At 33.4% G+C, this 144,179-nt stretch overlaps 8 protein-coding genes, 1 non-coding gene and 2 pseudogenes across 26 annotated transcripts in view; 7 read left to right on the top strand and 4 right to left on the bottom strand.

The window, feature by feature from the left end:
- Window positions 1-990, bottom strand: part of LOC108460619 (leucine-rich repeat extensin-like protein 2) — a 2,907-nt gene extending 1,917 nt beyond the window's left edge. The window contains exon 1 of the mRNA XM_053027009.1: window positions 1-990. This exon is cut by the window's left edge and continues 1,917 nt beyond it. Coding sequence (XP_052882969.1) covers window positions 1-594 — 594 coding nt within the window. The 5' untranslated portion in view covers window positions 595-990.
- A 40,188-nt stretch (window positions 991-41,178) lies between these two features.
- LOC108459874 (pathogenesis-related protein PR-1-like) lies at window positions 41,179-41,679 on the top strand. Its single transcript, XM_017759270.2, has one exon. It carries the CDS (start codon window positions 41,179-41,181, stop codon window positions 41,677-41,679), a length of 501 nt encoding a protein of 166 aa, XP_017614759.1.
- A 1,847-nt stretch (window positions 41,680-43,526) lies between these two features.
- Window positions 43,527-45,149, top strand: LOC108460148 (flavonoid 3-O-glucosyltransferase-like). Its single transcript, XM_017759512.1, has 2 exons — window positions 43,527-44,007; window positions 44,290-45,149. The coding sequence occupies exons 1-2, from the start codon at window positions 43,527-43,529 to the stop codon at window positions 45,147-45,149; spliced, it is 1,341 nt and encodes a 446-aa protein (XP_017615001.1).
- Window positions 45,150-47,832: 2,683 nt separating this feature from the next.
- On the top strand, window positions 47,833-51,944 carry LOC108460130 (flavonoid 3-O-glucosyltransferase-like; annotated as a pseudogene).
- An 8,120-nt stretch (window positions 51,945-60,064) lies between these two features.
- Window positions 60,065-62,790, top strand: LOC108460269 (flavonoid 3-O-glucosyltransferase-like; annotated as a pseudogene).
- LOC108460268 (glucan endo-1,3-beta-glucosidase 6-like) lies at window positions 62,522-68,617 on the bottom strand. The gene is made up of 2 exons (XM_017759706.2): window positions 67,376-68,617; window positions 62,522-64,383 (listed from the first exon to the last, which is right to left on the bottom strand). Exons 1-2 carry the CDS (start codon window positions 67,717-67,719, stop codon window positions 63,270-63,272), a joined length of 1,458 nt encoding a protein of 485 aa, XP_017615195.1. The 5' UTR covers window positions 67,720-68,617; the 3' UTR covers window positions 62,522-63,269.
- A 12,057-nt stretch (window positions 68,618-80,674) lies between these two features.
- Window positions 80,675-84,160, top strand: LOC108458269 (probable inactive purple acid phosphatase 28). Its single transcript, XM_017757602.2, has 3 exons — window positions 80,675-81,075; window positions 82,458-82,882; window positions 83,450-84,160. Exons 1-3 carry the CDS (start codon window positions 80,754-80,756, stop codon window positions 83,912-83,914), a joined length of 1,212 nt encoding a protein of 403 aa, XP_017613091.1. The 5' UTR covers window positions 80,675-80,753; the 3' UTR covers window positions 83,915-84,160.
- A 9,770-nt stretch (window positions 84,161-93,930) lies between these two features.
- On the bottom strand, window positions 93,931-94,037 carry LOC128291917 (small nucleolar RNA R71). Its single transcript, XR_008281901.1, has one exon. It is a non-coding gene; the product is annotated as a small nucleolar RNA R71 (small nucleolar RNA).
- Window positions 94,038-96,043: 2,006 nt separating this feature from the next.
- On the bottom strand, window positions 96,044-103,540 carry LOC108460370 (auxin response factor 19-like). 18 transcript variants are annotated; one of them, XR_008281171.1, is made up of 16 exons: window positions 102,973-103,245; window positions 102,494-102,578; window positions 102,151-102,272; window positions 101,342-101,440; window positions 101,190-101,246; window positions 100,932-101,087; window positions 100,770-100,854; window positions 100,537-100,627; window positions 100,189-100,353; window positions 99,944-100,066; window positions 99,574-99,649; window positions 99,338-99,476; window positions 97,097-98,910; window positions 96,728-96,918; window positions 96,386-96,574; window positions 96,044-96,286 (listed from the first exon to the last, which is right to left on the bottom strand). XR_008281171.1 is itself a non-coding variant. In XM_053026428.1 (16 exons), the coding sequence occupies exons 2-15, from the start codon at window positions 102,555-102,557 to the stop codon at window positions 96,439-96,441; spliced, it is 3,318 nt and encodes a 1,105-aa protein (XP_052882388.1). In that variant the 5' UTR covers window positions 102,558-102,578; window positions 103,252-103,540; the 3' UTR covers window positions 96,044-96,286; window positions 96,390-96,438.
- Window positions 103,541-109,750: 6,210 nt separating this feature from the next.
- LOC108460649 (uncharacterized) lies at window positions 109,751-115,900 on the top strand. Its single transcript, XM_017760224.2, has 6 exons — window positions 109,751-110,156; window positions 111,259-111,323; window positions 111,787-112,522; window positions 113,746-113,829; window positions 114,823-114,884; window positions 115,494-115,900. Exons 1-6 carry the CDS (start codon window positions 109,947-109,949, stop codon window positions 115,597-115,599), a joined length of 1,263 nt encoding a protein of 420 aa, XP_017615713.1. The 5' UTR covers window positions 109,751-109,946; the 3' UTR covers window positions 115,600-115,900.
- A 1,546-nt stretch (window positions 115,901-117,446) lies between these two features.
- Window positions 117,447-142,274, top strand: LOC108460228 (isoamylase 1, chloroplastic). Its single transcript, XM_017759644.2, has 18 exons — window positions 117,447-118,060; window positions 118,497-118,679; window positions 118,781-118,873; window positions 124,160-124,312; window positions 127,089-127,180; window positions 129,140-129,281; window positions 129,368-129,475; window positions 130,154-130,239; window positions 134,376-134,447; window positions 134,537-134,663; window positions 136,730-136,816; window positions 137,472-137,564; window positions 137,891-138,049; window positions 138,770-138,853; window positions 139,981-140,061; window positions 140,141-140,223; window positions 140,307-140,424; window positions 141,802-142,274. The coding sequence occupies exons 1-18, from the start codon at window positions 117,716-117,718 to the stop codon at window positions 142,063-142,065; spliced, it is 2,370 nt and encodes a 789-aa protein (XP_017615133.1). The 5' UTR covers window positions 117,447-117,715; the 3' UTR covers window positions 142,066-142,274.
- Window positions 142,275-144,179: the final 1,905 nt, after the last annotated feature.

Genomic DNA, 144,179 nt, shown 5'->3' with positions numbered 1-144,179 from the left:
TCTGAACCAGTTGTCGTTTAAGAAAAGCGCATCAAGTTCCTTGTCGAAAAGCTTGGATGGAACCGATCCTTCAAACTCATTGAACCGGAGATCCAAGTACTTGAGAGAAGGAAGGGAGAGAACCACATTAGGGAACTTGCCTACAAAACGATTGTTGCTCAAGTCAAGCTCATGAAGCAGCTTCATGCGGCGGAAGCTGGTTGGGACAACACCACAAAAACGGTTGGAGTTGAGGTGAAAGAGTGCAAGATCAGTGAGGCGGCCAAGCTCCGGAGGAAGATAACCAGCAATGTCGGCATGATTAAGGTCAATGCCGGCAACCACTCTGATTTTGGGGTTGGAAGGAGAGGGAGCACAGTAGATTCCCATATACGAGCAAACATCAGAGCCATTCCAGTTGGCAGTGAAGTTAAAGGGGTCCGAAAATATGGCAGACTTCCAAGCTTGCAAAGCAATGTAGGCTTCACGAAGCCTTGGGTTCTCAAACCGTAGGTTTGGATCTACCTCATCGGCTGCCGAGCAGATCTGCGAGAAAAATGAAGTAGTAACAAGCAAGAAACCCAGAAGAAAGAAGCGGGGAGAGGGAGGAGACATTTGCAGATGAGATGGTTTGATTCACAACAGGAATGACAGAGAGTAAGTAGAAAAAAAAATAGTCACATGAAGATGTGTGATTGTGCCATATGTTATTGTCCTGAACTGAGCCACATGGTTTGCTTTATAAAGCATAATAATTATTTTTTTTAGCCTCGATTTTCACTTTTCCTTTCTGGGGTTATATTTTAGTTATTTAAAATAATATAAAAAGCTTTGAAAAGATGAATAATAAATTGATAACAGAGCAGCAGCAGCAGAGCTGATTTGAATTAGGATAAAAAAACACACTGCTTTGCCTTCGCAAATTGCATGTATCAATGAAAAAAAAAGAAGAAGAAAGAACATGATGACATGCTGGCACGTCTCATCAGATATCATTGGTAGATTTTTGTGTTTCTTTTCTTTTGTTTTATTTATGGGAAGAAGAAAGAAAACTGGACCCGCTGGCATTAGATTGGATTCTCCCATCCTTGCAAGCAATCAGCAATGCGCGTTGCAAGTGTCAACTGGTTTGGAATGGTGCGGGGCACATCTATACATAATTTTTATCAATACAAAAATTTGGCTAAATTAAACGTAGATGTCCGTTTTTTTTTAAATGGCTAGGTTGTTGTTTTAAGATTTAAAAAAATAGATTAATTTTGGAGATAATGTGTGAAAACCCATTTTTCCTAACATATCAGCAAAAAATCATTCAGTTGGACTAGATTTTTTGCCAATTGTGTAGAAGTGCGCTAAACTAGACACGTTTTTCATACTTTCTCTCCAAAATCAATTTGTTTCCCTAAATCATAAAAAAAATGATCTATTTGGCCAATTAAAGAAAAAAAAAGGCATACATGACTAATTTATCCCCAACATTTTTAATAAAAACATTATAAATTTTGGTATATGTTTTTTTTCTTGAGCATATCATATAACTTTCGTTTTTGACAATTTTCATTAAGTTATGACTTTTTTGTACAACTGTGATTTGAATCTAGGTTATCCTTAAAGAAGGTGTATATCTGACCAATAAGCCACAACTTGAGACTCTTCATTAATATATGATAACTTGACATAGTTTTTGTAACACCCTATACTCGGCCTGGTCGCCAAGCCCGAACATAAAGATACCATACCACCGTCAAATAATATACTCATAATAAATTGTCACATTTTTAAGAAATCATCCTCTTTAACAATGAGCTTATAAATTTTTAGTCAAACATATATCAATCATCATTAAAACATGCCAAACATACTTTAAATAAACTTATAATAATAATTGAACATGCGTTAGGCTCACTTAGCGAAATTTCAAAACTAACTACGTAGGTATCGATACTGGAGGTGAGGTATCAATAATTCTCTCAAGTGGTATCGGTACCGCTTGGAAAATTGGTACCAAAACTGCTTACTATTTCTCACTTAAAAACTCAAACCTCGAAAATCATCGATACCTCTGCCAAAGTATTGATATTTCTACCCCGAGTATCGATACTCATGATAGGGTATCGATATCAATTTACAATTTTAACTTCCTGCATATTTCAAAGTCACAGAGGTATCGTTTTTACAACACGAATATCGATAACTCTACTTTAAACTAGAAAACTATAACACACATAAACATATAAGTCATTCCCACTTGTACTAATTCATCATGCTATCATATCATCAAATAAACATCAAAAAGACTATAATCACAGTTTCAAACATCGAGAATAAGTCCGAGCAATAATCAACATATCACCATTCAAACCTTTAAATCCTAATAACAAATAAGCTATGGAAACATCCAAAATATCATGGAAAAATTCATGCAACAATTCTACCATATTGCTTTTATTTCCCCAAAACATAAACAAATTAATAACACCTTCGAAATAAAGCTAACGTCTTGCTTGGATCACCCATCGAAACCATACCGTTCACACCGGCACTTAACTACTTTGCAAGGGTTTTAAAAAAGGAGTGGGTGAGCTTAACAAGCTCAATGAATGCTCAGAATAACCACAATGCAAACAATTCATCAAGCATAAAAGAAACAACCATATAATATAACCTCAATAGTTTCAACTCTAGTGTCATATTATACTTACTCGTGCATTATTACTAGTTTTTTTTACATGGTAAACATATTCACTTTAAAGCAAACATCACATTACACATATATTCACATAACATTTAAGCATTTATCACAATACTCATATAATTACATAACTTTCAAGCACATATCGCAATACTTATATAATCACATAACATTCAAGCATATATCGCAATACTCAAGAACATGTTTATAGATAAATTGCATAATGGTCACATGACATATAAACACATATCACAATACACACATATTCATAATTTAAGATAATTTGGCATTTGAGCTATGAAACATAAAAGTGAGCTCTATCATCACTCATTGGATACATGGATCTCCAATACACCAAACATAGACTTATAAAGTAAAAAAAGTCCTAAAAGTGAAGCATAAAGCTAACACTCTCCTTATTTCCTCTTTCATATCCCGTTGAATAAAGCTTAGCTCACATTCCCTTATCCCTCCAACATGTCTCAGGGCCTTAACGCCCAAAATCACTGTATGTATAGGTGAGTACTCACAATCCTATGGCATGTCAACTATATCCAATAGTTTCAAGATCATAAGGCCAAAATATCCGGAATCAAACACATGTCACTTATCGATTATCCTTGTACTATCATTGCATATTTGCATCTTTAGCAAAACATTGCCACTGATATTTAACATATACATAACTTGTACACATTTGCACTTTCACAATGTTTATCATAATCATATATCACATGTTATAGCATATCATCTCATCTTATCTCAATTCACTATTCACAAACACATGATATATGATAAAAGTAACATATTTTAGCCTCATTTTTATTGCATTTTTGGATGATTATTCACTTTAAAATGGTGAATTTTATGCTTATAATCCTTTAAATTCATGTTTTTATACTTAGAAGAGCATTTGAGAGAAAAATGAGTGAAACTCAGAGTAAGTTTCAAGAGCTAAACGGGCTGGACCCTCTCATATGGGCTGGGCACACGGCCGTGTGATCCACACAAGCTGCCACACGGTCATGTGCCAAATTATGTGGATTTCATGAATTGCATTCTAGGGACACAAAAAAATATAATTATTAGGTTTTTCGGGCATTCTAAGACCTATATATACGAAATATAAAAAGATGAAAGGAAGCCGTCAGAGATTTTTGAAGAAAACAACTTGGAAAACACAATTGAAGTCGACTTGGAAGTAGATTTCCATCAATATTGAAGATTTCCTTTTGATTTATTTGAATTTTATTATGAGTTTAATTATTTCTTGTGGTTATACTGTCTCTGAGATGTTTTTATTTGTGATTATGAACTAATTTTCTAAATACCTAGGGAAGATGAACCCTATGATGAATTCTGTTTTTTGATTTCTGTTTTATATAATAAATACTTTAATATTGTTCTCAATTTTGTATGCTTAATTCTTGATTTAATATTTTCGGATTATTAATCCATGTTTGATGTGCTTGAATAGAGGAGGAAAAGTCATTATTTAAGAGTAGATCTAGCATAATTGAGTAGAGTTGCATGCAATCCTAGAAATAAGACGACATAAATCTACTGGATTAGAGTCAAATCTAATAGAGTAATCCATAGATCAAGTTAATGCGACAATAGGGATTTTAATTAGAAAGAAATTTCAATTAATCAACCTAGGGTTAGTTACTCTTACTCTCGAAAGAGATATTAGCATAATTTAGGGATTTCTTCTAATCAAGATACTAAGTGAAGAAATTGTTTAATTCAGATTGATAATAACAGATAAAATCTAGGTGGATTCTTTCCTAAGTATTGTTTCTCTTCTTGGTTGTTAATCGTTTGTTTTCTTAATTTGTTCTTTTTCATGTTCTTTAGTTAATTAATTTAGTTAGTTTTATTTTAATTAATCACTCTAATTTGTCATTTAAATAATAGAAAGACAATAATTACTAGTACTTTTAGTCTTCATGGGAACGATATATGTGTTCACTGTAGCTATATAATTAATTGATAGGTGCACTTGTCTTTGTCGAATTTTTAGTTGGTTTCGTGGACATCAAGTTTTTGGCGTTGTTACTGGGGATTAAAATATTAGGAAAACTTTATTTTTATTAATTTAGCCATTTTTTCAAATTTTAATTTAATATTTTTGTTTTTTATTTAAGTTTTTCTTCTAATTTTTTATTTAATTACTTCTAGCAGGTTCTTTTGGTTTATGACTAGAGGAAACCCGTCAGATCCATTATTTTTTATAGTGAGATTGAAAAGACTGCTCGCAGAAATCATAAAAAGGTTAGAGAAGCAACGCAAAGTCAATAGAATTTTGTAGATAATTAGGAGGAAAAAGATATTACAATGGAGATGAGTGATAATCAAAATAATCAACTACCTCGTACACGTCTTACCCATCAAACTATGTATGAGTATGCTAAGCCCACTCTGACTGGAGATGAATCGAATATTGTCAGACCGACTGTTAATGCAAATAATTTTGAGATAAAAAGCTGAATACAATTCAAATGGTGCAACAATATGTTCAGTTTGATGGTTTGAAATATGAAGATCTGAATGCTCATTTGGCCAACTTTTTAGAGATTTATGACATTTTTAATATCAATGGCATTACTGATGATGTCATACGCTTACGGTTGTTCCCATTCTCATTGAGGAGCAAGACAAAATAGTGGTTAAATTCATTGCCACAAGGTTCTATCACTACTTGGGCACAAATGATTGAAAAATTTTTGTTAAAATTTTTTCCGCCAGAAAAAATAGCTAAGTTGAGGACTGACATCTCTTCTTTTGTTCAGTTTGATATCGAAATACTTTATAAAACATGAGAAAGATTTAATGATTTTTGATAAAGTGTTCTCACCATGGAGTACCTTTTTTGCTCCAACTTTAAACTTCTTTTAATGGTTTAAATCCCTCAACTAGACAGATTATTGATGTATCAACTGGAGGAACATTAAACAACAATACACCTGAGGCAGCTCGAGAGTTTATTTAGAAGATGACACTAAATAATTATCAGTGGCAAGTTACGAGAGTAAAACCTATCAAAACAGTTGGAGTTTTTAATGTTGATATAGTTTTTTTGTTGGCAAATCAGGTTGAAGCTCTTGGTAAGAAAATTGATAGTTTAAAATTTCTAAAAAGGTAAATCTAATGATGCAATGCGATGCGAATGGAGTGGGGATAATTAATTCTGAATATTCACCCTTCAAGTTTAACATGGAGTATGAGCAAGTCAACTTTATTGGTAATAATTCTAGACCTTAAAATAACCATTATAGTAATACTTATAATGCAGGATAAAGAAATCATCCAAATTTTTCTTAGGGTGGTCAAGGAAATCAAAGGTCACAACCCCCTCAGAGTTTTCAGCAGCCTTATCAGTAAGAAAAGAAACCGAACCTTGAAAAGATGCTTGCTAAATTTATTTTGGTTTCTGAAACACGATTTTAAAATATTGAGACAACTTTAAAAAATCAGCAAGCATCAATTCATGGACTTGAAAATCAAATTTGACAACTTGCTAAACTAGTTTAAAAAAGACAATAATGTAGTTTACCTAGCAACACTGAACCAAACCCAAAGGAGCATGTGAAGACAGTTACATTGAGGAATGAGAAAGTGTTGTTTAAGCCTGAAAAGGAGTTGAAACAAGAAACTGATGAGAAAGATGATGGGGTGACAAAAATTGAAAAAATTCAAACACCAGTGCTTAAAGAGTACAAACCATTGATCCCATATCCAGAAAAGTTGAAAAAAGACCGTATGGATGAACAATTTGGTAAATATCTTGAACTTTTTAGGCAATTACATATTAACTTACCTTTTATTGAACCTTTTTCACAGATTCCCACATATGTAAAATTTTTAAAGGAGCTATTGACAAATAAAAGGAAGTTAGAAGAGCTATCCATTGTGGAACTAAATGAGGAGTGATCAGCCATTATCCAAAATAAACTGTCCACTAACCTGAAAGATCTAGAAAGTTTTACTATTCCTTACTTTATTGGTAGTTTAAAAATTGAAAAAGCATTAGCTGATTGGGGTGCTAGTATTAATTTGATGCCTTATAAAATGTTCAAGCAATTTGGTCTTGGGGAACCCAAACCGACTAGGATAAGTATTCAATTAGCTGACAGATCTATTAAATATCCTAGGGTCATTATGGAAGATGTACTTGTAAAAGTAGATAAATTTATATTCTTTGTTGATTTTGTTATATTTGACGTGGATGAGGATATTGAGGTGCCTTTAATTTTAGGTCGACCCTTTTTAGCCACTGCTAGAGTTATTATTGATGTGGGTAATAGTAAACTTGTGCTTAGGGTAAGTGATGATCAGATCATTTTTCAAATTTATGATGCTATACGATTTTTTAAAGAACAAGATGATTCATGCTATTTTATCGATTCTATTGATCATGTTATTCAATATTCATTACAAGAAATTGTTCATAATGACACATTGGAACTTGTCTTATTCAAAGAGAAGAGGCCGATGAAGATAACTTCGTGATGAGTGAAATGAAAACTAATTTGGATAGCCATGTGTCTCCATTTAGACAAAAAGATTTTGAGGCCATTGAGGTAAGTAAAGGTTTAAAGTTGAAACCCTCTATTGAAGAACTTCTCAAATTAGAGTTGAAGCAATTGTCGAATCATTTGGAGTATGCATTCCTTGGAAATAATTCTACATTACCCATGATTATTGCTTCAGACTTAAAGCCAAAGGAGAAGGATGAATTATTGCAAGTGTTGAAGGAACACAAAAGAGCTATAGCTTGGAAAATTTTTTATATTTAAAGAATTAGTTGTTCTTTTTGCACCCACAAAATTTTAATGGAAAATGAGTATAAGCCATGTGTGCAAGCTCAAAGAAGGTTAAATCCCAACATGAAATAAGTTGTCAAAGCTGAGGTAATAAAACTTCCAGATGTTGGAGTTATCTATCCTATTTCTGATAGTACTTGGGTGAGTCCTGTATAGATTGTTCTTAAGAAAGAAGGCATGACTGTTGTGGCTAATGAGAAGAACAAGTTGATTCTGACAAGAAAAATTACGGGATAGAGAATTTGTATTGACTACAGGAAGTTGAACGATGCTATAAGGAAAGACCCTTTTCCTCTTCCGTTTGCAGATCAAATGTTGGAAAGATTATATAGTCATGTGTATTACTGCTTCCTAGATGGACTTTCTAGTTACTTTCAAATCTCGATAGCCCCCGTGGGCCAAGAAAAAACAACATTTACATGTCCATATAGTACGTTTGCTTATTGAAGAATGCCTTTTAGATTATGTAATGTTTCTGCCACTTTTCAGTGTTGCATGTTAGCTATTTTTAATGAACTCGTGGAAGATATCATGGAGGTATTTATGAACGAATTCTCAGTATTTGGTAATTCTTTTTATTTATGCCTTAAGAATTTAAAACGTGTTCTAATGAGATGTAAGGAAACAAACCTTGTGCTTAATTGAGAAAAGTGTCACTTCATGGTTCAAGAAAGAACTGTTTTGGGCCATAAAATTTTTACTAAAGGGATTGAAGTCAATAGAGCGAAAATTGAAACCATCGAAAAATTACCTCTCCCTAATTTAGTTAAGGCTATCAAAAGTTTCCTAGGACATGTTGGGTTTTATAGGAGGTTTATTAAAGATTTTTCTAAAATAGTTAAGCCTTTAACTAATTTGCTAGAAAAAGATGTGTCATTTAATTTCAGTCAAGAATGTTTAAAGGCGTTTAATGTTCTTAAGGAAAAATTAATTAATGCCCCATTATGGTTGCACCTGATTGAAATTTACCCTTTGAACTAATGTGTAATGTAAGTGATTTTCCAGTAGATGCAGTTCTTGGACAACGAAGAGACAAGCATTTTCAATCGATCTATTATGCTAGAAAGACTTTGACATATGCATAAGAGAATTACACCACTACAGAAAAAAAAGAATTGCTAGCTGTGGTTTTTTCATTTGATAAATTTAGACCTTATTTAATATTATCTAAAGTTGTTGTATACACTGACCACTCTATTCTACGTTATCTTCTTACTAGACCAGATGCAAAACCTTAACTTTTAAGATGGATTTTATTGTTACAGGAATTTGATTTGGAAATTAAAGATAAGAAATGAGTTGAAAATCTTGTAGCAGACCACCTCTCAAGGCTTGAGAACCCCCACCTTGAGAAGCTCAATGAAAGGAAGATAAACAACTTGTTTCCTGAAGAATGACTTTTTGTGGTAACTGATTCTGAAAACCCTTGGTTTGCAAATATTGCAAATTATTTGGTAGCTAATGTATTACCAAAAGGTTTGACTCATCATCAAAAGAAGCGATTCTTTACTGATGTGAAAAACTATTTTTGGGAGGATCTTTTTCTTTTTTGCCCGTGTGCAGATCAAATGATTCGAATATGTGTTTCGAAACTAGAAGGAAATATAATCTTGGAAAATTTTCACTCTGGACCGATGAGAGAACATTGCAGTGTGCTTAAAACATCATTTAAGGACCTTGAATAAGATTTTTATTAGCCCATTATGTTTAAAGACATTAACAGGTATGTTGCTTCTTATGATAGATGCCAGCAAATAGGTAATATTTCCGAACATAGTGAAATGCCTCAAAATTATATGTTTTCTTGTGAAATTTTTGACATTTGAAGTATTGACTTTATGGGACCATTTTCTAGTTCTTATGGGAATAAATACATACTAGTAGTGATAGATTATGTTTCAAAATAGGTGGAAGCTCAGACTTTACCTACTAATGATGCTAGGGTAGTAGTTCAATTTCTTAAGAAACTTTTCTCTCATTTTGGAGCATCTAGAGTGATCATCAGTGATATGGATACACATTTTTGCAATGATCAATTTAATAAGATCCCTAAGAAATACAATGTACATCATAGAACAACTACCGCTTATCACCCTCAAACAAGTGGTCAACTTGAAGTGTTGAACTAAGAACTCAAATGCATTCTAGAAAAGACTGTAAAGACGAATAGAAAGGATTGGGATTTAAAATTAGATGATGTTTTATGGGCTTATAGGACTGCGTATAAAACACCCATAGGAACATCCCCTTATAGACTTGTGTATGGGAAGAATTGTCACTTACCACTTGAACTAGAACACAAAGCATTTTGGGCAATAAAATTTCTGAATTACGATCCTAAACTTGCATATGAGAAGAGATTGTTGCAACTAAATGAGTTAGATAAATGGCGAGCAAATGTTTACTAGAGTTCGAGACTGTACAAATAACTGACAAAGCGACGCCACAACGCTCGTTTAAAATAGCCTAAACAATTCACAATTGGAGATCGAGAGCTTTTATATAATTCAAGGCTTAAATTATTTCCTAGAAAGTTGAAATCGAGATACTCAGGCCCATTTGTGGTAAAAACTATTTTTCTATACGGTATAATAGATGTAATACATCCCAAATATGACACATTTAAGGTAAACAGTTATCGATTCAAATCTTATCTTGGTGGTGATATTAACAACGAGAGAGAGGAGCTCTGACTCCATGATCCAAATTAACCATGAGCGTGTAAGGAAAAGTCGAGCTTAAACTTTAAAATAAGAGCTTCTCAAGAGACAGCCCGAGTGTTTAAAAATTTTTATTTTCCTTAATTTTGTTGCATGTTTAGTCAAAAAAAAAGAAGGCCACACGACCTGGAGTGGTCCACATGGGGGTACCTTAGGTTGTGTAGATACTAGAGCTAATTTTTCCAATTTTCTTTCAACACACACGATCATAGAGAGTTACACAGGCTGGAGACATGGTCGTGTGAACTACATGGCCTACCACACGGGTATGTGTGAGACTGTGTGACCCATACGGCCTCTCACACGAGTGTAGGAGAAGCGAAAGAACCGCGTGTGACACTAAGCCTAGACACATGGACGTGTCTTAGGCCGTGTGGATACTGGGCATAATTTTCTTCTTTTTCGAAGCAATACACGGGCTAAGAGTACATACACGGCATGTGGCCCAACACGGGCCATTTACTTGACCGTGCCTCCCATTTTAAATCTAAGGTTTTCACTTTTATATACTTTTGTCTTGTATTGTTGTTTCACCAAGCCCCAGCCCCCACAACGTTGATCTAGCCACTTCGTCACCGGTCACCTTCCCATCATCCATTGTCACCACCATGCACCTTTTCTTAGTCATACCGTCCTTGTCGCACTAACCACACAACCACACAACCACCCTTTTTTTTCATTTCCTTTCCCTTCCTCTTTTTTCCATCAATCCCACATTCCCTTCTTCCCCTTGTTTGTACCAACCTCGTGTCAACCCCGCTCATTCGTCTCCAAGCCCCCACCATCAAGTCACCTTTGTTAACGACATGTCCCAAACTCCCCTCCCTCATCCCTTTTGTTCCTTTTGCCCGATCTAACCCCTTATTTCCTTAACCCCACGCATCACCGTTGCCGACCGCTCCCTCACCATTTCCTTAGTCTCCGTCAACAATCACCGTCCTCATCGCTAATGCACCTTCGTCGACCGTTGCCGACAACAACCCAAAACCTCACCGTTTGGCCCATTTCTTTTTTTCTTTTTATGATTTATTTTATTTATTTTTATTATATTCATTATATTTAGTTTTATTATTTTATTTATTATTATCCTTACTGTTATTAATTTATCTATTTAGTTTAGCACTCCTGTTAGATTTCAATAGTTAGTTATTTATTATTTAGTTTTTGTTATTCTTTAATTTATTTATTTTAGTATTAGCTTTGGTTTTTGTTTTAGGTATGATTGCAAGTTTTTAGTTATGTGATTTGGTGGTCGTTTTAAGATAAATTGCATGTTAATTGGTGTTAATTATTCTGTTATTTTATCTATTTGTTCAATTAATTGATGGTGATACTGGTTTTTCTTGGTTATTTGATATTTGATGTTATCTTTTATTTCAGGTACACCATGACAAACATTCGCAATAAATCTAAGTTCGTCGTCCCCACTTCAAAAAAGCAAAAGACTCTGAACGTGACCTTATCTTCGGGCCTCACCTTACTTGCGAGACACCTATATCTTCAATTCCCTTTGGGTCCTCAGGAGGATCTATATCAGCATTTACGATAGCAACCCTTAAGATTAAGCTATTGTATCGATTGGCAAAACCCTACAAGAGATACACTTGGTCAATAGAGTGCACACACTAATCGAGACAACTCATTGGGATCGATTTTTCTCCATTATCAAGCCCACCTACTTAGAGCTTACATTAGAGTTTTGTTCGACATTTTTTCTACAGCAGGTGATGTCAAGACATGATGAATCATGCACTATTTCTTTCCGGCTCGGTGGTACGACGCATTATCTGAGCATTCCGGGTTTCGGGGCCACCCTTAGTCTCCATTCTAAGAAGTTTATGAGTGCCGAGAGGTTCATATTATATCGGCAAATCCATCAGTTCCTTATCTTTGTTAGACCGTGTAACGACCCAAAATTTACAGGCATCGAAAAAGTGAGTTGTCGAGTCTTCATTTTAGTTAAATGGATTCGTAAATATTTATTAAAAATATTTACGAAGTTAGTTGTAAGTTTAATTAGGTTTTGATTAGGTAAATCAGCTTAAAGTAAGAGTAACTAGGAAAAAGGACTAAATTGCAATAGAGGTGAAAGTTTAATTATAGATTAAAGAAAGTTAAAAGGACCAAATAGGAAATTATGCCATTTTCAAATGTTAAAGCGGTTTACGATAGAAATATAAAAGATATTTTTATTAAAATATAATATATTATATTATAATAACTTAATAAATAAGTGATATATATTAATTTATATTGTTATATTATTATATATATAATAAACAAAAGAAAGAAAAGAAACATAAACAGAATAGCAAACGAAAACAGAGAAGAATAGGGAGAAAAAGAAAGGAGAAAAGAAAAAAAAAAGGGAAATTAGGGTTCCAAGTTAATTTGGTAAGTCAATTTAATTCATTTTCTTGTGATTTTTAAGTTTTTATGATCCTAGAACAAAATACTATTAGGTATATGTTAAATTTTTGAAAGTTAGTAGATTTTTGGATATAGTTTATGTTGAATTAATTGATGACTTATGTAACACCCCAAACCCGTGACCGTCACCGGATTTGACCACGAGGTGTTACCGGGCTTACTTCCCTTATTTCTCTCTTGGAAATTATGAATTTCTATTCCAGGCAGGCTACCTAACTGCGTCACTGTTACCTTAAAAATCATATCTCGAGTTCCCGAACTCGAAAACCAGTTCCGTAAATTTTCCCTGAAACTAGACTCATAATTCCATCTACACATTTTTTTCTAGAATTTTTGGTCAGGCCAATTGGTACAGTTTATTAGTTAAAGTCACCCCTGTTTCAGGGTTCGACTACACTGACCTTTGCGCATTACGACCTGGATATCATCTCGTACAGAGCTCCAATGCTCATACCGTTTGTTTCTAATGAAACTAGACTCAAAGGGGAATCTATGCATATAAGGCATGACTTCTAATTGTTTCTGGATAATTTATGGTAAATTTTCAAAGTCAGAGCAGGGGATCCAGAAACCGTTCTGGCCCTGTTTCACGAAAACCTGAATATCTCTTAAAATCTGACTCATATGACCGTTTTGTTTCTTCCATATGAAAGTAGATTCATCAAGGTTCAATTTCATAATTTATTCACTATTTAATTCTACTTCTACTATTTTTAGTGATTTTTCAATCTCACCTCACTGCTGCTGGCAGCATCTGTTACTAAAGCAAACAATGACTATTTCATAATTCTTCCATGGCCAACTATAATTCATCATACATAATACAAGCTATGGCCACCTTATCAAAATTAAGGTTTCTAAGACTTGTGACTATAGGTTTTAGAATCACACTCAACCGACCACATAGGCCATTTTCGCATGGTTTAAAGTTTACAACCCAAAATTCAACAAAACAAAATAGCCTATACATGCCAAATGTTCTCCTAGATCGACTAAGGAGACAATACCAAAAGATTGTTCGCCGGTGTGATGACTTGACGACGGTTCCGAGTACACAAGAGACGAGTCCAAGAGACCTAAAATGGGTGACAAGAAAACACCGAGTGAGTTTATAACTCAGTAAGCCATAAGCATTCCACAACCATCCATTAACAAAATTATTACAACATGAAATAATGAACGAGGCTAAGTACTCCATCCATATCGAACTATATCATAGTTCCTTGGACCTTTCGGTTCAATCTCATACCAAGTCATACATCCACATTTCATATTCTATACAATAAGATATTTGAGGCATTTTTACACACCAACTCATTTTCACCACAATCATACAATTGCAATCATCACATAGATTTAAAGCTTACCAAGCTCAACCCCGAGCATGAACATATTACCTATTCGTCATGAGCTCAAGGTACTTACCCGATCCGCTGTCCATACTCAACTCGGTGGAGACACACCCTCCATATAATTGTTCGATCGGAGATATTTATTGTAACGCCCCCACACCCGAGACCGTCGCCGGAGTCGAGTATGAGGTGTTACTAAGCTTAGTTTAACATTTTTAGAACTTTGAATTATTTGTTTCTACATTCACAGCTTTTAAGCTACTTGCGTCACAGTCACAATAAAATCATATCTCGAGTTACAAAACTCGAAATTAAGATCCGTAAATTTTCCTGAATCTAGACTCATAAAACTATCTACTAATTTTTTCTAGAATTTTGGTTGGGCCAATTAGTACAGTTTATTAGTTAAAGTTACCCCTGTTTCAAGACTCGACTGGTCTGACCTCTGTTTACTACGAACCACATTTCTCTCTGTACAAAATTCATATGACTATGAGGTTTGTTTATACTAAAACTAGACTCAATAAGGATTCTGAGGATATAAAATACACCACCTAATTATATCTTTACAATTTATGGTGAATTTCTAAAGTAGGAACAGGGATTCAGAAACTGCTATGACTCTGTTTCACTAAAATTAAAATATCTTCTAACATATACTTCCTTTACTTGTTTCATTTGTTTCATGTGAAACTAGACATAATAAGCTTCAATTTGATATGTATTTCACCACCAAATTCAATTTCTATGATTTTTAGTAAATTTTCAAACTCGCGTTAGTATTGCTGCGGTATTCTGTTTATGGTAAATTTCATCCTTTTATGAGTTTTTATGCACTAAGTATCTTAATAGTTTTCCTTAACATCAAACATAATCTAAACTAACCATTTTCATAATTTATCATTATCAAGCATTTCCTCAACCATTTCACAACCATACCATAAGATCATTTACACAAAATGGGTATATTGCTATACATGCCATACTTAAATTTACAAGCCATTTACCAAAAATCTTCCGGATAGTGTGGTGAGCCTTCGACCTATCCCGACTCTGAGCTAGCTTGTCCAAAACTACAATGAGTAAGAAGGAGGAGTAAGCATAAATGCTTAGTAAGTTCATATGCAAATAATAAGTAACATAACAAGCAGTTATACCGATCAACATTAGCATACATCACTAAAACACATATCACATTTTAATCATTCTTCATCATCTTATTACCTTATCGTGGTTGTATCAATACTCAACCCGAGGGTTAAATACATACCTGTCCAAAATATCCATTTCATATCACTTACCAATACGTCTCTTTACATCTCAAAATTTTCCTCCATTTGAGTAGAACTTTACCCGTTGAACACATGAATATAATTCGGATACATGGATAACTTGCACATAAGTGCCACATATTCAATCAAGCAATCATGTAACCCGCCCATAAGCGAACTCGGACTCAACTCAACGAGCTCAGGCGTTCGCATCCATAAGTGAACTCGGACTCAACTCAACGAGTTCGGATGCCTAGTTACATCTCACGAACTCGGACTCAACTCAACGAGTTCGGACATTCGCATCCATAAGTGAACTCGGACTCAACTCAACGAGTTCGGATGCTCAACCATCCTAGTGACATGTCACTTGTATCCTAATCTATTCCTAAGGTTCAAATGGGCTTTTCCTCGAACACTTATCCTTGCCGTCTTCCGTAGAATGCCAAATCAATACTCAGTAACAATTATATTTAACAAGTAGTTCACATAATTTACATATTATTTGAAATTAACCACAAAGCATACATTTCATAATAAAATTCAGCATAACACATAATTAATATCAATAACTTAAAAATAACAATTATGCTACATTATTTACACATGAACTTACCTTGGTACCAAAATACAAAGATTTTGCAATTTAGTCCACAATCTTTTCTTTTCCTCGATTGAGGTCGATTCCACGCTTTCTTGATCTAAAATAACACATTTAGCTTATTTAATACTCACATTATCAAATTAATCCTTAACTCAAATTTTGGCAAAATTACAATTTTACCCTAAACTTTTGCATATTTACATTTTGCCCCTAGGCTCGGGATTAAACTTTATTCCTTATTCTTATGTTTTACAACATGCTGATCACTTTTCTCTTCTATGGCAACATCAAATTCTCACTCTAACATGTACTTGTGACTATTAGGTATTTTTACCGATTAAGCCCTTTTACTCGTTTTTGCTTAAAATCGAGTAGTACAAGTTGTCTAACATAATTTAAAACTTCATATTCTATCATAAAACATCAAAATACACAAATTTCACCTATGGGTATTTTTCCAAATATAAACCCTAGGTTAAATTATTGCTAACATAAGCTTTATCGAGTTAAGGGATCTCAAAACGTAAAAATCATTAAAAGCGGGCTTGGAATCACTTACTATGGAGCTTGGAAGCTTGAAACAAACCCTAGCTATGGAGAACCCTTGAAATTTCGGCCTAATGAAGAAGATGGACAAAATTGGCTTTTAATTTTGTTTTAATTCATTTTAATAACTAAATGACCAAAATACCCTTACTACTAAACTTTCCAAAAATTCCTTCCATGTCCTAATTTTGTCCATGAACTTAAAATTGGTAAAATTGCTATTTAAGACCTCCTCATTAATATTCCAAAACAATTTCATACTAAAAACTTCTAGAATGCAAGTTTTGCAACTTATTCGATTTAGTCCCTACTTTCAATTTAAGCACTTTAGGCATAGAATTTCATCACGAAATTTTCACACAATCATGCAATCATATCATAAACATCAAAATCATTGTAAAATAATTATTTCTATCTCGGATTTGTGGTCACGAAACCACTATTCCAATTAAGCCCTAATTTAGGATATTACAACTCTCCCCCCCTTTTAAAGATTTTCGTCCTCGAAAATCTTACCGGTAAACAGGTGTGGGTATTGGTTTCTCATAGTTTCTTCAGTTTCCCATGTAGTCTCTTCTACCCCATGCTTTTGTCACAACACTTTCACAGGTGCAACACTTTTATTTCTTAGTTGTTTGACTTCTCGAGCTAAAATCTTAATCGGTTCTTCTTCAAAAGTCATATCAGGTCGCAGTTCAATTTCTGTCGGTGAAATTATATGTGAAGGATCTGAACGATACCAACGTAACATAGATACGTGAAACACATCATGAATCTTTTCTAATTCGGGTGGTAAAGCTAGCCGATATGCTACCGGTCCAACTTTTTCAATTATTTCATACGGTCCAATAAAACGCGGACTTAACTTGCCCTTTCGTCCAAATCTAAGGACTTTCTTCCATGGAGACACTTTCAAAAATACCTTATCACCAACTTGAAACTCAATGTCCTTTCGCTTTAGGTCCGCATAAGATTTACATCTATCTGAAGCGACTTTCAAACAATCTCGAATTATCTTCACTTTTCTTGATTTCTTTTATTAAATCAACTCCATAAATCTGATTTTCCTTGAGTTCAGTCCAATACAAAGGCGTTCGACACTTGCGACCATACAATGCTTCATAAGGTGCCATTTTCAAGCTCGTCTGATAGCTATTGTTGTAAGCAAATTCTACCAACGGTAAATATCTTTCCCAACTTCCTTGAAATTCCAATACACAACATCTGAGCATGTCTTCAAGAATCTGAATTACTCTCTCTGATTGTCCATCAGTTTGTGGATGAAAAGCAGTACTGAAATTTAACTTTGTACCTAACGCGTCTTGCAACTTTTGCCAAAATCGCGAGGTAAACCTTGGATCTCTATCTGAAATAATCGATAATGGTATTCCGTGTAATCTAACAATTTCTTTAATATACAGTTCATCCAACTTGTTAAGAGAATAATTAAATGCGTCATCGGATAAAATGAGCCGACTTAGTTAATCATCAACTATTACCCGGATGGCATCTTTCTTTCCGAGTCAATGGCAATCTGAAACAAAATCCATAGTAATCGATCCCATTTCCATTCGGGAACCATAATAGGTGGAGTAATTACGAAGGTACTTGGTGTTCACTTTCACTGTTGACAAATTAAGCATTTGGACACAAACTCGATATATCTCTTTTCATTCCATTCCACCAATACATTTTCTTCAAGTCATTATACATTTTCGTACTACCGGATGAATCGAGAAATAACCACTATGTGCTTCTGTAGGATCTTTTGAATCAATTCCTCATTCTTGATTTACACAAATCCGATCTTTAAACATTAAGCACCCATCGAACCAATTCGAAATCGATCCGTGTCGACTTCACTTTATTTTCTTTTGGCTAGCAAATCTTGATCATTTTACGAGTTTGAAATCTCTTGTAAAAACATTGGTTTTGCTCTTAACTCTGCTAGAATCGAACCATCATTTGACACTTTCAACCGAGTGTTCATAACTCTCAAAGCAAACAACAACTTTACGCTCAAAGCATCAAGAACCACATTCGCTTTTCGGAGGATAATCAATAACAAGCTCGTAATCTTTCAACAACTCCAACCATCTTCGTTGTCTCAAATTCAAGTCTTTTGTGACATCAAATACTTAAGACTTTTGTGGTCGGTATATACCGACATTTTTCACCATACAAATAATGTCGCCAAATTTTCAAAGCAAACACCACCGCACCAATTCCAAATCGTGAGTAGGATAATTCCTCTCATGAGGTTTTAAGCGCCTCGAAGCATATGCCACCACTTTTCCTTCTTGCATGAGCACACACCCAAACCATTTAGAGAAGCATCACTATACACCACAAATTCTTTACGATTAGGGCTGTACTAACACTTGGTGCCTCTGTTAATAACTTTTCAATTCTTCAAAACTCATTGACATTCTTCCGTCCATTCAAATTTAACATCCTTTCGGAGTAATCTAGTTATAGGAGCAGCAATTATAGAAAATCCATTTACAAGCTGCCGATAATACCCATTAGCCCCAAGAAACTTCTAACTTCGATTCGTTTTTCGGTGGTTTCCAATCAACAATGGCTGAAATTTTACTAGGATCAACCCGTATACCATCACCAAACAATATGACCCAAAATCCAACTTCCGGAGCCAAAATTCACTTTTACTAAACTTAGCATACAATGCTTATCTCTCAAAGTTTGCAAAACTATCCTCAAATGCTCGGCATGTTCATCTCATCTTTTGAATAAATTAAAATGTCATCTATAAACACCACAACAAATTTGTCCAAGTATGGCCGAAATATGCGATTCATTAAATCCATAAACACAGCAGGAGCATTTGTCAATCCGAACGGCATAACTAAAAATTCATAATGACCATACCTTATTCTAAAAGCAGTTTTAGGTACATCCGACTCCTTTACCCGCAGATTGGTAATACCGGATCTCAAGTCAATCTTTGAAAACCATGTCGCTCCTTTTAGCTGGTCAAACAAATTATCAATTCTTGGCAACGGATACTTGTTTTTGATTGTCACCTTGTTTAACTGCCGATAATCAACACATAATCTCATAGAACCATCCTTCTTTTTCACAAATAACACGGGAGCACCCTAAGGTGAAAAACTCGGTCTCACAAAGCCTTTATCACCAACTCTTGCAATCTGCGACTTTAATTCTTTCAACTCTGTTGGTGCCATTCTATATGGAGCAATCGAGATTGGAGCTGTTCCAGTATCAAATCAATACCAAATTCTACTTCCCTAACTGGAGGCAAACCGGCAATTCTTACGAAATACGTCCATAAATTCACACACAACCAAGCCTTGATTCAACTTTCTTTTCAACTTCTTTTGTATTAATTACATACGCCAAATAAGCTTCATAACCCTTTCTCAGATATCTTTGAGCCGACATTGAAGAAATCACACTAGGCAATGCCTCTGATTTATCTGATTCAACCCGAGAGTTTCACCATTTCCACACTTTAATTCTATAACCTTTTCTTTGCAATTTACTATAGCATCATGCAATGTCAACCAATCCATACCCAAAATAACATCAAATTCATCAAACGGCAACAACATCAAGTCGGTAGGAAAGTAATGATCCCGAATCATTAAAGGACATTTCTTACATACTTTATCAACAGTCACACATTTGCCTAACGGATTCGACACTCTAATCATAAATTACAGTATTCTCAACGGTATATTCATACTAGACACCAATTTCATGCACACATATGAATGAGTAGAACCGGATCAATCAAAGTAATAACATTAACATTATAGAGAGAAAATGTACGGTAATCACATCGGTGAGGAAGCATCTTCACGCTTTAATAGCATAAGTTCTAGCGGAGCCCTTCCTTCAGTCTAACCTGCATCCTCAGCTACATTCTTCTTGCTTGTTTCACTTCCAACTTTTCTCGGATACCTTCCCTCGAGTCTGCACCACTAGCTTTTACATTCGAAATTTTTCTTTCTCGGCTCTCTGGGGGTCTCTAATAAAATGATCCGGAGAACCACATCGAAAACATTCATTTGCTCTGCACGGACCAAAATGATTTCTACCACACCGGCACTTTCGGGTTTAACAAATCTCGTATTTCCCACACTAGCCGCAGTAAGTAGTCGAGATTTAGGACCCACATTTCGCTTCTTAAAATTTCCATATGATTGCCCAAATGAAACTTAGGAATGAGGATTCATATTTCTTGACTTTCCGGTTTCTTTGTGAGGGTGCATTACTCATTGGTCTTTTCTTCCAATTTCGTGTTTGATTCTACCTTTTCTTTTCCTTGATAATTCTTCACCTTGCAAGCTCGATCGACAAGTACCACCATTTCTTTTAGTTCAAGGATCCCAACAAATACCTTAATGTCTTCGTTAAGCCCGTCTTCAAATCGTCGGCACATCTTGGCTTCAGAGGAACATATTCCACGCATACTTACTTAATCGAACAAACTCTCTTTCATATTCGAGATCATCATATTACCTTGCTTCACTCAAGAAACTCTTTACATTTCGATCAATAAATCTTTCACTAATATATTTCTTCCAAACTCTTCTTGAAAGAATTCCTGAGTTACCCTCTCTTTCGGTACCACGAAATCAAAGTCTTCCACCAATTATAGGCTGAATCTCTCAACAAAGATGTAGCACATTTCAAACATTCTTCGGTGTACAAGATAATTCATCAAATACCGAATAGAATTTTCAAGCGAACTCGCTTTCTCGCATCATCATCAATATTTGCTCTAAATTCTTCACCCCTTGTTTACGAATTCTATCAACGGGGTTCGTGAAATTTTATCATATCCACTCCTTGAGGCATTGGAGGCATAGGTTGAGGAATTGGGTGAGGTGGGGAGGTCGTACATTTGGGTTCGTCTGAACGAACTCGATGTACCATGCACTCATCATTTGGAGAAAGGCTTCGATCCCTTTCCCTCCTCCCGACCAATAGTAGGGGTGGGTTTTCATCGGCGCTGCTCCATCAGCCGGAGCTGGCGCATTACTCAGACTTCATCTCGCCACACCTGGATCGGGATCCATTTACTATATAAAAAATTTCATTTAAAAGGTCAAGTCGTCACACTATCACAATTCATACATATGGCATGTATAGCAAAATCCGTACATACAACACGTAGTCCGAGAACCGACTAAACCTGCTCGATACCACTAAATGTAACGCCCCACACCCGAGACCGTCATGGAGTCGAGTATGAGGTGTTACTAAGCTTAGTTTAACATTTTTAGAACTTTGAATTATTTGTTTCTACATTCACAGCTTTTAAGCTACTTGCGTCATAGTCACAATAAAAATCATATATCGAGTTACAAAACTCGAAATTAAGATCCGTAAATTTTCCCTGAATCTAGACTCATAAAACTATCTACTAATTTTTTTCTAGAATTTTTGGTTGGGCCAATTAGTACAGTTTATTAGTTAAAGTTACCCCTGTTTCAAGACTCGACTGGTCTGACCTCTGTTTACTACGAACCACATTTCTCTCTTTACAAAATTCATATGACTATGAGGTTTGTTTATACTAAAACTAGACTCAATAAGGATTCTGAGGATATAAAATACACCACCTAATTATATCTTTACAATTTATGGTGAATTTCTAAAGTAGGAACAGGGGATTCAGAAACTGCTATGACTCTGTTTCACTAAAATTAAAATATCTTCTAACATATACTTCCTTTACTTGTTTCATTTGTTTCGTGTGAAACTAGACATAATAAGCTTCAATTTGATATGTATTTCACCACCAAATTCAATTTCTATGATTTTTAGTAAATTTTCAAACTCGCGTTAGTATTGCTGCGGTATTCTGTTTATGGTAAATTTCATCCTTTTTATGAGTTTTTATGCACTAAGTATCTTAATAGTTTTCCTTAACATCAAACATAATCTAAACTAACCATTTTCATAATTTATCATTATCAAGCATTTCCTCAACCATTTCACAACCATACCATAAGATCATTTACACAAAATGGGTATATTGCTATACATGCCATACTTAAATTTACAAGCCATTTACCAAAAATCTTCTGGATAGTGTGGTGAGCCTTGACCTATCCCGACTCTGAGCTGGCTTGTCCAAAACTACAATGAGTAAGAAGGAGGAGTAAGCATAAATGCTTAGTAAGTTCATATGCAAATAATAAGTAACATAACAAACAGTTATACCACCAACATTAGCATACATCACTAAAACACATATCACATTTTAATCATTCTTCATCATCTTATTACCTTATCGTGGTTGTATCAATACTCAACCCGAGGGTTAAATACATACCTGTCCAAAATATCCATTTCATATCACTTACCAATACGTCTCTTTACATCTCGAAATTTTCCTCCATTTGAGTAGAACTTTACCCGTTGAACACATCGAATATAATTGGATACATGGATAACTTGCACATAAGTGCCACATATTCAATCAAGCAATCATGTAACCCGCCCATAAGCGAACTCGGACTCAACTCAACGAGCTCGGGCGTTCGCATCCATAAGTGAACTCGGACTCAACTCAACGAGTTCGGATGCCTAGTTACATCTCACGAACTCGGACTCAACTCAACGAGTTCGGACATTCGCATCCATAAGTGAACTCGGACTCAACTCAACGAGTTCGGATGCTCAACCATCCTAGTGACATGTCACTTGTATCCTAATCTATTCCTAAGGTTCAAATGGGCTTTTTCCTCGAACACTTATCCTTGCCGTCTTCCGTAGAATGCCAAATCAATACTCTAGTAACAATTATATTTAACAAGTAGTTCACATAATTTACATATTATTTGAAATTAACCACAAAGCATACATTTCATAATAAAATTCAGCATAACACATAATTAATATCAATAACTTAAAAATAACAATTATGCTACATTATTTACACATGAACTTACCTTGGTACCAAAATACAAAGATTTTGCAATTTAGTCCACAATCTTTTCTTTTCCTCGATTGAGGTCGATTCCACGCTTTCTTGATCTAAAATAACACATTTAGCTTATTTAATACTCACATTATCAAATTAATCCTTAACTCAAATTTTGGCAAAATTACAATTTTACCCCTAAACTTTTGCATATTTACATTTTTGCCCCTAGGCTCGGGATTAAACTTTATTCCTTATTCTTATGTTTTACAACATGCTGATCACTTTTCTCTTCTATGGCAACATCAAATTCTCACTCTAACATGTACTTGTGGCTATTAGGTATTTTTACCGATTAAGCTCTTTTACTCGTTTTGCTTAAAATCGAGTAGTACAAGTTGTCTAACATAATTTAAAACTTCATATTCTATCATAAAACATCAAAATACACAAATTTCACCTATGGGTATTTTTCCAAATATAAACCCTAGGTTAAATTATTGCTAACATAAGCTTTATCGAGTTAGGGATCTCAAAACGTAAAATCATTAAAAGCGGGCTTGGAATCACTTACTATGGAGCTTGGAAGCTTGAAACAAACCCTAGCTATGGAGAACCCTTGAAATTTCGGCCTAATGAAGAAGATGGACAAAATTGGCTTTTAATTTTGTTTTTAATTCATTTTAATAACTAAATGACCAAAATACCCTTACTACTAAACTTTCCAAAAATTCCTTCCATGTCCTAATTTTGTCCATGAACTTAAAATTGGTAAAATTGCTATTTAAGACCTCCTCATTAATATTCCAAAACAATTTCATACTAAAACTTCTAGAATGCAAGTTTTGCAACTTATTCGATTTAGTCCCTACTTTCAATTTAAGCACTTTAGGCATAGAATTTCATCACGAAATTTTCACACAATCATGCAATCATATCATAAACATCAAAATCATTGTAAAATAATTATTTCTATCTCGGTTTGTGGTCACGAAACCACTATTCCAATTAAGCCCTAATTTAGGATATTACAACTCTCCCCTTTTAAAGATTTTCGTCCTCGAAAATCTTACCGTATAAACAGTGTGGGTATTGGTTTCTCATAGTTTCTTCAGTTTCCCATGTAGTCTCTTCTACCCCATGCTTTTGTCACAACACTTTCACAGGTGCAACACTTTTATTTCTTAGTTGTTTGACTTCTCGAGCTAAAATCTTAATCGGTTCTTCTTCAAAAGTCATATCGTCGCAGTTCAATTTCAGTCGGTGAAATTATATGTGAAGGATCTGAACGATACCAACGTAACATAGATACGTGAAACACATCATGAATCTTTTCTAATTCGGGTGGTAAAGCTAGCCGATATGCTACCGGTCCAACTTTTTCAATTATTTCATACGGTCCAATAAAACGCGGACTTAACTTGCCCTTTCGTCCAAATCTAAGGACTTTCTTCCATGGAGACACTTTCAAAATACCTTATCACCAACTTGAAACTCAATGTCCTTTCGCTTTAGGTCTGCATAAGATTTACATCTATCTGAAGCGACTTTCAAACAATCTCGAATTATCTTCACTTTTCTTGATTTCTTTTATTAAATCAACTCCATAAATCTGATTTTCCTTGAGTTCAGTCCAATACAAAGGCGTTCGACACTTGCGACCATACAATGCTTCATAAGGTGCCATTTTCAAGCTCGTCTGATAGCTATTGTTGTAAGCAAATTCTACCAACAGTAAATATCTTTCCCAACTTCCTTGAAATTCCAATACACAACATCTGAGCATGTCTTCAAGAATCAATTACTCTCTCTGATTGTCCATCAGTTTGTGGATGAAAAGCAGTACTGAAATTTAACTTTGTACCTAACGCGTCTTGCAACTTTTGCCAAAATCGCGAGGTAAACCTTGGATCTCTATCTGAAATAATCGATAATGGTATTCCGTAATCTAACAATTTCTTTAATATACGTTCATCCAACTTGTTAAGAGAATAATTAAATGCGTCGGGATAAAATGAGCCGACTTAGTTAATCATCAACTATTACCCGGATGGCATCTTTCTTTCCGAGTCAATGGCAATCTGAAACAAAATCCATAGTAATCGATCCCATTTCCATTCAGAACCATAATAGGTGGAGTAATCCTCGAAGGTACTTGGTGTTCACTTTCACCGTTGACAAATTAAGCATTTGGACACAAACTCGATATATCTCTTTTCATTCCATTCCACCAATACATTTTCTTCAAGTCATTATACATTTTCGTACTACCCGGATGAATCGAGAAATAACCACTATGTGCTTCTGTAGGATCTTTTGAATCAATTCCTCATTCTTGATACACAAATCCGATCTTTAAACATTAAGCACCCATCGAACCAATTCAAATCGATCCGTGTCGACTTCACACTGCTTTCTTTTGGCTAGCAAATCTTGATCATTTTTCCGAGTTTCGAAATCTCTTGTAAAAACATTGGTTTTGCTCTTAACTCTGCTAGAATCGAACCATCATTTGACACTTTCAACCGAGTGTTCATAACTCTCAAAGCAAACAACAACTTTCGCTCAAAGCATCAAGAACCACATTCGCTTTTCCGGAGGATAATCAATAACAAGCTCGTAATCTTTCAACAACTCCAACCATCTTCGTTGTCTCAAATTCAAGTCTTTTGTGACATCAAATACTTAAGACTTTTGTGGTCGGTATATACCGACATTTTCACCATACAAATAATGTCGCCAAATTTTCAAAGCAAACACCACCGCACCAATTCCAAATCGTGAGTAGGATAATTCCTCTCATGAGGTTTTAACGCCTCAAGCATATGCCACCACTTTTCCTTCTTGCATGAGCACACACCCCAAACCATTTAGAGAAGCATCACTATACACCACAAATTCTTTACGATTCGGGCAGTACTAACACTGGTGCCTCTGTTAATAACTTTTCAATTCTTCAAAACTCATTGACATTCTTCCGTCCATTCAAATTTAACATCCTTTCGAGTAATCTAGTTATAGGAGCAGCAATTATAGAAAATCCATTTACAAACCGCCGATAATACCCAGCTAGCCCCAAGAAACTTCTAACTTCGATTCGTTTTTGGTGGTTTCCAATCAACAATGGCTGAAATTTTACTAGGATCAACCCGTATACCATCACCAAAACAATATGACCCAAAATCCAACTTCCTGAGCCAAAATTCACTTTTACTAAACTTAGCATACAAATGCTTATCTCTCAAAGTTTGCAAAACTATCCTCAAATGCTCAAAGATGTTCATCTCATCTTTTGAATAAATTAAAATGTCATCTATAAACACCACAACAAATTTGTCCAAGTATGGCCGAAATATGCGATTCATTAAATCCATAAACACAGCAGGAGCATTTGTCAATCCGAACGGCATAACTAAAAATTCATAATGACCATACCTTATTCTAAAAGCAGTTTTAGGTACATCCGACTCCTTTACCCGCAGTTGGTAATACCCAGATCTCAAGTCAATCTTTGAAAACCATGTCGCTCCTTTTAGCTGGTCAAACAAATTATCAATTCTTGGCAACGGATACTTGTTTTTGATTGTCACCTTGTTTAACTGCCGATAATCAACACATAATCTCATAGAACCATCCTTCTTTTCACAAATAACACGGAGCACCCTAAGGTGAAAACTTCGGTCTCACAAAGCCTTTATCACCAACTCTTGCAATCTGCGACTTTAATTCTTTCAACTCATTGGTGCCATTCTATATGGAGCAATCGAGATTGAGTCTGTTCGGTATCAAATCAATACCAAATTCTACTTCCTAACTGGAGGCAAACCCGCAATTCTTCCGAAATACGTCCAAAATTCACACACAACCCTTGACCGATTCAACTTTCTTTTCAACTTCTTTTGTATTAATTACATACGCCAAATAAGCTTCATAACCCTTTCTCGATATCTTTGAGCCGACATTGAAGAAATCACACTAGGCAATGCCTCGATTTATCTGATTCAACCCGCAGAGTTTCACCATTTCCACACTTTAATTCTATAACCTTTTCTTTGCAATTTACTATAGCATCATGCAATGTCAACCAATCCATACCCAAAATAACATCAAATTCATCAAACGGCAACAACATCAAGTCGGTAGGAAAGTAATGATCCCGAATCATTAAAGGACATTTCTTACATACTTTATCAACAATACACATTTGCCTAACGGATTCGACACTCTAATCATAAATTCGTATTCTCAACAGTATATTCATACTAGACACCAATTTCATGCACACATATGAATGAGTAGAACCGGATCAATCAAAGTAATAACATTAACATTATAGAGAGAAATGTACCGGTAATCACATCGGTGAAGAAGCATCTTCACGCCGCTTTAATAGCATAAGTTCTAGCCGAGCCCTTCCTTCGTGTCTAACCGGTGCATCCTCGCTACATTCTTCTCGCTTGTTTCACTTCCAACTTTTCTCGGATACCTTCCCTCGAGTCTGCACCACTAGCTTTTACATTCTGAAATTTTTCTTTCTCACTCTCTGCAGGCGTCTCTAATAAAATGATCCGAGAACCACATCGAAAACATTCATTTGCTCTGCGGACCAAAATGATTTCTACCACACACCGGCACTCGGGTTTAACAAATCTCGTATTTCCCACACTAGCCGCAGTATAGTCCGAGATTTAGGACCCACATTTCGCTTCTTAAAATTTCCATATGATTGCCCAAATGAAACTTAGGAATGAGGATTCATATTTCTTGACTTTCCGGTTTCTTTGTGAGGGTGCATTACTCATTGGTCTTTTCTTCCAATTTCGTGTTTGATTCTACCTTTTCTTTTCCTTCAAGAATTCTTCACCTTGCAAGCTCGATCGACAAGTACCACCATTTCTTTTAGTTCAAGGATCCCAACAAATACCTTAATGTCTTCGTTAAGCCCGTCTTCAAATCGTCGGCACATCTTGGCTTCAGAGGAACATATTCCCCAGCATACTTACTTAATCGAACAAACTCTCTTTCATATTCGAGACTGTCATATTACCTTGCTTCACTCAAGAAACTCTTTACATTTCGATCAATAAATCTTTCACTAATATATTTCTTCCAAACTCTTCTTGAAAGAATTCCCGTGTTACCCTCTCTTTCGGTACCACCAAATCAAAGTCTTCCACCAATTATAGGCTGAATCTCTCAACAAAGATGTAGCACATTTCAAACATTCTTCGTGTACAAGATAATTCATCAAATACCGAATAGAATTTTCAAGCCGAACTCGCTTTCTCGCATCATCATCAATATTTGCTCTAAATTCTTCAGCCCCTTGTTTACTTAATTCTATCAACGGGGTTCTGTGAAATTTTATCATATCCACTCCTTGAGGCATTGGAGGCATAGGTTGAGGAATTGGGGAGGTGGGGAGGTCGTACATTTGGGTTCGTCTGAACGAACTCGATGTACCATGCACTCATCATTTGGAGAAAGGCTTCCGATCCCTTTCCCTCCTCCCCGACCAATAGTAGGGGTGGGTTTTCGATCATTGCTGCTCCATCAGCCGGAGCTGGCGATTACTCAGACTTCATCTGCCACAACTGGATCGGGATCCATTTACTATATAAAAAATTTCATTTAAAAAGGTCAAGTCGTCACACTATCACAATTCATACATATGGCATGTATAGCAAAATCCGTACATACAACACGTGGTCCGAGAACCGACTAAACCTGCTCGATACCACTAAATGTAACGCCCCACACCCGAGACCGTCACGAGTCGAGTATGAGGTGTTACTAAGCTTAGTTTAACATTTTAGAACTTTGAATTATTTGTTTCTACATTCACAGCTTTTAAGCTACTTGCGTCACAGTCACAATAAAAATCATATCTCGAGTTACAAAACTCGAAATTAAGATCCGTAAATTTTCCCTGAATCTAGACTCATAAAAATATCTACTAATTTTTTTCTAGAATTTTTGGTTGGGCCAATTAGTACAGTTTATTAGTTAAAGTTACCCTGTTTCAAGACTTGACTGGTCTGACCTCTGTTTACTACGAACCACATTTCTCTCTGTACAAAATTCATATGACTATGAGGTTTGTTTATACTAAAACTAGACTCAATAAGGATTCTGAGGATATAAAATACACCACCTAATTATATCTTTACAATTTATGGTGAATTTCTAAAGTAGGAACAGGGATTCAGAAACTGCTATGACTCTGTTTCACTAAAATTAAAATATCTTCTAACATATACTTCCTTTACTTGTTTCATTTGTTTCGTGTGAAACTAGACATAATAAGCTTCAATTTTATATGTATTTCACCACCAAATTCAATTTCTATGATTTTTAGTAAATTTTCAAACTCGCGTTAGTATTGCTGCGTATTCTGTTTATGGTAAATTTCATCCTTTTTATGAGTTTTTATGCACTAAGTATCTTAATAGTTTTCCTTAACATCAAACATAATCTAAACTAACCATTTTCATAATTTATCATTATCAAGCATTTCCTCAACCATTTCACAACCATACCATAAGATCATTTACACAAAATGGGTATATTGCTATACATGCCATACTTAAATTTACAAGCCATTTACCAAAAATCTTCTGGATAGTGTGACTGAGCCTTCGACCTATCCCGACTCCTGAGCTAGCTTGTCCAAAACTACAATGAGTAAGAAGGAGGGAGTAAGCATAAATGCTTAGTAAGTTCATATGCAAATAATAAGTAACATAACAAACAGTTATACCAGTCAACATTAGCATACATCACTAAAACACATATCACATTTTAATCATTCTTCATCATCTTATTACCTTATCGTGGTTGTATCAATACTCAACCCGAGGGTTAAATACATACCTGTCCAAAATATCCATTTCATATCACTTACCAATACGTCTCTTTACATCTCAAATTTTCCTCCATTTGAGTAGAACTTTGCCGTTGAACACATCGAATATAATTGGATACATGGATAACTTGCACATAAGTGCCACATATTCAATCAAGCAATCATGTAACCCGCCCATAAGCGAACTCGGACTCAACTCAACGAGCTCGGCGTCGCATCCATAAGTGAACTCGGACTCAACTCAACGAGTTCGGATGCCTAGTTACATCTCACGAACTCGGACTCAACTCAACGAGTTCGGACATTCGCATCCATAAGTGAACTCGGACTCAACTCAACGAGTTCGGATGCTCAACCATCCTAGTGACATGTCACTTGTATCCTAATCTATTCCTAAGGTTCAAATGGGCTTTTTCCTCGAACACTTATCCTTGCCGTCTTCCGTAGAATGCCAAATCAATACTCAGTAACAATTATATTTAACAAGTAGTTCACATAATTTACATATTATTTGAAATTAACCACAAAGCATACATTTCATAATAAAATTCAGCATAACACATAATTAATATCAATAACTTAAAATAACAATTATGCTACATTATTTACACATGAACTTACCTTGGTACCAAAATACAAAGATTTTGCAATTTAGTCCACAATCTTTTCTTTTCCTCGATTGAGGTCGATTCCACGCTTTCTTGATCTAAAATAACACATTTAGCTTATTTAATACTCACATTATCAAATTAATCCTTAACTCAAATTTTGGCAAAATTACAATTTTACCCCTAAACTTTTGCATATTTACATTTTTGCCCCTAGGCTCGGGATTAAACTTTATTCCTTATTCTTATGTTTTACAACATGCTGATCACTTTTCTCTTCTATGGCAACATCAAATTCTCACTCTAACATGTACTTGTGACTATTAGGTATTTTTACCGATTAAGCCCTTTTACTCGTTTTTGCTTAAAATCGAGTAGTACAAGTTGTCTAACATAATTTAAAACTTCATATTCTATCATAAAACATCAAAATACACAAATTTCACCTATGGGTATTTTTCCAAATATAAACCCTAGGTTAAATTATTGCTAACATAAGCTTTATCGAGTTACCGGATCTCAAAACGTAAAATCATTAAAAACGGGCTTGGAATCACTTACTATGGAGCTTGGAAGCTTGAAATAAACCCTAGCTATGGAGAACCCTTGAAATTTCGGCCTAATGAAGAAGATGGACAAAATTGGCTTTTAATTTTGTTTTTAATTCATTTTAATAACTAAATGACCAAAATACCCTTACTACTAAACTTTCCAAAAATTCCTTCCATGTCCTAATTTTGTCCATGAACTTAAAATTGGTAAAATTGCTATTTAAGACCTCCTCATTAATATTCCAAAACAATTTCATACTAAAACTTCTAGAATGCAAGTTTTGCAACTTATTCGATTTAGTCCCTACTTTCAATTTAAGCACTTTAGGCATAGAATTTCATCACGAAATTTTCACACAATCATGCAATCATATCATAAACATCAAAATCATTGTAAAATAATTATTTCTATCTCGGATTTGTGGTCACGAAACCACTATTCGATTAAGCCCTAATTTAGGATATTACATTTATATATATATAGAGTATGCACACACAACGGCTTAATACTCGATTTCGCACACTTAGTGCCATGCGATTTAAGCCCGCACACATAGTGCCATACCCTTGAGCTCGCACACTTAGTGCCATATATTTCAAAGATGCACACTTAGTGCCATATATTTCAAAGACGCATACTTAGTGCCATATATTTCAAAGACGCACACTTAGTGCCATATATTTCAAAGACGCACACTTAGTGCCAATCTAATCACCGTACACACGTATTGCCCGACACTTAGTGCCGAAAGCAAACTTTCTACACATTTCACTATTTCTTTTACATTCAACAATTGTCATCACTCCATACACATACAATTTCATTTATATATATATAGCATCCCATTAAACACAATTGCATAGATTTTACAATCATTTAAGCAATATCAAACATATGTGCTTAATGACTTACCTTATATTGGATGAAACAATTTCCAATCGACTACTCGATTATCTTTGCTTTGCCTTTGTTTGATTCTCCCCTTTTGATGTCTTGATCTCCTAGTATAAATACATTTAGTAGTTAAATTTCTTGCTGGATACTTATGTGTATAATTTAATGGTTTTCACTCCATTCACAACTATCATTGTTCAAAATATCAAAACCTTAGCCAACATTCAATTTATGCATCAAGGCCGAATGTATTATCACTATTAAGGTAACCTAGTCTCAAGTATTTTCAATTCTAATGTACAACATCTCAAATTCCCATGACCGATCACACCTATTCTTACTTTCCAATATTCGAAATAATCAAAATCACCTCCTAAACACAATAGTCATGGACAATGCCGAATCCTCAAGTGTTTGAACATAAATTATTTTACCAATATAAACATTCACGAATCATATTCATAGGAAGACCGATTTCTTTCTATAGCACATTCATCATCCATACTTAGATGAAACAACCAAAATCCCTTCCTTTATACCCTAGCCGAATGCTCCAATCATCCATACAAATTACAAATTTTTGCATGGCTAAGTAGGAGCCATTTAACATGCAAGAAAAATAATCATAGGAGAAGAATTTATCATTCTAAGTAAGCTCCTATCTCCAACACTAAATCATTCGGCATTTTGCCTAGACACACACAAGAAATCTCAACTTCCTTGACCTTACCAAGAGTGCATCCACCATTCAACTTAGCATATTACAAAACCAAATCAACAAACTCAAAGCTTACCTCCTAGTAGCCAAAGGTACTTGCCGAATTGACTTGAGTAAATCTCCCTTCTTTTCACCCTTTGTTTCGGCTATAGCAAAAGAAAGAAAACATGAACACTTTTTTTTTCTTCTTCTCAAGCCATGGCAATTGTAACAAAATGAGAAAGGATGAACAACAAATTTTTTTTTTCTCCTTTCTTTTCCTCAACTCACGGCAACAAGGGGCATCCACACTTTTTTTTTGTTCATCATTTCCCCTTTTTTCTCCATTTCTTTATTCTTTCTAACATGATCCATTAACTAGACATGTTTGAAACATGTTCCCTTTGCCCATGCTCTTTATTTTATTATTTCTAACATCCACCATTAGCAAAACATGTTCAAGACATGTTTTCTTTTGCCCATCTTCATTACCATGGCGGCCACTTCCTATAGTTGGCTAAATTGACATGCAAATCCTCATGTCTTTACTTCATGCATTATTTGGCCACTTAAAATTCACCTATCACATTTTCAAGTCCTAACACATGGGTCCTTTCTTATGAATTAACACCTAATTAATAAAATCAAGGCACGAAATATTTACGCATACAAATTCCACATACAATAAGCACAGAATATAACACCTAATCATTCTTGTGACTCGGTTTTGTGGTCCCGAAATCACTCTCCGACTAGGGTCACATTAGGGGTGTCACAACTTAGGGATTTAATTGATAGAAATTTCAAATTAGAAATGGGAAAAGGATTAAATTGTGGAATAAGTTATAAGTTTTCTGTAATAGGGACTAAATTGTAAAAAAATTGAATTTAGGGTTTTGTGACAAAATTTTAAGGGTTAAGTTATAAGTAGAAATTAAGTGAAAATAAGGTATAGATTGTGATAGAAATGAAAATAATTTTTGGTTAGAGATTAAATTGAAATTAAGGTAAAAATTGAATAGAAAATTTAAATATTTGATGTGAATTAATGTTGTATTGATATTTTAACTTATTTAATATTTGTAGCTAACATCGTGCCGAAGACATCGACCAAGAAAGGAAAGGAAAATATGACGATGAGTGATTCAAAATTACGGTTTGTACTACTATAATTCAAATTTAGTTATTATTTATTTTTGAACTTTAATTAATGTTTGTGGTAAGTGAAATTGAGGTAAGAAATGATATTGAATTGTGAATTATGTAAATATTTGAATGTATATTGATTGGAAATTGAAATTGATTTGAATTGAATTAAATAAGTTATTGTGATGTTGAATTGAAAATATGAGAATTTGTGATTGGTATGAATTTGATTGAAATTGAATTGAGAAAGTGAATTTGAAACCCTATTAACTAGTCGGGCTAAGTCGGATATAGTTGACATGTATAGGATTGGAAGTGTTCAGGGATATTTCGACCTCGAGTCGATGAGGCACTATATGTGTCATAATATTGCTTCGGATAATTCCAATGAGGCATTATGTGTCGTATTATTGCTTTGGATAAATCCGATAAGGTACTGAGTACAGTATTGTTTTACTTCGGCATGGCCAATGAGGCACTGGGTGCAGTACTAGTGTGCTTGGTTGGATCTGTATATTCGTCAAAGTTTGAGTCAAGTTAATAGGGGTAAATGAACGAATTGGAAATTAGAATTGGTATTAAATGAATTGATAAACCGTATGATTTTGTATATGAATTGGAATGAGATATTGAATTGAGATATGAAAACGAAATGTTTGAACCATGGGTTTATGGAATGGATTTTTTATATAGTGAAATAATTGTGAATCAAAATGGAGAAAAGTTATTTGAAATAGCTATTGTTAAGAATTGAAAGTTTAGTGCATATTTATTTATTTATTTTGCTTTTAAATTTTGAATTATAGTAATACCACTGAGTGTATATACTCAGCGTACGGTTGTTTCTATACGCAGATTAGTTGAAGTCAAAAGTTCTGGATCAACATCCAAGCCAATCCCGAACCCAGTAAGTGGTGATGTACATTCTTTTTTTGTAAAATGACATGTTTGGGTTATTTTTGTATGGTATTTGTGTGACATCCCAAAATTGACCCTAGTCGGGATGTGGTTTTGGGACCACAAAACCGAGACACAAAATTAATTAATTACTATTTTCTATGTTTATTGTGCATGAATATACATATGTGAAAATTTAGTGCCTTAATTTCGTCATTTGTAGGTGAAATTTATTAGAAAGGACTTATGTGAGGAAATTGAGAAATGTGCTAGGCTAATGTAAGGTGGCCTATTAATACATGTGGGAAAATGGTTGTCCTTGCATGTCAAATAACCCACTTCCTAAGGTGAGTGGCGGCCATGACAAGATTATGGGCAAGGGAACATGTTTCCAACATGTTTAGTTAGTGGATTATGTAAGGAGAATAAAGAAATGGAAAAAAAAAGAAAATGATGAAAAAAATGTGTGTGGATGCTCTTTTGCCGTGAGAAACTAAGAAAAAAGGGAAGAAAATTTGTTGCTCATCCTTGGGTGCCTTGGCCGAATAGAAGAAAGGAAATTGAAAAAAAAAAATTATTGGTGTTCATCTTCTACCTTAAGAGCCGAAAGTTAAAGAAGGAAGGGGGATATGGCATTCGGTCATCTTAAGCTCAAAAACAAGGTTAGTAATTCATGTTAGATTTTGGGGATTTTAGCTTAACTTAAGTTAGTTACTAAGTTCTTCAATTAGCCCATGCTAAAATTTGGATTTGGGTGGTGAATGAAGCATTCGACCATGGTTGATAGTGAAGAAATTTGATTACCTTCTTCATGTTTGAATGAGTAATTGTGGGTGGGTGAAGTATGAGTTAGCTAAATGTTCATATAGGTGGTTTGGGTGGTAGGAAAAGAAATCGGCTTGTGTGTGTATGTGTAATCTGCGAATTTGAACTAGGAAGTTATTGAGTAATGTTTGTATTTTAAGTGATAGAATAGAGTGAATGCTTGGAATGTGATGTAAATGAATTATAAGTTGGATTAAAGGCTGTTATATTGTCTTATCATTTCGGAATGTGCTTTGTCAAAGAAATTGAGGGTTGATGTTTAAGTAATGTAAGTATAGGTATATTCGCTTGTAGTTTTATAAATGTGATATGAGTGTTAAGTCCGAATGATGTTTAAGTACGAATGTATTTGGATGGATGTGTTTATGAGTATGACTTGAGATAAAACGATATTAGTCATTATAAATAACCATAATTGTAGAATGTGTTAAATATATATATATTCGGCCTTAACATAGATATGCATATATCTATAAAGTTGTTAATGCCCAAGTAAGATGTTGGGTTGTGCATGACTAGAGAATATATGTATATATGCGTATGGTGTTTGATAGTTAACCAATAAGTCATATGTACCTCAACCCTATAATATACATGTGTTATATTAAATCGTCTATTTGAATTGGGATTAAATGAATTCAATTGTTCTTAAACAAGCTCAAGAGCTTAAAGGATCGAAGTTGGATAAGGGGAAAGAAAAAGTAATTGAATAGCCGTTGAAGACGTTCGACAACATCCGAGGTAAGTCACTAAGCATGTATTTGGTATTGATTTAAATAGACATAATGTCTATGTAATTATGCCGAAAGGAATGATAAATTTATATACATGTATGTATGTGGTGATGAAAGTATTGAATGAAAAGAAAAGAGGTGTGATGTATTGAGTTGTTGATTTCGGCACTAAGTGTGCGAGAAGTAAATGTGTACGGTGACGAGATTGGCACTGAGTGTGCGAGCTTGAAATGTATGGCACTAAGTGTGCGAGTTTGGACTATATGGCACTATGTGTGCGGCTTAAATCACATGGCACTAAGTGTGCGTGATCGAATATTAAGCACTATGTGTGCGAACTCTATATATATATTTCGATTGAATATTAATACTGAAGGGTGACTTTATCGAGTTGAGTACGGACAGCGGAAAAAGTAAGTACCTTGAGTTCATGGCTAATAGATGCTATGTTCATACTCGGGTTGAGTTGGTAAGTTTTAAATCTATGTGATGATTTCAATTGCATTCCGTAAATAAAGTATCGTGGAATAGACGAAAGTTCATTTGATTGTATGATTATTGCGGAAATGAGATGATGTATGGAAATGCCTCTATTATTCTATTGAACAGTATATAAAATGTCATTGGGTGAATTGGTATGAGAATGAACCGAAAGGTCCGAGGAACCATGGTATATTTTCGATATGGATGGAGTACCTAGCCTCGTACATTATTTCATGTTGTGATAATTTTATTGATGGATGATTGTCGAATGCTTAGGACTTCTTGAGTTGTAAACTCACTCGTGTTTTCTTGTCACCCATTTTAGGTCTCTTGGACTCGTATCGTTTATGTGCTCGGAACCGTCGTTGAAGTCATCACACCGGCTGGAAATCTTTTGGTATTGTCTTGAAGTTGAACTAGGATAACATTTGGCATGTATAGGGTATTTTGTTTTGTTGAATTGTGGGTTGTAAACTTTCAGCCATGTGAAAATGGCCTATGTGGTCGTCGAGTGGGATGCTAGAACCTATAGCCACGAGTCTTAGAAATTTTAACTTTGATAAGGTGGCCATAATTTGTGTCATGTATGATGGATGATTAGTAAGGCCAAGGAAAGATTCACGAAATTGGCATAGTCTACTGCAGTAACTGTTGCGGGCAGCAGCAGTGAGATGAGATTGAAAAATCACTAAAAATAGTAGAAGTAGAATTAAATAGTGAATAAATTATGAAATTGAACCTTGATCAATCTATTTTTATATGGACAAAACGAAATGACCATATGAGCAGTATACTGAGAGATATTAAAGTTCTCGTGAGACAGGGCCAGAACGGTTTCTGGGTCCCCTGTCTCAACTTTGAAAATTTACCATAAATTATCCAGAATGAATTAGAAGTCGTGCCTTATATGTGCAGATTCCCCTTTGAGTCTAGTTTCATTAGAAACAAACGGCATGAGTATTAAAGCTCTGTACGAGAAGATATTCAGGTCGTAATGCGCGAAGGTCAGTGTAGTCAACCCCTGTAACATGGGCGACTTTAACTAATAAACTGTACCAATTGGCCCGACAAAAAATTCTAGAAATAAATCCATGGATGGACATATGAGTCTAAATTCAGGGAAAATTTACGGAATCAGTTTCCGAGTTTTGAAACTCGAGATATGATTTTTAAGGCGACAGTGACGCAGTTAGCTAGCCTGCCTGGAACAGCAATCAATATTACAAAGAGAGAAATAAGGGAAGTGAGCCCGGTAACACCACGTGTTCAAATCCGGTGACGATCTCGGGTTTGGGGTGTTACAATTTGAATTGGATTGAATGAAATCAATTGAATTGATTTGAATAATACATATGATATATTTATGAAATGCATATAAATTATCTGTTTAAATTTCGTATTTGATTTGATATGTTAAGTAATACCTCATAACCCTGTTTCGGTGACAGTTTAAGGTTAGGGGGTATTACAGACTGACATTGCTGCGACTGCGACACCATATAACCCAAGTTAGTCGAAGGCGATGTCTCTACCTCCGACATTGCGCTACATCTATGCCATTTTGACGCACACTTTGACAGGTCAGAGGGAGAGCACCAGTGTTATAGGTACATATTTCTTTTGGTGTATGATATAACGCCTTCCTATCAATCTTGTTTGCTTCATTTCCCTCGTTTGCCGCCATCAGACTAATCGCAGTAGGAAGGGTCCAATCCGTTTGGTCGTATGTGACTCGCCTAGCGAAGTCATTTGGCCTCCTTGCAACTCTGAAGCAGACATCTTCCTTTACACTAGTAGGATGACTCCACAGGGATTATCGATTACAAGTCACATGAGGATGATCGAACGACAACGTGGAATGGGTCTACGTCAATACATATTATCTCATTCAGATCCTCATGATGAGCATGAGGAGTTTCCTGACGATGATCCTCTTCACCACGCAGACCCACCTTATTCTCTACCACCGAGTCACCCTACTGTTGCTCCTAATGTTACACTCGAGAACCTCTCCAAGCGGTTCAATCGATTTGAGCAATGTTGCTTTGAGCGGTTCGATGGCATCGGCACGACTTTACATTATATTTGTCAGCATCTCCATATCTCTCCACCCGATTATGCCCCTCACAATCCCAATGCCTCTCACGACGATAACTGATTTTTTTCTTTTTATTTGCTTTATTTATATTATTTGCAGTTGTACTTTTATTTTTATTTTTAGTTGTTTTATTTTGGTTTGTGAGACTTCTTTATTTTTATTTCTATTTTGAACTATGTGGATTTTTCTTATTTTGATGGTTGTTTTTGTTCAAGTTTGTAACCTCTTTACCTTCTTATTTATTTGTGTTTATCTTTTTATTAGTTTGTTCGGAAACATGCACTTCATTTAGACTTGTCACAATTTTGGTTTCTCCTATTCTCGAGATTTCATCAAATTTAGGGTAGTTTCAGTTCTCTCCCTCTTTTTTGATATTGTACTTATTTTGTGCCTATATCTGTTCGTATATTGAGGACAACGTGCATCTTAAGTGTAGGGAGGTTGTTTGTATTTCTGTGATAAAATCCTTAAATTATTTGTTGTGTTTAAGTACTCATACCCTCCATTAAAGTGATTATTTTTTTATTTGGAATTTTTATTGATATTGTTTTGGATTAATTTGTGTATTGTTATGTATTGGTTGATTTATACTTTAAAGACACGAGAGAGTCAAGCATGATAAGTTGTTTTCATAAATTATATTTTAGGTTGTCTCCCTAAATTGAATTATTATCTTGAAATTTTGAAATTGCAAGTTTGACATTAAAACCATAATTTTTTGTGAGCTTTTGAACTTATAGAGCATATATTTTCTTGCTTATTTTAGTTTTAGTTATGAGTATGTCAACTTGATTTGTAATTCTAAAACTTGCTTTGATTATGTATGTCGAGACCACACCATTTATTTGATATACTAAGATGATAGAGGCACTTAAGATTTAACCCATTTAACTTATAAAAGCTTACCTAGTGAATTAACCCTTGGTAAACCTCATTGATCCTAACACATTTTTTTTCTAACCCGTTAATGTTAACCCATAACCCATATGTATGTTGTAAAATTATATTTAACATAATATATTTAACCCGTTGATGTTTTTAAAAACAAAATATATTTAACATAATGATATATATCCAAAAAGTTATTTCCATGATATAATTATATAATTATTATTTTGTCTATATAAATAAATAAGTTATTAATTAAAATTAAAATTAAAAACTTGAAAATAAAATGCTTATTAATTTAAAAAATTAAAAATAAAAAAATAAGCTTGAAGCAACATTCATTAAAAATGTATAAATAATTATGGGAGAAGATTCAAATCTAAGGCCAAGGGTAAAAAATGCAAGCATTTAACCAACAAACCAAAGAAGTTAAGCTATCAAAAGGAAACGTATTTAATATAAAGAGCGAACAGTCTAAATCGCTAAATTTTTTTTAAAAAAACGGCATTTGTTACTAATTTTGCCAAACAATATCCAGCAACATATGAATAATTGATTTAAAAATCTTTCAATAATTTTTAATATTTAATTTAGCACTGGGAAATTTAGGTATTGTTTGATTAACCATTGAAAATATTTTCAATGATTTAAGTTTTACACATGTTTGATAATCCAAAATAAAAATAATCTGATAGAATTTTTATAACAAAAGTGTGGGAAATAATAAGTAGATAAGAGCTATTTAACATTTAATATAGAATACTTTTAAATAGTTCCATTTCATTTTATTTATTTTATATTATATTATCCTATAAAAACTTTACGTTTAAAATTTGGTTTTGTTTAGAATAAGGTGAAATATTTAAATAGGAAGATAATGTGTTTAACGCACTCAAACTCACGTCATCCTGCATAACTAACAATACTCGTACGAATTAAGCTAAAATTGAATTATTTACTAAAATTTTGTTTTAAAAACCTTGATTCCACAACAACAAATGTGGCAATCATAATCGAACATGCTTGCCACATCCCATACACAAGTTATCTCCTTATTTATATAATAAGAAAAACAAACAAATTAAATAGAACAACTCTTTCGTATTTTATATTGTGAGAATTTGTACATTCCACTAACACTCCTAGTCCTTGATGGAAAATTCTCAAATGAGAGTCTGCAATGGCGCCATCATTGTTTTCCTTTTGTTTTTCTCAACCACTGAGGCCAATTACCTCAACCTGGTTAACCAGTTCATGGCTCCTCAAAATGCTGCTCGTGCCGCCAATAGAATGCCACCATTGGTGTGGGATGAAAGGCTCGCACATTATGCTCAATGGTATGCTAACCAAAGGCGTGAAGATTGTGCTTTGAGGCACTCCAATGGACCTTATGGAGAAAACATATTTTGGGGTGGTGGCGATGGTTGGATACCTTCCGACGCGGTTGCTGCTTGGGTGTCCGAGAGTAAATGGTACAATTACTGGTCTAATTCCTGTGCCGGAGGGCAGGAATGTGGGCATTATACGCAGATAGTGTGGAGCAGTACCAAAAGAGTTGGGTGTGCCAGGGTGGTTTGCGATGGAGGGAAGGGTGTTTTCATGACTTGCAACTATGATCCTCCTGGGAATTTCATCGGAGAAAGACCTTATTGAATTTCATCAATGATTTGCTTTCATGAAATTTTTGTAACTGCGACTTATGTGAAATAAAAACTGGAATATTGATGAGCTTTCACATTTACAAATTTGAGCTTAGCAACCAACAATTAGATTTTTATTTTTTATTTTTTATCAGATTAGTGTGCAACAAAGAAGTTAAATTTGTGTTGGTATCAATTTTATCTATTGAAATACATATTTCGATAGTAAATCATAACAATAAATTATAGGTTCCATTTTTTTGTGTAAATTTTGATCATATTAGTTGAAATAGGATACAACGGCTGATACAGAAAAATTATATTTAATTTTATTTTTCTCATTTATTTTAGATTTGTTGGATAATAAATTGTTATATACTAAATATGGGATGATATTGTCGCTTAATGCATGGAATCACTTCGAACAAATTGTCATATATACTAATGACTCAAAAACTGTCGCTAATAGATTTAGAAACTCTATACCGACATATAAATGGGCTATTCCAACAGGAAAATAACCGTTACTAAATGGAACATCAATATGGGATTTACCAACGGAAAATGCGACCATAGAATAGGCACTAAGGCCTATATACACAGTTCAAGCATATCAATTGTCGGTATAGACATCAAACATATAGTAACAGCTCTTGGGAAATTCCAATTATATCCCTAGGCATACAATAACAGCTTGAATCTTTAGTAAATAGTATTATTAATTCAGATATACTGATAATTATTCTTGTATCGGTGTAAAGTGAAATTCTAATTATATCCTCAAATGTATAGTAATAGTGTGGATTATCATTGTATGTCCAATTGTTAATATTGTAATTTAATTTAATAGTGTTAATTTTTCATCAGAAGAATTAAAATATTAATTTATTTATAGCCTTAATTCAATATACAAACATAATCAATATTAATTTATTTATAGCCTTAATTCAATGTACAACCATAATCTAAATAAAATCAAACAAAACCAAATACACGATTCAAATATAGTCCAAACGGAACTATGCCCATGGCTGTAGAAGGAGTACGCAACCACCGGTTTTAATTTTTTGGGGTTGTGTTGCCCGACACATCTCTCGGTACAACGTCACTAACACGACTGATCCCAAACTGAGTCGGTCCGCTTCTTTCAAGTCGACAAGTTGTAGCAGTCACCTTAAATGTACAAGAGTTCGAGATTTACCGAGCATTAGAACACCCCCAATTAACTTCAGGTTGTATGCTCAGGCATATTGTTCTCTTTTAAGGGCACTTGATCTCTTGTGGAGATATTCGAAATTTTCTTCCAACCATTTCAACTTTATCCGACTGCCGTAAAACCTGTCTGGCACATCTACCAGTAAACTGAGCCCTAAAGTTACGTTAGTTGTACACTCACCGCATCGAAGATGGAATATGTGTGTCTTGGATTTCCATCGTGACCTAAAAAGTTGAGTAACAATCAACAACATATAATCAATGCCATGATGGAATTTAAATTTTGAAAAATATATGATAAGATTTAGATTTAGATTTAGATTTAAATTTAAATTTTTATTATTTTAAGTTTATTTATTTAATTAAAATCATGTTTAATTTTTATAAATTCCATATAAAATTGTATCTTTCAAATTAACTGACTAATGGAACTTAAATTTGGACGTAACAATCCCTACAACTAACATTGGTTTCTGGAAAAAAGAAAATGATAGTTGCATGTAAAAACCACATATTTCAAGTCCCAACGTAATGCAAACTATCAACCAAAACTTGTTTTTTCTTATTAATTTAAGTATAGCTTTTCATCTAATTTTCATAACTCACAAATCTTGGAGAAAAACAAATCCCCTCAGAGAATATCCAATGGAAGGTTACAGGAATGCTTCTAAACACATAGCAGTGTTGGCTTTCCCCTTCGGCACCCATGCTGTCCCTCTTCTCAACCTCATCCATCAGCTGTCAGACGCCTGCCCCAACACCATGTTTTCCTTCCTTAGCACCCAACAATCTAACAACTCAACTTTTCGCAAAAATCTTGATAAAATTAAGCCTTTTAATGTATGGGATGGATTACCTGTGGGGTATAGTTTTTGGGGAAATCCTCACGAGCCTGTCGACTATTTCCTTAAGGCGGTACCTGCAAATTTTATGAAGGCTATAGATGCCGTTGTGTTTGAAACTGGTAAACCATTTGATTGTTTGATAACAGATGCATTTTATGCATTTGGGGCTGATATCGCGGATGAGCTTAACATCCCTTGGGTGGCTCTTTGGACTGCTAGTCCCAGGGCACTCTTCGTTCATCTCGACTCCGATATTATTCGTCACCATGTAAGAATTAACGGTAAGGATTCATATATATATATATATATATATATGATATAAATTATTAAAATAATAAAATTATATTTTTATCATCGTAAAATTATACAATTTAATTTTAATTTAAAAAAATTTCTACTTTCACCTTAACTAGCTTAATAACTTTTGAATTTTTTTGTGGTAGGTAGGATATGGATGGTTTTTATTAGGTATAAGAGTTGTTGATTTTTATATTAAAATTACACTTTGTGACCTCCAAAAACAATTGGGTGCTGAACAAATATGAATATTCATAAAATTGCAGGTCCTAAAGACAAACCACTTGATTTTCTTCCCGATTTTTCTAGCATACGTATTGCTGACTTACCCAATGGATTAACCTCCGGAGACATTGACGCCCCCATGCCGGCATTGTTGCATAAAATGGGAGTGTCACTGTCACGCGCCACGGCAATTGCCACAAATTCATACGAAGACTTGGATAATACAGTGGTGAACATGCTGAAATTAAGATTCAGTACGTTCCTCAACGTTGGTCCCTTCAATCTGGTATCAGTTTCCAGTTCCACAGTGGATGACTCGCATGGGACCTTAGATTGGATGAGCAAGCATGAGGCAGCATCGGTGGTATACATCAGCTTTGGAAGCGTGATAACCCCACCACCCCATGAGCTACAAGCATTATGTGAAGCCCTGGAGGAATGTGAGTTTCCATATCTTTGGTCTTTGAGGGGAAATCCTGAGAAACAGCTCCCACTAGGATTCCTGGAAAGAACCAGCTCCAAAGGAAAGATAGTTCCATGGGCTCCTCAGCAGAAAATATTGGAACATCCATCAGTTGGGGTTTTTGTAAGTCATGGTGGATGGAATTCAGTCCTGGAAAGTATTAATGGATGTGTGCCTATGATCTGCAGGCCATTTTTTGGAGACCAACAATTGAACACTCGTACTGTGGAGGTTGTATGGGGATTTGGGTTCGGGTTAGAAGGTGGAACATTGACAAAAAAAGGAGCAAAGAAAGCATTGAAGTTGATATTGTGCAGCCAAGAAGGGAAGAAAATAAGAGAGAAAATTAGAGTTCAAAAAGAGCTGGCTTGCAAGGCTGTTAGACCCAATGGTAGCTCTAATGAAAATTTCAAAACACTGGTGAAACTTGTCTCTTAACACTTACCACCAAGTTAATGGTTGATTAAAATATTGTTGACCAAACATCTTGAGGTTGGTAATTGCGGTCCAAAGCTTTCCTCTACCAACATTTCCTTATTGATTTGCTGTGCTTGCCCTAACATATACCAGCACTTGTGCATATGTGGGATCAGTACCATCATCATCATCAAGAAACAAAGAGAAAAACAAAATCCTAAATCGGTTTTTGCATATTTGAATAGTAACAAGTAGTTGTCTATTGTAATAAAGAATAGTCAATCTTAAATTTCCATAAATAACATTAATGATTCTCTAATCTAATTATTTTCTACCAGAAATAAACAAAAATTTCAGATTTTTAAACATGTTAAAAATTAAAGAACAAACCTTCCATTCTTGATATCAAGAGAGCAAAATGATTTTCCCAAAGCTTGATGGAAAATATCAAAGAAATAAAAAGGGAAGGAGAAAAAAAATATTAGTGAAGAGAGAAAAGGAGAAATTGTGGAAGGATTGAATGAGATATTGTGGTAACTATGTAATTAAATCAATCACATATATTATAGCACGTTTGGTTCATTAAATTGAAATAGGATTGTAATGGAATAGCTATTTTGTAGAAATGAAATAAGATTATAATGGAATTAAATAGGCATAACAGTAGTTTGGTTAGATTTAATATTAGAATGAGTATTGTAATAATATTCATGTGTCGGTTGAAAGGTATAAATATGTAATAGCAAAAAAAATATTCGAATGATAAATGTCCTTTAATAAATTAAATTAAATTTTTAGTTTTGTAAAAATATTAAAAAACTAAAAGTGTTAAATGTGTTGCCTCTTTTTTTACTTTGAGAAGAACATTCAAATGGAATCTTCATTGTTTGCCAAAAAAAAAACATTTTTAAATTCTATATTCTGATAGTGATTGCCACCCTAACGACGAACAACCCAAAATTCTTCACCAAAATAATCATCAAATTCTCCTCTCTTTCTTTCCCATCTTAGTTTTTCTTAAAATTCATCACAAAAGTCTAGATTTACAAAAATTCTCGTGACTTTCACCGTTGTTTTTTTCGGCATCTACTGCTTGCATGCTTTCAATTTCTGATATGTGCCAACATAAAACATAATTGCCAATGTTCATTATCCCCTCTCAGGTCTCACTCTCTCTATAAATCTCTCAAAAACCTAAAAATTAGAAACTTTTTTTTCAGTTTTCGATCATCAATCACTGTGATCGTTGTTTCCATTCACCATTACCGCTGTGATGTCATCTTTTCCACGTCGTTACATCACCAAAATAGTATGTCACGTCACGACCTCAAGCTACTCAACGTCGTGACGTCACATACTGTCAGTCAATGAGAGGGAAGATACTCATTGAGACCTTATATTTGATAAAAATGAGTCATTTGGTACATATTTCATAATTTCCAATCAAACCAACAATTATGCTCGCCTAAAAACATTCCAAACTCATAATATTTCATACCCAAACAAGTCATTTAACCATTTCTAATAAACCAATTTGATATAAGCTCAACCTATTACAAAACTATCCATTTCTATAAAAACAATCAAATGCGATCCAAACCAACCAACCAAATACCAATCTTAACTATGCTTCAAACATGCCGTCTCATTTTCATTACAAGGACATAAGCATATAAGCTCATATACTCATTCAACTTACCACATCATCTATATGTAATTCATAGTATATCTACATGACATGTTCAAGTTTAAAATCATGTATTAAACCACATCAAGCATAGCTAATCCATACACCTTATATTAAATACCAAACCTTTCATACACTCCACATTTGCCACAACATCATACATACCATATGAATTAGAAAGTGACCATTTCATTAACACCTTAACCCTATATACATGGTGCAATCTTGACTCAAAATGATTAAAAAAAAAAAGCTACTGATTCAGTGATGGGATAGTGTGAGTTTCAAGATGAGCTGACATGACGAGTTCCACAAGGTGACGAATTACAAGGGAAAGTGAAAACAAACTAGATAAACATATAAGATGCTTAATAAGTTCATAGGCATTAAACAAAATTTACCTCATCTTTTATTTAAATACAATAAACAATCTTAACTTGACATAGTTTGACTAAACATGACAAAGCAAAGCATCAATAAGGTGATACTAAAATGTAATCAAACCACGTACATGGCAACTCAATCACTTACCATACCAATTCATGTCATTTTGTATAACTGATTCCAAACTCATTCATTCAAGGGATAATGTAATCACATACATATTCATGACATTTTTCCGATACATTATTCAAGTTCAATTCAACTTTTTTTCAAGTGAACATCAACATCATTAATTCTTATTTCAAATATCTCATTTCGTATAAACTATTTCTCCCAATGAACCTTAGAAAATGAACTTGGGCACACAAGTAATTACATCACACCAAAGGAATTCTTTTAAATTAACTAACTAATGGAACTTAAATTTGGACGTAACAATCCCTACAACTGACTTTGGTTTCTGGAAAAATGAAAATGATAGTTGCATGTAAAAACCACATATTTCAAGTCCCAACAGTAATGCAAACTATCAAGCAAAACTTGTTTTTTCTTATTAGTTTAAATATAGTTTTTCATCTAATTTTCATAACTCACAAATTTTGGAGAACAAGAAATCCCCTCAGAGAATATCCAATGGAAAGCTACAGGAATGCTTCTAAACAAATAGCAGTGTTGGCTTTCCCCTTCGGCACCCATGCCGTCCCTCTTCTCAACTTCGTCCTCCAGCTATCAGACGCTTGCCCCCACACCATGTCTTCCTTCCTTAGCACCCAACAATCAAACAACTCAACTTTTCCCAAAACTCTTGATAAAATTAAGTCTTTTAATGTATGGGATGGATTACCTGAGGGGTATACTTTTAGGGGGAACCCTCACAAGCCTGTCGACTATTTCCTTAAGGCGGTACCTGGAAATTTTATAAAGGCTATAGATGTTGTTGTGCTTGAAACTGGTAAACCAATTGATTGTTTGATAACAGATGCATTTTATGCGTTTGGGGCTGATATCGCGGATGAGCTGAACATCCCTTGGGTGGCACTTTGGACTGCTAGTCCCAGGGCACTCTTCGTTCATGTCGACTCCGATATCATTCGCCACCATGTAGGAATTAACGGTAAGAATACATACATATAATATAGACTATTAAAATAGTAAAATTATATTTTATTATAGTAAAATTAAATAATTTAATTTTGACCCAAAAAAAATTTCAAACTTCACCCTAATTAACTTAATAACTTTTGAATCCCCTTTTGTGATAGGTAGGATATGGATGGTTTTTATTAGGTAGCTAGGTTTTAACATACTAGCTCATAAACTTAACAATTTCATGCTTGAAAGAGAAGAAACTTTATTATTGTTACAACAACAATAAGACTTTTGGTAGGCTATCAATTAATTAAATTGACTGTGAAGCATATTAATTGCAAGCAATAGGATTTTGAAGAATTTACAGAAAGCTAATATATTTAAAAAAAACTCCCTTAAACTATATAATATTATTTTGTAGTTAAATAAACTCAAATCTATTATTTTTTTCTTATAAAAGTTCTTGATTTTAATATTAAAATAAATATATTTTAAATTTCAAGCTCTTATCTTAATTTCTTATTGATGCAATAGAAATTATATACATTTTAACATCAACATTTAATTTTAGAAAGTAATCAAAATTTTAAAAGAGTAATTAAGTGTTATATATATAAGCACTTTCAAGAATTTTTAAAATATTTTTTATTTTTATTTAATAAAATTTTCTCAAAAATTCACATCAATGTAAAATGTAATTTAGTTTAAAATTTTAAATATTTTTTACTTCTAGTGTTAAAATCAAGGATTTTGTGAGTAAAAATCAACTACTTTTGTAAGTAAAAATTATAGGTTAGGGGTTATTTAAGTACAAAAATAATAAAGTAATATAATGGCTTGTTTAAACAAGGAAGAATAGTTTAAGAATTTTTTCAGTATGATAGAAAGATTCTAAATTAACTAATAAAAATTTAAATAGTTTTCAGGGTTGATACTCCTAAATAGAGATTTTCAGCTTTAATCTCTTTATAATTTATAAATTTTAAATTAATATACGATAAAAATATACTTTAATCCCTCCATAAAAAATTGGGTGCTGAACAAATATGAATATTCATAAAATTGCAGGTCCTAAAGGCAAACCACTTGATTTTCTTCCCGATTTTTCTAGCATACGTGTTGCTGACTTACCCAATGGATTAACCTCCGGAGACATTGACGCCCCCATGCCGGCATTGTTGTATAAAATGGGAGTGTCACTGTCACGAGCTACGGCAACTGCCACAAATTCATACGAAGACTTGGATAATACAGTGGTGAACATGCTGAAATTAAGATTCAGTACGTTCCTCAACGTTGGTCCCTTCAATCTGGTATCAGTTTCCAGTTCCACAGTGGATGACTCGCATGGGACCTTGGATTGGATGAGCAAGCATGAGGCAGCATCGGTGGTATACATCAGCTTTGGAAGCGTGATAACCCCACCACCCCATGAGCTACATGCATTATGTGAAGCCCTGGAAGAATGTGAGTTCCCATATCTTTGGTCTTTTAGGGGAAATCCTGAGAAACAGCTCCCACTAGGATTCCTGGAAAGAACCAGCTCCGAAGGAAAGATAGTTCCATGGGCTCCTCAGCAGAAAATATTGGAACATCCATCAGTTGGGGTTTTTGTAAGTCATGGTGGATGGAACTTGTCAAAGCCATTTTTAAATCGAGTTTTGAAAAATGGGAATCGACTTTAAGAAAAACGAAAACGGGAGTCGCCACCAATCTTTTTAGGTGTGATTGGATCACCTTATAAAATGTTTTGTTTTAAAACATTAATTTTGGTCTACGAAAGTCGAGAAAACGGATTCGGGAGTTGGTTACGTACGAGGAAGGGTTAGCACCCTCGTAACGCCCAAAAATTGGTACCTAATTGATTATCAAGTGTCTTTAATGTCGGAAATTTGAAAGTTTTAAGATGCAAACCTCTTTTAATTAGAATGTCTCAATGTTGAAAATTAAGGCTCACTTATTTCAAACGAGTCAAAACATCACATCCAGTAAGTTAAGACGCAATATTTTAAAACCTTAGAAACTAAGCTCGTCTTTCGAAAATTTCTATCTCGAAACAACAAAACGCCATATCCAGTAAGTTAGGACACTATGTTTTGAAATCTCGAAATAATTGTTTAAGTTTTGAAAACTCAAAATCACTTAGAAGGGTGCTTGACTATTCGAATTCAACGAGAAAAGTCGCAACCCAAAGAAGTTAGGCACTACCTTTCTCAAGTTTCCAAACATCAAGCATTGCCTTTTAATTTTTTTTTTAAAAAAACCTTAGAATATTATTTTTAAATGACGTTTTAGGATGACATATTAATGCATCATGAAGCATAGATGTACAAAATATTCTAACATTTCCATACAAACATAAATAATATCATTAAGACAAAACTAAATAACATGAACATACGTTTAATGAAAAAATCATACTAGGGTAAATATAAGATAATAAACAAATAAAAACATAATACATGCAAAAATTATACAATAATATATATCATAAAATAGCACATAAAAGAAATAATTAAACATAGCATATAAAAAAAATGAAACTGCACAAATAAGATAAAAGACATACACAAAAAAATGAATAAATAGAACATTTACAAATTATAAAAATATAATACAATAGTTCAAAATACATGAAATGATAATATAATATATATATATGCATAGAAAATATATATTTGAAAATAAACTAGAAAATATATATTTGAAAATAAACTATATAAAAGGTTAAATATTATAATATATAAAATACAAAATCAAATGTATAAAACATAGGAATAAATATACATATTTAAAAAATGAAGAAATTAAAATAAGAAAAAGGTTAAAAAACTAAGATAGACGAAGAATAAAATAAGAACAAACCACAGAGAGTAAGAACGCAAGAGGGAGAGAAATTTGAGTGAATGCTTTCAAGAATTCTTATTGCTTCCCAAAACTCAAGTGATTTACAATGAAAGGAGAGGCCTCTATTTATAGTTGAGCCTCCTCAAATCCAACGGTACAGATCAATTACATCAACGGTTAAGATTAAAGGATATCTTCAAATTAAATCTCCAAGATTACAAGATCATATCTTCAAGATTGCATATCATATCTAAGATTGCATATCATATCGAAGATTGTATCATATCTAATATTGCATATCATATCTAAGATTGCATATCCTTAAAGATTATATTTCCATATGAGTCAAGCTCATAGATGGACCTTCAATCTTTTCAAGTAATGGGCCATTTCGATTGGGCCAAATTATATGTTTGTTATTTTGTACTGGACTTGGACTTTGTTTTTTTTTTTTTGAACTTATTTCTGGGCCCGGACAAAATTGAGTATCTACAGAACTCAGTCCTGGAAAGTATTAATGGAGGTGTGCCTATGATCTGCAGGCCATTTTTTGGAGACCAACAATTGAACACTCGTACTGTGGAGGTTGTATGGGGATTTGGGTTGGGGTTAGAAGGTGGAACATTGACAAAAGAAGGAGCAAAGAAAGCACTGAAATTGATATTGTGCAGCCAAGAAAGGAAGAAAATGAGAGAGAAAATTAGAGTTCAAAAAGAGCTGGCTTGCAAGGCTGTTAAACCCAATGGCAACTCTAATGAAAATTTCAAAACACTAGTGAAAGTTGTCTCTAACACTTACCACCAAGTTAGTGGATGATTAAAATATTGTTGACCAAACATCTTGAGGTTAGTCAAGGCTTTCCTCTACCAACATTTCCTTTGATTTGCTGTGCTTGCCTTAACATATACCAGCATTGTCCCTGGAAAGGATTCTATGAAACAGGGACGTCACGTTACTTGTATTTTTTTTCAATAGTTTTATGCTACATTAGTATTTTCATCCCGAATTTCAGTATTTTCATCCTGAAAAAAAAATCAAATCTAAATTAAAATCCTGAAATTCAGGATAAAGTTACTGATGTGGGATAAAACTATTGGAAGTTAATAATATCTCTGTTTCATACAATCCTTTTTCGCATGGTGCATACGTGGGATCAGTACCATCATCATCATGAAACAAAAAGAAAAACAGAAGCCTAAATCGGTTTTTGCATATTTGAATAGTAACAAGTAGTTGTATATTTTAATAAAGAATACTCAATTTAAATTTCAATAAATAACATTAGTGATTCTCTAATATAATTATTTTCTACCGAAATAAATAAAATTTCAGATTGTTGAACAACATATTAAAAATATATAATCCTTTAGGTTTTGTATTAAATTTCGATTTTTACATTTTTATTATCGTAAAAATATTTAATTTAATTTTAGTAATCTCCTACATTCCATTCTTGATATCAAGAGAGCAAAACAATCTTCTTAGAGCTTGATGGAAAATATCAAAGAAATAAAAGGGGAAGGGGAAAACGAGTTTTTAGTGAAGAAAGGAAAGGAAAAACTGTGGGGGGATTGAATGAGATATTGCCAATTTGGGGGTCTTTGATGGTAACTATATAATGAAATCAATCACTTACACGTTTGGTTCACTGAATTAGAATAAGGTTGTAATGAAATAGTCATTTTGTAGGAATAGAATAAGACTGTAATGAAATTGAATAGGCATATCAGTGGTTTAGTTGAATATAATGGAATGAGTATTGTAATAGTATTCGTGTGTTTGGTTGAGAGGGATAGTTTTGTAAGAGCAAAAAAAAAAAAAAAACTCAAATGAAGAATATGTCCTTAATAAATTAAATTATGTTTTTTATTTTTATAAAAATATTAAAAAGCCAAAAACGTTAAATGTGTTGCCTCTCTCTTTACTTTGAGAATAACATTCGAACGGAATCTTCATTGCTTGCCAAAAAAAAAACATTTTTAAATTCCAAATTTCAGTAACGATTGCCACCCTGACGGCGAACAACCTAGAATCATGCCATTCTTCACCAAAATAATCATCCAATTCTCATCTTTTTCTTTCCAATTTTAATTTTTCTTAAAATTCATCATAAAAGTCCAAATCTACAAAAATTTCTCGTGACTTCCACCACTGTTTTTGTTGGCATCTACTGCTTGCATGCTTTCAATTTCTGATATGTGCCAACATAAAATTTAATTGCCAATGTTCCCTCCCCCCTCTCACGTCTCATTCTCTCTATAAATCGCTCAAAACTCAGAAATTAGAAACTTTTTTTTTCAGTTTCCAGTCATCAATCACCATGACTATTGTTGCCATTCATTATTCATCATGAATGTCGTGACGTCATCTTTTCCACATCGTTACATCACCAAAATAGTATGTCATGTCATGATGTTAAACTACTAAACGTCGCGACGTCACATACTGTCAACCAATGTTACGATGAGAGAAGATGTTTATTGGAACGAGGACCCTTTATTTGATAAAAATGAGTCATTTGGTACCTATTTCATAATTTGCAATCAAACCAACCATTATGCTCACCTAAAAACATTCCAAACTCATAACATTTCATACCAGAACAAGTTATTTAACCATTTCTAATCAAAACCAATTCGATATAAGCTCAACCTATTACAAAACTATCCATTTCTATACAACAATCAAATGTGATCCCCAACCAATCAAAATACCAATCTTAACTATGCTTCAAACATGCCATCTTATTTTCATTACAAGGACATAAGTGTAACAGCCTAATTTTCAGTGGTGTCGGAAATGGTGATTTGAGATCACTAAATTCGACAAATAAGATTGAACAAGATAGTAATTTAATATTTATGAGTCAAGTAAGAATTTAGAAGAATTTTTGAAATGGTGAAATTAGTGAATTAAAAGAATTTATTAGGTCAAACGGGTCAAAAATGAGGTATCGAGACTTCAAAGTTGAAAATCGAGCTATAAATATTTTTATAAATATTTATGGAGTGTCATTGAGTTAGTATTAAAGTTTCGTTAGAAAATTTTAACGTTTGGATGGCTAATTAATTAAAAAGGACTAAATTGAAAATAGCATAAAATTTGTTAAATTGTGAGTAAATAGCTTAAGTATTTAAAAAGATGGATTTAAAGAGCAATTAGACCCAAAGGTTAATGGCTGGACGGTTTGGGTATGAAATAAGCAAGAAAACAATGTGAACAAGGGGCAAAATTGGAAATAGCATAAAAGTTAATAGTTAAATAATGATGTAATTGAAAAATCTAGACATTTCTTCATATTTTCTCATCCAAAACGCCATAGAAGGTTTGGAGAAAGCTGGTTTTTCATATTTTTACATCATGTGCCATAGAAGGTCTGGAGAAAGCTGGTTTTTCATATTTTTACATCATGTGAGTTTAATTCTTACTTTTCTTGATAATTTTTATGTTTTTATGACTTTTACAATTAGGTCCACTTGTAGAATTCATTAGTTTTTCATTTTATGGGTGAAATTGGAAGTTACCCTGGATGGATAAGGGAATTTTATGATGAATTATTATGAAATTTAAGTTCTAATTTCATATTAAGGTGGTTTTATTAAGTGATTTTGATAGGAAATGATATTTAGGACCTAATTGTGAAAAAGTTGTGAATTGAAAGTTTCTGTTGAAATTAAGAATATAAAATGTTTTGAAATAGTTTATAATGATAAAATAAAGTGTTAATTGAGAAAAATTAGTTCAATTGATGGGTGAATTGAGCAGGGACTAAATTGTGAAAACTATAAATTTTGGGGTAAAAGTGCAATTTCGAAATTTGAACAGCATAAATTGTGAAGTGAAATAGAATTGAAATGGATGCTAATGAAGGAATGATTTTATAATTATAGATCAAGAAAACGAATCGAATCGTGGAAAGGAGAAAATTCAAGAATAGTCCCCAATTTCTACGACTTTTGCAAATTAGTCCAGGTAAGTTCATATGGCAAAGTTCAATGTTTTGATATGAAAATCTTATGATTGTTAAAGTATTTTATTGTTGACGAATACTATCAATTTGCATTAACTAATGAATAATGTGTAACTAAAAGTACAAATTAGTAGGAACAATGGATTTGAGTGCTTCTATTCAGAACCACGATGAATTGACAAAAAATATGTGATAAGTGTGCCCGTTTAAGACCATAGCTGGGCTATGGCATCTGTGCAATGTGATAATGTGACTCCGTATAAGACCATAGCTGGGCTATGGCATCGGTATAATGTGATAATGTGATTCCGTATAAGACCATGTCCGGATATGGCTTCGTATGATATGTGAACCGTGTAAGACCATGGCAAGGCTATGGCTTGTGTGTGATGCGTAACAATGTGAAAGTCCATAGTTTAATATGGCAATGTGATAATGAAGCACTCAATTCCTTATTGTTCCCTAATTTGACAATGAAGTAAATGAGAAATAGGCCTAAGGGAGTTAAATTGTGAGTAGCCATATGGAAATTATTCCAATGAGTTATTAATGAAATTGTGATTTGGAGGATGAAATAGTTAAACTAATAGATATATGATTGTGTACGATATTTGATATGATTTGTGTTTATATGCCTATGAGCTTACTAAGCTTCAATAAGCTTACTTGTGTGTGTTTAATATTTTATGTAGATTGACTTGAAGTGAAGTGGGTAGATCGGATCAACACAACAGGCACACTATTCAGATCAATTCTGGTAGTTTTGTTTTATGTTTAAAGATTTATATGGCATGTATAGAGTTTGAATGAATTGAAGTAAAGATGTTATGAACTAGCTAACAATATTTGTACTAAAACAGTTTTTGGTAAGTAGCAGTAGTTTGACTTTGAAAATTCACCATAAATTGTGGAAATTGAGTTAAGGGTTGGAAAAAAATGAGATTAAAGCCTAATGAGTCTAGTTTCATATAGAGGAAACGGTACATGCAATTGGATTTTATGTTATGAGATATTTAAATTGTGGTGAGACAGAGTCTGAATGACTTCGAGTTCCCCTATTCTGATTTTAGAAAATCATTAAAAATTTCAAAAAAATAATTATGAGTCATACTATATATGTATGGATTCCTCATTGGGTCTATTTTTAAGAGAAACAAACGGCATGGTTATTTGAATTTTTTACAGAGAGAAATTTGGTTCGTAGTGCACAGGGGTTAAAATAGCCAAACCCTGAAATAGGGGAGGATTTAACTAATAAACTGTACTAATTGGACCAACCAAAATTATAAAAAAATTGGTAAGTAGATATATGAGTATAAATTCGGGAAAATTTACGGATTTGGGTTTCGAGTTTTATAACTCGAGATATGAATTATTTAGCAACTATGACGCAGTTGGACAGCTTGTCTGAAAAGTATGATATAAATTATCTAAATTTGGTTAAGTGCTCAAATAAGTTTAGTAGTGCCTTGTGCTCGACTCCGACAACGGTTTCGGGTAAAGGGCGTTACAATAAGCATATAAGCTCATATACTCATTCAACTTACCATATCACCTATATGTAATTCATAGCATATCTACATGACATGTTCAAGTTTAAAATCATGTACTAAACCACATCAAGCATAGCTAATCCGTACACCATATATTAAATACCAAACCTTTCATACACTCTACATTTGCCACAATGTCATACATTCCATATGAATTAGAAAGTTACCATTTCATTAACCCCTTAACCCTATATACATGCCACAATCCTCACTCAAAATGATAATACAAAAAAAAGGTATTGATTCAGTGATAGGATAGTGTAAGCTTCAAAATGATTTGGCTCAACGAGTTCCGCAAGGTGATGACCTACAAGGGAAAGGAAAAACAAACTAGGTAAACATATATGATGCTTAGTAAGTTCATAGGCATTAAAAAACTTACCTTATATTTTATCTAAATACAAGAAGCAACCTTAACTTGACATAGTTTGACTAAACATGGCAAAGCAAATCATCAATAAGGTGATACTAGAATGTAATCAAACCATGTGGCAACTCAATCACTTACCATACCAATTCATGTCATTTTGTATAACTGATTCCAAACTCATTCATTTAAGGGATAAAACCATATACATATTCATGACATTTTTCTAATACATTATTCAAGTTCAATTTAACATTTCTTCAAGTGAACATCAACATCATTAATTCTCATTTCAAATTTCTTATTTCATATAAACTATTTCACCTAATGAACCTTAGAAAATTGACTTAGATACAAAGGTAACTACACCACACCAGTTGCTCGTCCGAGTTGAATATATATATTCGTGTCAGGTTACCCGTCTGGGCTAAACCTTTATATTGACACATCTGAATGTTTATCCAAGCTAAGTATACATACATGTCAAGTTACCCATCTGGGCTAACCCTTTAAAACAACATCAGGTTACTCGTCCGAGCTAAACTTGTGTCACATGTATTTGCGAGTCCGCAACAAATGATGGATCTCGGTAACATCTGTAATCAATCTCGTAAAAGTGAGCACAAAATCCTATTGGCATGTCAATCATATCTTAACTTTTACTAAGTTCATATGGGCATCTATTACACATATTAACATTACTTTTCAATTTAGTCTAAATCTCACCTTTTAAACCAATTCAGAACCAAACACGTATATAATCACAATTCAAATACACAACAATCTATATAAATAAATACCATACGAACTTACCTGGCCAAAGCAACAAACAAGTTGAATTTTCAGGGACTAATTGACAATTTTAGCTTTTCCTCGATTATTATCGGTTTGATCTAATTCTTTATTTATACATCTGTTCCATTCAATCCATCAAAATCAAATATTTATACAATATGCTATTACATGAATGAACCTAAACAATCTTATTTTTTAATACCCCTAAAGTTTTACTTTTTATTCAATTTAGTCCTTAAAATCGAAATAACAATATCTTTCAATTTTAAGCCTCGATTTAAAATCTGAATTTAATTTCATTCATTATAGACCTTCTACTCTCTATTTATACCCAAAATCCCACCTCAATTTCACATTTTATTCAATTTAGTCTTTATGTACAAAACTATTAATTAAACATTACAATCTAGTCCTTTTTCATAATCTAAGCTTAAAATCAATCAATTTAACACCAATTTATTCAATAAATCAACAATAAAAATTTTCAAAAACTTTAACAGTTTTGCAAATTGGTACATTGGCTAGCTAAATCGAGTTCCATGTTCAAAAACATATAAAAAAAAAAAAGACTTGGAAAGCTTACCAATTAAGGATCGATTGCTTTGAGTTCAAAAATGGTCTTTCCCTTAGGTTTTCATGTTCAAACGGTGGAGAAGAAGAAAGAAATATGACAAATTTACACTATCTCACCTTTATATACTTTATTTAAATTTTAATTCATTAAAACTTAATTAATTAATTATTAATCACAATTAATCAAAATTAGAAGATGTTAACATCATCATCCACTATTTGGTGTAACAAAATGGTTTATTTACTATTTTAAACCTTTAACTAATTAAAAATCTATTATGATTGAACTTTTACAATTTAATTTCTGCACCTAAATTATCTATTAATTCAACAAAATTATTGGACCAAATTCTAATATATTTTTATACCAAATCTATACCCGATTTATGAAAATAAAATTTTAAAATTACCCAGGACCACTAAAAATCAAATTGTTACAAACTTCCTCACCTACCTTTTTCTTCATTTGCAAGTAGAAAAAGTCATGGACCACATGGTCTAACTTCCTATTAATTTTCTACTAAATGACACTGCGCACAAAGACCAAAAAATTTACACCAATAATAATTCAAAAATGGCAGGCCATCTTCTGTTATATCAGTCCATATTTCATCAATTTTTAGTGCATCAACAACCCCAACCACAATTAACTCAACAATCTAAACAAAAGTTTCATTCCCAAGTTCTAACAATACATGCACTTTTCAATACAACAAAAACAATAACCTAGACTAAAGTAATTAACTCAACATTCCCACAAAACCCATAAAAAACAAACCCTAACATGGCACAATCTGTGGAAAATAACACATGAACCATGTTTCAAAATTATTTTCGATTAAACCCCATATGTTGGCTTAATATTTACGGTGTTTATTGTTTCAGATGTTACTTGAATTTGAGTCACGCTAGTCACATTATTATTTAGATTTTACCCTCCTCTTATAATTCAAAAAAAAAATTATTTTTGATCAACATTTGCATAAAACACATCAAATTTATAAAAACAATAAATAAAAAAAGTAATCATAGAGGATTACATGGAAAAATTTAGGTGGATTGATAATTGTGCAATCCGTTAAAAGATGATAGAAAATTTAATGACAGTGACTAATTTATAAATTTATTTTATTTAGAATAATTAAATTAAAAAATAGTAATCAAAATATGACAAACTCTATTTTAAAATAGTTATGAATGTAATATACTCTATTTAAGGACATTTTATTATTTTATAATTTTATATAAAATCTAAAAAATATATACATGACGAGATTTAAACTCAAAATAGTCTTTATTATCTTAACTTTACTATTTTAACTAAATTCATATTTAATTATTATACCAATTTTTTATAAATTTTATTACATTAAAGTTTTACTCATGATATATAGTTAGATTAACTTTATTTAAATAAACTAAATTAACTTTTGGAAAAAGAAAACAAATTAAATTCTAATTTTTCTCTTTAATCAAATAATATTTTTTGAACTCTTTTACTAAAATATTTAAAACTATTCATAGTCTCTTCTCAACCTATAACTCGAATCTATTTTCTCTTTCATTAACAACAATACTCATATTAATCTAACTAAAACTTTAACTTTTACCTTAACCTATTAATGGAACTTAAATTTCCACGTAACAAGGCCTTCATCTAAGTCTACTTTTTGAAGAGTGAAAACGACGGTTGCTTGTAAAACCACATATTTTAAGTCCAACCATCGGCCTTAATTGTTTCTTGTTTTCCCTTTACTCCAGTTTAAGTACAGTTCATCTATTTTCATAACTCACAAGCTTGGAGAAAAACAAGTCCCTTCTTATCTTTGCAGGGAGAATAGAGAAAGAATATCCAATGGAAGGCTACAAGAATGCTTCTAAACACATAGCAGTGTTGGCTTTCCCTTTCGGCACCCATGCTGTCCCTCTTCTCAACATTATCCGTCAACTATCAGACGCTTGCCCCGACACCATGTTTTCCTTCCTTAGCACCCAACAATCAAACAACTCAACTTTTCCCAAAAACCTTAATAAAATTAAGCCTTTTAATGTATGGGATGGATTACCTGAGGGGTATAGCTTTAGGGGGAATCCTCATGAGCCCGTCGATTATTTCCTTAAGGCAGTTCCTGGGAATTTTATAAAGGCTATAGATGCTGTTGTGTCTGAAACTGGTAAACCAATTGATTGTTTGATAACAGATGCATTTTATGCAATTGGGGCTGATATCGCGGATGAGCTGAATATTCCTTGGGTGGCGGTTTGGTTGGCTGGCCCTAGGGCACTCTTCCTTCATTTCCAGACCGATGTTATTCGCCAGCATGTAGGAATTAACAGTAAGGATGCTTATGCTTTCTTCTATCAAAAAAATATGCTTAACTTCACTCTCATTCATGTGGTTAATTAAACATAATCTAAGCTATGGTTGTCTTTTCCTTTTTTTTTTTCCCTCCTTAGCATTTAATCCTTCTTAAACCCATAAATAATAATGCACTCAAATTCAGATTTTCTTATAATAATAATATTTATATCAATCAAATTAAAAATTTTAAAAATTTTAATTTACTAGTTTAATATTTTGTAGTTAAAGAAAATTTCAATCACTCTTTAGTGGTAGGTAGGAAGGATATGGACTGTTTTTTTTTTTTTTTTTTTTCTTTTGGAAATATGGATAGTTTTTATTAGGTAGGTATTAAATATCTTTAATATACAACAACAATGCAACTTTTGGTTAGAACTATAATGAATTACATTGATTGTGTTGTATATTAATTGCAACCTATATCATTTTAAATATTATTATAAATTCATCTATATTTAATAATTTTTCTATTTTTAATTAATTTATATATTTAAAATTTAAATTTAATTATTTTTATTTCAGAAAAAACTTAAATAAAAAACATAAGAAAAAATTAACCAAAAAGCCATTTTAATTTAAAGATGGGTCCTCATTTTAAGATTTCTCCACTAATAAAATAATCCCATCTCATAAATTATTTAAAAATTATTTCATGACAACCAAAACATAAATATTTAACACAATTTTTTTTTCAATTTTAATCAAATTTCAAAATTTTCTATTAGGTAAATTAATTAATATTAAATATGATAAGTATATAAAAATATTTTATGTCTTTGAAAATTGATGAGGTAATACTATCTTATTGATGCAATGATGTTAATATACAAGTTATTCCCTAATATTTAATTCTGTTTTACCATGATTAAAGCTGGGTGCTGAACAAATATAATGTTGTCATTTATATGAATATCCATAAAATTGCAGGTCCGGAAGACAAAACACTTGATTTTCTTCCTGAATTTTCTGGCATTCGTGTTACTGACTTACCTAATGGAATAGCCTCTGGAGACATTGATGCCCCCATCCCAGCATTGTTGCATAAAATGGGAGTGTCACTGTCACGCGCCACGGCAATTGTTGCAAATTCATACGAAGACTTAGATAATACAGTGGTGAACATGCTGAAATTAAGATTCAGAATGTTCCTCAACGTTGGTCCCTTCAATCTGGTATCAGTTTCTAGTTCTACAGTGGATGACTCGCATGGGTGCTTGGATTGGGTGAGCAAGCATGAGGCAGCATCGGTGGTATACATCAGCTTTGGAAGCATGATAACCCCACCACCCCATGAGCTACAAGCATTATGTGAAGCCCTGGAGGAATGTGAGTTTCCATTTCTTTGGTCTGTGAGGGGAAATCCTGAGAAACAACTGCCTCAAGGATTCCTGGAAAGAACTAGCTCCAAAGGAAAGATAGTTCCATGGGCTCCTCAGCAACAAATATTGGAATATCCATCAGTTGGGGTTTTTGTAAGTCATGGCGGATGGAATTCAGTCCTGGAAAGTATTAATGGAGGTGTGCCTATGATCTGCAGGCCTTTTTTTGGAGACCAACAATTGAACACTCGTACTGTGGAGGCTGTCTGGGGATTTGGGTTGGGGTTAGAAGGTGGAACATTGACAAAAGAAGGAGCAAAGAAAGCATTGAAGTTGATATTGTGCAGCCAAGAAGGGAAGAAAATGAGAGACAAAATTAGAGTTCAAAAAGAGCTGGTTCGCAAGGCTGTTAAACCCAATGGTAGTTCTATTGAAAATTTCAAAACACTGGTGAAACTTGTCTCCAACACTTACCACCAAGTTGATTGAACCAAGTACACAGAATAAGGAAACACAAGTGCTAGGATAATAAAGTTGTTCGGGATTTATGTCATGTCGAGAATTAAAGATGAACATCATTTGAGGTTCTCTTCCAAAGCACATTTGGCTTCCTATTTGTGTTTTTTCTTTTCGGTGTAGTTTTGGTATCGTTTGCCAATTTGTTGTCCTTGTCTTTATCCAACTTAAATAAAATTGGTAAATGGTTTGAGCAAAAACCTCAAGGTTGGTAATTGCGGACCAAGCCTTATTCACATGCTGTGCTTGCTCTATTATCTATCATATACCGGCACCGGTGCACATTTTGCTCTTCCTCCTGCAGATGTGGTAGACCCCATTGCTAATTGTGTTTTTTCATTTAAAGAAGCCTTTGCATAATTCAATGTTAAAAAGGAAGGGGGGGTGGAGTTGATTACTACTACCATCATCTTCATCATGAAAGAAAAAGTAAAGCAAAATCCTTTCTCAGGAGTATGATGTTGTGGACTTAAAAGAAACTGAAACAGAAAAAAACATGATCAAAGCCCCCTGGATTTTGTCGGAGAGCTTTGGCTCTAATTCATACACTTTTCAGTCTACCACCCATTAAGGGTGTTGTACTAAAAACCCACCTTACATCAAAATAATTAGCTTCAATGTGCAACATTAGTGTACCATTTGTCTCACAAGATTATCTCAAGTAGAATCCTTTTAGAATTCACAGAACCAACGAGAAAACGAGAAGAAGAACAGAAGTCAATCCTAATGGCTTCTGCCCGTACCATCCTGCAGATCCATAATAGGGCTGGATCATTATATGAAATTTGCAATTTCCACCTGTTGGAGTGGGATCTGTTTTTGTGATCATCGAAACATTCGGAAATTTGCAGGCTTCTTCGAGCTGGTTATTCTTCTGAAAGTAACTGTTAAAGGCATAAGAAATGTTCCCCCTAGCATCAAGATTTCCGCAAGATGTCCCGTAACCAAGGCAAGTGCAGTCGGCAGAACCACATGCGAAGCTTACACTTGGTTCCACTTGTGGATCATCAAGTCTGGCTGAAGGCTTCATCACACACCACTTCTTCTCCAAGTATTGTACACCTTTTGCAGGAATTAAAGCTCCTGAGTTCGTAGTACCAAGGTTCAGAGGGTATTTGGCCTGCCCATCAAATGTAAAGATCCCCCAGTGGCGTTCAAAATTTCCTGGAGCAATGCTTTTAGCATCCTCATCAATCAAGCTAAATAAATATGCATCTATTGGGCCAGGTCTCATCGGGGTTCCTCTCCCACCTGAAATATGAGACATAAAACCTTGATTGAACCGCCGAGCATACTCTGTGTTAGCATTTCGGTCTCCATCAGTGGGCCACCCAATCTCACCAACTATAATGGGCAAATCTGCAAATCCATTTTTTTGTAATGCATGTGCAAGGGTATCAAGGTTAGCGTCAAACATGTTGTAATATAATGTCCCACCATCACTTACTGGCGATGCATTGCCATCAAAGAATGCATACTCAACTGGGAAGTTGGGATCAGAATAGAGGCTTATAAAAGGATAGATGTTCACAGTGAAGGGTGCAGCACTAAGACTCAAGAAGTTGACAATTGTAAGCATGATGTCATGGATGTCAGCACGGAAGTCCCCACCAGACGGAGAGCCATTTGTACTTTCATAAACATCAGCATTGAGGGGAACAGTGACTTTTACTTGGTTGTTATGCCCAGCTTTGACCAGCGCAGACTGGATGTTCCGAAGAGCAGGGAAGGTTATTCCAAGGTAGCTTCCATTATATGTCTCCAAGAAAGGTTCATTACCAACAGCTACATATCTGTAGGGAAAGCCAGAACTAGAAATTTATGTCATGATCCAACATCTTGATGTTTGCCAGAAGTTGTAAATACATATTAAGGACTGTTGATATTAAGTTGTTAGGAAGGAAATAGTTATTAGACATGCAACAGTCCATACCAAGTTTTATAATCAATTGTTTTGCCCCGTATAAATATAGCTAAAAGGTTTAAGACCAAAAAGATTAATGTCAACTCATACGAGTCATTGGAAAGCAAAGTTAAAGCCAAGATAAATTTTCAGGCAAATTTGTCGGAAGATTGCAAGAATGGAGATAAAACAAGCTTCAAACTTAATTCTTATTCATGGAATGTAAGATTACTTCCGATACTCGCATGTTATACTATCCAGTTAGGTTCATTTAGCTGGAATATAATGATTTGTTATTTGGTTAAAGAAGTGGAAGATTACTTAAAAACACATTTTACTAAATTGTCTTTATGAAACTTGTTTTTCCTTTTTATTTATTAATCAAAGTGACCAGAAAAAGAAGAATACATCTCTTAATTAAAATACATTATTTGTTATGGTTTAAATGCATTTTCATGCTATATATGCTTATAGTATTTACTACAATTATAATAATTATTTTCCTTTTCTTTTGCTATTTTTCTATCGTCATATTTCTCCTTCATGATTATTGTCAATTCACTAATCTAGTTTATTTTCTTCTCATGCTTTTTATTGCATGTCTTTAAAATATAACTTTTTGATGCATTCATAAAGGGCTCAAAGGATTCAAGTCCGATTTTGGCCGAAACTTACACCCCAAGTCTTTTTGATTAGTAAAATACTCCAAGTGAGTTGTTTCTTCTAACTATATATCTGTTCTTTTTGACACGATGCTTAGAATTACTCATAACCTCTCTCCAACCCATAAATAGTAAGATAACACGCTTCAGCACCCTCAAACCCACATCCTCCTGCATTGACAACAATGTCCATACCAATCGAACTAAAACTTAATCAGCAGATTTCTTTTATTCTTAATCTTATTGAATTTTCAGGATTTTTGAAGGTCTCCAATCTCTTTGCGCCACAAGCCTTCTTATTGTTCAAGAAGTCTCTTTTGGCCTACCTAGTTCTTAAGGATTCTCTTTTCTTCTTCTCTTGCATTCTTTTTTTTCAATTTTGAAATCTTTCTATTGAATTTTAATTATACTCTTTGTTGAAATTTTAGAATTGAATTCAAAGTTCTTTGGTGCTTAAACTTCTCTTGCACTAAGTTGCTTGAAGCAAGAAAGAGTCTAAAACTTCGAGTTGATTGTTCAAACTTCCAAATTTTAAATCCTGAGTTTCCCCATCACTTTTTTAAGTACAAGTGATAATTAAATTTTTAGAAATTTCATTTCTATTTTGAAACAAAAGTCTATCTAATTAATTTTTTAAATATATTGAAACTAAACATGCTTTGGTGGCTTAAAAGCCTTTTGCTACATGTACTAGATTAACTACAAGTGTCCTCATCCGTTTTACAGTTTGAGGCCAGATCTATTCAAGCCGAGGTGGTACTCAAGTTAATATTTCATATTTATCACACCTTTCATTTCTTTTATGAGTTTATATGTGGAATACTAGCAAAATGTAAACCAATGAACTAGATAATATCATCTCATTAAAAGCTTTTATTAAAAATAAATATAAATAAATTTATTTTGGGCTAAATTAACCATATATAAAAAGCGCGTCTAGCTGGACAAGCTTTCTACACAGTTGACAGGAAAGCAAGTCCTACTGGACGATCTTTTTTTGACATGTCAGAGAAAGCCCCAGCTGGATGCATTTTCTTTGAAATTTTTAGAAAACGTTTTCAGCTGAGCGCACTTTCCTAATATGTTAGCAAAAGCTCGTTCAACTAGACGCGCTTTCGCATTATCTCTCAAAAATCAACCAATTTCCTTAAATATTGAAAAAAAATTACCTATTTAGCCAATTAAAAAAAAAGGGGGCATATATGCACAATTTAACTTCTTTATTCTTTAACCTTAGCCGAAAAATGCTTTCAGAAAAAAAAAATCTAAAAAAACCTTAGCTGAAAACTACTTTAAAAATACCTAATTTATAAGCATTGGGTTTTCATAACCATTATTGTATAAAAAGAATAAAACGATTCAAATATGAATATTTAAAATCTAATATATGTTATTAGTATTTGAACTTATCCAAAATTTAAAATTTAGTCCTTGCACTTTAAAAATTTAAATTTAAATCCTCCAATTATTTCAATTTAAAATTTTAGTTCAATCATTATCGATATTTGTACTTTCTATAAAAATTTGCCAACTTTAACATGTTTACTTTTTGTGAATTATATGTAACGTCATATGAGGTAATGAGGGCACTATAATCAACAAACTAAATTAACAAATTTTGACGGAAAATGCTAACAATATTAATGATTGGACTAAGATTTTAAATAATAAAAAAAAAGGTAAAAGAACTTAATGTTTAACTTTTAAATTATAAAGACTAAATTTCAAATTGTATTTAAGTACAGGGACTAATAGCATATTTTAACCTATTTTAAAAATAAAATTGAGTTAACATGTTTTACATCAGATGATGAGTAGTTCTACACTTATTTGTCTCATTCAATGCTTTTTTATCTAAAGTTTGCATTATCAATTAATATGAGTTGTCAAATCCATTGAGAAAAATTAAAATTTATTGAAAAAATTTCAATATTTTATAAGAACACTCTGTTTTCTTCCTACACACCAAAGACAGCCTTGACCCTGACTTCACCCCAATCAAAATAATAATTCAGATCACTAAGAACATTGTTGCACAGGGACAAATAATACAAAACAATAGAAATTAAAAGCAGAGAAAAGTTTAAATTACAGTTAAGGCAACAAGAAGGGTCTCAACTCAACAGCATATATAAACAAGTAATGTTCAAAGCTGAAATTCATTGATGAAGCAGCTAAGCAAGATGATGATAGGAAGTGAAAAAGAAACAGAAAGCTGACCTGATGTTGACATTATTGGAAGTTATATGTTGGGTGACATTTTTCGCAACCCATTTCTCAGCAGCCTTCATGCTGCCACCCACAATAGCAAGCATGTCATTTGGGATTCCCACCATTACCTCAATCCCAGTCTTACCCAGTGTCTTGAGTGTATCATAATCTGCATCAAACAGCTTCACTCTTTGAAACCCATTATCTCTCAGCAACCTTACTATAGTGTCTGGGGGCAGAGGGTGGGATGCCTGGGTTCCCCAGTTCACACCAATTCCACTCACACTCCACAACATCATAAACAAACATACTAACCCAATATTAACTCTATATGCTACTGTAACCCACCCCATTGTCTTCCTCTATGTCTACTCTGCTGGGAAGATTCTACAAAATGGTTGGAAATGTTTCGATCCGAGGCCTAATATTAGCAAAAATCTTCACCGCAAAAACCCATATCAGAAAAATGAAGTCAAAACCATATTACCGATATGGGAAAGAAGAAGTGAAATCTACTACTAGTGCTTCTACAGCTAATGGAAAAGGGCTCCGCCGATGGTTTAACCTTATTTAAGAACAAATATTTGCACTACAGTAGTAGGAACAGCTCAAAATCCCGGCAGGCAGAGATTCTATCGGAGTTAACAAAAAAGGAAAACAAACATTAGTGGTAGGAAGCAGTGAGAATGAAACCCAGATTCATATTTGACAGCAGTAGAAAGAAAATCAGAAAAGTGGGAAGAAAGGGGTCTAAAATGAAAAGGTGATATTAAAAAGAAAGAAACAGGAGAGGCGATGCTGGCGGGTGGGCGGGCGGGCATGAAAAGGCCTTCTTTCCAGCCGTTGGAATGAGAACTGCGAAGAAGATTTAAGAATCTAAGCCTCTACCACCACCTGCCCCTCCTCTAAAAAGCGAAACAGCAGTAGGCCAGAGTGAGCGAGAAAGAGAAAAGCAAATAAAAAGGAAAGGATTGAGCCAAAAAAAAGTTAAGCTAAACAAGTAAAGGTGGGTAGTGGAACCTACATCTAGTTGTCATGTGAAATGTCAGACATGCACGAAATCCAAAACAATGTCTTTTTTTGCAGTTACAAATTACAATACAAAATCACTGCCACAGTATTGGCTTTGGCACTGGCAGCTCTGGTTTGACGGGGATATCACGCCCGTCGTTTATTCAAGAGCTGAGGTGAGGTGAGAGACCTTAAGACAAGTGAGCAAAAGGAATGCAGTATTACTTTAGCTTTATTTGCTGACGCCTGTTAGTTGCTGGGTTAAGAAAGCTAAACTATGCTATGTTGGGGTTGGGCCATGGTACAGCTTAAGCGCTTTCTTTGCTCATTTGGACCTCACAGATTCCACTTTTTCTTTCCTGCATTGCGTTGCATTCAGGCGTACACCAATGCACAGCCATTGCAGGCTAATCGTCCCTTCAACTTCTCATTGAATGGGCATCCGATCCTGCAGTGTGTAACTTAGACGTTAGTAAAATTTGATTAGATTCAAAAAATTTAATAAAAAATTTAAATTTTGAATTAAACAGTTCAAGTTATTTGAGTTAATCAAGTTATTCAAATTAACTCGAATAAAAAATTAAATTTTTCGATTTAACAATAAGAAAAGGCAAAACTACATCGTTTTGATAAATGTTTATCTTTCTAAAGTTAAAAGGTAAAATCATTAAGTTAAAAGATAAAATTACGTCATTTTGATAAATATTTACTCATTAAGTTAAAAGTCAAAACCATTAAATTGTTTATGTCGTTAAATAATCTTTTACTCCGTCTACTAGTTAAATAATCAGCCCATGTAAACGCTACATTGAGTATAAATAGTAGGATTCGTTTGACTCAAAATTTTTTAACTTGATTCAGTTCGATTCAAAAAAGTTCAAATTAAGTTCGTTGCTAAAATAGAATTTATCAACTCGACTAACTCAAAATTTTTTTACTTGATTTGAATGGACTCGATCGAATACTCACCTCTAGTGTAACCCATCCTATGTTGTAATTAACATTTTCTTTTTCTTTTCTATTATTGATATGAATTTTTTATAGATGAAATAAGTTTCCAAGCAAAAACTTACGGTTTGTTTCACGATAAATTAATTACTAAGGTAGTAATTATATTTTCTTGTAATTACACATAATTATAATTCCTTAAATGTGTTTGGTTGACTAATTATATTGTAATTCTTTAGGTTATATTTGGTAGTACAAATTATAGTTACATTGTTACATAATTTATATATTTTTTTAAATATATTGATTACTACAAAAAATTATTAATATTATAAAAAAAAATTCTATACAAGTAACAAAAATTAAAATCAAATCATCATATGTATTATGTTTGTTATGGTAATTGCTATTACCGATCCGCTACCCAATTACCCGATTAGGTCCTGACCCATATTCTACATTGTTAACACTTTGAGTTTGCACGTGAGGTGTTCACACCCTCATGGGACTGCACAATGTGGGTTCGCACCTCCAAAGAGGAGAACTCATATCTAGGCAAACCTACATCTAGAAAACATGTGTTAACCCTAGAGTAGGGTACGTGTCGGCATGCATGGGGGCCTACCTACGACATTACATCCATGAATAGTAATCATATCATATAAATACACAACTTAACCCTTTTGAAGAGGACACACACTCTGAAATACTCAACAATTTGGTACGGTAAGTGTAGACAGGCTTCCGATCTTCAAATTACCAAAAAACCAAAATGACTCATCCAAACGAAAATTTCCCGGATAGTTTCCCATCAAACCAAGCGAGAAGTTCTGGTATCAATAATCAACCCAGAGAAATGGACCTTTTCATTAGTTGGTTTGCTAACCGACAGGAAAATTTAGGTAACTTAGGCCAAACAAGTGCCTTCAATTCTTTTGAACTCAATGCACCATTTGGTCAGGGACCGTCATTTCCTTTTGACCAGGGAGTATCCCTGCAACAACTATTCGGTTTACAGGAGTAGATGAGGTTGATCAAAAAATAGATAACTCAGCAAAGTGCTAGGTTCAAACAGCAGCAAAAGTGTTTTAGCAGGAACTAATAAGACAGAACGAAAAATTGAAGAGCAAGATACAGTTTGACAACTCTGATCTTCAAGATAATGTTACGCCTACCCAAGAGGAGGCTATGGGGGCACATGCAAAGCCATGGAAAAACGAAATAGATGCTTTACGTAGAGATGTGCGAGCATTGCATCTTGATGTGCAAGACATGGACTGGTTGTTTTGTTCTAACAACCCATTGTCTCTTGAAGTAGTAGTTGTCAACCTATCAACTGAGTTAAAAGCTCCAAAAGAAATATTTGAAGGTAGGAGGGATCCTCGAGCTCACCTCAAATAGTACAATGATTATATGAACGTGTCGGGGGCCTCCAATGCTGCAAAATGTAAAACTTTCTCAATGACTCTTAAATTAAATACGAAAAATTGGTACTTGTCTTTACCACATGGCTCCATTTAAAGTTTATCGCAATTAGGCTAGATGTTATTAGGAAGATTTCAAGCTCATAGGACAATAATAAACACTCCTATAGGTTTGATGTTAGTGGAACAGAGGGATGTAGAATATTTGTAAGATTATGTCAAATGGTTTCATACAGTTACGTTAAATACAAAGAACTTAGAGGACCAGTGGGCCATTAATGCATTCATAATGAGAGTCCAAAACGAGCACATGCAATATTCATTTATTGATAATATGCCATAGAGTTTAACAGACTTGTATGAGAGAGTTCATAAGTTTACTGAGGCAGAGGAAATTAAGAGGGTGTCTTGCAATACTTTTCAAAGGGATGACAAACAATTTAAAGGTTTCTTAGTTGGTTGTAATCAGCAAGGCCGTCCTTTTTAGAGTCTATATGTACAAGGTGCGAGACAATAAAGAAGTTGTTCATAAAATAAATTGCTGAGGGCATTTTAAAAACCACAAGATGAACACACAAAAAGGTACATTCCTCATGGAAAGTTTGAAACTTATATTCCCTTAAATACTTCGTGTACATACATTCTTAACCAGGTTAAGAGTTTAGGTATTTTGCCAAGCCCTCTACCTATACGGCAACTAGTCAAGGGCCAACTCGAGAGATAGATGTAATTTTCACAATGACGGGGGGCATAAGACCGAGGATTATTTCACTTTGAAAGATGCTATAAATGAAGCAGTTAGAAATGGTGAGCTGAATGATTTTGTGACTCAAAATACTTCGACGTTAGGTCAGGGTTCATGAGGGGTTAATAAGGAAAAACAAAACGTTAGAGGCATATACATGTGATAATTGGTACAGATGAAGAGTGGTGACCTCTAACACTAAGAGAAAGACTCATCTTAGAAGTGTAATGTTCGTCAATTCACCGAAAAGGTTGCGTCAATAAGAAAAATGGAAGGTAAAGTTTAGTAATGAGAATGAGGATTCTATATGTGATGAAGAAGAAAATGATTCAATGGTCGTGTCAACAACTATAGCAAGATTTGAGGTGAAGAGAATTTTGGTTGATAGTGGAAGTGTTGTGGAGGTGTTGACTTGGGACGCATACCAGAAGATGGGACTAAAAGAACAAGCTTTAAAGAAGGCAAGCCATTTGTATGGTTTTGCAAACCATCCAGTCAAAGTGAAAGGATGTATTAACCTGCCTATTACCTTGGGTGATGGCAAGCACACCACTACAAAGTATATTCAGTTCTTTATGGTGGACCATCCAATGGCTTACAATGCAATTTTTTGGAGTCCAATTATGAGAATGGCTAAAATGATTATCGTAACTTTTTGTATGAAGATTAAGTTTCCCACTAGGACGGAATAAGTTTCATGAAGCCTGACTAATAGATAGTCAAACAGTGTCATATGTTGTCAGTTAAGCAAAAACATGAGTAGAGATTGCAAGGGCAAAGTTCGCAATAGGTAGAAATGGCTAATCAAATTTTAAATTTAGATACTTTGGATGTTAGAAGTGAGGAAAGAATTCGCAAGCCAAAACCAGCAGAGGTTACAGAAATTTTACAGTTGTTCTATGATAACACGAATAAGTAGGTAAGGATTTCATCAGTGTTGGCAAAAGAAGAAAAAGAAGACTTGGTTCAGTGTTTGAGAAAGAATTCAGACATTTTTGCATAGTCAGCTACAGACATGCCTAGTATGGATCCTAAAGCGATTGTTTATCGGTTAAACGTGTCTCCTGATATCAAACCAATCAAACAGAAAAGAAGAATGTTTGCTCCACAAGTCGTAGAAACCATTAAGTAAGTGGTAGGAAAACTACTTTCAATGGGATTCATCAGGGAAGTGGCGTACCCAAACTGGGTATCAAGTGTTGCGATAGTGAAGCAAAATAATGGAAAGTGAATAATGTGTATTGATTTCACCAGTCTTAACAAAGCTTGCCCAGATGATAGTTTTCCTTTACCCTCGACCGACAAGCTGGCAGATATATCTTAGGGCCATAAATTCATGAGTTTTATAGATGTGTTCTCATGTTATAACGAAATTTCTATGGCTCTAGAAGATTAGGATAAAACAACCTTTGTCATGGAAGAAGGCTTGTCTTGCCATAGAGTTATGCCTTTCGAATTGAAAAACGCAGGTGCAACTTACTAGAGATTGGTTAATAAGATTTTTAGAGAGTAAATTGGTCGCAGTGTTAAGGTTTATGTTGATGACATGTTAGTGAAAAACTCTACTTTGAGGAGGCATATTCAGGATTTGTCTGAAGCCTTTGTTGTTCTGCGAGCCTATAACATGAAGTTAAATCCTTTTCAACGTCACTTGCAGATTCCTTGATAGTTTAGAAGTTGTCCTCCAACCATCTCATCTCTATCCGCTAGCCCTAAACCTATCCGGCACCTTGTAACACCCTATATCCAACCCGTTCACTGAGCCCAAATATTAGAAATGTCACACCACTGTCATACACCACATGCAATTCATATTGTCTTATTATTAAGCAAACATCTTCCATTTTAGCATTTATAAAAATTGTAAGTCAAACTTACTCTAATCATCATTAATACTTGATAAACTTACAACAAATAGCCTCATAATAATAATTAAACATGCATAGGGACTATTTAGCAAAATTTAAAAGCAAGTAAAATAGGAATTGATACTGAAACTAAGGTATCGATAATTTTCTTACATGGTATCGATACTGCCTATAAAATCGATACCAAATAAGTATTATGTTTCTCACCAAAAAGCAAAACATAAGAAAATATCGGTACATTTCAAAAAGTATCGGTTATTTTACCCTGAGTATCGATACTCGCGATAAGGTATCGATACTAAATTACAAAACTGACTTCCTGCACAACAAAATATCACAGATGTATTGTTTTTTAAACTCAAATATCGATACCTTTACTCCTAACCACAAAAATATAGCATATTTAAACATACAAGCCAATCTATTACAAGTCTATTCAATATGCATAACTTTTACCATATCAAATAAACATCAAAACAACTATAGTAACGATTTCAAACATCGAGAATAAGTCCGAGCAATAATCAACATATCACTCAAATCTTTAAATCCTAAGAACTAATAAGCTATGGAAACATCCAAAGTATCATGGTAAATACCAGCAAAAAGTCTACCGCATTGTCTTTATTTCCCAAATCATAAACAAATAACAAATCACCTATAAAGAATTATTAGAGTCTCGCTTGGATCAATCCCTTGGAACCACACCGCTCACACCGCAACGCTACTAGTCTGCAATGATTAAAAAAGAGTGAGTAAGCTTAACAAGCTCAGTGAATACCTAAAACAACTATCATGCAAACAATTCATCAAGTATTAATGAAACAATCATACAGCACAACCTCAACAATTCCAACTCTAGTATCATATTATACTCACTCATACATTATTTACTAGCTCATTTACATGGTAATCACATTCACTTTTAAACATATATCAAATTATACATATAATCACATAACATTTAAGCATATATCACAAAACTCATAAACATATTTATAGATAATTTGGCACTTGAGCTATGAAATGTAAAAATGGACTCTATCACCACTCATCGGATACACGGACCTCCAACACACCAAAAGACTCATAAAGTCAAACATATCCCAATAAATGAAGCATATAACTAACACTCTCCATCACACCAAATATGTCCTATTGAATGGAGCTTAGCTCATATTCTTTTATCTCTCTAATATGTCTCAGGGCCTCAATACCCAAATCATATAACACATATAGGTGAGTACTCAAAGTCCTATGGCATGTCAACTATATCCAATGGTCTTAAGTTCACAAGGCCAAAATATTCGTTATTAACATACATTTACTTATCATTCACTGCACTTTATCTCTACATAATCACATTATAAGCAGAACATATTCACTGTTATATAGAACGTATATCATGCCCACGATTAACTCTTTCATAATAGCCATCATAAGCTTATTACACACATCACACATATCACAAAGTCACATTATAATCCAAAAATTAACAATACATTTTCACATATAAATTCATGAGCACGAGAAAGCTTACACTCTGAATTTAGAGTAGAGGTTTAGGCTACTAAATTCTCAATTAATGAATTGAATTGTGTCCACAAACAGCTATTCTAAACACTCACCAATACGCTTTCGTTGAAATGCCAAAAGCTCAAACTAGCCTTTTCTTAACTCGTAAAAGGTCCTAATAAATTTGAAGCTTCAACACAATAATTCACACAATAACTGTAACACCCCGTACCTGAGACCGTTGCCAGAATCGAACACGAGGTGTTAACGGACTTAATTCATTACTTAAACAGCTCGTACAATTCATTTAAAAATTTTCCAGACAAGATGGCTAACTGCATCACAGTCGCTTTAAAAATCATATCTCGAGTTCCAAAACTCGAAATCCAATTCCGTAAATTTTTTCTGAAACTAGACTCATACATCTATCTATTAATTTTTTTCTAAAATTTTTGGTCGAGCCAATTAGTACAGTTTATTAGTTAAAGTCTCCTCCATTTCAGGGTTCTACTACTCTGACCTCTGTGTATTACGAATCAGATATCTCCCTGTATAAAGCTTCAATGACTATGCCGTTTATCTCTAATAAAACTAGACTCAACAATGAATCTGTACATATAAATCATGACTTTTAATTATCTTTGTAAAATTTATGGTGAATTTCCAAAGTCATAATAGGGGATCCAGAAATCGTTCTGGCCCTGTTTCACAAAAATTTAAACATCTCATAAAATATAGCTCATATACCTGTTTTGTTTCTTCCATATGAAAATAGACTCATCAAGCTTCGATTCCATAACTTATTAATTATTTAATTCCATTTCTACTATTTTTAGTGATTTTTCAAATTCATGTCACTACTGCTGTCTGAATCTATTTTGTGATAAATTTTACCTATTTCATGGTTTCCATGGATTAGCTAGCAATTTGACATACATAGCACCAAATATGATCATGATTAGCCATTCCAATGGCTAATCATTACCAAGCATTTCCATACCTCTCAATAACCATATCATAAGACCATATATACAAAATGATTATAATGCTATACTCAAAATATATATGCCATTTTCGCATGGCTATACGAATATATACACATTACCAAAAGATACTTAATTAACAACAAAGGTCGGTCCTATACATGCCATTATCAAAGTTCAACTAAAAGAGTACCAAAAAGGGGCTTAGATAGTGTGGGTGACTTCGACTTTGACACTTCCAAGTCCGATAGCTGACGAACAAAATCTATAATACAGAGAATTTAAGCAACAGAGTAAGCGTTTCGATGCTTAATAAGCTTATAAGTAAGGAAATCATTTGAAACAAAAACATAAAAGAAATAGCATTCATAAGGATAAATAATTGTCTATGCACAAGATCACATATTCATTTTAATTTGCACTTCTATCAATATGTTTACACATTCGAAGTCAAACTTAACTAAATTACATTTGAATCAATTTCATGTAACTCGAGTGAGCTATAGACTTCATATAACCCTAAGGAATGGCCGGGAGAGCATTATTCGATTACATAATCACAACTTATACTGTACCATATTTTTCCAATGTATATACGATCCATACCTGGTCATATTAGGGATTATGAGCACATTAATCGGAATTATTACGACAGAACCGCGCCTTTCCAAACATAATTACTTTCAGAATTTGGCTCGGATGTAATAACCAGCACGAATGCCTTCGGGACTTAACCCGGTTATAATAACCCGCACGAATGCCTTCGGGACTTAACCCGATTATAATAACCCACACGAATGCCTTCGGATCTTAGTCCGGATATAGTAACTAGCACAAATGCCTTCGGATCTTAGTCCGGATATCATCCGAATAATCATGCACATATATCAATATATCATAACACATCTGTATTTCATTTTCATTACTAGAACTCAAGCACAAGACACTTATCAACCATTCCCATTTTCGGCTCAATAGCCACATACAAAGAGCATGATTTCGATTTGCTTTATAACATGATCTCTATACACATTCGGCTACCAGTCATAAGTATAAACTAATTACATCGATACATAATTCAAGTAGAATCATTATATCACCGTTTATTTGTTATGCTTATATGTCGTGATTTAATCAAATCATAAACTAAGTTCCATTACTCAAAGACTTACCTCGGATGTTGTCGAACGATTTCAACGGCTATTCGATCACTTTTTCCTTTCCCCTATCCAACTTTGATCCTCTAAGCTCTTGAGCTAAATCAAACAATTTACTTCCCAAATCAAACATAGTCATACGGTATCCATATACATTTTAGAACCAATTCACTTGAATTAATTGCCCACTTAAGTCTCTCGTCATTTCATTTTCAAATTTGTATATTTGGTAAGTCACATTAAACAATTATACATATAGCTTTAATACATTTTATACTAGCTGAAATGTACCATCAAGATATACTTTACTCAAATAATTTACCTTGGCCGAACATGTACAATGTTTTGTAGCTTAATAATTATAATATACATTATGTATTTATAATATTTATGCGCCAATTATCCATGGTCATACACACACACAATCAAAATAAATACCAAAATTTTCATATCCTTTATGCCCTAAGCGAATACACTTGTCATGTTCACCTACATTTTTCAACAATTTCTTCTTAATCAAACGCATATTTGGCTAGAACCATGGAGATTTTAGCAATTTTTAATTTAACACCTAATCGATTATAACACATTTAAGCATTCTTTTCATTTTATTAACTCAAACCACATACATTACTCAAGTACAACATTTTCATATTCGGCATTAGCATTAAACATAATAGCCAATTCTTCCCACTTTGAATCTATGCATCTATTTGATCATAGTTTGTTCAAGCACTCATACAACAAGATTCATCAAATTTAACAAGAAACAAAACCTTATTTCTCCATAGCTACTATGGCGAAAGTTCTAGACATCTCAATACCGAAATTTCTAACATGGGTTACCTAAAGAACTTGGTGATTAGTTCAAATTTATCTAACATTTCAAAAATTTACATGAATTTCATACCTCAATGAAGACCTAAATGACCGAATGGCTCCTTTCTCCCCAACTCTTCTTCTCTTTCGGTTTTGGAAAGAAACAAGGTGAATACTTTGTTGTTTTCACCCACCTACTATTTTATTTCTTTATTTTATTACATTCATTCATGATAATATGGCATTTAACTAAATAAAGCTTATAAAATTATCATATTTTATAATATAATAGTAACATGGCCGGCCACTAACTAGAAATGGGTAAATTAACATGCAAAATCATTCCTTTAAACACATGCATTATTAAACCATTAAAATTAACCAATCATATTTCAAAAGTATCACATATAAGTCCTATTGAATAAATTCACATGCAAATGACCAAATCAAAGCTTGAAACTTTCACACTTGTATTTACTCACTTCATGAACATGAAATATAACTTATAATTATTTTTATAGCTCGGTTTTGTGGTCCCGAAACCACTTTCCGACTAGGGTCAAATTAGGGCTGTCACAATAACACAATCAACAATAAGTTAAGAATTAACCTTAAACAATAAAAAACATAAGCCTAAGTTAAATTCTCATGCAACCAAAACCTTCAACATAATAAACTTAAATTCCAAATATCTCGGTCTATACGCAATCGTTTTACCTAAAACTAATTCCATTCATTTAATTATTCACATACGACTGATTCTCAACCTTTAAACTACACAAAGCTACTCAATTCATGGTATCGAAATTTTTCGATAAGTTATGGCTATTTTCACGAAATTCATTTAAAACTCAAGAAATACTTAACGAATCTTCAAAGTAAGTTTAGAAACCTTTTAATCTCGTAAAAAATAATTGAAAAACACTTTGAAACCATATTTTTACCCAAAATCCTGAAATTCACCATTAACGACCCAATTTTTGACTTTTATTTAAAAACATGTAATTCAATGGCTAAAAACTATGTTTTAAAGACTAAATAATATTAAAAACTAAAAGAAAGATGAACAGTTACCTTCAATGGAAGAAAAACGAAGCTTTTGTCAAAAATCTACAAACTTGACAATGGAGAAATCTATAGTGTTTTGAGTGTTTTTCTTGATATTTTATGGAGGTTTAAGGCTTAGGTGATGATACAAATCAAAATATTAGAGTTTGGAATATCAAAATAAGTAATTGAGGTTTGAGGTCTCTAAGGGACGACACAACAAAAAGGAGAATGCTTCTGTTCTTTTCTTTTCTTTTATTCACGTCTGAACTACGGTGAAAAGTGGGAAATATGGGTTGATTTTAAATTTTGGTTTATTTTCCTTTTAAAAGCTCAAAATTTAGATCCTTTTACAAATCAATCTACTTTCCAAATTAAAGGTCCTTTGAACATCTTTTTCAAAAATTGATTTAATTTTCTAAAATCTATAATTGAAAACATCACCGGTTACCATGTTTACAAAATTTCAAACATGATTGAGCTAAAACTCTTATTTTACCCTTGAAACTTCTATGCCCAATTTTGGGGTGTTACAAACTTTCTCTATTAATTGCTCGCATATTGCACTCCAATCGACACTAATAACTAGCCCCGTAACAACATCCCTATCAACCAGTATACCAAGTTGTAAACTAATGTCCTCGAGTGTAATTGTACACTCACCACAGACAAGATGGAATGTATGTGCCTCTGGTCTTCGTCTCTCGACTAAAGCATTGATAAGTGGGGGATTCAATTTAGTCCCCTCGAGCATGCCCGCCACATATAAAAGGCTTGCATCTCGCAAGTGTCCATGAATGACATTTGGTGCACCTTCGCTTAAATTGTTTATATACGTCTCCAAAATTCGATCTTCGAGCTGAGTATATAAATAAAAAAAATTAATAATCTAAACAGCATAACAATTAACTATTTAAAATTAAATAATTTAATAAATTTTTTTATCATTTGTAATTGAACGTCGGAGATATGCTTGTTATCCAAACGGATAAATTGATTTGCCACTTAAAAATTATAACGAAAATAATAAAATCGAAGATAATAAAATTCAAAAAAAAAATTAAAAAATAATTGAAGATTGAAATTTTGAAATTGAAAATTGAACATTTAAATTTGAAGATTGAAAATATAAAATTGGAAATTGGAGATTGAAGATTGAGGATTGAGAATTTAGGAAGGAAGAATGAGTATGGACTGACTATTTGGTTGAAAAGAATAAAGTTTGGAGAGGTTTATATATGAATTTTTATGGCTGTTTGAGCCCTTGTAGCCATTGGAAAAATTATCGTTGGAATAGTTATTGTTGAAAGAAAAAGGCATCTTATATAGTGCATTTTTACTACCACATAAGTGAAAACACGCCCAATATGACGTGTTTTTCTTCTCTCTTGAAAACTCATTCTACAGATTGTGTTTTTATTGGTATGTAAAAACCTATCCCGTAATACGTATTTTCAAGAGAGAGAAAAAACTATAATAGATCAATGACTTTTTGCAAAATCAGCCTAATTTCTCAAATTTTTTCAACATAAATTAACCTAAATTTTGAATTAATTTACATGTTTTATAATGTTATAATAAAGTTATATTTTTACTTATATATTTTGTAATTTTAATAATTTTTTATCTTTGAAGAAATTTTTGTAAATTTTAAATGTTTTAGGAATTTTTTGGTGTTTAAATATATATTTTAATTACCATATCATCCGTCTACGTCTTCAATGTAGTCAGCACAATATCATGAGTAACTTAAATGAAAAATATAATTTCAAGAGTTTAATTAATTAATATTTATAATTAAACATAAAATTAAGTAAAAAGTCTAAGCTAAGATCATTAGATATTTGTGTCCGAAGATCTACATACATACATGGAATCTCAAACTGTGAAATGGAAACACTATTTTCTCTATCTCGCCTTCATCTATGCCATCCTCTACTTTCTCCACACCAATTTACTGCTCAACGACCGACCTATTCGCATCAAGAAGTGGCCTCATCTTCCTCTCAGGTTCCGCCACGATGGTACTTTCAAGATCCTCCAGGTCGCCGATATGCATTTCGGCTCTGGTCTTCTCTCCCGCTGCCGAGACGTGTTGCCGTCCCACTTCCATTACTGTTCCGATCTCAACACCACTCGATTTCTTAAAGCCATGATTCAGCTTGAAAAACCTGACTTTGTTGCCTTTACGGGTACTTTGTCTTTCCTTCTTTCTTTAATTTATTTTTATTTTTACTTGATTATGCATAAGTTTTTATTGAAGCTTTACTTTGGAATGCTTTAGCAAAAATTTTATCAACTTAAGAAGTTTAAAAAGGATAATTAAGCAAAATAGGCTAACACGTCGAGTGCTTAGAAAGAGGAATTTAATTCAATTTCCCCGACTAGCTAACAAGTTTGTATCGTAAAATGAGCATTCATGAGCTCAGTTGAATTAATCTTAATCTGGGGTTTCATTCTATTTCTAAATGGATCTAAGAGTTGTTAGTTGCTTTGTTTAGATTCAAACAAAACTCTTGATCTAAATATAGGATACAAATATGCATTGGAAATGTTTTGAGATTTGGAAATCTCTAAGTTGTATTATTTTGGAATCTGACCAACTGTTGACTCTAAGTAGGATTCACATTTGAATATGAAATTTCCTAGTATAATGTTAATTCCATTTTCTTTAGGTTTGAAATATGATTGAAGCTAAGGTTGAACATCTGTATAACAAGATTGGCATAATTAATATCTATGTTCTAACTTGATGGGAGTGTTAATAGCCTGTACATAGCTGATTTAAGTAGCTAATTTGAAGGGATTTAGAGAGATTTTATATTCTTTCCTTTTTAGGCATACAATAGCTTCTATAAATTTTGACTTTGAGATGAATGCAAAACATAAACTTTCTCTTAATCTCGTCTGTTTTATACAAAAATTGAAATAATCACAATTCTTCAATCTAGTCATCTGAATTATTATCCTTTTCAAAACTATTTATTTATGCCAATTTGTTAACTTTGATTCGATTTCTTCTGGATTTTGACCATTCTTTCTGTTTTGTCAGCATGTAATTTATTGTTAGAAGCTTAAAGGTTTGTGTTAAGTAGGAATATCTTAATAATTGTTATATTCTGAAAAGAAAGTCGCAATTAATGTAATAACGAAGACGCTTGTTTTCTATATGTCTTTTTTCTCTTTTTATACAATGCCTACCTCTATCCGTAATCCTTTTAACCCTTAAATCATAGGAAAAACCTGCTCGAACCCACATCTTGCTAACTGAGCTAAGGCTCAACTGGCTTTCAATAAGTTTTTAGTTCTTCAAAGATGCTAATATCATGTTTTCGGAAAAAGAAAGTGGATGTAATAAACTCAGATGAAAGAAAATTTTATTTGTTGCGAACGTACCAACTCAATCACATACCTAGAATAAATACCTTTCTCATATATGTTGAATCTTTCTGTTGTTTAAGCGTGCTCATGGTAACAAGAGACCTTCCTTGGTTGATGCTTAAAACTTTTCTCTTTACCACTCTTTTTGGGTCATGTTAGTCCCTGAAAATCTACTTTGTATTCTTTAAACCAGGGGATAACATATTTGGTCCAAGCACAACCGATGCTGCTGAATCTCTACTAAGAGCCTTTGGTGCAGTAATGGAATCAGGAATCCCATGGGCAGCTGTATTAGGAAACCATGACCAAGAATCTTCGATGACTCGTGAAGAACTGATGTCTTTCATCTCACTAATGGATTACTCACTGTCACAAACTAATCCACCTTCTAAAGATATCAATAATGTGAAAAGAGGCATGTTCTTAGATATTGATGGCTTTGGAAATTATAATCTCAGTGTTTATGGTGCTCCAGGTTCCCATTTGGCAAACAGTAGTGTCCTCAACCTTTTCTTTCTTGATAGTGGAGACAGGGAGACGGTTCAAGGAGTTCGAACTTATGGATGGATTAAGGATTCTCAACTTAATTGGCTTCGCAGTGCTTCACAGGAACTTCAGGTAGCATAAATTAAGCAACGATTATGAAACAATCTTTAATTCTCATTTGTTTTCTTTAAAAATTCTCTCATTTCATGTGGTGGATTTCAAATAATTTTTATTGACACTTTGAGAAACAACTCGGGTATGTTTTGTTGATAATTGAAGGGCGATCTTTTCTTTCCTTGGCCTAAAGAAGAGGAAGAAAAAGGGAGGAAGAACATTGTTCCTAATTATTATTATTATTATTATTATTAGAAGTAAAATGATATTCCTTTAGCTTGAAATGATAACCTGGTTATGTTTTGTTAATATTCGAAGAGTGATATTTTTTTCCTTGGCCCAAAGAAGAGGAAGAAGGAAGACGAACCTTGTTCTTTTTTTCTTTCCAATATAAAATGTTTTAAGCCATTAGAAATGATAAATGCCAAATATTATCCAGTACTGGCTTTCCTAGAACTCTTATCATATGCATATGTATTTCGTTGTTAATCCTGACCACCATTACTTGGCATGTTCTTACAATTTCCTAAAGGAGCTTCATTAGATTTAGATTTCAATAACATGCTGCAGTTGACTTACTAACAGGTTCAAAATCAAGAGGTCAAACATGTAATAAAAACTCAGCCTGTGGATGCGTCAGCAGCGCTGGCATTTTTCCACATTCCAATTCCAGAGGTTCGGCAATTATACTACCAAAAGATTGTTGGTCAGTTTCGGGAGGGTGTGGCTTGTTCATCGGTGAACTCAGGGGTCTTAAAGACATTGGTCTCCATCAAAGATGTAAAAGCTGTTTTCATAGGCCACGATCATACTAATGACTTTTGCGGGAATTTAGAGGGAATATGGTTTTGTTATGGTGGAGGCTTTGGGTACCATGGCTATGGAAGGACTGGCTTGGCAAGGAGAGCTAGAGTCATATTGGCTGAACTTAGGAAGGGTGATAAGGAATGGATGGGAGCGGAGAGGATCAAGACATGGAAGCGTCTTGATGACGAGAATCTGAGCAAGATTGATGAGCAAGTCCTTTGGGAGTTGTCGCCATCTAGATGATTCTCTTTCCAAGTAGTGAGGTACTTCATATTTGTAACCAAATCATGTTGTAATATATCTACTGGGGTTTTCTTTTGATTTAATTGTTTTTATAGTCTCTTTTTCTTTATTTTCCTCTTTTTTTTAAATAGTTTAAGATTTGCTATTTTATAGTTGTTACTTTTATTTCCTTTTTCTCTCAAACCTTTTGAATATACAAGGAATTATATTCTCAATATATATAAATGACATTCAAGATTTAGAGGATCTTTGTGATTCAATGATTTAGCTTACACATTTGTCTTGTTATAATGCACTTCATATTTTATATTCTAACTCCTTAATTCCATTATGCGCTAATTGTTTATGTGGTTGAGTTTTGTTTATGTGGTTGAGTTTTGCTCAAACTTAATAGGTTAAGTGCTTAGGCTATATCATTTGTGTTTATTTGTGATTGTATCTGTTGATTATTGACTTAAGCTTAGCTTTGATAATTTGGAGTGATGCCTAGTTAATGTTATGCTTAAGTGTCTATCCAAGAGGACCACTTAGTGTTGAAATATTTTCGAAATATATAGTGTTCCAATAGTTACAAATGAAAAGCTATAAGTAATTAAAAGTTATGTCACTTGATTATTAATCAAAAGTTGTCACTATTTATAGTAATGAGTTATGTCTCTTAAATTCAAAAGTTATTTCACTTGATTATTAACAAATAATCATAATTATTCAAGTAGATATCTATTGAATAATTATGTTTATTGCTAAAGATATGACTGTCCATTTAGATAGTTATGTCTTTATGAAGAGACATGAGATCTCCTATAAATAAGAACGAAATTTCATTTGTATGACACATCAAAAAACATAAAAACAAAGTTTCTTTCTATTCTCACACTATTTTTATATTCCTAGATTGTTCTATAAAGAATTATTGTAGAAAGTCTTTATAGAAATTTATTATCCTTGCTACACTTTGCTCAATGCTCAGTGGATTGGTTCCGTCAGTGCAAAACATAGACATAACTTCTTTACTATTCTCGTCTCACGAATTGCTTTAAGTGTGGGCTCGAACAAATCGAATCAAAACATAGAACTAGAAATAATTTTCTTTTCTTTTGAGTGAAAACGAAAATTCTCTTCTCAAATAGAAATCAGCAAAATTATTTTTTTGAAAAAAAATATTTAATAGCTAAGTATAAATACTCTCTATTTTTTTGTAGTATAACAATATCTTAAAATTGTGTAAATTGACCTACCAGTGCCATGTATTTATAGGGAGAAAAGGTAGAGCCTTTGTTGAATTGTAAAAGTTTATTTTAACTAGAAAAAAATGAAATTCTAGTTTAACTAAGATGTAAGGGGCGGCAACCCTTGTTAATAATACTAGTGTTTGCCATCCCACCTTATAACATAAGGGGCTTTTAGGCCTCTTCTATATCAGGTCCAATTATAAGTATTTTTTGGGTTTTTAACTCAATACTTTATAATTTTATTCAACTCAATATTTATTTTTCTATTTCCCCAAAATAAACTTCAATATAAATCCAATTAAATAATTTCCTCAACCCAATTCTAATTCCATTAAGATCATGATGACTTTACCATAAAAGAATCTATGAGAAAATATATTTAATATTTTCACATTCAACGGTTCACTATGATCAAATCGTTTATTTCTATTTTCGAACTTTATTTAATTTGAAAAACATAAATTCATTTTTCAAGTCATTTTTCTTTTTCTTTTTCGAGAATACCAAATTCACTTCCAAAATGATTCCATTTCTTCATTTTCATTTTCATTTTCATTTTGGAGAAAACTATAATCATTTCCAAATGTTTCATATTTCTCCATTTCATAATTTCTATTCATTTTTGTTCATTTGATTCAACATGCAATTCATTTATAGTTTCAACGAGCTAGTGGAGAAACTGATTGGACATATGCAACTGAAGCTCAAATGATTTATAATTAGGTTCCAGTTTTCGCCTATTAATTATAAATTCATTTAGTCACGAATTCATTCCACTATAGTATCGTGATTGAGCTCTCCCTAACGGCATACTATTACAAAAGAACTTGATCAGCTCTCGTCCAATGACCTTGTCATAAGTGTGTTACCCTCATATGATATCATTAATCTATTTGGGATAATATTTGTTCTCCTAATATGATCTTATTTTATCTCATGGGAATCATTACATCTTCTTTTATGAAAAGTCAATTACTATCAAATAGTAATCAAGTCATCCATCACAAAGATGAACGACCTGTGGCCACGTTTACTTTTCATCAACCATGTAATGCCAAGAGAGGATATCATTTACCCATGTCTTGGTCTATGAGTTTCACTGTTATGAATGATTCTACATACTACAGAAGTCGTACACCTAACGCACTAGCTTTCAATTCTTTATCTATTCGAACTCAGGATTTTACTTATACCAAAGTGTACAAGTCGCGCATACATAGTTCGACATCAACTCAGGATTTAGATATGTCACACCATAAATGTCACAAGTGAATAAATTCATAAACAGATTTAGGATCTATGTACTGTCAATCCAGCCAGTCACATCTATTTCTCTATCTTTTGGGAGTCATCCGCTTGATACCCAAAACAAAACATCTTCCCAATTGAACTTGATAGACGACATATTAGTCTTTTAATCGATTTGTTCATTTTCGATTAGACTAAGGACATGTTTATGTTCGTCTACTAATATAATTTGTCTTTCTGTATTACGATTTAACCACGTAATACCGCTTAGTATTAGTTTAAACTTTAGACAACCAATGAGCAGCATTTGCATCCATTTTTCTTTGCGTGCAAAAATCATATGAGGAAAATTATACAAATTATATTAATGTAATCAATGAATTCGTTTTATTAACTAATCTATTCGAAAAAAATTACAAGTTTACAAACGAATATAGTACATTCAGGGCACCGGATCCAACATATAGATAGTGCTTTCAATTCCTTAAAGGAAACACCACTGTAACTAGTTCTAAATTGTACGTCGGATAATTGTGTTCATGTGTCTTTAGCTATCGGGATGCATACGCAATTACTTTACCATCCTGTATTAAAACACAGTCTAAGTCATTCAGCGAAACATCATTAAATACCACAAATTATTTCCCTAATTCGAGTAAGGTTAAGATTGGTACTTTCCATTGTAGAATAGCTTCAATATTTTTGGGATCATCTTGGATTTCTTCCGTCGAAATAACGTGCCATAGAAAGAACACTTCAGATAACCAAAACTCACACTTACTAAGCTTCTCGAAAAATTGCTTCTCACACAACACTTGCAATATGATTCTTAAATGCTTATCATGCTCAGGCTTTGATCTCGAAGATATCATCGAAGAACACAACTACAAATTGGTCCAAATAAGACTAAAATATGTTGTTTATGATATTCATGAATGCCACAAGAACATTCATCAGCCTAAATGGCATCACCAGAAATTTGTAGTGACCATACCGCGTACGGAATAATTCTTTTGGTATTCAATGTCCTTGACCTTCAATTGATAATATCTCGGCCTCAAATAAATCTTAAAAAAGGCTGAGGCACCCTTCAATTGATTGAACAAATCGTCAATGCAAGGAAACAGATATCAATTTTTGATTGCCAACTTATTTAATTTTTGATAATCAATGCAAAGTCGCATCGACCCATCTTTCTTCTTAATGATCAGCCCTGGAGCTCCCCAGGGTGATATACTCGGATGTATAAAGTCACAGTCCAAGAGATTTTGCAATTGAATTTTTAGCTATTTTAGCTCCGTTGGCATCATATGGTACAAAGCAATTGAAGTCAATTGCAATTCTTCGGGTCTTACTCGTTTAGCTTTCATCCAAGTTTGAGTTAATAACATAAGCCAGATATGTTTCATAGTATTAATTCAAAATCTTCTTAGTTCAAACTGATGATATGCTACAAGTAGAATCACTCGATCTTATGCCTTTGACTTCAATAATTTCCCTTTCAGGACATGAATAGAGAACTTTTTCTTATTGTATTCCTAAATCACACTATGCTAGGTCAATTAGTTCATTTCTAAAATTACAACAGAATCAACAAACGACATAATTAAAAGATCATCTGGGAACAATTTATTTTGGATTTCTAATAAGCATCACTTGCAACTTGATCAACGAGCACAGTTTGTCTCAAAGACTTGGAACATATATATTGTTATACTTTACAACTCCAATTTAAATTTTCCTACTACAACATCATAAATTATTGTTTTCGATTTCCCAAATTCCTGTTTTTGATTCACTGACAAGTGATGGGTGATAGTTAGCCACCATTAATATGCCTTTCCCTTTAGAAGAGATCTTGCACACGTAACACACAGGCGGTGAACATTCTAACTATTGAATAACTCGCTCGGTTAACTCCAACCAAACTTTAGCTGAGGAAGGGTCAACACCTTCAACCCTTAGAAATCAATTACTTGTTATTTTTGTAGCTTTTTTTACCAAGCTCTCCAAGCTGTAGCTATTGGTGCAACTTGTTGAGCAGCTCCTGCTACTCTCAAGAGTTCATTTGCTATTATGCGAAGTAGATCCTCATCACCTCAACCCTCGTGACGTGGTTTAATAACTCTATTTTTGTGTCAAGCACCAATTTGATCAATACTACATGTCTCGATTCCCACTCTACTCTCACTCTCAACGAAGTGATTACTGCTGTTAAATTCCTCTCTAACAACATTTCTCAATTCGCTTGACATTATCAGTTTTATAACAAAACAATTCATATTCATCATCTAAATCTCAATTCAGACTTGACTCGATTTTGGCATGTACCTCTAGACTCAATTTCGAGCTCAATTTAGTTCGAGAATTGACTAATTTTTAGCTCTGATACCACTAAATATAACACCCTGATACCCAACCAGATTGTCGAGTCCTAGCTATAAGATGCCACATTCATTTTCAAAGCAACTACAATTATTTATATTCAATTTAATAGCCTTAAACATTCAAATACAAGTAACACATGTGAATAATATGATATACAATCATTTCTGGGTCTTACACGAGCTTACGAAAGCTCTTTTGCTAACCCGAGATTGAAATAGAGCCAAGTTGTAAATATTTCAAAGTACTGGGTTGACGTTGCAACTACGGGGGTTCCTCATCGCAACACAACATCCTGACTAAGCTCGTCGCGATGAAAAAGGTTTGATGTCACGACGTGACCATCTGTTTCTAAATGGTACCAATATGATTCACCTATAAAATAATTTCATCACAACCGTTCACCATTTTAGTCAAATGCGTCATTTCAATTGTTCATTCCTAACATATCTCATTATATATGTATGTATTTCCTAAACATACATACTAACTTAGACACTTATGACAATTTTCCAATCATTTACCGAAATTGACATATACATTCATATATAAGTCTCAAATATTACAACCTTTCATACAATTTAATTAGGTAACAAATTCACATATGGAAATAAACCATTAACCATTTCCAAGTTAAATATAATCATGACCACCTATTATACCAAAAACCAACTCAACCTAGGTACACACCAATTTGGCACCCAGCGTCTCATTGGAATGTTCGAAGTATGTAGATTGTGCCAAACGCTCATTAATATAATTGAAGTAAAGGTTGTGTCTAAAATTCATTAGAAAATCTAAAGGAAAATGCACCCAACGCTCATCGACATATAGTCGAAGTAACCCGTACTCAATTTATCCTATGGCATGCGAACTATATTCGACTCTGCCCGAACAGTTAATAAATGTAAAAATAGAATGTCGATAATGGTAAGAAAAGAGAGAAAAAATAGAACACACAAATTTTATGTGGAAAACCTTTTGGGAAAAAAACTACGGGCAGAGGAAAAGAAAGTTCACTATGTCGAATTCGAATGATACAATAGGAGAGACGACTACATCTATTTATAGGTTTGTAAAACCATATTCTAATCAAAGTCAAATAGAAGTAATACAGTAAGGTTAAAACACCTTATTCTAATCAACATCAAATAGAGGAATCATACTTCTATACGGATTTAGGTCACATATCTTTAACAATAGAGTAACCAATTTTTCGATTTCATTCTATAGTTCATTTCACATTCTATAGTTCTTAATTCATCATAAATTTCACTATTTCAACATTTCATATATCATATTTCAGCCTAATTCTATATCAAATATAGATATCAACAAATTCATGTAAATTTCTATTCTATTCAATTTAGTCCTCTATCTCAATATTCAATCTCAAACATAGCAATTCGATTCACATAATCATTATAAACTCACCTCATATCATATTATGCAAATTATTACAATATGTAACAATTAAATTGATCTCGAATTATAGAAATATAAACCAAAAACTCGCATCGCTCGTCGTCGGCTTTTGCTTTTCCTTTCCTTCTCAACAGGTTGGCGTCATTTTAAGTTACGAATAATAATTCAAAAATGACACAACATCAATTTCCATCCAAATTACATTCAAATACAAAGTCAAACATATTTTTGCAATTTATCTAATTTAGTCGTTAAACCCAGGACAAGTATAACTTTCAGTATAGAGCTTCAGATTTCACATTTACTCAATAAGGACCTTCTACTTTCTATTCCTACTATAATTTCATAATATTTTTTTATTTCATTCAATTTGGTCCCTAATGTACAAAAGTAACAATTAAGGTATACAATTTAGCCCTTCTTATAATTTAAGCTTAATTTCTATCAATTTCATACCTAATTCATCTAATTCTCAACAATGATAACTTATCAAAATTTCAAAAATTAACGAAATTGACACATGGGCTAACTAAATCAAGTTCTCATCATTCAATTTCCATAAAAAAAATAAAATGAAAATGGCTAGGGACTTACTTGAAATTAGATGGTTGAATGTTAAAATGCCTAAAGCTTTTCCTTTTATTTTTTTTCTTTACGTCCACTGTTTGGGGGAAGAAAAAGAAGATTTTTCATCTTTCTTCCCACTTTAGTTGCTATTTATACTATGGTTATATTTAATTAATCATAATTAACCAATTTGATTATGTTTTAGTTAATTAATCTTTAATTAGTTAAGTTTAGTGACATACATCATTACCATTCACCAACACCTATATAAAAGTGGTATATTAATCATTTTTTCCTTCGAATAATTGTTATCTAAGTCCCCGAGCCTTTTCTTAATTGAAAATTTATAGCAATTAAACTTTTACAATTTAATCCCTAGACCTTAATTAACTAAAATTTTGGCTAAATTGACAAACTAAATTTCAATTTATTTTTATATTAACCCCATAAATACTCCTATTTAATATTTACAAAATCAATTTACATAAATGAATTTCTGAAATTACATTTTTCGACATCACTAGAAATTGAGTCATTACAAGAAAGATTCATGGTTCGGTCCACATTCACTACACCAATTTTGATACTAGGTATTAGCAAGGGTAAGAGACGGAGGAGATAGTAGTGGTAACTAGGAAGCCAATTCACTTGTGATAGGTGGAGAGTCGAGTTCTCAAGGAAAGGGAGTAGGAAACAGGTGAAGAATAAGGGGGATATGTGTTATTGTAATCTAAGGTTACTGAAAAAAGAGAAAGAAAACCCCCCCTCCACCCGTCCCCCTTGTTATACCTTGGGATATTTATAGGTAGGGAGTCTCCTGCCTAGTTACATCATGTTAACAGCAATCTTGGGATAAGGTTTCATGTCTTGTATGGCTCTAACATTTCCTTTGTTGAAGTAATACAAGGTTGTTAGACTTCAGTGGTCCTTAGATGGTCCCTTATGGGGAGGGCCTAATTGAGTGGATAATGATGGATGATCTTCCCACGGGTGGTATGGAACATGTGGGTGGCTAGCTATTGAATAACTGATAACTCTTGAAAAGAGTTATATTTCGAACCTCTAAGCTTGATTAAATGCTTGTACTGTTGAAAGAGTAGATATATTTGCATTTTTAAGTTATTTTTAAAACATTGCATAATAACTCTTGGATTGTTCCTTAAATGTCATTTCATGTTACTTTTACTATTGGGAATAAAGGAATTGGTTGTTGTATGTAGCAGGTGCATGAAGGATGAAGAAAAAGAGAAAAATAATGATGGAAGTGAAATATTGCCATGGAAAAAGGTTGGATGAATTGCTAACACAAATGCCATGGCAATTCCAGGAAAATGTTGACGCAGCACTCAGTCCTCATCACTATCAGCCAGCTGGACGTGTACTAAATAAATTCACCTGAAAAAAAAAAAAGGAGAAAGTATATGCTGAGAGAGGGGGACCTATCTTATAAAAAAAAAAGGGGATTGGGAGAGGATTTTGGAGGGGGATTTGGAGAGAAGTTTTCTCTCCAGAAAAACTCGTGAAAAATTCTAGAGAAAAGGGAGAGGGTAGCAGCTTAAGAAGAGAACAGAGACGTAAAGAAATGGACAAATAATCAGCTTTAGGTCCTACACGATTCAGCAATGTCGAAGTGAAAGCTGAAGTGACGGAAGCTTTTTGTAGTTCTACCTTCATTCTGTTAATGAATTTTTGTGATTTATAAACTGTTAATGATTATGTTGAATGTTATTTTGATTTTGGATTTTAAATCCCAACCCATGAGTTAATTTCATTTGGGTTGGAATTACTGGATCTATATTGATATCTTGATGATTATGGTGATATTTTTAGTAAATCTACTGTTTTATTCGGTTTGGATTATTTTAAATATATGCATGCAAGCTCTAGACATAGATGAAAGCATGGTATATCCTTAGACTTGATTTAATTCTAAAAAGGTTAAATAAGTTGGATCGTGATCAAATGATACGAGTGAGTACTCAAGCGAATACTTGTAGCACTTTAGACATAGAGTTGTGATCTGTACAGAGTAAGGAAGAATATTGTTAGGTATTATTATTGAGACTTGTAGACATACAAAGACTTAGAATGATAGCTTTAATTCTAGCTTTCGAAAGAAGCAGAATGCAGCAGTTATACTCTAAGCAATAATTTGGTCAAGATTTTTCCATGACATTATTATGTTATTAAGATATAATCCAAGTAATTTCAATATTCTCATTCTATAGCATCAATCCCCTCAACTTTGTCTCGTAGAAGTGCCACAGCATTTTATTCATTATTTGATTTTTTTATTTCATACATTAATTCTTCACTTCAAATCATTATTTTGTTTATTTTGCCATAAGTCTAATTAGTATAGTTTATAGTAATAACTCAACCATATTTTTACCTATTCTGATTCCTGTGGAGACGATCTCACTTATCACTTTATTACTTGATTCGACGTGTATACTTGCACATTCGTATTATATATTTACACGCGACAAGTTTTTGGCGCCGTTGCTTGGGATCGACAAGTTGGTGAATTTTGGTTTGTTATTATCAATTTAATTTTGTTAGTTTGAGCTTACTTAGTTACTTTTAATTCTTTTTCAGGTTTTTTGCTAGTTTATGAGTAGAAGTATTCCTGAAAATGAAGATTATTATTTTGATCTTGAAATTGAGATAACTTTGAGGAGGAGAAAAAAATTACGTGAAATGGCAAGGATTGGAAATGATCCAGAAAAAAAAGATCCATTACATCCAAATGGTAGGGACGCTGATATTCCTCGTGTGATAGATGATAGAGACAGACCCATTAGAGAACATGTAGTGCCAATCTTAGATGATTTGAATCCAAGGATTGTTAAGCCACATATTCAAGGTCAACATTTTGAGTTGAAACTAGTGATGTTTCAAATGCTACAAATAGTAGGACAATTTAATGGGTTACCTACTGAAGATCCGCGGCTGCATTTAAGACTCGTTTTGGAGGTTTATGATTCATTCAAGCAATAAGGTATTCCTGAACATGCCCTGAGACTCAAGTTATTTCCTTATTCATTGCGAGATCGTGCCAATGCATGGTTGAATGCTTTGCCGTCAGGAAAGGTGGCATCTTGGAATGAACTTTGCCAAAGGTTTTTGTTGCGATACAACCCTTCAAACATGAATGCCAAATTGAGGAACGATGTTACATCTTTTTGACAATCTGAAGATGAGACATTGTATGAAGCTTGGGAGCGATTCAAGTAATTGATTAGAAAATGTTCGATGCATGGTTTCCAACACTGGACACAAATGGAAATGTTTTACAATGGACTGAATGCACATACACGAATGGTAGTTGATGCATCTGCCAATGGGACTTTGCTAGATAAATCGTATAATGAGGCATATGAGATTCTGGAAAGGATAAGTAACAATGATTATCAATATCCAACTACAATAGTGGGTATTGGTAGAAGAGTTGCTAGAGCTATGGAGCTTGATGCGATCATTTCATTAACAGCTCAGGTATCATCCCTAACTAATATAATTAAAACATTGAAGAGACTAGCTGTAGTGCAGGAAATGAAAGCAGCAGAATTAACATGTGTTTATTGTGGTTAAATATAAAATTGGCACCTGAACTTATCCACTTCTCCTAGGTTGATACTTATGGTTTTTTTTTTGTCCCAAATTGGTATCTATACTTTTTTTCTGTCCACTATATTGGTACTTAAGACTAAGGACGTTAATTTTTTGCTAATGTGGTAGCGCGCACGTGGCGTCCTATTGTACCTTTTAAGGACGTTAATTTTTTCCTAATGTGGTAGCGCGCACTTGGCGTCCTATTGTACCTTTTTTCTCTTTCTTTTTCTTTTTATTTTCTTGTTTATTTCCCCTCATTTTCTTCCCTTTTTCTTTTCTTATTTTTCTTTTTCTTTTTCTGGCTTCATCTTTCTTCTATCAATAACCCCTCAAATTTTTCCTCGCTCTCTCACCATCCAATCACCACCAAAATCACATCTCTTAAACATTTTGCTTTTCCTCCTCATCTTTCAGCCACCATCAACCAAACCCCAGCACTTTCCCTCCTCTTTTCAAACTAACCCACAAAGAATGACTCTTCTAAACCTTTTATATATTATATTCATAAAAGACGTTACATTCCATTTGGTTAGCAATTTCAATTCTAAGTTGAAAAACTTTTTTTGTAATTTATCAAATTGCTAAACTAATACTAGAAAAAATTGCAATCAATTCATTTCCCTTGAACAATTTTACTATATTTATTTTTCAGAAATTAAGACAAAAATATAAAAAAATTACTGGAAATGGAGATTTCTTTGTCGGCCTCACCCGAGCCTTCTGAAAAGGAACATGGGAGTGCTGTAGACAATAATGGTCAAGATCCTGTGAAGTCGAATGAGGATACAAATCCTAAGGCTTAAGTGATTACAATTGTAAGCCTGCCTAATCTCATGATCACCATTCTTACCACATAATGGCATTAAAAATTTGGACTCCACCGCCTATAGGTCCATTAAGTTGAACACTGATAGTGCACGCAGTTCAGGTTGGGAGTTAATTTCCTTGTCGACAATGGCGAGAGATGAATACGGTAGATAGATTTTAAGATTAAAAAGAATATTGATAATGTAATGTTGAACAAGTAAAATTATAGAAAATTTATGATAGTCTTCAAGTGGCTTGATTTGCAAAATGAATTAGTATCACTGTCCAAATTGATTGTGCTCTAATTATTCAAAACCCTTAAATGGTAGACTCTTAAGGGTAGTTGAATAGGGATTCGATTTTAAAAATTTAAGAACTTTGTAAAAGAGATTAGAGTGCAAAAATTTAGCAAATTTCAAGGGAAGCAAATATTGTTGCTCGCACTCCAGCTGGGCTGATAAGAAATTTCCTTATGACTCTCACATTTTCCAGATATACCTCCTGTGGTTGCTGCTCAAATAAGGAATGATGGTCAAATTTTGCTTTATACTTATGATGTTATTTTGTAATTGATGTTTCTCTTTTTTTACAAAATATATATATACAAAGAAATTACATTACACCAATAAAAAGTAAATGATAAATTCTATGCAATGCTACAAATAAATAATAGAAGGATCTTCTCAAAAAAAAAAAAAGGAAATCGAAATGAGGAGTCCAACCCCAAAACCGAGGCAACAGCCAGGTGGTTTTTTTTTCCTTTGGTCATTGTTATAGCCGTTCATAACAATGAAATTGAGAGCTCTTTTGTCTTGTTTCCATTCCACATAAGAAAAAAGAAATCAGGAGATTAATACACAAAAAAAAAAAACGATAAATTCATGATTTTTCCTTTGTACAAATATTAGAGTATAGTTGAGGATAATATAAAGGGTCAATCAATCCAAAAACAAAAGAGAAAAGAAGCTGGAATATCAATTTCTTAACATAATCAAACCTAAGGTTAAGCTGGATTCTTAAATAAAAGCTCAACCGCCCCTTCCAGTCCACAGTTTTCCTCTTCTGCTTATATGATATTGTCATCTCTTCTTTTCTGACATTAAGTTCAGCCAAAATTGAAAGTGAACATCATTTTACTGCAGAAAGGATATGCTGAAAATATATAACATATGGAAAAGCAATGAAATCCTACAAACCGCATGAGCCCCGGACTACTGATGGACCTTAGCTTGTAACTATACTAGTTTATGCATTCCCATTGCCAGAGCTGCTACAGTCTTGATTAGGCAGGACAGAGTTCCCAAACTCTCCATCCATGCTCATCTGCTGGACTTCCTGAGGGGAGAGTATTTTGATGCATCGGACACAGTTGATAAACTCCCTGTAATGGAACAGATGTAAAACTGTCACGAAAAGCACTTATCTCAAATGTTACAGTATTTAATTTCCATTTCATCAATCAGGTCTAATGGCTCAGATTGTGTTCACTGGGGAAAACAATGTAATATATTAATAGAGAAGCAAAAGGGCTTACTCCCATGGGTCATCTCCTACTAGCAGAACATCGTTCTCGTGATCCACATAGACTAGTTTCCAGCCTACTCTCCCACGGTCTTCCAGCTGCCCCTCAATTCCAAACCTACGAGCCAAATCTTGTTTGAGCTCATCATAACCTGAATAACGAGTTATATCTATTGATCTTCCAACAGCTCCACGTTTGTAAACCTTGTAAAGGTAAATACATAAAATTAGAATCCTTGACGAATGAGAGGACAAGAAAAATTATTTGTGATGTGTGAGAGTGACAAGTTGCACACACACTTTAGTGGACTAGGGTTCAAAAGGTAGGGATCACAGATAGAGAGATCAACTCAATGTGATTGTTAAATTTAGAATAACATACCTTGGTATATGTTCGCAATCTCTGAAATTGTGATGGTGGGGTCCATGCATTGCGGTTTATGAAGCTGCTATGGTTTATAGTGGGATCAATGGAGTTAAACGCCATATCTGGAACTCTATATGGCTGGGAAACCATTGACGAAGAAAGTTCTTGCTGAGCATCTTTAGGGTTTTCATAGCTGGCGAGTATCCCTCCCGAAGAGAGGTGATTCGAAAAATCCTTCCCCAGTCCCATCATGCCTTTCGCAGACAAAGTGTCAGAATTCATGGGCATCTCAATTTGGCTATCCATATTATTGCCATATGAAACATTATTCCTTGGATATGCCCGAACTTCTCCCTCTTGACTTGTATCTCTCAACAACATTGTTTGAGGGTTGTAAGACAGTGTGTTTTGGTGCAAATGAGCATCACTTTGAGAAAGGCAAACTGAAGTTGTAGAAGATGATGTGTCCAAACAATCTGCATGTGCTGTAGCACCATTGATACAGTTTTGCGGGGCAAAAGAGCCTTGGTTTTGACTCTTGGAGATATTCAACAAGGGTTTAACAGACTTTTGCTGCTGTTCTTTAACCATATTAGCCTTAGTTGACATTGTCTCCAAGGCATTAGGATTCAATACTGTGGCAGCAGACTGACTGATGTCATCTCCTAACCCAGCACTCCTGTGGACTCTGCTGTCTATCATTGGTTGAAGAACACTTGGACAGTTTGTAGATGGTGAAGTGGAGCATGATGGATTATCATCAGTAATCACAGAAGGTGCGGCTACAGCAGCAGACGTCATTACACTACTAACAGCTGTGGAGAATTGATTTGTTGCTGTAGTTTGGAAGGGACCTACAAGACCAGGAACTTCAGGTAGCATTCCAGTTTGTTGTTGCTGAACTTTTGACTGCAGAGGCGGCTGAGAGAACCAAACATTTGCCTGGCTGTTATTTTTAGGCATCTGCTGTGGGGCAACATTAGATTGAGGTAGCAAGGTAGGTATGTTTTGAGGCATCTCTAACACTTGGCTAGCTGTCACAGAACTAGAGAAGCTCTGAGACGCATCTAACAGCTGCCTTTGTTGATCTTGGGGTTGGGCAAGTAGACCAGGCTGCTGAAGTGCAGATTGCTGTGCCAAAAGCAACTGTTGTTGCTGCTGAAGTTTCTGCATCAGTTGAAACTGGACCTGGTTGTCAGGCACTTGTAAATGCTGGTTGAGTGGATCAGGCAGCTGGGAATGCATTAGGTTTTGCGGATGATTTGGGCCCACAAGATACTGCTGCTGCTGCTGCAGGTTTTGAGGAAGACTTAGAGGGAGTTGATGAGTTGGATTAGATGTTTGCTGCTGATGAAGGATATTGTTACTTCGGACAAGGGCTTGAGGCTGCAAAACTTGACTAGAGGGTAGAGTCTGAGCAACCAAATTTTGCCTTGACTGCTGAGTCATGTCATTCAGCTGTTGCGGCTGAATAATGGATCCCAGTGAGTTCATTGTAGATGGTAGCTTTGGAACTTGATCAAGTTGCTGCACTTTCTGAGGTAGCCTATGAGCATTGAACTGTAAGTTGTTGGGCTGAGGCATTTGTGGTGCTGAAAGGCCCATTTGGTGGGAAAGATCTGCTCCGTCAAAGTTTTGCATAGTAGACCCAGCCAGAGACTGCATGAAATTTGGCTGCATAGAGTTTGCCAGTAGAGGATTTTGCTGCATGTTCATCCACTGGACCAAGCTAAGCCCTGGATGAGCATCGGAATCCTTCAGGCATATATCATCACCAAGCCAAGGCATTGGCCTCTTGAATAGATTATCTAAGTCAGAGTATTCATCAGCTGCAAAATTGGCAGGCAAGGTATGCAGCTAAACCGTGTCAATAAATGAAGGATAAAAATGTTAAAGAATCCAATCATCGGCATAACACACTGAGAGAGTGCGATATTTAATAGACCAAAAATATTAAAAGCAAAAATATCAATCGACATGGGAGAAAAGAAGAAACATATTCCTAAACCTGGCCCCAATCAATTTGCAGCACTCATTGCACAATCACAATCAGCAGATGCTATTTACTCCTAATCATTGCCACTCTACAGAAGGCAAAGTAACTGAGGGGAAAGAAGGCATACAAACAACCAATAGAAGGCAGCTAGGGTACTTCCGGGGAACAAAACTCCCTAAGCACATGAACTTCTAAGAAACTATTCTGGCATAAAAATAGAACTTGATTATGCAATGATAAGATGCTATAAGATCTACTACCCAGCATTCCAGGTTGCCTAGGACGCTTAGATCTGAACAATGGAGATGGACAGATGAAAAATGGAGCTGTAACTGGTTCGATTTCCCAAATGGATACTCTATTACGTCTTTCGCCAGCAGTTGACTCGTCCCAGCCAACCTATTGAGTTAAAAACATCATCACTAAAAGGAAAACACTGTATTGCTATCATAAATATAATGAAAACAAAAACTACAAATAGTTATGAAAAAATTACCTGCAAATTACGCCATTGTGAGTTTTTCCATCTTACAGGGTCAATATCGCTGATTCCTGTAATTGTACCCATATACCTGAAGGGAAAAAGAGTTATTTCCACCATTTTTTCAACAAACGGACAAATAAAAAGTTTCTGATCCAAGAAAGCAATTAGACTTCTTAATGCTCAAGTCACATCTAAACCAAGGTTTACAATTTCCAAGTTCAATAACAAGTAAGGCAAACAGTAATTTAAATGCTTAAACATCTCTATTTGAGTTTGCCAACATGAGAGCCATAGTTAACATCCAGTTTTATAACTCAATATATGGCTAATTCAGAGATACTAATCAATAATAAAAAATGGACAAAGACTTGAAATATACTACCTTCTTGTTCCTGACTCTTCAGTTTCAAACATCATTCGAAAGCGCATGCCAGGTGATATTTGATGGTTGTACACTGCTTTATAGTACTTGGCTAAAGGAATAACAAATTCAGATAGGCTAGCCCTAAAAAACAAAGATTATTTTAGAATGAAATATGGGAGAGAAATTCTCTTCAGTAATATATACTAATAAACTCTTTTGACAAGGCTGAACTTATTTAAATGTCAGAAAGTTATTGCTTGGACCTTGGGTTATAAAACACGGTAAAAGGGCTATTGTTTGCTGCTGCATGAGCAGCTGAAGCGAGGATGCCAATATGCATGCTATCACTAGACAGTACTGATGATGATAGATTGGCAGGTTGCCTGTTAGCACGCCTTATACCCAAGAGAAGCTGCTGTGTTTCATCTCTGCTCACAAATTTTGAACATCATCATAAGAGTGATAAAACTGCCTTTGTTTTTTCTCTTTGGAAGGGAGCAGTAAAACCATAAAGTTAAGTGATTTGACAATGTTTCTGTAAAGAAAGAGACATTTAACTTTGTGAAATCAGTAATTAAAAATAAAGATTCAAGCAGAACCATTACCATTACCTAATGAATAAAACTGAATCACCAGCAAAAAGTCTCTTTCCACTAACAAATAGACTCCATCCTGTTGTAAGCAAGTGGCGCTTTGGTTTTCCTGAAATTAAAAACGAGGGGATGGAATTAAATAGATAATGTGTATAAAGCACAAGCAAAAGTAAAAGAATTATTAATAATACTGTAATGGCAATCCATAGATACAACAAGCAAAAGTTCTCAAGGCAACAAAATGAACATACCACGATAGATATGGCGGAACTTCCAGACATTTTCATGCAGATCCCTGGCCACAAGTTCTTGAGCAGGTGTTTGCATCGAGAAATCCTGTCCAAAGAATCAGGAAAGGGATTAATATCTAAAGTTAACACAACCAACCTTCTAGATTAAGTAAAACTGCTTACAAGAGGAGGGAAAATCTTTTCGGCGGCACGTCGAGGAACAGAAAAACCTCCATGAGTGCTTGTATCACTTGCTGTCAACGTCTTACAGAAGAATTCAGGTTGTGGCTTATTTGACTTCAGAGAAAGATCTGATCTCAGTAACGCCTCCTTATCAAACTGCATAAAAATGTCACTAGGTTAAGTTCTTACATCCACTTACATGTTCAAAACTCTATGATATAATATTCTTCTAGGCATTTAGGATTATAAGCTCTTTACCGAAGAAACAGGTTGGAGGGTCATCTGAGCATAGACTTCATCTGTCTCTGGGTCTGCCTGCAAAACCAGTCAAGAAAAAGTGGAGAAACTGAATTTGAAAGCTCTAATCAATATTTCTAAAAGGAAAAAAAAAATGAATTAGGCAGCAGTACATGCAAGGTGACATTATGAAGGAGACATAATAGCTTAGAAGGAAGATTTGGGTAGTTCGGAATTTGAGCATCCACATCTCTCTTCATAGATGCTGCAACCTGAGATTGGGATTTTTATTGAAGTTAGTACACATATTTAACCAAGAGGAAGATTAAATGTTAAAACAAACAACTTCTTTCATGTTCCCTATCGTCATGTAAATATATATATATTGGAATAATGCGACTTCTTACCACGATAAAATGTCAACTACCTGCTTAGTTTCTACTAAACCAAGTTTTTAAAATCCCATGACAACAACACTCAGGAAATGAACAGGGTGCAACTGACAATGGGAATAGAAGAATAAAAGAGTTGCTGTAAATGCGGTGACAGTTGTATTGCTTTGAAACCAATATGGCAGATGGTATATATATAGTACTAGAAATGCGAACCAATTGTTTCATAACTATAGTAAATAAATGCACAGAATAGAAGAAACTAAAATTTCTTTTGTCACCATTAGTATAACATAAGCTACAAGTACGGTAATTCAACTATATGAAAACTAATAAAATTACAAAGACAAAATGGAAAATTATTCTAAACATTATGTTCTCCTCCCAACTACCTCTGACACGATTCAACACCCAACTACTTGAGTAAAATACTTACACGAGTTATTAATAAGCAAGTAAAATTATCCATATTCATTTTTATATTTATTTATAAAAGAATGGAAATCACTAAAAAAACAGAAAAGGAAAGAAAAATTTGTTGTAGTTATTGAATGATCCAATTAATGTACGAGAGTTGGTAATTAGCTTACCTGTTCACTGTGGCCTTGAGGAAAGTAGACAACATGGGTCCCAGCAGCCGGCAGGTTCACCAGCGGCCCAGCACACGCCTGCCATAGCTCCGGGTTGATGTGCCTTCTCTCCGGCGCTTCACCTGCATCATCACTCAAGCAACCATCTGTCAACTCGCTTTTCCCCATTTTTCACTCTTTCGCTGGTTTGTTTTCCGTGGAAAATGAAAAAGAATAAACTTTATTTTAAAGTAGGGATTGATTGAGAGATGTAAGAAAATTAGACCTTTTTAGCATAAACAAAGTGAAAAGTCAAAACAAATAAAATCAGGGAAAGGAAAAAGAAGAAGGAGAAGCAGCTGACCTTCAGCCGAACCCGGAGCTGCCGCGTTGGCTGTAGATCCAACTCCGGCGGACACCACATTCATTGCTTAATTTTATTCCTTCAACTTTCAGACAAGAAACAAAATCTAAACATTTGAGCTACTCATCTCCGATTTGCTTGAAATATAGATTGAGCAAAAGACACTAATAAAAAACGTTGTTGGTTAGCTCAGATCAGCTTATTTAGTAAATTCAAACAGTAGAACTAGAAAAGATAAAATCTTAATTTCTCAGAAAGGAAAAAAAGAATTCTAAGCAGCAAAAGAAAAAAAATCAACAACAACAGAAACAAGAAGGATTCCGGTAAGATGGCTGGAAAAAAGGAGAAAAAGTAGCCGGCCGGGTAAACAGCAGAGAAAGGGACAGTAATCTAAAATGTTAAAAATAACATGGGTTTTGAGCTTTGAAGGAATTGTAAAGTTTGTCAAAGACCGAATGCTGTAATTTTCAACTACATACAATGAAAATATACCCACACGTTTCCCTTCCTAATCCTTTGTTTATGTTTTCCTTCTTGGTTCTCTGAGCTCTCTCTCTCTCTCTCTCTCTCTCTCTCTCTATCCATCTGTATTTTCTGTATATTTTTATATTAGGTAACAAAGTCCACCAATAGTCATCCATGTAAATTTTTCAATTTTTTAATTTTAGTCCTCAATTTTTATACTCTACTAATTTAGTCCTGATTTTATATAAATATTATAAACAATTAAAATTCTTTTAATTTTAGAGAATCCATACTTAAAAGCTCTTCTCAACTTCTTCTTCTTCACCCTTGTTTCTGCCTTCCTTGTCATCGTCATCGTAGCATAGTTGTTCCCTCGCCTTCCGTGTCGAGTCTCGCTGCTAATGTCAGTCCAATTACACGGGCTTTAATGGGCGGGGGTCAAAATAACTCAATCATGGAGCCATCCTTTTGGACCGTTAAGCTGAGAATCTCTGATCCGAATCAGGATTTTGCGAGTCTCCATTGCAAAAGACCGCAAAAGCGAAAATATATAGAACCCGCAGAAAACTTTATTCAATTTTGATTTATACGTTAAATTTTTATGTTTAGATATTTATAATTTTTTTATTTAATCTTTTAAAATTTATAAAGATATAGATTATTAAAATAGTAAAATTATATTTTTGTTGTCGTAAAAATATATAATTTAATTTCGGCCCTCCCAACAAATTTTTTAACTCTGCCAACGTTGCCCATCTAAGAGGATATAGATTTGAATGCGTTGAAGTATATTTATCCTCCTATTTAAGGGTTAGAAGAGGTTATAGATAGTTCTAATTATTGTATTAAAACCAATCATCCTTACAAAATTTAAAATAATTTTGATTTATTATTATTTTATATCAAATTACAGTCAAAATATTAGACGTATAAAATTTATAACTAAATTTATCATTCTACCGTTAAAAAATAAAATTTATAACTAAATTTATCATTCTACTAGTTAAAAAGTGTCGCACCATCCTTAATTTAGTCACTTAACAGCTAAGTAATAAAAAATTATAATCTCAAAACGTTGGTGATTAAATTATAACTTCTTTAAATTGATTGATCAAAATAAAAATTTATATATACTTAAGTGACTATTGATGTAATTTATCGTACATATTATGTATAGAATTATTCTTTTACATTTTTACTTAAAGCTTTGATTAACTCGAAATTCATTTTTTCAATTTTTTCAAATCTAGTTTTGTTTACCTAATTACAAAAAAAAATTATTTAGTTATAATATTATATATTGTATAACAAAATTATAATTGTTATATTCACTCTATATATCTATATCTACAATATATAATATAAAAATACAAGTTTGGAAGAACTTTTAAAATGACGAGAATATCTTTTATTTTTCATTATATTATTAAATTCATATTTAAAAATAATTATAATATTTAATTTAGAATTATTAGTTAAAAAGTTTAACACAAGTGTACATTTAGAAAAATGTTACCCTAATTTTAATAGAGTTAATACTTGAATAAATCTCTAAGCATAAATTATAAGAAAAAAATTTGTTGATTATAATATGCTAAATTTATTTTTAAAATGTTGTGCTAATTTTATTGATATAAAATAGAATTATTACTTACATAAAATTATAAAAAAATGTCACTTAAAATTCTTTAATTATTATTTGAAATTTTTCTATTATAATATTTGAATTGAGCAGTTAATATATTTTAATTATATTTCATAATTAAAATAATAATATTATTTTATGTTAATTACTATAATTAAAAAAATATTTGAAAAACTAATTAAATATTAAATATGTAAAATCACATGCAACACATGTGACATTAAAAGCTAGTATATATAAAAGCACGAGTTAAGTTGCATCAAGTATATCCCAATATTATTCTTTTAGAATGAGATAAAAGAGATTCACTTGATGAACGGCACCCTAGTTGCCTAAGTGATGAAAGTGGAACTGGTGGTGGAAAAATTCAAACTGAGTGTGATCCCACGCCAGATTCAAGAGAGAGAGGAGATGTTGCACAAGCTAGAAATAATACCACTCCCACTCCTAGAGTCCAACAAAGACCCAATGGTTTGAGAGATTTTTCAGGATTCCCCCTTACTAAAAACCGATGATGATTCTTGTATAGACTTGTAAAAGGGCCCGTCATCTGGACTTTGTGAAGATAGTGAGGGAAATGGTATGCCGGCATAACCTTCAAGTTATGATTATTAATGAAACTAAGGCAAGCACGTCTAATGTTCCTGTCATTGCTATTAGTTTACCATTCGATGCCTAAGCTGATACCACAGTTATTGGGCATTGTGGGGGTATCTGGCTTTGTAGCTTTCAATTGTTGTCATATTGACCTGCTCTGTAATATCGAACAAAAGATCCAGGTCATTGTGAAGGTACATGCTCCCTACTCTCAGTAACTTTTATTTGTTATATATGCTAGTCCTGGATTAGGTGAACGTAAATTACTTTGGCATAATCTTAAAGCTGTGGTGGATAATCATAATTTACCCTAGCTTGTGACGGGTGATTTTAATGAAGTAATCTCTAGCTCTACGAAATTAGGTGGCCTCTCGCCATCCTGTACTAGAATTAGGGAATTTTATGGTTGCCTCAATCACTGTAACTTGATTGATCTCGATTTTAAAGGGTCGAGATTCACTTGGTCAAATCTTAAGAGCCTCTTAGGCCTTATTCAAGAGAGAATTGACTATGCCCTTGCCAACCCTAATTGGCGCTTACAGTTTCCTAATTTTATGGTCACTCACCTTCATCGAGTTTGCTTTGACTATTGCCCCTTACTTATTAGTTTGGAAATTTTGATTAACATGTACAAAATAGCCCTTTTAGACTTTAGCTGATACGGCTCGATCATTTTGAGTTTAAACACATCATTGAGAGCTTTTGGGTCAATTTTTAAAGCTCGTTGCTAGACATCGTTGAACTATTTGCACACAACCTAAACCAATGGAATCGTACTAAGTTTGGTAACACTTTCCAAAAAAAGAAGAAATTCTTGGCCTTTATGTCAAATACCAAAAGAACTCTAGCGAAAGATCCCTCTGGCTTTCTTAATAACTTCATAAAAGTTTACTAAATGACTTCAATATGGTACTTAGAGAAGAGGAATTGCTTTGGGCCTTGAAATCCCGTGATAATTAGATAATTAATGAGGAATGCAATGCCCGATTTTCCATCTTTCAACCAAGTTCTATAAAAATTTTAATTGAACTATTGGGCTGAATGATTCCACATGTAGACGGGTTACGGACAGGAGATAACTAGAATCACTAGTTCTTAACTACTTTTCCAACCTATTTACAACTTTAGAGACTACTTCCACCTCCCATTCCAACCATTGGGATCTTAATTGGACGAAACATTCTGAAAATGTTATGTGCGGGAGTTACTAATGTAGACTTTGGAGAAGGACCCCTTCCTAGCTTTGAGTTGATATACGAGACAAATGTAGAGATTCATGGTAGGGTAAGTCGAAAATAAAGAATAAAGAAGGAGAGGAGAGATGGGTCGGAGCCTTTAATCGCTAGAAACAACTATATGAAATGGTGTGACATCGGAAACAAATGCCTATTCTCTCAGAAGTGGCTCAAGGTTCTTTTGAGAGAGAAAAAAAAATATTCTTTCAATTGCAGTTTACGGTAAGATTGAACTTGTAACATTCCGAAATAGGGCCTAAACGGAACAGTGGTTGCGAAACCACAAATTCAGGGTAAAAAAATAAAATAAAATAAAAAATATTTTATTATTATTTTGAGGTTCATGGTATGATTACATGATTGTGTGAAAATTTCGTGATAAAATTCTATGCATAAAGTGCTTAAATTGAGGTTAGGGACTAAATCGAATAATTTGCAAAACTTGCATTCTAGAAGTTTTTAGTATGAAATTATTTTGGAATATTAATTAGGAGATCTTAAATGGTAATTTGACCAATTTTAAGTTCATGGACAAAATTAGGACATGGAAGGAATTTTTGAAAGTTTAGTAAGGAGGGGCATTTTGGTCATTTGGTTATTAACATTAATAAAAAGGTAAAAAAGATGATAAAATTGTATCATCTTCTTCAAGTTACCAGCAGAACCTTACCTCTCTCCATAGCTGGGGTTTCTTCAACTTTCAAGCTTCATAGTAAGTGATTCCAAGCCCGCTTTTAATGATCTTTACGTTTTTGAAGTCCCTTAGCTCGATAAAGCTTATGCTAGCAATAATTTAAGTTAGGAATCAAATTTGGAAAAATACCCATAGGTGAAATTTGTGTATTTTGATGTTTTATGATGGAATATGAGGTTTTAAATTATGTTAGACAACTTGTGCTACTTGGTTTTAAGTGAAAACGAGTAAAAGGCTTAATCGGTAAAAATACCTAATAGTCATAAGTACATGTTAGTGTGTGAATTTGATGTTGCCATAGAAGGAAAAATGATCAGCATGTCATAAAACATAAGAAAATAGGATGAAGTTTAATTTACGAGCCTTGAGGCAAAAGTGCAAATATGTGAAAGTTTAGGGCAAAATGTAATTTTTCCAAAGTTTGAGTAAAGGGTTGTTTTGATAAATGTTGATATTAAATAAGCTAAATTTGCTATTATAGATCAAGAAGAGCGAAATTCGAGAGTAGATCGGGAAAAGAAAAGTAAAGGACTAAATTGTAAAGTTTAGTCACATTTTGTATCGAGGTAGGTTTACAGTAAATAAATGCAATATTCTTTTATTTTACATTATTATTGTCAATTTCAGCATTTATATATTATGTTATGAAAATATTTAAAGTCGAATTTAAGGTGAAGTGACAGAGGAAAAGTGTTAGAAAGCCGGTTGAACCCTAGGAATGTTAGGATATTAGGGTTGACAGATGTAAACGAAATAAGCCATGTAAGTCCATATTAGAAATATGGCTTTAGAGACAGATTGAGCCATGTAAGTCCATATTATATATGGCATTGGAGACAGGAATATTTCATGTAAGTCCATGTCAAAGACATGGCATTGGCGGATATTGATAGACAGAACGACCCTAGTATCCTTAGTATTCCGAGTGGTTCAACGGGTCAGGATACGAGTTAAATTACAGTGAATTAACAGCAAAGGAAAAGTAGATTATACTTATGAAAAGGAAAGGTCGTAAGAAAGAAGGTAAGGAATAAAGAAGAAGATAGAAATTGAGAAGTAAAGAAATTTATGATGTTAGATGATATTATGCATAATTATCCATTATGTTGAATGTTGTGATTTATTTGCTTGTAAGCTTACTAAGCCTAGTGCTTAATCTCTTTATTTTCTTCTTCTTATAGTACTTATCTAGTCACTCGGGATCGAAGGAAATGTCGGAGGCCGATCACACTATCAAAGAAATAACTCGGTATAATTAGGCGTTTTGTTTTGTGTATGGCATGTATAGAAACTTAGCCACTTTTGGTATAATATGAACAATGAATGATGTGTAAATACTTGCTAGTGATTAGCTAATAAAATGGCCGATGATATGCATGTTTATTAATATGTATGATTGAATGGTGATTATCACATGAAAATTATGAAAAATGTGAAAGTAACCTAAAATAGATTCAAGTAACAAAAATAACGTAACTTTGATAAAATTGTATAAACATAGTTTGAAGATGAATAATATATGAAATTAAATCTTATTATGTCTATTTTCTTATGGAATAAGAAAAATAGGTAAAGGTATTATATTTCATGATATATCGAGTTTTAGTGAAACAAGGTCGAGCGATTTCTAGAACCCTGTTTCAACTTTGGAAATTCACCATAAATTGTACAAAACTAATTAGAAGGTATACTTTATATGGTTATAATCCTTGTTGAGTATAGTTTTAAGAGAAACAAACGGCTTAGTGATATGAATTTTGTGCAGGAAGAAACATGGTTCGTAGTAACAAGAGGTTAGTGCAGTCGAGTTTTGAAACAGGGGAAACTTTAACTAATAAACTGTACTAATTGGCTACGTCAAAAATTCTAGAAAAAAATTAATAGATATATATATGAGTCTAATTTCATGAAAAATTTACGGATCTTAATTTCGAGTTCTGAAACTCGAGAAATGAATTTTTAAGTAACCATGACGCAGAAAAATAGTTTATTCTAAAAATTAAAATAAGTGATTTAGAGTTGTTTAAAAGGTAAGATAAGTTTAGTAACACCTCAAGCTTGACTCCGGTGATGGTTTCGGGCGTGGGGGCGTTACAGAACTACTACAAATCTTATAGTAATTTAACATTATGAATAGTTATTCAAAACCAATCTAACTTGCAAACTTTTAATGTCACAAGTTTAACTAAAGATAAATTAGGTATTCTTAGTTTATATTTAAAATAAAATAAATAAATGAGGCATGAAATTATATAAGTGATTTGTAAAATTAACATTGAGCTATTAAATTTTTTTCAAGTCAACTCGAATAAGTAATTCGAGTTTTGAGTTCAAGTCGAGTTAAATTTTACAATTCAAATAACTTGAATAATTCGAATAACATATTAGTGTAAATACCTCTTTGGTCCTTGTCAATTTTGAAAGCGAATAAATTAATTTTTCTTTCAACTAAAATTACAAAAAAATTAAAATATTTATAAAATTCTAAAATTTATATTTTAAAAATTATAAAGAATTTAAAAAAATTAAAATTTTTAAAATTTTCTAAAATAATAAATTTGGGAAGTTAAATAAGTTAATTAATATTTGCTCTAAAGAAAAAGATTTTAGACTTATTTCATAGACGTTGCCCTAGAAGCCAAGTGATTGTTTTGTATCGTATATCATGGGTCATCGTTTTACCGCAAGGTCTTTAGTTATTCGGGATTTAAAGAAAAAGTAATTAAATTCTTTAATAAGCAAAACCCTAGCCAGTTGCTATAGTTGAGACCCAGGGGAGGAGGTGAGGTTTATATATTACTTAAGGATCAGGGATACATGCATGTAGTAAAGCCTTCCCCTTCGCTCATAGCTTTGAAGCCTCGCCAAGTTGTACTTCTTTCCAACCCGACCATGAAAATGGAGGCTTCTGCTCCGTCCTTGACTCCCCACCAGAACTCTCTCCTCCTCCTCTCCATTGCCCGCTTTCTTCAACGCAATTCCTTCTCTAAGACCCTCAAGAAGTTTCTCTCCGAAGCCCAAATCCAGGTATCTTCTTTTCTATTTTAGTTTTCTCTGTAGGTATATTCGAATGTGATTGTAGATGGGTTGTTTTGGATATTTGAGAACCGATAGTGTAAATCCATTGTTCTGCTCCTAAATGTAAAAGTACATATTTTCTTTTAGATCTCAGTGGTTTTAGTGGCTTATCAGGTTACAATAAACAAACCTACAAGCTCAAAGGCATAAGCGGTCTATTTCCCAATGTAAGGATGTTTGTCTTAATCGGCTACTCTGTTTCATCGATTTCATGATTCTTAGACTTAGCTAGTATCTTCCTGAGAGATTTGACCTTTTATTTACTGAATATATTTTGGTTTATTTGCCCGCGGTTTTGATGTTAACCGGGATTGCAAAATAGGCCAAAGTTCAGCTATCATGTGCTTATGACCATTACTTAGGATGCTTTAACTGCAAAAGAGAGGGGTTTCGTGCTGCACAAGCAGCTTCTCTCAAGTTTCTAATGATCAGAAAATGGTTCTTCTGGGAAGACGTCTACTGTATAGTTGGGTCTCTGGCGTTAGTCTACCTAGGAAAGTTAATTGTTTTTCCTTAAAAAGTGACATTTTGGATCTCAGGCTGCAGGAAGTGTATACCACTCCCCCATTAATTGATAAAAATCGTAGAACCATAATAACTTGTGTTTTGAAAATAAAAAATAAAATTGTGCATTAGTTCTTTTTTCCCCTGAACTATAATGTCGAGGATAGAAGCCAATAGTTAACTTAATTTTCCTAATTGTCTCAATTCTTGACATTAGTAGGTGAATCTCATTTTTTCCTTGAGCATTTGATATTTTTATTTTTGTAAGTTGGAAGGTCACGAATAATAAAGCTTTCTCAGTGTCTCTGTATGTGTGTGGATCCTTTGTTTTGTGTTCTTGAATCATATATTGTTTCCTCTGTTAAGCAGAGAAGCTTGTTTCTGAAATAATTTAACTTTCCCTCCTTTGTCTGCCTTCTTACTGCTTGTGTGTGTGCGTGCCTGTCACTTAATTGCATTATGAGTTTTTATTCATTCTCCCAAGCAAAGTTTCTGTTAATTGGCTTGACTCTCAATAGTAATTTTCTTATCCTTTTTTTTTTTGCAGAAAGATGTTTTGGCAGGTTCTTCTCTAGATTTGGAAGAAATGTGCTGCAAGTATCTGGCGAAGAGGTGGGATGAGATTTTTTTTTTCTTGATTGATTAAACTTTTATTTATTAAGCGGGATAATCTCTTTCTCCACGAAGTGAAGATAAGGCCTCGCCATTTTTGCATGTTTAATCACCTTTGCCTTTACACTTACTGATTTCATTGCAATTATGACTTAACATTAAACTTATGCATGTAATGGCATTGAGAATGCATAAATATATTCGTACAGTTATCTGCATGTGAACACAAAAGTGCATATTGTCTTTTTATGATTTCTATTTGGAGTGTAGTAGATTGTTATGATGCATTAGTCTTTTTAGAATGCCACTTATTTTGGAAAAACAGAGGCACAAATAACCGATGTGATATTTTTTTTCTTTAACTTTCTGTCTTTCCAACCTTAACAGGTTTTATTTTGTCATTTCAATTCTTATTTTCTTATTTTATGTTTTATTCTCATTTTTCAACTTCTGTATTATGCAGTGATGGACAAGACTGCATTGCTTCTACAGTTGAAGTTGCTCCCAAGAAAAAGAAGAAAAGAGGCAATGAGAGTAGTATGGACATTATAGGTGGTCAATCTGAAGTTGACGATAAATCTGTCAACTCTAAGAAATTTGAGGAGCAAGTTTTCAAGGATGCCGCTAAGGAATCTGCTACTGATAAAACAAAGGATAAGAAAAAAAAGAAAAGCAAGTCAACTTCTGATTCTTTAATTGAAAGTGTTGGACAGCATGGTTCAGAGGACACGCAACATGCTGCAGTTACTTTGAATGCTAGTGACATATCAGTGGAAGACAAGACTTCCAAATCTAAAAAGAAGAAAAAGAAGGATGATTCTGAAGATGTAGAGAAAGAAAAATCCACAGAGGAAAATAAGATCTCGAAGGTGGATTCAACGATCACAGATGATAAAGGTTCCAAGAAAAGGAAAAGGGTGGATTCTGAAGTACATAATTCTCAGCCTGTTGATAAAAATGCTACTGAAGACTCTAAACGGAGAAAGACAGCAGGTTCAGAAGAGCAATTAAATTCACTAGTGGGAGCTGATAAAAATGTCGGTAAAGAAAATAAAGGAGAAAGTGGAGAGACTGATGTTGATGTTCTTCCCAAGAAGCCTGCTAAACAGTTTCATGAGCAGGAAAATGGGAACATTGAGAAAAATGGAAAGCATTCTGAGCAAAAGAGCTCAAAGAAGCAGCAAAATGGTTCAGTTCAGGTAAGTTTATGAATATCTTCTTTACTTGTTGAACATTTTTAGTAAATTATGTGTTGAAGTAAAATTCCGACCTTAGTCTGCTTGTTTTCTTTCTTTGATTTAATATGATTTATGTCCAATTGACTCCCCTTTGTCATGTAGAATTCTGGTTTTACATATTTTGCATGTGCAATCAATATGGAATGCAATGTTTTAAAGAAAACATCCATTTAACTGTATATTAAGTCCCCATTTCTGAAGCCAAATTGGTTATTTCAAAGATAGTAATTAAATCTTGCAGGTGTTCTTCACCCTCTCCTATACCTTGCTTATTGTGTTTGTTACTAAGTAAGTCTTACAGGCTTATTGACTTATTCTGTAGTGAAACTCTGAGGTTCATAAATGAAGGTGGATGCCACAACCCTAAAGCTATTTTGCTTTTAAAATCTGGCATATGTTTGTAATTTAGATCTGACTTGTTGCTTCATGTTTGAATTTTCTACATTGTAAGTATGGCCTGTTATAAAATTGTCTTTTACATGTTGAATATATTAATTCATCTAGCTGAAGCCTCAATCAATTTTAAGGAACACCATGCTCTGATCTTATATGACTCAGACTCCGGTGTGAGTGTCAGATACGGGTTATGTTGCCTGGACTCTTCATTTTTCTTGAAGTACTTGTGTCCTATACGCTAATATGGGGGTATGACCTCTAAAGATCCTCCAAATGCATGGAAAAACTTAAAAAAGACTAACCATACCCATGTTGGATACATACCTGTACCGGACACTCACACCTAAGTTTGAGGTATCCATTTGACAAGGGTATTTTCAATTTTTTATATGCTTTTCCATGTATTTGGAAGGTCTATACTCAATACTCATGTTCTAAAATATGTTGAACATGGTGTTGGACATGAGTACTTCAAGAAAATGAAGCATCGAAGCAATGTAGCTTCAATAAGGTGTTGCGAGCCTCTTTTTTTCTCCTATACTGCGTGAGTTTTAGTGTCCGGCTTTTTTGTGGTAATTTCTGCTTATTTGACGTCTTCTCTGTGCTTTATTTCTCACGTTGGAGAGTGGTGTTTAGAATTGAGGGAGAATCAATTTTTGGTTCTCTTGAATGGTTCTTATTACAGCAATAGTTTTTTTCAAGGTTCTTAAGTAATGATGATAATAATTGAACTATCAATTAATCTTTGATTTATAAGAGTTTTAATTATGAATCTTGTGTTATTGCAGCCAAAGAAACCATTTCAAAGAGTGAATGTGGATGAGGTAGAATTTGTTGATAGCAGGCTTGAAGATAATTCATACTGGGCAAAGGTATAAAGTACTTGCCCTGCTTTCTTTTTCTAATCTTATGTTTGGGATGAAGTTAGTAAAGAAAAAAAAAATAGAGGTTCTAAAGGAAAGGAAAGGACAGGAAAAGATATTTCATTCCTTTTGTCAGATAACTAAATTAAGTAAGAGAAGGAAAAGAGTGCAAAGTTAACAACATTTGTTTGGTTAAGTAGTAGGAAGGAAAAGCATATTATATTTACATTGCTCCAATTATACCTTTCTAACATAAAAAAAAAAAAATTGTTTAATGAATGATCTTGAGATTGGTTGCTTTAAATAATTTTGAAAGTGAGAAAATTAATTTTGTTTTACCGAAAGGCTTTTTTTAAGTCCATAAAAGAATGCTTTCTTGAAGATAATTTCATACAAAGAAATGTGTTTTCAAAATTAATCTATTTCAGAGGAAATTCAAGAATTGAAATATTTATATCAAGATAAAATTACTATAAACTTTACAAGTTTTAGCTTTTTCTATTATTCAATGTGCTTAATCATGTTCATCTGTTTCGTTTAATAAAAATCCCTTAATTAATCTCAAAATAAAAAGACTTGATGCTTATACTAAATTTAAAAATTACAGAAATCAAGTTACTGATCTATAAAAAGATGAAAGAAGAAATGAAGTTGAATGGATTTTTATAAGATTTGAAGGTCGTGTTAAGCTTGAATATTATAAAGTAGGTTTTGAAAAATAAAAGATATTATAAGAAGGACATAGAAGTAATTTTATATTTGAAACGAGTTTACTTTCTTCTAACCGTTTACTCTAATTTGGGTTAACTGAAAAGTGACTTTTGAGGAAAGGGAGGGATGCTTAGTTCCACTTGCTTTATTTTTATTTAAATGATACTAAACAAAGGAAATATTTTCTTACTTACCTTCCTTTCCTTTTGTTTCTCTCACCTCCAATCAATCCCAATGTATTTATTTTGATATTATATGTATATTTTTGGTCACTTGCAAAAATCCTTGTAGGATGGTGCTGAAACTGGATATGGTGCAAAAGCACAAGAAGTTCTAGGTCAAGTAAGAGGAAGGTAAGCGTAAATGTCTGAGATTTATGTATCTTTGGTACCCAATTCATATAATTGGAACTTACTGTCTCCGTTCTGTATAAGTTGAATTTACCATGCTTCTTTCTGACTCCTGAGAAAACTGATATTTCTAGTTAGCTGGACTCCAGTATTAGTTTGTTATTTGACAGGCTTGTCAATATTGGTTTGGGTTTTGCTGGAGATTTTGTTATTAATTAGGATTTTGAACTTCCTCAAGTTTGCATATGATTCTTCGATAGATGTTCCGAGGCTTAGGCTTTATCTTTTCTTTGCCACCCTCTCCCCTGTTTTCTCTCCATGATCTAAATATTTTCTAACATCTATTTCTGAGCTTGGAAAGTGGAATAAGCGGTGCTCTGGCCTCTGGATGCTGAACTTATACAATAGTATACTCCTGAAAATAGTTAGATTTGCCAGGTCAAATTAATCTGGTAATGGTTGATGTCAGTTTATTCTGGCCCATTCTCTGTTAAAGTGTTAATCGTTTACCAGAAATGGTTTGTATGTTTGTTTTACTGTGCTTTGGGTGGTTCTTGTATATGGTTAAGCAAAGATGGTGTCTAAAATACATATTTCTGATTGTAAACACAGGGGTTTCCGGCACGAGAAGACCAAGAAGAAACGTGGATCATACAGGGGAGGGCAGATTGATCTGCAGTCGCACTCTATAAAATTCAATTATTCTGATGAGGAGTAAATGTTGACTTTCTAGTTGGATGATGAGCACTGCTGTACCGTCTAACCCTTTCCATTCATTTGAGTATATTAAGTGGAACTCAATGATAATATGCTTGTGTTCATCCATAGAGTCATCTGTGTTGGTTTTGTTAGGGTCAATCAGTTTCATGCGTCATCTCTAGTTAATTGAAATTATATTTATGTTTTGGTGTGTCTAGTTCAGAAACATTTGACATATGCTTCTCTTAAAGGCAATTTGCTGTTTTGTGTTGTTTTCTGGTGCAAATTTGGAATGAAATGAAGATACATGGTGCACTGTAGATGTGTATTTATCTTTTACTGGGTTAGAAAAAAGGAATGAATACAAATGGGTAAACTAACTTGATAGTCCGATTGGTTATTTTGGTCATTCAATTTTAAAATTTTTAATTTTATTATCAAAGTTTTAAATCTTAAAATTTTAGCTTAATAATAAATTTAACTCTTTAGTATTTATACATTTTATAAAATTGATATTAAATTTAAAATTTTAATAATTTAGCCTATAATGTTTATAAAATTTGTAATTTAATTTTAATTTTAAATAGTTTTAAAAATTTAGCTTTAAATATTTATAAAATTTGTCATTTTAATTTTAAATTTAAAAGTTTTAAAAGGAAAAATATTTAAAAATTAGGCGAAAATGATAAAATAAAATTTAAAAATTTTAAAAGCATAAGTAAAATACGAATAAAATTTGAAAATTTTAAATTAAATTACAATAATAAAATAGAATTTTTAATTTTAAATTTTTTATTCAATTTGATTAAACGCTTACTCTTACTCATATAATTTTGAGCTTTAAAATAATATAATTTTGAGCTTTAAAATAAGTTGCGAGATAATGTGAATTATAGCTGATGACATACTGTGCCCTGTATCGATATTGAATATGATGATGTATGCGGTACTATTACAATATCACCCATAATTTCATTAAAGGAAACCCAACTTTGTTGATATTCCTTGTATTATGTGTTACCCTATTGAGCTTAGGGTGGGGAAAAGCCTGCAATATGGTCCCAGTATTTTACTCATTACTTCTAATACTTGCATGGGAGAGTTAGAACAAAATTGATAAATTTTATAAATATTTTAGGATTAGAATTAAAATAACAAAATTTCTAAACATTAAGGGTTAATTTATTGAATATTTTAGATTTAGGATTAAATTAATATAATATGTAAATATTTGAGAGCTAAATTTGTTATTAAATCAATACAAAATCTCATATTAGACTTCAAATAAAATTTTAATTTCAAAAGTTGAATGGCTAAAAAAAATAATTGGGTTACCAAAATAGAATAAAATGCACAATTAGATGAGGTTATATCAAGGGTGTTTAAACGGTTAACTGAATCAAATTAGTATTAATTGAATTAACGGAACTTTTTAATCATTTAACCGTTAACCGAACTAAAATTTGTTTAAAAAATTAACCCAACTAAAATATTTCGATTAATTCGGTCGATTAACCGAATTAATCGAAATTTATATGTTTTATTTTTTGGTTAAAATAAGAATATAACATATAAAAAATTGTTCATTTGACTGAATTAACGAATAGAATTAATCAATTAAAATTCTTATAATTTGTATTATTAATTATTTAACTTCGATTAATTTAGTTAATTACTCGATTTGAATCATATTAACCGATAATTGAATTTTCAAAAAATTATTAATCGTCTAATAGAATTAGATCGATTAACCGATCAATTAGCCAAATTAGATCGATTTAGTCGATTAATTTAATTTTAATCGAAATTTGAACATCCCTAGATCATATCTCAAAAAGAAAAAATAGAGGTTATATTCGCAATTTAATAGAGTACAAGGACGACTGCATATTTAGCCCAAAGATATAGAAAGACGATGACAAAGAGATGAGCACCCCCGTCCATTTAGCGACAAATGGACGGAAAAGCTTAAAAAGCTGCAGTGGTAGTGGGCCACTTAATCTCTTCTTATTAGCTACACAAAGCGAGACAGAGAGTCCAGTAGAAGTTCTGTAGACTCAAATCCACTGATTGAGCAAAGAAAAAACAAAGAACAATAAGTTTCTCATGAACTGATCTCATTTAATACGACTCAAATGGACTTAATCCGTTGCACTTCCTGCTTCCAGCATTCTCCCACCCTCATCGCTCCAACATTCCGCCACCAAACCACTCCAAAACCTAACTTGACTACAATATCCAACAACCATGGAACAGTATCAACGACTAGAATGGTGGTTAAAGCACGCGGAGGAGGAGCGGCTGAGGCCGAAACTGCTTTGGTTGACAAGCCTAAGGTTTTAAAGAGATTTCAGGTGTCTGAGGGCCATCCCGCTCCATTTGGTGCCACTATTCAAGACTGTGGCGTCAATTTTGCGATATATTCGGCCAATGCCACTTCTGCTACTCTCTGCCTCATTGCTCTCTCGGATTTGCAACAGGTTACTCAAATTTTGATGTTACATTGCTTTATATTATGTTCAGTAATCAGTATGTTAAACTTTGAAGCTTGGGCAGCTCCTCTGATCGTTGAACCGTCACCAAGCAATTAAAATGTAACAGTTTTTCCAACGTAATTATTCCATATGATATAAAAAATTATGCATTTTGATTCTCATAAATTTTAAAGCTTTTAAATGTTTAACCGTGGTATTTACTTGTTTATACATATCTACTGTTCTCTTCTACACGCAAAAAGCTAGCAGTAAAGGTAACAACCAAGACGAGCCTTATTCTCCTTTTGCGGTTTTTCCGTTGAAGGGATTTGTTTCATTCTAGAATTGTCTGTTTGAAAATAATTTCGTAGTTTGACATTTTAACAATCTAATCTTTGTTTCTGGTGAGTAATTTGAATAAAATGGTTGGTTTCGTATCCAGAATAGAGCTACGGAGCAGATACCACTTGATCCATTGGCTAATAAGACTGGAGATGTGTGGCATGTGTTTTTGAAAGGAAATTTTAAAGATATGCTATATGGATACATATTTGACGGCGAGTTTTCTCCTGAAATTGGTCATTACTATGATTCTTCCAGGATTTTATTGGATCCGTATGCAAAGGTAAATAAGGGCCTTTTATTTATAGTGACCAAGTTTCCTTTATTTTCAGTTTGCTGTTTTTCTTGTGAAATGAAGGACTGGTTTACTTGTCCCTTTTCTAGGCAGTTATAAGCAGAGGGGAGTTTGGGGCTTTAGGGCCTGAAGATAATTGTTGGCCCCAAATGGCCGGAATGGTGCCTACTTCAGAATATCAGGTACTTAACTCTAATTTAATTGCTGTGACTGCTTTTTGCCCATGTGAGGGAAAATATAGGTTATAATAGTGACGTTCTAGATGGCCTTTGTCTGGATCTTGCAAACAATTTCTCCCTAAAATTTATTTCTCAAGTTGATGGTGGAGGGTAGTGTACCATTCAGGTATTCATTATTATTTCATTATACTCAATTTATGATATAAGTTTGTTTGTAATGAAGCATGACTTACTCTGTTGCAATTTCACAATTAGATTACAATCCTCTCCTGTTTAGATTTACTTCAAAATATTGGTGAAGAACTGAAAACTTTTTGAGGGGAAATTAAATAAGTAAAGAGCAATATTTGATATGTCTTCACCATCCCATAGAGTTTAAATCTCTAAATGGTTGAAAAGATATTGCTTGAGATGGATAATGCCTCATCTCCTATAATAGAAATATTATTCACATATACTACTAGATAGACGCACTTGCCTTGATTGTTGTGACGGTAAAATGTTGAATGATTCGCTTCACTTGTTTTCATTCCAAGCTCTTGAATAACAACATTGAAATGTCTAAACCAAGCCCTAGAAGATTGTTTCAACCCATTAAGAGGTTTTCGTAGTCAACGTACTAACCTAGACTCCCCTTGAGCATCGAAATATGATGGTTGTTTTATATAGACTTCTTCAGTTAAATCACCATAAATAAATGCATTCTTAATATCTAATCGATTAATATTCCAATGATTCATTGTAGTTAGGGAGATTAGTAGCCGAACCGAGGCAATTTTGGCAACTAGAGAGAAAGTCTCTCCATAGTTGAGACTAGGAATTTGTGTATACCTTTATGCAACTTGATGAGTCTTCAATCATTTTATCTTTTCATCAAAATCTACTTTAATGTGCATGCCCAATGATAGTTTTACTCGATGGTAAGGGAATAAGATGCTAAGCGTGACTGGCATGAAGAGCATTCATCTTTTCCACCATAGCTTGTTGCCATCCAAGATCTGTCTTTGTTGCACTAATAGTCTTAGGAATGGACACAACAGATAAAAGCAGGGTTGATGTCATAATATGAAGGTAATAGTAAGTGGTAACTCAAAAAATTGTAAATAGGATGAGAGTTACGAGAAAAACAGATATATTTTCAAAGAGCAATAGGTTTGCTTGCTTGAGGCATGATTGAAGATGGATAATATGGTAGCTGAGGAGTCACATGGAACATGCTCTTGTTTTGTATCTGTAAGATCATTATTAGAAGAATGTATAAAGTATTTTGAAAGAGGTATGATATTAAGAATGATAAAAATGAAAATTGGAAGAGTTTCTTCAACTTTCTTTTGGAAGGAGATGTTTAAAAGAAGGTTACATCTAGAGAAATAAAGTATTTATTTGTGGTAGGTTGATAACATTTATACATGATGATGAGAATATCTTAAGAAGATATATTTAATGGATTTTGGAAGGAGTTTATTTTTGTCTTGGTGTATGATTATGAATAAAATAGGTACAACCAAAGACTCGTGTAAAAAGAGGATAAATTGATTGATTTGAAAAAACAATAGAATTAGGACTTTGATTTTGCAAAATAAAAGACATGAGATTATTAAGATAAAAGCAGTTAAAACAACATTACCCCAAAAACGAAGTGATACTTTATAATGAATAAGCATAGTCTGAGTGGTTTCAATGAGATGATGATTTTTTGTTCAACCATTTGAAGATGACTGAGTCAAGCAAGTAAAAGTACTTGGTTGAGCAACAAAGACTGGTAGGAGATTGTTGTTTTGAAGCTTGGTATTGTAAATACTCATCATAATTTGATCTAGACAATGTGATAGATTTGACCCTTTGTACATGGGCGGTTGGAAGCAGAAGAACTCTATTTTCTTGAATTTGGGCTAAATGAGCAGTGGGCTGACTATCATGAGAAGGCTGTTCATGTGAAGCTCAACAAGGATCACGTGTGTGATTACTTTTGTCACAATAAGTACCATGAGGTTGTGGTCTTTTGCCTTTCTTCTTTGATTATCTCTTTGCTGGCTAGTGTTCTGTATTGTTAGCTTAGAGGATTCTGCCTCTACTTGGGCTTGGCTTGAGAAGATGTGAATTAACCAAATAGTTACAATCATCAAGTGTAGGAACGGTTGGGCTATTAAGAATTTGATCTCAAATTGAGGCTAAATCTTCTCACAATACTATCAAAGCAAGTACCATAAACAGTCTATCCCTCTATTGGTCTTGATCAACCACATTTTCAGAAAGAGGCATGAGAACAATGAATTCATCCTTCAAAGTTTGAACCTGACCTAAATAGCTAGCCATATCTTGTTGGTTTTGTTGTAGATGAACAAGATCCGAGGCAACTTTATAAATCTGTTGAATATAATGTATAAAGTCTTGGCTTAAGTTCAAATTTTGTAATAGATATTGCAGGACTAAAACAAAGTAACTTTTGCTCAAGTGAATGTTACAATAGACTACATAAATGTGCATCAAGTTTGGCCTAAATATGCCTATTCTTTTCATCAATTTTATTAGCTTCTTTTTCTAAATGATTCAACATAGCGGCCCAAGATATGTAATTATTGTTACCTTGAAGTTCGACAGTAATGTTAGTCGGAGAACTAGATATTGGAGAGAAAGAATTGTTTATAAAATTTGAGGCATCCATATTGAAGATAAAAATTCAATGAAAAATAGCAAATGGGGTTGGTATGGCAAGTAGACAGCACCATTGGAGCTGGGTGAGTAGGATGAACCTTCAGGGAGACTTGCGTCGAAGAATGGTGATCGGATGGTGGCTCATGCACCTCATGCGTGGTAGAGAGGTAGAAAACTTTATGGCAGCATGTGGCCCGCATGCAAATTTTGGTGACTAGTTTTTGTTGGAAGAGTTAACTGGCGTTGGGATTTTTAATGGAATGAGTAGTGAAAGTAGTTAGGTTGGTACCATGTAAATTGAGAAGAAATTGAAGGGAAGAAAATGAGAAGGGGCTGCTACTAAGTTGATGGAGCAATGAGAAAAATAGGAGGAAAGAAAAAGGTAAGAAATAGAAGAGTTGTATGTTTTGAAAATTTAGCTTAATTCAATCCCTCAAGCATGAATAGATATTTATACCATTAACCAACTATGCAAAAAAAGGAAAGGCCAAGATTACATCAATTACACAGATTTTATAGCCTATTTACACCTTAATTTCATGCCACCAACCCCTAAAATCACACTACTGTTGATTTCTAAGATTATATTCATCACAACAAAATGAAAGAGAAAATATGATGTAATATTCAGAGTATAATTAACAAAACCTATTTTGGGTATGAAAGAAAAAAATAAAAAACCATTGGCTATTTGGATATTATCTTTTACTTGATGTAGAGAGTAGTTAAGTAAGTTTTTAGGGAATCCTGTCATGTGTATATTCGCTCTAGAATCAATTATCCATGATTCAATATTAATGTTGGTGTTAAAAGCATTACTTGACTTCACAAGTTTAGATGCTACATTGGAGGAAGAGTCAATTTGAGACAGGAGACCCTTAAGATGTTTAATTTCATCTATGGATAACTCTATGGTTTCAGACAAATTGGCTTGAGCTTGAGTTGAATTAACTCGTTTTCCTTCCCGGCCTTTGGTGGGCTGACTATGTAATTTTAGCAAGTCGCTTTAATCTGCTGCGGCTTCCCACAATAATCACACTGCAAATGGTCTTTATCAAAATTCTTGGCTTTTGATTACTCTTGAGAGCCACTAGTGGTGAATCCTACCTTTTCAAATGGTGTTGTGTAGAGCATAACACTTCAATGGCTCTCTTCTTGCTAAACATAGGAATATGTTTTCTCAAGATAAGTAAAAGGTGTCTTATAAGGTGCTTGGACCTTTATTTGATCATACACGTTATTTAATCTAGTTAAAACATCATAAACTCGTTCCTTTTTTCCTAGCTTCTAGAATTTGATTGCATTTCTGGTGCAATTTGCTTTAAAATCTTGATAAGAATCTCATTCTTGCCATAAGCCACTTAGTTCAAAATAATACTAAGAAATTGTCATCTTACCTTGTTTGGTGTTTTGACTTTATAACAGTTTTTTTAATATCTAAGCATCATTCCCAATTTGTGAGTATGTGAGAGCAGTTGCCTTCCACATCTTTATCGCACTATCAAGCAATAGATATGTTCATAATATTTGAGGCACCATTGAGTTGATAAGCCACGCCATAATAAGGGAACTTTTTGAGTCCCACTGGTTAAAGGCAGGGTCATTTGTTGCTGGTTTCTTTGTATCATAGGTAACATATCCCCACAATCCTCTAAGCTTTGATGAATGATAAAACTTGGCGAAAGGTCAAGCCCCCCAAAAGGAAACTTTAACTGTGTACTTACAAAAACCAATAATAGTCAACAAATGACTTTTAGATAGAGTCAATTAGGGTTTATAGTAGTAGTTAGGGGTTGGACATACATCTATAAATGGTTGGCAACCGGAAGTTGAAAACGTCGGTGAGGTTGACGCCTTGTGCCATGTAAAGAATTGCCCAAAAGATGTTGGTGGCATGTGAGATACAAGTGCAAGGTGGATGACTATTGGGCTTCTAAGGTTGGCAGATGATGATGCTCCAATGCTACTGAAGGTGGCAATAAGAAAAGAAAATGAGGCTAAAGTGGTAAGTGCCAAATTTTTGGTTTATAGGGTTTGGGGGATAATTTTTTGTAAAAAAGAGGAATTAAGACCCCAAATATGGATTTTAGGCTTTGATACTATGTCAAAAATAGAGATATTCTGAGATTGATAGAGAAACTGACATTGCTTCTCTTGTATACAACTTTTCTGTTCCTATATAAGGGAATTGCAAGGCTGTACAGTAATGAGTAATCCCAACAAATCAATAATCAGATCATAAATCTAATTTCTAAGATCATGCTAATTAGGTTAGCTGTTATTTAGTTATTCTAATCTGGTCAACTACTGTTAATAAGCGTCAACATTTTATTTTGGCATCCTAATTATCATCAATATGCATAAATATACATGCATTCATATATTTATACATCGTAATGTAAAATCATATTACCTCATTATTTATGAAAAAGATTACAGGAAAATAGAACATTATAAATTTGAAAGAAATATGACAGCAAATTGTTATTGTTCTTTAAGTGATTGTATGGTTTGCAGTTTGTCATGGTTTTTGAATGTTGAACTTGGTTTCATCCTCACCATGGGATACCATTTGGTATTTCTTCTTTAACTTTTTATTCCTTGACTGTGTATTTGGTTATTTGATATTTCTAGTTTGATTGGGAAGGTGATTTACCTTTGAGACATCCAGACAGAGATCTCATAATTTACGAAATGCATGTGCGTGGATATACAAAGCATGAATCTAGTGGGACAAAATTTCCTGGCACGTATCGTGGTGTGGTGGAAAAGCTTGACCACTTAAAGGTAGAGCCTATAACATTGTATATAACAATTTGTGGTGCTTTCTCTGAAATGTTATCTTTTTCACTATTAGATGACTTCAGATAGTGGTAAAGTAGTTGTCTTGCTTTACAAGTGACTTAGGCCTTGTTCGATAAATCGTTGAGAAAAAAAAAAAAAATCCAATAGAATATTTTTTATACAAAAGTGTGAAAAATATTAAGTAAATAAAAGTTATTTATCACTTAATGGAGGATATTTTAAATAAATTAATTTATTTTAATATTATATTATCTTATAAAAATTTACATTTAAAATTTGACTTTTGTTTAGAATAAGGTAAAATGATTAAAAATTAAAGATAAAATGTAGATTATAATTTTTATAATTTAAAACCTATATGCATCAAATAATCTAATTACATTCCATAATTAATTTTGAGTAATATATCTAATAAATATTATAACTTAAATTCCATACTTATCAATACTTAATTTTTCAGCTTACAAACAGCACCTTAATCTATTCTTTGCCTCATGGCTATATGAAAGAACAAAGAGTTGTTTCTAAAAAAGGAAACAAAGTAGATTTTGATCAACCATCATAGATTATTTTGTGAAATTCTACCAGGAAAAATTGTCAACTATTTTTACATTAACACAAAAATTGATATAACTGCTGATACTATAGAAAATAAACAAGTTAGATGCACTAATTGATTGTTGTGTCCAACTATCATTTTTTTTTTGTCTTACTTCCTATTACTTGCATGAATATTCTTAAGGTGCTTGTATTCTGGTGAGACTAATGCATCTACTAAAATTTTAACTAAAACATATTAGAATACAAAAACAAAAAGGAAAAGATAGATTAGCGACACATACCACCTTTAAATTTTTTAAATATTAAAACATCTTAACCTAAAATAAGTTGAGACTTAAATGAGTTGAAATTTTAAATAATAAAATCTAAATTAATTAGGACTAGAAAGGCTTTGTATTCAAAATGACTTGGCATGAAGTAACCTGAACTTGATGTTACTCAAATTGAACAACATAATAGTTGCAACAGGATGAACATAATGACTCAACCAGAACATGACAACTTGATAGGACCCATACTTGAACGAAGTAAAATTGAAATGACTTGGCCTACCTTGATTGTTTGCTGCATTGCTAGAACTAGGGTGGCCTATGTGGTTTGGTTGGATTGTTGCTCCCCTGATAGAGTTTATTGATACCTTTTAGGTCATATTAAGGTGTAGTTATTTTTTTTTTCTTTTCGTTGTCTTCTCTTGTACGTGTTCTTTAAATATGGAGTTGAGCTCTCTTTCTTGGTCCTCCTTTTAACACCATTTAATTTATTCATAAGAAAGTTTTGTGTTTGTGTCGTATAAATGAGTTTAATTGTTTAGTTTTGTCAAAATTGTAGCTTGTTGCCTTTTTAATTATGAAACAAACGTCACTAAATTACTTTAAAGGGAACCTTTGGTAGAATCTTGGCTTAGCTAAATCGTCAACTCTAAATGATTTTCAGACTTAGAGACATTTGAATTTTGTAAAATTGAGAGAGAGAGAAAGTGAGGAAAAGAGAGAAAAAGAAGAAAAGGGGCTGTTTGGGGCTATTCTGTTTCAGCTATGAAAACAGAGAAGAAGAGACAAAAATAGGGAAGAAAACAGAGAGAGGAGGAGAGAATAATATTCTGGTTATGTTACTTATCAAATATACAATCTAATACATCACTATTTATACTAGTTGACACGTACAAGGAAGGAAAGTAAAATATTATATACAGCCTCATTAGATGCTAGTCAATCCCTAAAATCTCTATATTAATAATAATATTATTATTATCAACAGTTAAAGTTCATACTAGAACCATAGATGAGGGTTTTGTCAAGACCATGATGGTCGGTACAATACTTTTACTGGTCGTATCGGTTGGTACATATTGTTTCGGTCCTAAATCCATACTAAGTAGTTTAAGGTTTGTTTTGGTAAAAAATTTGAAGTGTTTCAACTATTTTGGTGTGTTTTTGTCAATATCGGTTTGCACCAACTCGTGTGGGTTGATATGAGATTTTGATATTTTAAATAATCTTTTACTTATTTTTATCTTAACCATATTTGTTTTTATAATTACCTTTAAAATTAAAATACAATATTAGGTTATTGAACCTAATTAATAATTTTAAATTTTATATTTGAATATATATATATTTATGTGGTTGAGACATATTTGTATGTAAATCTAATATATATTTGTTACGAAACTAAAGCTTAAATTATAAAATATATGTGAAAAATGTTAAAAAAATCAATAAACTTGAAATGGTACAATGAAACACATTAGTACTGGTATGCACTAGTACCAAGACAAAAATTGTACCCCTATGGGTAAGCAATATGATTTTGATTTTAAAGCATTGGTCTAGACAATTAATGTTGGGTTTTGATAGTTGACCACCTCTCATGCTTGATGGAGCTTATTTTAATATGGTTAGGACACATTCTATTTATCCAAAGCAATTTTTCTACAAGCATATGCTTTTGTGAAAGAAATTGTTCCTATTTCGGTTTACCAAGAACAATTATATGAATTGTTTGTTCTTAAATGGAGTAACATTTGACTACAAATTGTTTAGTTTCTTTGCCCAACCTGTTTGCTTAGAAACAAACACTGTATACTTAAGAATATTTAAGTTATATCCTTCAAATACATTATTGAGATGATGAAATGAGATAACAGAATAACAATTATTTGCTTTGTTTATTTACTATGTGTTTATATGGTTTGTAGGAACTTGGAGTCAACTGCATAGAATTAATGCCATGTCAAGAATTCAATGAGTTGGAGTACTACAGCTACAATTCTGTTTTGGGTGACTATAAGTATGAAATTTCAACCTTTGATTCCGAGCTATTTTTGGTTATCATGCTAGTTTTAATTAAGTAGCAAAAGATTTGAAAATTGGTTGCATCTAAACAAGCTTCTAGCTAACCCATTAGTCATGATAACTTTTTACTTTAGTCAAAGTTGCACAGATGGTAGAAGACTGTCAAATTTACTAGACTTTGTGATGCTATAATAGGGTTGGGTATTCTATCTGCTTAGTATTTGTTTAGAATAAAATTAGGGATATAGGATTTATCATTGCTGTTGGAATCTGGGCTAGGGTGTATGAGTCACATAGATTGTTCAGTTTAGTTTGGATCTTAAAAGAGGGATAAAATTTGAGGTAAAAGGTGTTGGAATTTAATGGTACCTATAATACTAGGATGAGACAAGCTTGTGACTGGTATTATGTTTTGAACTGTATTTACAAGTTGTGGTTGTAGAGATGGGCAAAGAGACAAAATACCTAGCATAATTTATTTAAAGGAGGCATAATGATAAATTTTGCTTTTAACATTTTCCTTTTTTGTCACTTTGGTCTTAATTCTTTTTTTAATAATTTTGGCTGTTAACCTATAAAATTTATTTAAATTGCTTTTGTTAGATGAAAAAAGTTAATTGGAGTGTTAAAACATTGATGGCGTTGATGTGGAAGTTTGTGTGACAAGCCATGTATACTTTATAAAAATTAATAAAAAATATTAAAAAATTCAACAAACTTTAAAGTTCATAAAATTATTTAGAAAAATTATTCATGTCAGCAGTGAAATACATGTAGACTCACATCAATGTCATTAAAATTTTAACAGTTTAATTAAGTTAGCTATGGAGTATGAAGTTCTTGTCAGAAACAAGATCAAGGTAGAAACTCAACATTTTATAATATTCTACGCTCAGTATTATAATGTGAGCCAATTAGGCGACTTTCTTTTTTTTAATTCCCTCACCTTTTCATGTTTTGATTCTCATTTTCTTCAAAAAGTTCTGGGTTTCATGTAAGAATCTGGATCCAATTTTAGGAATTCAAGGCCACAAAATACTGTGATCTGGCTTATCATTACCAGATTTAATTTCAATGGGGGGTGTGAACGAACCTGTCTACTATGATTTGATCATTGTGGTATCTAAACAACTGTGGATACTTCTCCCTTAATTCACTCTCAAGTTCCATGTGTCCTCTTGAGTGGAGTGAGTTGCCATAACACTTTCATGAGGGCAATCACTTCATATGCTACATTTTTTTCCTTTTATCTAGAATATTGATATAACTTCTCTTTGTAACTCATCTTTGATTTCTGTAGATTCATAATAACTAACATGTCAAATCTTCTTTTTCCTCAACACACGAATGAAATGCATTATTAACTGATGAAAATATGAGGGTAGGCTATGCAACTTCACCAATACTGTGGAATTTCAAATGAACCAAGAAACCTAGGACTCTGCTTTCCTCTTTAATCTTGTGCCATGGCAGATCATCTGCATGTTGTAGATTTCTTCTCTAATTTATACATAAATCTTCTTTCATGTGTCTAAATATAGGAGTGACATGCCAAATTAATTGCTCTTTACAAATAAATCTTTCTTTGTGGTCTATTCTAAAAAATAAGACATTTTAGGGAAAAAAATCAACAGCGTTAGTCTTCTAAACAAGTCTGAGTAGTCCATAAAATTCAGAAGGGTTAAGTTTGCTAGAAAAACAAACAAATTCCCTGTGTGTAATTCTAAAATCTAAAATCCTAAGATTGGGTTATGTTATTTAATAGCTAAGAGACAATTCATAGGATGCTGGATCTTTTTCAGTTTGCCAATTTCTTTTGCATCCATCGAATAGTTTTGCATCTTTATTGATGAAGTTAAGTTTGAAAAGTTGTACTTTGGCAACATTTGTCTAACTTAAAATTTCATATTTGCAACTTCCTGTCATACTTACACATCAGTACCTTCTTGTCAAGGTTGAACTTTTGGGGATATTCAACAATCAATTATTTTTCCCCCATGATAAGGTATTCATCTTCTGGTATTCGTAGCTGTGGTCGTGATGCAATTAATGAATTCAAATATCTTGTTAAAGAAGCACATAAACGCGGAATTGAGGTCAGAGCATAGCAGATTCCAATCTCAATAAGCAAATTCACTTGAGAAAATTTTAGTTTTTTTACTAGTTGAGTTTTTTTGTATAGGTTATAATGGATGTTGTTTTCAATCACACAGCTGAAGGCAATGAGAAAGGTCTCAGTTTGTCATTTAGAGGTGTTGATAACTGTGTCTATTACATGCTGGCACCTAAGGTATAACTGTTCTGAAACTTTATATGACACAAACAAATCTATTGAACTATTGCAGTTGTATCCTCTGCCTCAAGAGGTTAATGAAATCTTTATAATAGTATTATTGGCATGCTGCTTCTTTATTTAGACACACGATATTACCATCTACATACTGTGATATATTTTAATTTGTTCATGGTGAGTTGTTTTTTTTATTGACTAAGTATTTATCTTTAACTTACATGATGTCTATATTGTGATATTTTAATCGTGATGATTAATATTTCTATCTTCTTCAACCATATTTAAGTTATGGTTGGGAACTCACTTTCCATATTGATCATGCATGTAAGATTTAGCACTGAATTTTCTAGTTTCCATTGGTGTCATAAGAATCTTAATCACAATTGAAATAAGAACAGGCTTCATTGATGGAATGGTTATAGATATAGGTTGGCTGCAAAAGGGGCTTGGAAGACATATATGAACTAACTTAACTAGTTGAGTAGGGTTTATAGCAAAGAAAAAAGAAAAAAAGGAAAGCGGTATTGAACAAAACCCAAAACTACAGCAGTAGGAGTTGCAAACTAGATATCTAGTGCCAGTTGATCCCGCACACTACTATCTTTCTTTCCTTATTATAATATCATTTTAGGTCAATGATCACTATGACTTCAATATCATTTGTATTGTTTCCAGGGAGAGTACTACAATTATTCAGGTTGTGGAAACACATTCAACTGTAACCATCCTGTGGTGCGTCAATTTATATTAGACTGCCTAAGGTAGATGACATGTTCCTATTTTATTGCTTGCTACTTACTCATGTTGGTCTTACCTTTTTGGGCATATATGTTTTGGTTTTTTGTTCCTGGAAAATTTATTATATGATAGTAATTACTTTCAAGTGGAAAAGAGAAATAGAAACAAAGATGAGTGATATGATAAACAAAAAGCCATACACTCTTTTGCATAAGTCATCAATAACACTCCCTCAACAAGTCTGGTTTGTTTATTTTATATACATCTAGCTTGTTACAAACATAAATCAATCTTGGCCTTCTAAAGGACTCGTAAGCATGAGCATTGACTGCCAGATTTATTTGTGTTTGTGCACTTCCCTTGTGTTCAAATCTATGTCTAAACTAAATCAAAATCAATTTTATTTGTGGTTCATTCAAGAATTTTTGATTAGATGCAGTGTATATTGGTGCTCAGTTGTCACAATGGAAATCTAGAGGTTGCATTGTCCAAATCCTTGCTCTTCTATCAGTTCTTTTAACCAAACTAATTCACGCATAGTTAGAGCCTTGGCACTCAGATTCAAAATGTAGCACCCTAAACCCGGCTCGACGTTATGGCCGGATCCGACATGCCACATCGAAGCGTTCAAAACATTTTATATTGTTGATCCAGAAAAACCTACTTAGTGTTTTAAAAGATAATTTAATTATAGGTTAAAGTGAATGGAAGCTGTGCACCAGGTAGGAAACCGAAAAAGAGGAGGTGAGTCTATCGGACTACTTAAGTACCAAGCTCCCTTCGGATCCAATCCTAGACATGCACACCGCCATTGCCACACTTTAACGTCATGTATATTTCTAGGAAACCGATTTGATTAAGTCATTTTTAGGAAAAGTGATTAATTTTGGAAAATACTTTCATTGCGGAAGCTTTACTTGTTGTTGTGTTATTTTGAAATCAATTTGTTTTTTTTTTGAAAACGCGCTCTAAAGCTATCCAATTTCAATAGTTAAAATAAGTAATACCTATCTTAGTAATACATATTAAAACCATCAAAAATAATTAAGTGGCCTTATTACATTTAAAAACCCAAAACTTCAAACGTAAATAAAAGGATATCCAGTTCACCAGAAGAAAATCAAACTTTCAGAACGGGTGGCCACTCCGAATTCCCTTACAGTTCCAAGTTCACTATGGTTGTGGATTTCCTGCGTGGATGAAAATAAAAGGGGTGTGTTTGGGGAAACTCAGTGTGTAAAGAAAACCCATTCAAAGCTCAAGTCAGCTCAAGCCTATTTGTCTAAGCCCATTCAGGTAACAGTTGTACTGGACCAGAGCCCTTTTCAGATTATAATAAACTGGGTCTTAGCCCCTTATTCAGATAATGAGATGGCCCATAGGCCCATTTCAAAATACATGCAACATCAAGAATATATGCAAGCCCATTTGGGAGACTACTCAACCCACCAACCACTACATTCCATCCGTACCACCATACACTCCATGTGGGAATAGCTCAACCCACTCATTAACACTCCACGATTCTGACCTTAATGCTCGATTAACATGAGAATTGAGGCAAAGCCTCCAAAGACGTGGACAAGCCACTTTCAGTACTTTCTCCGTCAATATCCCAGTCCCATGCATCAGATAATAACATGGCATGCAGTAAATAACAACTGTCAAACATTCATTTAGGTCAATTTAACCTTAGGGGCATTTCGGTAATTTATCTCCTAGGAGTAAAACTGTAAATTTTCCACTTTTAAAGATATTTCAGTAATTTATCTATTTTAGGGTTTTTCATGCATATTCCTACCTTTCACGTACTAACAAAATTACTACCGAGGGTTCTTACCGAATTGGGCCCGTTGGCCCATTATTCCAATTTTGGCCCATTAAGCCCAAAAATATCGAGGGCCAGAAATCATGCACTTTGCAGTCCAAACATTGCAACTTACCAAAAACATTAATCGATTTACCTCACGAGCATTCGCACACTCGCAAATTTACAAAATACCGGTTTTCGACATTTCGGCTTTTCGACTTTTACCGATCTAAACTAAGAAAGAGGGTGTTAGTTACACACCTGTTTGCGACGATATGCTTACGAGATCCACACAAGAACCGCCTACAATTGGATTACTAACACGTTAATCTAACTATTCAAATACAAACTACGTATTAACCCCTTACAATATTCGGCCAACCACACCTACAGATCATAGTAAGCTTATAAGAAATTAATAAGCAACTCATTAACAAATTTTTGTCAATGTTTACCACATAATCATAATTTCATTGCAAGTTGTCTTCCGAGCAACAGTCACTAAATCATTTATAACTGAGCTACTGAAACTCCAAATCAAGTGCCGTTAATTTTCCTAAAATAGACTCATATATCTTCTATCCATAAAATTTTCAGAATTTTGGTATGGCCAATCAATACCAGATTTTTCTTAAAGTTTCCCATATTTCACTGTTTGACTAATCGACCACTCTTCATTACAAATCAAATTTCTCATTGTACGTAATTCAAAATATGTTCTCGTTTATTTCATTTGAAACTAGACTCATTAAGCTTTAATTACATAATTTATTCACTTCTAATTCATCTCTCACAATTTATGGTGATTTTTCAAAGTCACGTTCTTGTCTTGTCCCAAGCATTTATTACCAAATCACTTTTTCACACCTAACTTGCATACTTGTTATTTAAACATGTATATCACCAATCAATCATCACATATCTATGATTTTACTTAAGTATAATTTCCATTTCATCATTTTAAAGCACAACATGTTAGCCGATTTTTCCCCTTAGCATCTAAGGCACATGCATGCTCATTTGTTTGGCTCAACTTTACCTATCTTCCATTTTTCATCAAAAGAACATGAAACAACAACCAAAAACCAAAATATGCTTCATGAGTTAGGATAGAATTAAGAAGAACTAATGAACATCAAGATAGAAGCAAAGTACCAAGAACTTACCTTCAATTTTTCCCCCTCCTAGTGACTGAATATTCAAGGGTTTCTTCCCCTATTTGCTCTCTCTCAAATTCGGCTATGAAGAACAAAGAATGAACAAAATCCTTCCTTTACTTTCTTTTGTTATTCTTATCACTCAACATTTTATGACACATAAATGATATACTAATATTTGTGCCATACTCATGCCATAATTCGAATAAAAATATGCCCATAATGCTTACTATGCCCATCATCCATTAACTATTAAAATGCTAAAATGCATACATTATCAACTATCCATCACCTTGGCCGGCCACTACATTAAAAGTGAAAAATTTGACATGCAAATCCTCCTATTTTGCACTACTATTTATTTGGCCACTACAAATTAGTCTATAGCATTTTCAAACATTTTCACATAGGTCATATTTCATAATTTCACTCCCTTTTTCTTATGGAACAAAAATTAACTAAAATTACCGGGTCCTATCTTAAACTTGGGCCTTCTAGAGGCCCACTAACATAATTAAACCTATGCCAACATTTACAGAATTCGAAAAAATTGGGGCGTTACACAAAATCTCCCACAATTGTTGTGTTCCTTATTTTCCATATCCCTCCTCATCAAGGATGCCAAATAAATTGAAAGTTAAGACTAGTCATCAATTGAATGAGTTATTTGTTGCTAGTTTACTTAGTTTCTTCCCTTTTTCTGTCATCTTTAGAAGGATTAAATTTTTGTAGTCTAATTTTTCTCCTAGTTTCTCCATCGTTAATGAGAGAATTGGTTCTCTTGCTCCATTTTCTTTCCAACGTTCTAAATTCTTCCTATACCCTTTTCCTACCAAACAAATTGTTTAATAGCAGCATTTTGCTAAAGAAAGTTATACACAGATAAGAGTGAGCTTAATTCTAGGATAAAAATAAGGTCATATTCCTTTATTGCCAGGTATGTCTGTAAAATTTCATTGCTTTTGTTTGTTTGAAGTTGCTTTTAGATGATTTTTACACATTAGCCTAGCATATTCCCTACTATCTACTTAGGCTCTTATTCTTCAAATTGTGATTGTTGTTCCTTTGAACTCTTCTCTCTTATGCAAGCTAAGGCTCATATTTAAGTACCATCCCTTTTATTGCCAATTTATTTGTAACAACCCCAATCGTCTTGGAGAGCTATGTGTTACTTCTTCACTTCATGCAACAGATATTGGGTAACAGAAATGCATGTCGATGGGTTTCGCTTTGATCTTGCTTCCATTATGACCAGGAGTAGCAGGTTAATCTAAACAAACAACTAATACACATTTACTTCTATTTGTGTTGGCTTTCTTCTCTTATGTGGTTTTCTTTGTCTTATGTTAATAGTCTTTGGGATTCAGTAAATGTATATGGAGATCCTTTAGAAGGTGACTTGATAACAACTGGCACCCCTCTCAGCAATCCTCCATTGATTGACATGATGAGTAATGATCCTGTACTTCATGGAGTGAAGGTATAAATCTTAGATTTGTTTCCTTAATCCTTTTGTTAACTTGTCTTTTCAATATGAGAATAATTATCTATTCTTCATGAAGATAGTTTTGAATCTCTTAGGATATCTTGGTACCATGGCTAGGGTCACCAGGGAAAGAATTTGCCATAGTATTAGGTTAAAATACATGGTTATTGAGACTAGTAATAATTAGTTGTTTCATAGGAATCAATTTTTATTCTTTCTTTTTTCGTTTGTCTTATTAATAGATTAACTATTAGAAATATAGTTAGTTTGGAAAGAATACAATTATTGTAAATAATCTTCAATGTTTAAATTAGTTGCACACTGTTTATGCATGGATAGAAAATCTCTTCATAAAATTAAATGCTTCAGTAAGCTCATGCATTTTAAGTTTTCTGTGATTTTTTTTTTACTTCTGAAATGATTCAAATACAATGTAGGATCTAATTAACTAAATTTATTCAAATTGCAATGAATGAGAAATTAGTTCTTTGACTCATGTAAAACATCCAATTACTTCATATTTGAATCAGTGCACAAGTTCAGTGTAGAATAAATAGAACATCTTGAAACTTAAATTGTATTATCATGGTATTTGCATTATAATATAAGTACACTTTAGTTGATTTTCTTGTAAATGCTCTATGCTTCATATATAGTGATGCAGTTTAGTCTTTTCAGCCAACGCCTACAAGGAATATAATATATGTGGAGAAAATCATTTTCATAAGTAAAAAATCAAATTGGATATATATTTGTGGGAAAAAAAATCAGATTGGAACTAAATAAACTAGGACAATAACAGATGAACTCTAATGTAATATAGCAAAGCTATAAAAACTAGAAAAGAGTAAGATTTGGGGATTGAGAAGGTTAAAAATACATTGCTATGTTATTCGTACTGGGGTGTGTTTGGATATGGGTGTGTTTAATTCTTTTCTTAGTTCTTCCATGTATTTGGAGGACCTTTTCAAGGTCATATCCCGTGACAGGCAATGTGTTGGACAGTGATACTTTAAGAAAGAGAATGAAGAATCACAGTAACATAGATACTTAGGGCTGCTGTTGAGGGTTGCTGTAGGTTCCCAACAAGCACATTTTGTATGACCATGTCCAATTTCATAGTAATAACAGATTGGTTTATTTTGATTATTTTGTCCATTATCCCTACTCCATCCAAATCCACACCCACCCTTGGAAACCACCTCAAGAATTATTATTATGTTGACCTTCTCTACCTCAACAATTTCCTCTACCAGCATCATTCCTAGTACCTTGGCTCATAAGGGCATTGGTAGCATTAGGAGAAGACAGATTGCTCAATACACAATGAGATTGTTGAGTTTTCACATTAGCTTTAAAAAGAAGGACATTTAGCTGCTCATACACATTTAATTTCCATAAAATACTCGATAAGAAATCTTTCCTGAGATTATTTTTGCTTCCCCAAACTATAAAACCCGTTACATATGAGTGATCTCCTTTCTAGTATACGAACCAATCAAATAATCTGAAAAATTACAGACAAAGATGATGATGATGATGTCATAATAATAACAATAATAATACAATTACCTTGGATACAATAGAATCCTTAATCTGAAAAATTATTCTTGTATCCTCTCTCATCCAGTCTTTTTTGCTCAGTATTGCTTTTGAAAAAGAAAGTGACTCAACACAGTCACAACACAAACAGAAAAGATTTAGGAAGAAAGGGACTGATAGGCTAGCTTTGATTCCATGTTAAGTCATTTAAATCACTTCCAATAGACAGGGGTCCAACATAATATAAGGTCACAAGAAACCTAAGACTTAATATGTGTGGGATGATACCTATTAACAGTAGCTAAACCTATGAAATAATTTTAGTAGAATGCTTTGGCAAAATGGTCAAACTGCCATTTATATTCATTTCTTTACTTTTTATCTTACATTTTTTAGGCACTTATTTCCTTTCTCCCCTGTTTCCCCTTTTTTAAAAAAAAAAATAAAAATCATTTTCTATGTGTTCTTGACATTACTTGAAGAGAAACTAACAAAAGTTGGTCTTACTTCCGTTTTAGCTTATAGCTGAAGCATGGGATGCAGGTGGCCTTTACCAAGTTGGCAGATTTCCTCACTGGGGGGTTTGGTCAGAATGGAATGGGAAGGTAACTGGAGATTTAATAACACTGATGAATTTAAAAATTTATAGCATTGTATTATTCCCTTTTCCTTATTTGTCTATATTAAGGAAAGCTCTCAGTGCTAGCATTTGAGGCTGATGCCTTGCCTCTTGGCATTGAAAGATGCATTTTGTATTCCCGTGCATGAACTTAGATGCTTATTATTAGCTTCCTCTCAGCTCTCAAAGTTTGAAAAGGTTAATAAAGTTTGAGATCTTATGGTTCTTGTTTCTACTTTAGGCATAATTGCTAGATTTGTAATGTGCTGAGAATTGGTCAAATACAATTTTTGGTTTTCCTAGTAGTTCTTTAGCTGATAAATGAACTCCTACTGACTACTAATTTTTACTTCCACACACGGCTAATCTTTATAAACAATATTTTTCAATTCTTAATTTTCAGATATTGACTTCACTAGTTGCTCGGGATTCAAATATACTGAAATGAAAATCTTAGTTACTAAAAAATCTGGGTTAATGCTAGTTTTATTTTTCCATGTCCAAGCTTCTTTTTTCCTATCTTCCCGATGCACTGCACTTCCTAGTTGAGCTAGGCAAATCCAGCTGACCTTTTTAGATTCATCTATATTTTATTTTATGAAGTGGTTCTGTATTTATATGCATATTCCTTTCTGTTTCAGTATCGAGACATTGTACGACAGTTTATCAAGGGTACAGATGGGCTTTCTGGGGCTTTTGCTGAATGCCTTTGTGGAAGCCCAAACTTATATCAGGTTTGTCTTCTATGATCTGCCTCTAGAACACACTTGGCGCCAAACAGGTGATAGTTATGTTCTCATTATCTTTCTCATAAAAGATTTCCTATGTTTTTTTTTTTAAAAAAAAAAAAAAAAAGAAAAGAAAGGAAAGAATCATTTTGGTATGCAAATATGGAATTTTGATTTAAAATTTCCCGTCATAGAATCCTTGATAGTTATTAGCCATTTCTGGGACATATCTTATCCTACATTGTCTCAAATGTAATATTTTTGAACTCCAAAGAAATCATCTATTTTTTTTAGATTCATTCCTTTGAATCCTTGCTGTGTCTGTGAATCAGGAAGGAGGAGGGAAACCATGGAACAGTGTCAACTTTATATGTGCACATGATGGTTTTACTTTGGCTGATCTAGTTACCTATAACAACAAACACAACTTAGCAAATGGGGAAGACAACAATGATGGAGAAAGTCATAACTATAGCTGGAACTGTGGACAGGTATATGAAATTGGCACGGAGGATAGAATTTGTCCAGCTTGATGGCTTGAATTGGAAACACTACCATTGTCAGTATCCATTAGATACATGTTATGATTTACAAACCACTCCCCCGGCCCCCAGGGCTGCAGAAATGGAACAAAAAAAAAGAAATATAATGCAAATGTCTGTTTCAGTACCTTTTCATTTCAAGTTTTAGCTGTCCAAATTCAGAATTTAAAGAAGTGCCCATTTGCTTTACCAAAAATGGCCAAAGAGAAACAATTGCTTTTGATGATTTAATTTGCTTGAATAAGAAATATAGCGACTGAAAGCATGCTATTTCCATATAATTAACTCTTCTTATGCATTTGATTACTTGAGGGCCCATTGACAATTAGATAGGTTGAGGAAAAGCTAAAGAAAAAAAATGTGACTAGTGAAATTAACATTATTGTACCTTCATCATAGTTAGTTAATTTGAAGTTCATCAAAATTGTGATTCTGCCATTGTAAATACATGATTTGAATCTGTAACATTGTACTTTTTATCAACTAAGCTGTTGCATCAAGCATCAAATCCATTCCTTTGGTCATTTGAAGAAGTCACCTTTACACATGCAACCTCATGTCAAAAATTTTTCTGTAAATGCCATGCTTTGTATCCTGCTAACCAAATATTCTCTTTGGACTTTTCACTTTAATTGGCTCTATTAACTTGTATACACAATGGTCATTTAGGAGGGGGAGTTTGCAAGTATTTCGGTAAAGAAACTGAGGAAACGCCAAATGCGGAATTTCTTCCTCTGCCTTATGGTTTCCCAAGTAAGGTTAAATCATTGTTATGCACATTGGATTATTTTGTCGCATGGGACTACAGTTACCTGTATTTATGTCAGAAGTAGACACTACAATTAAAGGAAATTAAACTGTAAGTTTCTCTCAGTTGGATATTTGTGGAATTCATTTAACATAGATTACTAAATGCTACATGTATTTTTTTTTTTTTTTTTTGGTATGCATTCAAATACAATTTTTGCTTGCTTTATGAAGCAAAAATGTAGTAAAGTCACAACTAAAAGGCCTTAGTAGATGATGTTGGGTTGGAAAGAACCCACGCTCAACTTGCTCTTGGTCAAACTTGTTCATGAGCAGCTCCATTAAATTTTGTTTATGGACTTATTTGTGAACTTCATTGACTTGGTTATGAGCTCAATTGAAGGGGAGAGTAACATAAATACTATTAGATGATTTTTAAAGGATAGAACATGTATCATTCTTTACTAGTGATCCGAATTTAGAGTTAAGACTAAATGGCAATGAGGGAGAGAGGCTTAGCAAATTCTAAACTTATCCGATGTAGGATAGCACCCTTCCAACACCCCTACCCTTTAAGGGCCCTTGCTAACAATTGAAACTAATATGTGAAACATGTGAAAACAACAGAAGAAACAAACAACTAATGGGAAAAACAATATGGGTTCTAATATCATGCTAAGAATCTGATTGAACCCAATTGGAAACAAGTGGGAGCTTTTAACTAATTTTCATCCAGTCAATGGTTCAAATAGGTTAAAATAGTTGACTGTTCATTTGATTGCAATAAAACAATAGGGGCTTGATGATTATTTAATTTTACTTCTAGGTCCTTTTTTATATTTAAACCATTTTATCTGAAGTTGTGGGAGACAAAAGGCTGCAATTGGCCATTTATTCACCGCCCACTTAAAGCTAATATCACCTTTGAGGAAATTTTTGTTGGTATGAATAATACGACCCAAAATAAATTATAATAAAATACTTTTAGTGTCCTAGTTTGTCTGAGTAATTCTGTAAAGATCGGGTTAAACTTTGAAGCCATTTTCTGTGTTACTTTTCACTAAAGTATTTATTCATGTAGCTTGTGGTTGGGGTTTCATCATCTTTACTAACTATGATCTTTATTTAACCAGGGTGTCCCAATGATTCACATGGGTGATGAATATGGTCACACAAAAGGGGGGAACAACAACACATACTGCCATGATAATTATGTGATCCTCTAAACCCTCATTAGGTCCAAATTTATCTTGCCCTTTATTGTTGATTTTGTTAATTAGTGCTGTGATGCAGATCAACTACTTTCGGTGGGATAAAAAGGAAGAGTCTTCATCTGATCTCTTCAGGTTCTTCCGTCTTATGACCAAGTTCCGCCGGTGAGCACCTTTTTTGAGTGAGCATGCCCTCATAATTCCCTGTTCTGCATTTTGATTATTTGATTTGTGTTGAAATCTTGCAGTGAATGTGAGTCACTTGGCTTAAATGACTTCCCAACGGCAGAGAGGTTGCAGTGGCATGGTCATACTCCTGGAAAGCCAGACTGGTCTGACACAAGTCGTTTTGTTGCATTCACATTGGTACTTTCTCATCAAACCTTCATGTCACATTTGTGATTTTGTACTTTTATACACTGGTATTTGTATCTGAGGATAAGGAATATATGATCTAGTGTAAGATATAACAATTAACAAGCTCTAGAAACAAAGTGGTCTCATCTCTAGTTGACTATCTGAACTGGAATTAGGTTGTTCCATTTTAGAGCCCTGCTTGCTATAGAGCCTATCAACTTGCATGATGCAGTTTTAATGAAATATGTGGAAGTATAACCAACTAGGATTGCAATTTGGTAATTTCATTTTTCTAGTGTATATGCTACAAGAACATGTTTAACATACGTGCGGTAACCATAATTGCATATACAAGAATCAATGTAGATGCACAGAACATGCTGGACAATGGTTTGGGCACATGCTTAAATTAGCAGGTTCATAGATAAGTCGGGGGAGGGGTGTTACTAGTCATGTTTTGTGATACTCTATGCCGTATTATTATTCTAGTGAGCGATGTTTACAGAAATCAACTCGGTATAAAAGAACAAAAGTAACTGCTTTAGTAATTAAACTGTCCACTGATGTTGAATCTATTTCTACTGGTATCAAGTGGAGTTGAATATATACACATAAATATCAATTCCTAAATGATCAATCCGCAAGTCTTGATAACGACAGTTTCAATATCTCAATCCTCAAGTTTAGTAATCCAAATTTCTTGGGATTGAAAAAAGAATTCATACATGTATGTAGACCTATCAATTTTGATTTGAATTTGAAAACCCAATTGGATCAACCTAAACCCAAACTCGACCCGACCTGATTTGATTGCAAAAAGGCAACAATTAACCCAAATTGATCCATGAAACAACCAACTTTTAACTAATCCCTAAAGAAGCCGCTAACCTTTACTCCATACCTAAACAAACCCATAACATAAATCGACCTTTCACTTGAACCTAGGGCATATACTGAGACAAATAAAAGGATAAGAGCTTTTTTAAGTACAAAAGATGTAGGGGGCTTTTCTAAAGAACGTGGTAAAGGTCATGGGATTTTTTTCATATATATTTAGCCATCAAACACCTAGCAAAAAATTGACTTGCTTTTTCTTTTGACCAGAGGAGTGACTTGCTTGATAATTCAAAAGTTTAGGGCAACCCTATGTAATAGCAAGAGTTTCACTATCTACACAGTTTTGAGGGAAGTCAAATGTTGTTAATAGAATAGTGTATTGCCGAAAAATCTTTGGTGAGATCAACTAACGCGGTTCTGTTCTTGCTTATATTGCTGTTTATTCGATAGGTTATTGAGAAATCTTTATTTACCTGTATCCACAACCCCTTCTGTTCTTCTAATTTCCGTTGCAGTACTTTGACTGGATTATCATTTGTTTCTACCCAGATTGATTCTGTGAAGGGAGAAATCTATGTTGCTTTCAACACCAGTCATTTACCGGTTACAATTACATTGCCCGAGCGCCCAGGATATAGATGGGAGCCATTGGTGGATACTAGTAAGCCTGCACCATTTGATTTTCTATCCAACGAAGTCCCAGAAAGAGAATTGGCCATCAAACAATATGCTCATTTCCTTGATGCCAATCTATACCCTATGCTCAGTTATTCTTCAATTGTTCTTCTACTTTCACCAGATGAAAATGCTTAGTTTAAAAATCCTATCAACCTTTTTTATAGGCAAAGCTTATACGACTGAAAATGACATGCATATTGTATAAAATCTATGCATCAAACCATTGACATGAAGTAAAATTAGTCTCAGATCCATACAGTATATTTCTGAAGTTTGTAGTAAATAATAGCTCTTGTTGATTGAAGAAGATATTTTATATAGGTTACGATTTGTGCAGAAGAAAACTATGTTTCATTTTACTATATATTCCTTAGGTGAGGTATAGTAATAATGATATTTACATAAAATTCTCGAGATAGAAATTTAGTACTATTTGCTTGACATTTTGGTTTTGTTATATATCCAACATACCAACTTTCAACTTACTACTTCGAGATGCATAAGTTTTTGATACATTAAACTATATAAGTTATGCATACATAGTCATTCACTTATTCAAGATTTAGATAAGTCGCACTATGAACTAATCCATAAATGGATTTAGGATTATTTCAACTTAGTTTTGAGCTTATGTAGTTTAGGCGTTGTTTAGGAATGCTTTTCAAAAGTGATTTGGGAAAAAAACATTTTTGGGGAGAAGATAAAATTTTCAGCTTCTGAAAAAAGTGCTTTTGGGCCAATTTTTGGCTTGAGAGAAATATTTTTTTCTCAAAAAGCAGCTTGTTTAGGAATGTTTTTATCGGTCAATTTTTGGCTTGAGAGAGTACTCTTTCTCTCAAAAAGCATCTTGTTTAGGAATGCTTTTGTCCCAAAAGTGCTTATCAGAAGCAATACTAAACAGACCCTTAGTCTAATGAGGGTTGCACACATGTGAATGGACTTGTGCCAATGAAGTACCTCAAAATTTTTGCACAACATTGATTTTTAGTTGGTAGTTTTTGACTTGTAATTTTTCTTTCTTATAATACGTAACAAAATTGTGTACTTAAGACTAAGCAATAGATAATTGCATGCAGAGAGTAAGCAATAGATAATTGTATGCAGACTCTTTACGAGGTAAGAGGATAATGACATGTGAACCTAAATACTATGAAGAATATGATATGAGTCGCATTAGTTTTGACGACTTGAATTGAAGATAAAGGATTACATTGACTATCCAAAACACCTATTTAAGCAAAAGAATCAGTTGATTTACTCAATAAGAGTAAATGATATTGTGATTTTGAAATCTGCTAATTTGGGGAAGCTTTTATTTGAGGGAGTGAGAATTGAATTATGATGTAAAAAGGTAAGGCTGCTGTAACATCTCATGACCCAATTATCGGGTTTGAGTTACGAAATGCTACATTCATTATTGGAGCAATAGCTATATGATTTGAAATTCAATTCAATAATTAATACATGCTATTAGGTTTAATGCCTAATCACAACATGTTATATAATCATATTTAGGATTTAAACAAGCTTACGAAAGTTCTTTCGATAACTCGAGGTTGTTTGAGTACAAAAATGTTGCATTTTCAAAATTATTGGGTTGGTGTTGCGACGTCAAGGGTATCACGTCGCGACTTCGACAAATAGTGAGTGTTGTTGTAATATTGAAGGTTTGCAACGGCGACATCACTCTCTGTTGATTTTACTGTTACGACGTGACCTACTATTTTTACAACACTTGTTGAACATATCTAAGTTCATTTAGTCCCTATGCTCATACATATATAAAATCTCAATTCAATTCATATGCCTATAATAGAATCCACACTTTTTTCATTCAAGATACCAAAATGTCAATATATTGCACCTTAACACGTGTTAACTTTAACAATTCATATGCTTTAATTCAATTTTGACTTCTACTAATTCAAGTTTCCAAAATGACCATTTACATTATAAAATTGACTCAACTTTAGGTACATGTTATATATTAGAACGTAAAGGATTTATACAATATTTGTTGAGTCAAGAGCTACAGGTTGGATGTTGAATCACTCATCGAGACTACGAGATCTAATGACACCTACGTACGGAGTAAACAAATCATATGCTGAGCAATAAAGCTTAGTAGTACTTTCATGATTTAAGTCAATAATACAAAAGCATTAACGTGTTAAAGATACAATTAATACATGATTATTTATCATCTATTTCATTTCACCTATTCATGTCTCATATACCCAATTAATGTA

This window comes from Gossypium arboreum, chromosome 4 (genome assembly GCF_025698485.1).
Source record: "Gossypium arboreum isolate Shixiya-1 chromosome 4, ASM2569848v2, whole genome shotgun sequence".
NCBI classification, from domain to species: Eukaryota; Viridiplantae; Streptophyta; class Magnoliopsida; order Malvales; family Malvaceae; genus Gossypium; species Gossypium arboreum.
Note: the sequence above shows the minus strand (reverse complement) of the source record. Positions and strands in the feature narration are given on the sequence as shown.

What these genes read in the sequence shown, in the direction of transcription:
- LOC108460148 (XM_017759512.1), top strand. Translation starts at nt 43,527, where the DNA reads ATGGAAGGTTACAGGAATGCTTCTAAACACATAGCAGTGTTGGCTTTC. An exon ending in TCACCATGTAAGAATTAACG is followed by an intron (nt 44,008 to 44,289) that starts GTAAGGATTCAT and finishes ATAAAATTGCAG; the next exon opens with GTCCTAAAGACAAACCACTT.
- LOC108460268 (XM_017759706.2), bottom strand. Translation starts at nt 67,719, where the DNA reads ATGGGGTGGGTTACAGTAGCATATAGAGTTAATATTGGGTTAGTATGT. An exon ending in TCCAATAATGTCAACATCAG is followed by an intron (nt 64,384 to 67,375) that starts GTCAGCTTTCTG and finishes CTTTCCCTACAG; the next exon opens with ATATGTAGCTGTTGGTAATG.
- LOC108460370 (XM_053026424.1), bottom strand. Translation starts at nt 102,557, where the DNA reads ATGAATGTGGTGTCCGCCGGAGTTGGATCTACAGCCAACGCGGCAGCT. An exon ending in AGCTCCGGGTTCGGCTGAAG is followed by an intron (nt 102,273 to 102,493) that starts GTCAGCTGCTTC and finishes GTGATGATGCAG; the next exon opens with GTGAAGCGCCGGAGAGAAGG. An exon ending in TTCATAATGTCACCTTGCAT is followed by an intron (nt 101,247 to 101,341) that starts GTACTGCTGCCT and finishes CTGGTTTTGCAG; the next exon opens with GCAGACCCAGAGACAGATGA.
- LOC108458269 (XM_017757602.2), top strand. Translation starts at nt 80,754, where the DNA reads ATGGAATCTCAAACTGTGAAATGGAAACACTATTTTCTCTATCTCGCC. An exon ending in TGACTTTGTTGCCTTTACGG is followed by an intron (nt 81,076 to 82,457) that starts GTACTTTGTCTT and finishes TCTTTAAACCAG; the next exon opens with GGGATAACATATTTGGTCCA. An exon ending in GTGCTTCACAGGAACTTCAG is followed by an intron (nt 82,883 to 83,449) that starts GTAGCATAAATT and finishes ACTTACTAACAG; the next exon opens with GTTCAAAATCAAGAGGTCAA.
- LOC108460228 (XM_017759644.2), top strand. Translation starts at nt 117,716, where the DNA reads ATGGACTTAATCCGTTGCACTTCCTGCTTCCAGCATTCTCCCACCCTC. An exon ending in CACATAAACGCGGAATTGAG is followed by an intron (nt 129,282 to 129,367) that starts GTCAGAGCATAG and finishes TTTTTTGTATAG; the next exon opens with GTTATAATGGATGTTGTTTT. An exon ending in ATAGCTGGAACTGTGGACAG is followed by an intron (nt 138,050 to 138,769) that starts GTATATGAAATT and finishes ATGGTCATTTAG; the next exon opens with GAGGGGGAGTTTGCAAGTAT.
- LOC108459874 (XM_017759270.2), top strand. Translation starts at nt 41,179, where the DNA reads ATGGAAAATTCTCAAATGAGAGTCTGCAATGGCGCCATCATTGTTTTC.
- LOC108460649 (XM_017760224.2), top strand. Translation starts at nt 109,947, where the DNA reads ATGCATGTAGTAAAGCCTTCCCCTTCGCTCATAGCTTTGAAGCCTCGC. An exon ending in TGCAAGTATCTGGCGAAGAG is followed by an intron (nt 111,324 to 111,786) that starts GTGGGATGAGAT and finishes TGTATTATGCAG; the next exon opens with TGATGGACAAGACTGCATTG. An exon ending in ATAATTCATACTGGGCAAAG is followed by an intron (nt 113,830 to 114,822) that starts GTATAAAGTACT and finishes AAATCCTTGTAG; the next exon opens with GATGGTGCTGAAACTGGATA.